Here is a 144,179-nt window from a genome sequence, read left to right on the forward strand (position 1 = left end):
AGAGATGCCCATGAACATACAAGAAGCCTACAGAACTCCAAATAGACTGGACCAGAAAAGAAATACCTCCCGACACATTATAATCAGAACAACAAATGCTCTAAATAAAGATAGAATACTAAAAGCAGTAAGAGAAAAGGACAAGTAACATATAAAGGCAAGCCTATCAGAATTACACCAGATTTTTCACCAGAGACTATGAAAGCCAGAAGATCCTGGACGGATGTTATACAGACACTAAAAGAACACAAATTCCAGCCCAGGCTACTATACCCAGCCAAACTCTCAATTAACATAGATGGAGAAACCAAAGTATTCCACGACAAAACCAAATTCACACATTATTTCTCCACGAATCCAGCCCTTCAAAGGATAATAACAGAAAAAAACCAATACAAGGACAGGAACCACGCCCTAGAAACAACAAGAAGGTAATCCCTCAACAAACCTAAAAGAAGACAGCCACAAGAACAAAATGCCAACTTTAACAACAAAAATAACAGGAAACAACAATTACTTTTCCTTAATATCTCTTAATATCAATGGACTCAACTCCCCGATAAAAAGACATAGACTAACAAACTGGCTACACAAACAAGACCCAACATTTTGCTGCTTACAGGAAACTCATCTCAGAGAAAAGGATAGACACTACCTCAGAATGAAAGGCTGGAAAACAATTTTCCAAGCAAATGGCATGAAGAAACAAGCTGGAGTAGCCATTCTAATATCTGATAAGATTGACTTCCAACCCAAAGTCATTAAAAAAGACAGGGAGGGACACTTCATACTCATCAAAGGTAAAATCCTCCAAGAGGAACTATCAATCCTGAATATCTATGCTCCAAATACAAAGGCAGCCACATTCATTAAAGAAACTTTAGTAAAGCTCAAAGCACACATTGCACCTCATACAATAATAGTGGGAGACTTCAACACACCACTTTCACCAATGGACAGATCATGGAAACAGAAACTAAACAGGGACACAGTGAAACTAAGAGAAATTATGAATCAAATGGATCTGGCAGATATCTACAGAACATTCTAATCTAAAACAAAAGGATATACCTTCTTCTCAGCACCTCATGGTACCTTCTCCAAAATTGACCACATAATTGGTCACAAAGCAGGCCTCAACAGATATAAAAATATTGAAATTGTCCCATGCATCCTATCAGATCACCATGGACTAAGGCTGATCTTCAATAACAAAATAAATAATAGAAAGCCAACCTTCACGTGGAAACTGAACAACACTCTTCTCAATGATACCTTGGTCAAGGAAGGAATAAAGAAAGAAATTAAGGACTTTTTAGAGTTCAATGAAAATGAAGCCACAACATACCCAAACTTATGGGACGCAATGAAAGCATTTCTAAGAGGAAAACTCATAGCTCTGAGTGCCTCCAAAAAAAAACTAGAGAGAGCACACATTAGCAGCTTGACAACACACCTAAAAGCACTAGAACAAAAGGAAGCAAATTCACCCAAGAGGAGTAGACGGCAGGAAATAATCAAACTCAGGGGTGAAATCAACCAAGTGGAAACAAGAAAAACTATTCAAAGAATCAACCAATCAAGGAGCTGGTTCTTTGAGAAAATCAACAAGATAGATAAACCCTTAGCCAGACTCACTAGAGGGCACAGGGAAAGCATCCTAATTAACAAAATCAGAAATGAAAAAGGAGACATAACAACAGATCCTGAAGACATCCAAAACACCATCAGATCCTTCTACCAAAGGCTATACTCAACAAAACTGGAGAACCTGGATGAAATGGAGAAGTTCCTAGACAGATACCAGGTACCAAAGTTGAATCAAGATCAGGTTAATGATCTAAACAGCCCTATATCCCCCAAAGAAATAGAAGCAGTCATTAATAGTCTCCCAACTAAAAAAAGCCCAGGACCAGATGGGTTTAGTGCAGAGTTCTATCAGACCTTCAAAGAAGATCTAATCCCAGTTCTTCACAAACTATTCCACAAAATAGAAACAGAAAGTACTCTACCCAACTCATTCTATGAAGCCACAATTACTCTGATACCTAAACCACAAAAAGACCCAACAAAGATAGAAAACTTCAGACCAATATCCCTTATGAATATTGATGCAAAAATCCTCAATAAAGTTCTTGCTAACCGAATCCAAGAACACATCAAAACAATCATCCATCCTGACCAAGTAGGTTTCATCCCAGGGATGCAGGGATGGTTCAATATACGGAAATCCATCAACGTAATCCAGTATATAAACAAACTCAAAGACAAAAACCACATGGTCATCGCGTTAGATGCGGAAAAAGCATTTGACAAGATCCAACACCCATTCATGATAAAAGTCTTGGAAAGATCAGGAATTCAAGGCCCATACCTAAACATGATAAAAGCAATCTACAGCAAACCAGTAGCCAACATCAAAGTAAATGGTCAGAAGCTTGAAGCAATCCCTCTAAAATCAGGGACTAGACAAGGCTGTCCACTTTCTCCATACCTATTCAACCTTGTACTTGAAGTCCTAGCCAGAGCAATTCAACAACAAAAGGAGATCAAAGGGATACAAATTGGAAAAGATGAAGTCAAAATATCACTTTTTGCAGATGATATGATAGTATATATAAGTGACCCTAAAAATTCCACCAGAGAACTCCTAAGCCTGATAAACAGCTTCGGTGAAGTAGCTGGATATAAAATTAACTCAAACAAATCAATGGCCTTTCTCTACACAAAGAATAAACAGGCTGAGAAAGAAATTAGGGAAACAACACCCTTCTCAATAGTCACAAATAATATAAAATATCTTGGCGTGACTCTAACTAAGGAAGTGAAAGATCTGTATAATAAAACTTCAAGTCTCTGAAGAAAGAAATTATAGAAGATCTCAGAAGATGGAAAGATCTCCCATGCTCATGGATTGGCAGGATCAACATTGTAAAAATGGCTATCTTGCCAAAAGCAATCTACAGATTCAATGCAATCCCCATCAAAATTCCAAATCAATTCTTCAACGAATTAGAAAGTGCAATCTGCAAATTCATCTGGAATAACAAAAAACCTAGGATAGCAAAAACTCTTCTCAAGCATAAAAGAACCTCTGGTGGAATCACCATGCCGGACCTAAAGCTCTACTACAGAGCAATTGTGATAAAAACTGCATGGTACTGGTATAGTGACAGACAAATAGACCAATGGAATAGAATTGAAGACCCAGAAATGAACCCACACACCTATGGTCACTTGATCTTCGACAAGGGAGCTAAAAACATCCAGTGGAAGAAAGACAGCATTTTCAACAAATGGTGCTGGCACAACTGGTTGTTAACATGTAGAAGAATGTGAATCGATCCATTCCTATCTCCTTGTACTAAGGTCAAGTCTAAGTGGATCAAGGAACTTCACATAAAACCAGAGACACTGAAACTTATAGAGGAGAAAGTGGGGAAAAGCCTTGAAGATATGGGCACAGGAGAAAAATTCCTGAATAGAACAGTAATGGCTTGTGCTGTAAGATCGAGAATTGACAAGTGGGACCTCATGAAACTACAAAGCTTCTGCAAGGCTAAAGACACCATCAATAAGACAGAAAACCACCAACATATTGGGAAAGGATCTTCACCTATCCTAAATCAGATAAGGGACTAATATCCAATATATATAAAGAACTCAAGAAGGTGGACTCCAGAAAGTCAAATAACCCCATTAAAAAATGCGGCTCAGAACTGAACAAAGAATTCTCACCTGAGGAATACCGAATGGCAGAGAAACACCTGAAAAAATGTTCAACATCCTTAATCATCAGGGAAATGCAAATCAAAACAACCCTGAGATTCCACCTCACACCAGTCAGAATGGCTAAGATCAAAAATTCAGGTGACAGCAGATGCTGGCGAGGATGTGGAGAAAGAGGAACACTCCTCCATTGTTGGTGGGATTGCAAGCTTGTACAACCACTCTGGAAATCAGTCTGGCGGTTCCTCAGAAAATTGGACATAGTACTACCGGAGGATCCAGCAATACCTCTCCTGGGCATATATCCAGAAGATGTCCCAACCGGTAAAAAGGACACATGCTCCACTATGTTCATAGCAGCCCTATTTATAATAGCCAGAAGCTGGAAAGAACCCAGATGTCCCTCAACAGAGGAATGGATACAGAAATTATGGTACATTTACACAATGGAGTACTACTCAGCTATTAAAAAGAATGAATTTATGAAATTCCTAGCCAAATGGATGGACCTGGAGGGCATCATCTTGAGTGAAGTAACACAATCACAAAAGAACTCACACAATATGTATTCATTGATAAGTGGATATTAGCCCAAAACTTAGGATACCCAAGATATAAGATACAATTTGATAAACGCATGAAACTCAAGAAGAATGAAGACCAAAGTGTGGACACTGTGCACCTTCTTAGAATTGGGAACAAAACACCCAGGGAAGGAGTTACAGAGACAAAGTTCGTAGCTGTGATGAAAGGATGGACCATTTAGAGACTGCTGTATCCAGGGATCCATCCCATAATCAGCTTCTAAACGCTGACACCATTGCATACACTAGCAAGATTTTGCTGAAAGGACCCAAATATAGCTGTCTCTTGTGAGACGATGCCGGGGCCTAGCAAACACAGGAGTGGATGTTCACAGTCAGCTATTGGATGTATTACAGGGCTCCCAATGGAGAAGCTAGAGAAAGTACCCAAGGAGCTAAAGGGATCTGCAACCCTATTGTTGGAACAACATGATGTACTAACCAGAACCCTGGAGCTCTTGTCTCTAGCTGCATATGTATCGAAAGATGGCCTAGTTGGCCATCAATGGAAAGAGAGGCCCATTGGACTTGCAAACTTTATATGCCCCATTATAGGGGAATGCCAGGGCCAAAAGAATGGGAATGGGTGGGTAGGGAAGTGGGGGGCGCTATGGGGGACTTTTGGGATAGCATTGGAAAAGTAATTGAGGAAAATATGTAATAAAATATTAAAAATAAAAAAAAAGAAGTGGGAGTGGTAGTTGGGGGAGCGTGTGGGGGACTTTTGGGATAGCATTGGAAATGTAAATGAAATAAATCCCTAATAAAAAAAAGTAAAAAAAAAGAACATAGCTTCAGTCATTCCATCTTATGTGCTATAGATGCTCTCATACTACAATAGCAGTACGGGAAACCAAAACATGATACATTGTTTATCACAGTTGCATTCCTTATGACAAATCTACAAATGACAACAACTTGGTACAATTTGACAAACTTCTGAATGGCACATCTTGTACAGTATGTTGGCTTTTAACCACTTCTTTATTTATTATCACTAACAGTGTATCCTACTACATCAAAACAAGGAAAGTTGGTATTAAATGCCTTGTGTTTAAGGCTCAGAGGAGTATAAACTATTTTGGTTAACAAATCATATAGCAAAGCATTGTGCTTATTACATAGAAACATGCTCAAATAATGTGATGTGACAGCATCACCTGGTTAATTACTCATTATAATATTTCCTCTTTCAGAGAAAACAAATTTCAGAAAAACCAAGAATCTTTAAATACATTTCATCAAAGCAATATTTATTTTAATTCTTTAAAACAATTTAAATGAAGCTTAGGTAAAAGTTTCTGAGTCGCTCCTTTGTTAGCCAAGGAAAGAAAATGAATGTAGAGTTAATTAAATTGTGTTTGATTGCAGCAGACAGAGAAAGGTGTCCTGAGAAAAGAAACTTGATTAAGACTATTAGCCTTTTAGTGCAAACAGTTGCTTGTTGAGTTGAGGACATTGAAGATAACAGAAGGAGTAAACATCCATGCCACAATTCTCCTACTACCTATAGCTAGAAATACAGGATGGCATATTAATGAAAACATACGAAGATGCTGATTGACACCAAGAAGAATGTAGGGGCTGAAACAGGACTTAGGACCCAAGGGACAACTTTATAGACTTCTCTGCTTCTGACTTACACATACCATATTGGAACCTGGAAAACTAGACAGGGAATAATACCAGGGAGGAAACAGATTAGAAAATCTCCCAAATAAATCTGCTTTGTACATCTAATGGGTCAGGTAGCTCATACCCACTAAGGCAAAGAGACTAAAGGAAATATCATTTGACTCCAAACAAGCACCATAGGAAAACAATGGCCTGCAACCCTATAGGAAGAACAACAATATCAACCAACCAAACCTGCCAGAGCTCCCAGGGATCAAGCCACCAACCATGGGAGGGACTCATGACTCCAGCCCCATGTGTAGCAGAGGATGGCCTTGTCAGGTATCAATAGGAGAAACCCTTCGCCCATAACAAAATATTTTATCTTTTTTATTAGATATTTTTTATTTACATTTCAAATGCTATCCCCTTTCCTAGTTTCCCCTCTGAAAATTCCTGATCCTCTCCCCGGTCCCCCTGCTCCTGCTGCTCCCCAACCTACCTTCTCCTGCTTCCTGGCCCTGGCTTTCCCCTATACTGGGGCCTTCACAGAACCAAGGGCCTCTCCTCCCATTGATGATCAACTAAGCCATCCTCTGCTACATATGCAGCTAGAGTCACGAGTCTCTCCATGTGTTTTCTTTGATTGGTGGTTCAGTCCCTGGGTGTCTGGGGGTAATAGTTAGTTCATATTGTTGTTCCTCCTACAGGGCTACAAACCTCTTCAGCTTCTTGGGTACTTTCTCTAGCTCCTTCATTGGGGATCCTGTGCTCCATCTAATGAATGACTCACTGGCAGAACCTCTCGGGAGACAGATGTATCAGTCTCCTGTCAGCAAAATATTGTCAGCATCTGCAATAGTGTCTGGATTTGGTAGTTGTTTATGGGATGAATCCCCAGGTGGGGCAGTCTTTGGATGGTCATTCCTTCAGTCTCTGCTCTGAACTTTGTAACTCCTTCCATGGGTATTTTGTTCCCCCTTCTAAGAAAGATTGACGTATTCACACTTTGGTCTTCCTTCTTCTCCAGTTTCATGTGTTTTACAAATTGTATCTTAGGTATTCTGAGCTTCTGGGCTAATATCCACTTATCAGTGACTGCATATCATGTGTGTTCTTTTGTGATTGGGTTACCTCATGATGATATCCTCCAGATCCTGGTGCCCTGGGGAAGAGAAGGAAGGAAAGGCCCAACACTCTGCCAGAGTTCCTATGCTGCCATATGTTATCCAGTCAGTCCCGAGAGGGCATCCAAGTCTTTGACCCACTCTTAGGGGGGTGAATAAGGGGCAGCCAAACCTGGGAGCCCTGGGGCTACTTTCCTAAAGCCCTGAAGTTATGGGAGAGAGAGAGATGAGGGAAGAGAGGTTCCCACACTGGCGAGAGTGAGCACAGTGGATCTTGACTGGAGCACAGGAAGGCCTTCCATTGGGATATTAGAAAAGGCTCATTAGGAGAAAGCTTATTCTGTCCTCCAAGCGCAGTGGGCCTTGATGAGCAGAGATATTCTATTGTTTAGAGCTTTATTATAGAAAGACAGGGAGGAAGAGAGAAGGGAGGGAGAGAGAGAGAGAGAGAGAGAGAGAGAGAGAGAGAGAGAGAGAGAGAGTAAGAGGGAGAGTGAGAGGAAAGGAGAGGAGAAGACAAAGAGAAAAGAGAGAGGAGTGAGAGAAGTGAGAGGTAAGAGAACAAAGGAATGAGATAAGTGAGAGAGGAGAGAAGACAAAGAGAGAGGAGTGAGAGGGTGAGAGTGAGGAGTGAGAGAGACAAGTAAGAGAGCTAGGAGGGGCTGAACAGCCCTTTTTAAAGTATGCTGTCTTATCCTACTGTTGCTAGGTACTGGGGAGGAGTTTAGCCTGAAGGTCAGAAGGTTGGGACATTGCCTATGTGACTTTTAGCCATGCTTCACTTGTTGGGACTGTGGGGTGGTGGTGGTGGTGGTGGTAACTTAGGCAGGAGCCAGAGTTCCAGGAGCATGAGGGAACACCTACCATGTCATGTAGGTGAATTATCACCCTTCCAGGGTTCAGACCTCAGCCTGTCTGTGCATAGCCCAATGACCCACAAAAGTCTAAGAATTTCATGAATTCAGAGTTTTTAATAGCTGAGCAGTACTCCACTGTGTATATGTATCCATTCTTCTGTTGAGGGACGTCTGGGTTCTTTCCATCTTCTGGCTATTATAAATAAGGCTGCTATGAACATAGTGGAGCATGTGCCCTTATTACAAGTTGGAACGTCTTCTGGGTATATGCCTAGGAGTGGTATTGCTGGATCTTCTGCTAGTTTCTGAGGAACCACCAAACTGATTTCCAGAGTAGTTGTACCAGCTTTCAATCCCACCAGCAATGAAAGAGTGTTCCTCTTTCTCTACATCCTTGCCAGCATCTGCTGTCATCTGAGTTTTTGATCTTAGCCATTCTGACTTGTAAATTTTCCAAGCAAATGGTCTCAAGAAACAAGCTAGAGTAACCATTCTAATATCAAATAAAATTGACTTTCAGCCTAAAGTTATCAAAATGAATGAGGAGGGACACTTCATACTCATCAAAGGTAAAATTTCCCAAGATGAACTCTAAATTCTGAGCATCTGTGCTCCAAATGCAAGGACATCCACATTCATTAAAGGAATTTTAGTAAAGCTCAAACCACACATTTCACTGCACACAGTAATAGTGGGAGACTTCAAGACCCCACTGTCATCAATGGACAGATCCTGGAAACAGAAACTAAACAGAGACAAAGTGAAATTAGTAGAAGTTATGAAACAAATGCATTTAACAAATATCTATAAAAAAGTTTATCCTAAAATAAAAGGATATACCTTCTTCTCAGCACCTCATGGTACCTTTTCCAAAATTGACCATATAATCGTTCACAAAACAGGCCTCAACAGATGCAAGAAGATTGAAATAATCCCACCCATTCTATCATACCACCATGGACTAATGCTGATCTCAATAACAACATAAATAATAGAAAGCCCACATACACTTGGAAGCTGAAAAACACTCTACTCATTGATAACTTGGTTGAGGAAGAAATGAAGAAAGAAATTAAAGACTTTTTAGAGTTTAATCTTGATATAAGCTTTATATTACATACAAGTATAAATGGAAACAAGACATTTTTTTCAATTTTTATTAGATATTTTCTTTATTTACATTTCAAATGCTATCCCAAAAGTCCTCTATAACCTTCCCCTGTCCTGCTCCCCTACCCACCCACTCCCACTTCTTGGCCTTGGCATTCCCTAGTACTGGGGCATATAAAGTTTGCAAGACTAAAGGGCCTCCCTACCCAACGGGACAACTATGACATCTTCTGCTATATATGCAGCTAGAGACACAAGCTCTGGGGGGAACTGGTTAGTCCACACTGTTGCTCCACCCATAGGGCTGCAGACCCCTTCAGCAATTTGGGTACTTCCTCTAACTCCTCCATTGGGAGCACTGTCTTCCATCCAATAGATGGCTGTGAGCATCCACTTCTGTATTTGCCAGGCACTGGCATAGCCTCATGAGAGACAGCTATATCAGGGTCCTTTCAGCAAAATCTTGCTGGCATATGCAATAGTGTCTGCATTCGGTGGCAGATTATGGGATGGATCACTGGGTGGGGCAGTCTCTGTATTGTCCATCCTTTCATCTTAGCTCCAAACTTTGTCTCTGTAATTCCTTCCATGGGTATTTTGTTCCCTATTCTAACGAGGAATGAAGTATCAACGAGTTGGTCTTCCTTCTTCTTGATTTTCTTGTGTTTTGCAAATTGTATCTTGGGTGTTCTAAGTTCCTGGGCTAATATCCACTGATCAGTGAGTGCATATCATGTGAGTTCTTTTGTGATTGGGTTACCTCACTCAGGATGATGTCCTCCAGATACACCCATTTGCCTAAGAATTTCATAAATTCATTGTTTTTAATAACTGAGTAGTACTCCATTGTGTAAATGTACCACATTTTCTGTATCCATTCCTCTGTTGAGGGACATCTGGGTTCTTTCCAGCTTCTGGCTATTATAAATAAGGCTGCTATGAACATAGTGGAGCATGTGTCCTTATTACTAGTTGGAAAATCTTCTGGGTATATGCCCAGGAGAGGTATTGCTGAATCTTCCAGTACTAATGTGTCCAATTTTCTGAGGAACCACCAGACTGATTTCCAGATTGGTTGAACCATCGTGCAAACCCACCAGCAATGGAGGGGTGTTCCTCTTTCTCCACATCCTCGCCAGCATCTGCTGTCATCTGAATTTTTGATATTACCCATTCTGACTGGTGTGAGGTAGAATCTCAGGGTTGTTTTGATTTGCATTTCCCTGATGATTAAGGATGTTGAACATTTTTTCAGGTGCTTCTCAACCCTTCAGTATTCCTCAGTTGAGAACTCTTTGTTTAGCTCTGTACCCCATTTTAATGGGGTTATTTGAATTTCTGGAGTCCAGCTTCTTGAGCTCTTTGTAAATATTGGATATTAGTCCCCTATCATATTTAGGATTGGTAAAAATCCTTTTCCACTCTGTTGGTGGCCTTTTTGTCTTATTGACAGTATCTTTTGCCTTACAGAAGCTTTGCAATTTTATGAGGTCCCATCTGTCAATTCTTACAGCACAAGCTATTGCTATTCTGTTCAGGAATTTTTCCCCTATACCCATATCTTTGAGGCTTTTCCCCACTTTCTCTTCTATTAATTTCTGTGTCTCTGGTTTTATGTGGAGTTCTTTGATCCACTTAGACTTGAGATTTGTACAAGGAGATAAGAATGGACCTATTTGCATTCTTCTATGTGATAACTGCCAGTTGTGTCAGCATTATTTGTTGAAAATGCTGTCTTTTTTTCCACTGGATGGTTTTAGCACCTTTGTCGAAGACCAAGTGACCATAGGTGTGTGGGTTCATTTCTGGGTCTTCAATTCTATTCCATTGACCAACCTGTCTGTTGCTGTACCTGTACCATGCAATTTTTATCACAATTGCTCTGTAGTACAGCTTGAGATCAGGCATGATGATTCCACCACAGGTTCTTTTATTGTTGAGAATAGTTTTTGCTATCCTAGATTTTTTGTCATTCCAGAGAATTTTCAAATTGCCCTTTCTAAATCTGTGGAGAATTGAGTTGGAATTTTGATGGGAATTTCATTGAATCTGTAGATTGTTTTAGGCAGTATAACCATTTTTACTATATTGATCCTGCCAATCCATGAGCATGGGAGATCTTTCCATCTTCTAAGATCTTCTTCAATTTCTTTCTTCAGAGACTTGAATTTCTTATCATACAGATCTTTCACTTCCTTAGTTAGAGTCACCCCAAGGTATTTTATTCTTACATTTGTCTTTCACCATCTAGTTACCTCTGGTGTTAGTTGTTCTGGCTGTCTCTGGCTGGAGCTTTCCTCCTGTGATTCTGTTAACCTCTGTCAGCTGTCCTGGGATTCCAACTCTCTCCTGAGTCTCAGTGGTCAGAGTACTCTCTGTAGGCCACCTCTCCTTTGGTGGGGAAGGAACACAGAGGTCTGGAGCTCAGATATGTTTCCTGGGTGAAGATGAAGGCCAGAAACAGGGCCTGTCCCAGAAGGTATGTTGCTTCTGCAGTCCACAGGCTCTCCTGTGCAGATGTCTTGGAAACAAGACTTTTTAATACATATAATGTATGTATTTAAACTTATAAATGTTTCAGTTGAGAGCAGACTAAAACTTGGGGTATCTAGGACTTGATGAATAATACTTTGATATGATACCAAGTGGATCAGACTTCAAAACTCTAACCTTTTGCTTTGTACAAGAGTCCATGGAGAGTTAGGCCCATTTGAGCACTACATTCCAGTGGAAAATCTCAAAAGTCCAATAAGAGGGGAACATTCAGTCACAAAAATACAGGAACAGCATGCAGGAGCTGTCTAATTGAGACAGAAGGAAAGATGTTCACATCAGCCTCAGGAGAAGCAGAAGATCAGAGCGATTCATACCATAAGCCTGTTAGAACAGCCCAAATACTAACTACTAATACCAAGTACTGGAAAGATGTGGTGATGGGACCTCTATACCATGATAGTGAGTATGCAAGGTATATGGAGAGTAGCTGACAGTCTTTTAAAAGATGATACAACATGATGTGAGACTCAGAAGACAAATTGTTACGCACTTAACACACACACAAAAAATGAAAACTAAATAACAATCATTTATGAGAACCTTGTTTTTAGTAGTCCAGACTTAGAATTATCAAGTGTGTCTTGGCAAAGAATGGCCTGTGGCATATTCCTCTGTATTCTCTAATATAAACAAAAAGCTTGAGTAACTTAACAACTTCAATTATCTTACGGCCATTATGCAGTGTGGAAAATGGTAAAATTTCACATGCTGTGTAATCCCCCGTAGATAATTTTCTTTAAACTACAAAATTATAGCAGCAGAGAGGAGCTGAGGAGTTTTAAGATCCTGGATGGCAGGATGACTTTTTTTCGAGCAGGGGAGAAAGTTTTCATGATGGACTAACTTTATTTCAGGAGTCAGCCTTGAGATTGACTAACTGAAGAATGAGCCTCTGTGATTTTCAGATAGAATAAGTTAAGGCAATGATACTTTCAGAGATATCATCAACTATAAGAGAATGAATTCAGTACAAACTGATGTGAAAATAAGAGATTTTATGTTCATCTAATGACAGTAAGATATGAATGGAGAGGAGATTTATGTGAAAATATTCATGGAGCTTTGAAAGGGCCAAGTTACATACTCTGTTATTCACCAACAGGTAATCTATGAAAAAAACATTTGAACAATTGCCATAGATTTGCATGGCTCAGACTAGTAACAGTAGTTAAGAAGAATAAATCTTTTTCTTAAGAAGAGACTTTGTGTTTACTTCATGTGAGACATAAGTTAAAAAACTATATAATCATATTTGACTTTGTGGAGAAAATTTTTGTAATTTACTTCCATTCCTGTTACATAAGTTTCTATAGAAATAGTGAATGTCAGCCCTTGGTCTTTAAAGCACACTATTCCCTGAAAATTCTTAGAAACTGATTGCTGTTTCAGATGGTTGCTGCTGAGGTATAGAGATTATTATTTTCATATCCCAATATTTTATTCTCCAATCTTAATGAAATTCTTTGAGTTAACTTTTCAAGGATACAATATTCACTTCTTAATTCTGAAGATATCATTTCTCATTTACACCAGATCAGATAATAGTTGACTATGTTTTCTTTAGTCACATAGGCGAATACTGCCATCTAAATGGTCAAAGCTGTGGCCTTGTGTACATACAACTGATGAGAATGCTTGGATTAGTTTTCTATGAGAAAGCACTTGTATTGAGATAAAGACATATATTCTATTATAATGAATATCACCTACAAATTTATGAGTTAATGTTTTATACAGTGCTGAATTTACCAAAAAATTTCAACACATATGTACAATTATGATATTTCTTCTATTTATTAGCATGAATTATTTAAAGGCCTTTTAATGTTTAACCACTGTAGAATGAATTAGTGCTAGAACGAATGTGCCAGGGTTCATTCTGTGGCTACTATTTCACTTAGACTTTGGTCCATCAGTTATTAGGAACATAGATTGGAAAGTTTTTTTCTTATCATCTATGCAGTTTTGAATTATCTATCAAAGCATAAGCCTACTTACTTAATAAAAAGTGTTATAAATGCTGGAGTAATATATATGATGTTGGAATTATTTTTCTCTTTGAAGTTTTGCTGAAATGCTGGACTGGATCTCTCTGACACCTAGCCATGTTGCTACAGTCTTCTATAAGAATTTCTTTGGCATACTTAACTTGGTTTAAACTGAAATTAATGTGTCAAAATCTATTTAGAGTGTGAATTTCTATTTCTTGTCTGTCATTTTCCTTTTACAGGAGAGTTTTTGGTTATTTTGGCAAAGAGATACTCCTTGTATCTCTTAGGTCATGGTACATTTTAGCTTTTAAGCTTTAAAGTATCTGTGCTTCCATTCCTAAAGTTTGCATTGTATCCATTTTATTTTATTTCCAGTTTCCCATTGTATGTTTGCCCACCACTTAACATTTTTTATACTACTAAAGTACTTTTTATAAATGCTTTTTATACAAAACTGGGACTTGAATTTGCTCTATGGAACTACTTAAAGGTTCTTTACCAAGCACACTGAGTAAGCTGGTGTTTATTTAGAAGGTTACAGTGTCAGCATTATTTTTGTTATGTTTGTAATATATTTAATTTATTTATTGAGCTTTCCTTTTTGGGGGGTTTATTCTGTTTTCTATTTTTAAGAAGTTCCTTTGGATTTTTTTAATGAAAGGATTGATATTTCATTATAGAGATGCTTCTGCAATCTCTTCTTTATTTACCCTAGTTCTTTATTTGCTACTCTTCCAACTTCAAATTTAATTTTTAAAATTTTACATATTTTAATGTAACAATCAATGAATGTATTCTTACTTTCTCCCCTGTATTTCCTTTCATTGATGTTTTTCTTTTATCTTAGAAATATGTCTCGAAAAACCAAAAAAAAAAAAAAAAAAAAAGAAATATGTCTTTGTTTGGGTTTCCAAGACTAAATATCATACAATAAGGGGGTTATAGTCTTATAAGATAAACAACAAAGCCATAAAGCTATATTAGGTATGTGGCAAGGGCCTGCTCCCTGCCTGTCTTGCTGTTTGAGTCTCCACTGGTGGAAGGTCAAAAGGCTCTCCTGCATGCATTTGTAAGAGTACCAATCCTGTTTGTAAGGTATCTGTCTTCGTGCCTATCTACCTTCTGAAAATCATCCCTCCTAACATCACCTTGTATTTGCACATATGAATCTGAGAGAGGCATAGACAGTCATGGGGTAACATGTATCAATTAATCAAGTCATCATCCTCTTGCTAGAGTTTGTGAATAATCTCTCATCTGGATAAAGTGAATGCTTCAATGAATCTCCTGGTAGACGCGTGTCAACATTGTAAGTGTTATTTGCAATCTTTTACATTTGTAGCTATTTTCTGTGCCCTTATCCTTGGAATTCAAAGAATATTTAGCAGAATATAAAATTTGTTTTCCCTTGTGTTAATAAGTTTCAGAAAACTCAATTCCCAAAAGGTTTGGAATAAATTAGATTAACTTTCGCTTGTAAATGATTATTGTATCTTTGAGTTACTTACACTGTATTGGAGAGTCTTGGTTTGTTTTATTTGTTTGAAAAGCTAGTCCTTTGTCTCCTTGCTTTGCATGTGTCTCTGAGGAGTCATTTGTCAACGAGATTTGTTCTTCTTGATGGACACCTTTCTTTTTCTGAGCATTGAAGACACTCTTCTTGTCTTTAATGTCTAATCAGTTCTTAAGGTACAAATTTCAAGATTTCACTATTTAACATATGGAGATAGTCTTGGCATTGAAGCCCACCAGAGCCATACAAACACACAAATCCTAAAAGAAAATCTTTATTGCAGGCCAATAGCTACATAGGGAAAGTGCCTAATTCATGCAGCCCCAAGCTTTATATACACAACAACCACAGGCTGATTCTCACAATTTAGTTATCAGAAGCACAGCTACGTAAGCCAAAAGCAAGGTTAATAATGTAGGAGCTTCCTTGGAACTGTGGACTAGGTCTAAGGGGTTGTCTTCGTTTCCATTTTGGTGGGGTTTGGGGCCTATATGCTGTATTTTAAGGTCAGAATGGTGTCTCTTACATGGGGACAATTTTGCTAAGATCCAGTAAACTGTTAAAATAGAACATTTATTTGCAGGATAATTCCTTCAATAGTTTCAAATACTGATTCTATTCTCCTGATTTCCTTTCAATGATTCTATCAATACTTTTGAAGAAACAGAGTGGTTAAATTCTTTTAAGATTTATTATAGTGACTGTAGTTATGATAATTTGATATTGATACTCATGGAAGGAGGCACAGAGACAAAGTGTGGACTGAAAAAAATGACCATCCAGAGTCTGCCCCACCTGGGGATCCATCCCATATACAATCACCAAACTCAGACACTTTTGTGAACACCAACAAGTACTTACTGACAGAAGCCAGTTATAGCTGTCTCTGGAGAGGCTCACCAGTGCCTCACAAATACAGAGGTAGATCCTCACAGCCTACTATTGGACTGAACACAGGGTCCCCAATGAAGGAGCTAGAGAAAGGACCCAAGAGCTGAAGGGATTAGCAGCCCCATAGGAAGGGCTCCAGAGCTCCCAGGGATTAGGTCACCATCCAAAGAGTATACATGGTGGGACTCATGGCTCCAGCTGAATATGTAGCAGAGGATGGCCTAGTCGGTCATCAATGGGAGGAGAGGCCCTTGGTCCTGTGAAGGCTCTATGTCCCAGTGTAGGATAATGCCAGGGCTAGGAACTGGGAGTGGGTTGGTTGAGGAGCAGGCAGAGGGGCAATGGCTTAGGGGGTTTTTGGAGGGAAAACCAGGAAAGGGAATAAATAACATTTGAAATGTAAATAAAGAAAATATCTAATAAAAATGATGCTAAATTTGTCAGCAGTTCAAGTCCATAAAATGATGACTGAAAAGAAAACTTCTGATAAACACACAATGAATGTGGTTCAGCAATACAAAACAGGAGGGCTCTCTAAAACCTTATGCAATACAAAAGAGGTAGAGACACAGACAGGGATATAATGTATGATGTCATGTGTATCTGAACATAGCAAAAGCAAATCTAACCTCTGAGGATGAAAAGGTGTGTTTATACTCAGCCAGGTTGGACTACCAGGGAGGAAGCATAACTGAAGTCTCTGTAATAATTATTCTATATTTTTTACAACAGGGATTACATTTATTAAAGTCATCACTCTCACTGAAAATAGATACAAGTTTTAGAGGTATGCTATGCAGCAAGAGAATAGGCATGCATGATGAAAATATGCCTCTTATCTATTAAAGGGTAGAAAGGAGGGAGAGAAAGGAAAAGGGAAGGAGGAATGAGAGATGGGGAGATAGAGGGAGAAAGAAGTAGGCAGGAGGGAGAAAGGGAGGGGTAGAATGAGGACTATAGAAAGTTATTACAAAGCTTCAATTCGCATCATCCCACTGCACAAGGAATATTAAAAACACCAACGGTAATAAATGTGAGCTGTTACCACCATCTTTAACACCAAAAGCAGCAGAAAGCCACTTCTGCCATTCACTGTCCTCGCTGTTTTATTCATAAAGTTTGTTCACTTCTTTGGAATGCTCAACAGAGCAGCACAGCATGCTTTGGTCATCATGCCAAGCACACCTTCTCTACTGCTGTGGTTACTCATACGCTCGAGTCTGCAGGTATTAGCTGCTTTGCAGCTATGCTAATATGTTTCCTTTTACTCCTTTTCAGCTGTTGTCAGAGGGTGTTTTTCTACTTCAGACAAGTGAAAGGTCCAAACTTCTCTTATTTTGAAGTATGCTAAGGGCTCACCTCATGATTTTCTCTCTCATGCCTCCTGTTTTGGTACATCTGTCATGCACACTGATGCAATTTTGCCTTGAGGGAAACTAAACATCTTGTTCTAAGAACATTTGGATTGGAAACATCACCAAATTTGAAAACATAACCATATGTGTCTGACTTCTAAAGACTAGCAATGGTCTCAAACAAAACAGAGGTTTTCTGCAATATAACCAGTGAATCTTGAACAGGCTTTGTGATTCTTAATCAGGACTACTAAATGTCTATCAACATGTTATACCTAGTCAGACTTGGGAGTAGATTGATGTCTGAGCACAGTTGTCTTTGTTTGTTGCCAAACAAATGTTATTACTCCACAGGAGCTCCATATGAGCACCTTCATTTCATGTTGTCTCATAGCCTTGTGTGTGTGTGTGTGTGTGTGTTTAACTTTGCTGTCTTCACACTGGTTCTCAGGTTTCCTCCTTAGGTAGCTGTCGCTCAGATATGACTAGAATATACTCACGTAGTCTCATTTTAACTTGATTGCCTCTTTGAAGGCCTCACCAGTGGTCATGTTCTCACTCTGGGGTTTATTTCTTTAGCAGATAAAGTTTTGGAATAATTAATTCATTTCAGAACACACAATCTCCCATCTCCTTCCACAGAGTCTATGGGTCCACAGGTCATAAGTGGATTTCCTGGGAAGAAATTGTGATTGTCCACAATATTCTGACAGATCCTTTCTGCAGAGGGCTATCAGATATCTTTACAATCTCTTGTTTTCTCAAATGTGGAGTGTATACATACATTGGAGGCCACTCACCTAAGCAATTTGGAAATATCTCAGTGTATGTAACTTCAGCCAGCTCCAAGATGTGAGGAACAGCTGAGAGGAAATTACTAGCTTTTTACGTAAAGGCCTTATAGGGCTTAGCACTTCATCTTATTTGAGACTATGCTAACATTGTCTGGTCAGAGTTGCCACAGCTGGATCTATCAAAAAGAATTCCATCCATAGACTGGATGCCTCCAGATGTCAGGCAACTATTTTTAAAGAGCAACTACCTTCTGCAATGAAAGCTCAGACATGTGGTTTACATTTGAGTTAATCTTCTCACCCATCTGCCCACAAAAATGGACACACTTTATTGTGTATTTCTTAAGCTCACATTGGGAATATGTGTTATCCTAGAATGGGACAATAAAAGATACAAGAAAGCATGTTGCTTAAGTCAAACAGATGAGTCTTGCTTTTTTTTTTTTTTTTTTTGGGGGGGTGTAGTCTTTATTTTTTTTTTTAATATTTTTATTACATATTTTCCTCAATTACATTTCCAACACTATCCTAAAAGTCCCCCATAGCGCCCCCCACTTCCCTACCCACCCATTCCCATTCTTTTGGCCCTGGCATTCCCCTATATTGGGGCATATAAAGTTTGCAAGTCCAATGGGCCTCTCTTTCCATTGATGGCCGACTAGGCCATCTTTCGATACATATGCAGCTAGAGACAAGAGCTCCAGGGTTCTGGTTAGTACATCATGTTGTTCCAACAATAGGGTTGCAGATCCCTTTAGCTCCTTGGGTACTTTCTCTAGCTTCTCCATTGGGAACCCTGTGATACATCCAATAGCTGACTGTGAACATCCACTCCTGTGTTTGCTAGGCCCCGGCATCGTCTCACAAGAGACAGCTATATTTGGGTCCTTTCAGCAAAATCTTGCTAGTGTATGCAATGGTGTAAGCGTTTAGAAGCTGATTATGGGACGGATCCCTGGATACAGCAGTCTCTAAATGGTCCATCCTTTCATCACAGCTACGAACTTTGTCTCTGTAACTCCTTCCCTGGGTGTTTTGTTCCCAATTCTAAGAAGGTGCACAGTGTCCACACTTTGGTCTTCATTCTTTTTGAGTTTCATGCGTTTATCAAATTGTATCTTATATCTTGGGTATCCTAAGTTTTGGGCTAATATCCACTTATCAATGAATACATATTGTGTGAGTTCTTTTGTGATTGTGTTACTTCACTCAAGATGATGCCCTCCAGGTCCATCCATTTGGCTAGGAATTTCATAAATTCATTCTTTTTAATAGCTGAGTAGTACTCCATTGTGTAAATGTACCATAATTTCTGTATCCATTCCTCTGTTGAGGGACATCTGGGTTCTTTCCAGCTTCTGGCTATTATAAATAGGGCTGCTATGAACATAGTGGAGCATGTGTCCTTTTTACCGGTTGGGACATCTTCTGGATATATGCCCAGGAGAGGTATTGCTGGATCCTCCGGTAGTACTATGTCCAATTTTCTGAGGAACCGCCAGACTGATTTCCAGAGTGGTTGTACAAGCTTGCAATCCCACCAACAATGGAGGAGTGTTCCTCTTTCTCCACATCCTCGCCAGCATCTGCTGTCACCTGAATTTTTGATCTTAGCCATTCTGACTGGTGTGAGGTGGAATCTCAGGGTTGTTTTGATTTGCATTTCCCTGATGATTAAGGATGTTGAACATTTTTTCAGGTGCTTCTCTGCCATTCGGTATTCCTCAGGTGAGAATTCTTTGTTCAGTTCTGAGCCCCATTTATTAATGGGGTTATTTGACTTTCTGGAGTCCACCTTCTTGAGTTCTTTATATATATTGGATATTAGTCCCTTATCTGATTTAGGATAGGTGAAGATCCTTTCCCAATCTGTTGGTGGTTTTTTTGTCTTATTGATGGTGTCTTTAGCCTTGCAGAAGCTTTGTAGTTTCATGAGGTCCCACTTGTCAATTCTCGATCTTACAGCACAAGCCATTACTGTTCTATTCAGGAATTTTTCCCCTGTGCCCATATCTTCAAGGCTTTTCCCCACTTTCTCCTCTATAAGTTTCAGTGTCTCTGGTTTTATGTGAAGTTCCTTGATCCACTTAGACTTGACCTTAGTACAAGGAGATAGGAATGGATCGATTCGCATTCTTCTACATGTTAACAACCAGTTGTGCCAGCACCATTTGTTGAAAATGCTGTCTTTCTTCCACTGGATGTTTTTAGCTCCCTTGTCGAAGATCAAGTGACCATAGGTGTGTGGGTTCATTTCTGGGTCTTCAATTCTATTCCATTGGTCTATTTGTCTGTCACTATACCAGTACCATGCAGTTTTTATCACAATTGCTCTGTAGTAGAGCTTTAGGTCCGGCATGGTGATTCCACCAGAGGTTCTTTTATGCTTGAGAAGAGTTTTTGCTATCCTAGGTTTTTTGTTATTCCAGATGAATTTGCAGATTGCACTTTCTAATTCGTTGAAGAATTGATTTGGAATTTTGATGGGGATTGCATTGAATCTGTAGATTGCTTTTGGCAAGATAGCCATTTTTACAATGTTGATCCTGCCAATCCATGAGCATGGGAGATCTTTCCATCTTCTGAGATCTTCTATAATTTCTTTCTTCAGAGACTTGAAGTTTTTATTATACAGATCTTTCACTTCCTTAGTTAGAGTCACGCCAAGATATTTTATATTATTTGTGACTATTGAGAAGGGTGTTGTTTCCCTAATTTCTTTCTCAGCCTGTTTATTCTTTGTGTAGAGAAAGGCCATTGATTTGTTTGAGTTAATTTTATATCCAGCTACTTCACCGAAGCTGTTTATCAGGCTTAGGAGTTCTCTGGTGGAATTTTTAGGGTCACTTATATATACTATCATATCATCTGCAAAAAGTGATATTTTGACTTCATCTTTTCCAATTTGTATCCCTTTGATCTCCTTTTGTTGTCGAATTGCTCTGGCTAGGACTTCAAGTACAATGTTGAATAGGTATGGAGAAAGTGGACAGCATTGTCTAGTCCCTGATTTTAGAGGGATTGCTTCAAGCTTCTGACCATTTACTTTGATGTTGGCTACTGGTTTGCTGTAGATTGCTTTTATCATGTTTAGGTATGGGCCTTGAATTCCTGATCTTTCCAAGACTTTTATCATGAATGGGTGTTGAATCTTGTCAAATGCTTTTTCCGCATCTAACGAGATGACCATGTGGTTTTTGTCTTTGAGTTTGTTTATATACTGGATTACGTTGATGGATTTCCGTATATTGAACCATCCCTGCATCCCTGGGATGAAACCTACTTGGTCAGGATGGATGATTGTTTTGATGTGTTCTTGGATTCGGTTAGCAAGAACTTTATTGAGGATTTTTGCATCAATATTCATAAGGGATATTGGTCTGAAGTTTTCTATCTTTGTTGGGTCTTTTTGTGGTTTAAGTATCAGAGTAATTGTGGCTTCATAGAATGAGTTGGGTAGAGTACCTTCTGTTTCTATTTTGTGGAATAGTTTGTGAAGAACTGGGATTAGATCTTCTTTGAAGGTCTGATAGAACTCTGCACTAAACCCATCTGGTCCTGGGCTTTTTTTAGTTGGGAGACTATTAATGACTGCTTCTATTTCTTTGGGGGATATAGGGCTGTTTAGATCATTAACCTGATCTTGATTCAACTTTGGTACCTGGTATCTGTCTAGGAACTTCTCCATTTCATCCAGGTTCTCCAGTTTTGTTGAGTATAGCCTTTGGTAGAAGGATCTGATGGTGTTTTGGATGTCTTCAGGATCTGTTGTTATGTCTCCTTTTTCATTTCTGATTTTGTTAATTAGGATGCTTTTCCTGTGCCCTCTAGTGAGTCTGGCTAAGGGTTTATCTATCTTGTTGATTTTCTCAAAGAACCAGCTCCTTGATTGGTTGATTCTTTGAATAGTTTTTCTTGTTTCCACTTGGTTGATTTCACCCCTGAGTTTGATTATTTCCTGCCGTCTACTCCTCTTGGGTGAATTTGCTTCCTTGTGTTCTAGTGCTTTTAGGAGTGTTGTCAAGCTGCTAATGTGTGCTCTCTCTAGTTTCCTTTGGAGGCACTCAGAGCTATGAGTTTTCCTCTTAGAAATGCTTTCATTGCGTCCCATAAGTTTGGGTATGTTGTGGCTTCATTTTCATTGAACTCTAAAAAGTCCTTAATTTCTTTCTTTATTCCTTCCTTGACCAAGGTATCATTGAGAAGAGTGTTGTTCAGTTTCCACGTGAAGGTTGGCTTTCTATTATTTATTTTGTTATTGAAGATCAGCCTTAGTCCATGGTGATGTGATAGGATGCATGGGACAATTTCAATATTTTTATATCTGTTGAGGCCTGCTTTGTGACCAATTATGTGGTCAATTTTGGAGAAGGTAACATGAGGTGCTGAGAAGAAGGTATATCTTTTTGTTTTAGGATAGAATGTTCTGTAGATATCTGCCAGATCCATTTGATTCATAATTTCTCTTAGTTTCACTGTGTCCCTGTTTAGTTTCTGTTTCCATGATCTGTCCATTGGTGAAAGTGGTGTGTTGAAGTCTCCCACTATTATTGTATGAGGTGCAATGTGTGGTTTGAGCTTTACTAAAGTTTCTTTAATGAATGTGGCTGCCTTTGTATTTGGAGCATAGATATTCAGGATTGATAGTTCCTCTTGGAGGATTTTACCTTTGATGAGTATGAAGTGTCCCTCCCTGTCTTTTTTAATGACTTTGGGTTGGAAGTCAATCTTATCAGATATTAGAATGGCTACTCCAGCTTGTTTCTTCATGCCATTTGCTTGGAAAATTGTTTTCCAGCCTTTCATTCTGAGGTAGTGTCTATCCTTTTCTCTGAGATGAGTTTCCTGTAAGCAGCAAAATGTTGGGTCTTGTTTGTGTAGCCAGTTTGTTAGTCTATGTCTTTTTATCGGGGAGTTGAGTCCATTGATATTAAGAGATATTAAGGAAAAGTAATTGTTGTTTCCTGTTATTTTTGTTGTTAAAGTTGGCATTTTGTTCTTGTGGCTGTCTTCTTTTAGGTTTGTTGAGGGATTACCTTCTTGTTGTTTCTAGAGCGTGGTTCCTGTCCTTGTATTGGTTTTTTTCTGTTATTATCCTTTGAAGGGCTGGATTCGTGGAGAGATAATGTGTGAATTTGGTTTTGTCGTGGAATACTTTGGTTTCTCCATCTATGTTAATTGAGAGTTTGGCTGGGTATAGTAGCCTGGGCTGGAATTTGTGTACTTGGCCTTTTTCTCTTACTGCTTTTAGTATTCTATCTTTATTTAGAGCATTTGTTGCTCTGATTATTATGTGTCGGGAGGTATTTCTTTTCTGGTCCAGTCTATTTGGAGTTCTGTAGGCTTCTTGTATGTTCATGGGCATCTCTTTCTTTAGATTTGGGAAGTTTTCTTCTATAATTTTGTTGAAGATGTTTGCTGGTCCTTTGAGTTGAAAATCTTCATTCTCATCCACTCCTATTATCCGTAGGTTTGGTCTTCTCATTGTGTCCTGTATTTCTTGGATGTTTTGAGTTAGGATCTTTTTGCATTTTACATTTTCCTTGATTGTTGTGCCGATGTTCTCTATGGAATCTTCTGCACCTGAGATTCTCTCTTCCATCTCTTGTATTCTGTTGCTGATGCTCGTATCTATGGTTCCAGATTTCTTTCCTAGGGTTTCTATCTCCAGTGTTGCCTCATTTTGGGTTTTCTTTATTGTGTCTACTTCCCTTTTTAGGTCTAGTATGGTTTTGTTCATTTCCATCATTTGTTTGGATGTGTTTTCCTGTTTTTCTGTAAGGACTTCTACCTGTTTGATTATGTTATCGTGTTTTTCTTTAAGGATTTGTAACTCTTTAGCAGTGTTCTCCTGCAATTCTTTAAGGGATTTTTGTGCTTCCTCTTTATTGTCTTCTGCCTGTTTAGCAGTGTTCTCCTGCATTTCTTTAAGTGTGTTATTAAAGTCCTTCTTGAAGTCCTCTATCATCATCAGGAGATATGCTTTTAAATCCGTGTCTAGCTTTTCCGGTGTGTTGGGGTGCCCTGGACTGGGCGAAGTGGGGGTGCTGGGTTCTGATGATGGTGAGTGGTCTTGGTTTCTGTTAGTAAGATTATTACGTTTACCTTTCGCCATCTGGTAATCTCTGGGGTTAGTTGTTATCGTTGTCACTGTTTAAAGATTGGAGCAGAAGCTGTGTTCCACTCACCAGCAGTCCCAAAATCCTGCGGCGGGGGTCGTGGGTAGCTGAAGGTACCCCGGTGCTGGTCCAGCCGGAAGAGGCCTGTGGTCCTACTCAGGCCGGTTTTCTGCTTCCCTAACTAATGCAGTCTCTGGTCCCGCGTGCAATTGGATTGGAGCAGAAGCTGTGCTCCACTCTCCAGAAGTCTTAAGATCCTGTGGTGGGTGTTGTGGGTAGCTGGCGAGTGTCAGCCGACCCTGCGCCCCAGCTGCCCCGGTGCTTTTATGACCAGAAGAGGGTTGTGGCCCTATGTAGGCCGGATTTCTCTCTCCCCAACCAGAGCAGTCTCAGGTCCCGCGTGATTGGACTGGAGCAGAAGCTGTGTTCCACTCACCAGCAGTCCCAAAATCCTGCGGCGGGGGTCGTGGGTAGCTGGCGGGTGTCAGGCAACCCTGCCCTCCCGCTACCCCGGCGCTGATCCGGCCGGATGAGGCCTGTGGCCCTACTCAGGCCGGTTTCTGCTTCCCTAACTAATGCAGTCTCAGGTCCCGCGCAATTGGATTGGAGCAGAAGCTGTGCTCCACTCACCAGAAGTCTTAAGATCCTGTGGTGGGTGTTGTGGGTAGCTGGCGAGTGTCAGCAGACCCTGCGCCCCAGCTGCCCCGGTGCTTTTCTGACCGGAAGAGAGAGTCTTGCTTTTTAAAATGAATGTACAACAACAGTTTTTTAACTAGAGGAAGTAAAATAAAATTATGATTTTCAATTTAATTTATTATTTAATATTTACATACTAGTGCTGTATTTACATCATTTCAACCCCTCCCCTAACTACCTTTCCTCCATGTACCCAACTCTTTCTCAAATCTATGACCTCTTCTTTAATTATTATTGTTACATGTTCTTACTTCGTAAACTACATCTCTTTCAAAGTGAGAGGAGCTAGAATGGAACTTAACCACCTCAAATTTAACTTGAAAGGAAATTGTCATTACTACTGTGTTCATGCTGAGCAGTAATTGTCTCTACAGACTTTTCTCCACTGCTATATACAAAACTCATTAAAAAACCATGCTAAGGTTGTTTGCCTGGCTCTCTATCGTCAGTATTACCATGGTATTTGGGATGGCTACACTATTGTGCATATAGCAGAGATATATGGGCTGGTTCCTTACTGAAATGAACTGGCTTCAGCCTCTCTCTTGACTTTATTCCTATTTCCCCCTGTCTTGTGTCTCCTATGATGTGTACAGCAGTTAGGACTTTGAGAGAACCTACACTAGTAGCTATACTACAAACTTAGCCTTGCAGTGGAATTTTCTTTTTTTTTTTTATTTTACAGTTTTATTTCTTTAACATTATATTTTACAGAATTAAAAGATTTTATAAAAATTTAGAAATTTGCATCATTTATAAATTTCCTGCTATAGTTTATGATGAAGTTGAGATGAAGGTTTATTTGTTTTTTTATACATATATATTCTTTATCATTACAAACTGTTGTATTTAGCCACCTAATTTTCTTAAGTTAACCTTGTGGCATGGTATCTTTACCTTGTCACTGGTATAAATATCAGATAATATATTCATTTAGTATTAAATCCTTCAGAACAATCCTAGTGTAAAGAGGCACTAAAGAACAAGTCTGATCACTCATAACTATTCATATTTGAGGTATAAATTCATCTAAGTAAGGTAGAGATATTCTAAACATGACTGGTAAATTTTCACATTGTTACAAGAGATATAAAAGACTTCACAGGGTAATCAGGCTTAGGCGGCATCTGTGGACATGGACAAGTAGCTTATAGGCTGAAATGATGGCCATGCGTGAATATATTTGTGGAATTTCATGTAAAAATATGACTTTGGCAAACTTAACTGTTTTAGTAAGTGGCCTCAGAGATTGGCATTTGGAGAAATGCATCATGCTGTGAAACTTTTTCCAAGCAAGGCAGAACCATAAAAGGGTTAAATAGAGGGAATCTAGTGGTTTCCTGAAGCTGAGGCAGCTTCATGAAAGTGACACCCACACCAGGCATTAGTGCAGCAGCTAAAGACCTTACTAAGATTTGAAATGTAAATGAAGAAAATACCTAATAAAAAACTGGAAAAAGTTTAAAAAAAAAAAAGGAAAGAATCCAGAGAAAAGCGACTGCCGGGCAAAGGGCTTTAAACAATCCATTGCAACACAAGAAATTAACCTAATAACCACTTTGCACTATAAACCCTAGAGGGATACTGATCTTGCTTAGTTACAGGATTCAAAAGTACACACTGTAAGTTCTGGACTCTTTCTCTGTATTCTGATATTTATGAGTGCAATTAAAGAAAGTTGTATGGAGTGGGGGTTGGATTTGGGGATAATTGATACTGTTTCTTATATGCTGTTTTGCAAGGAAGTTTTATTTTTACATTTAAAGATTTATCTAGATCCCAATACTTCCAGATTTTTCTACATCCTTGTATCCAAAATGCATAAGAAACATTTTTATTCACCTACTCTTATCAATTATCTTCTAAAATCTTTGTAAAACTTCCCTTCCATGTCTTCAACAGAAGGTTAGTGTATGGAAACCCACAGATGCTTAAGTCTTCTACATAGTATGTATATAATTGCAAAATAACTCTCATATACTTGAAATCATTCCTAGATTAATAATAGAACATATTAATTTAGTATATAAAAACATTTATATAATAATATAAATTATATTAATATTAATATAATATTAATATAAATATAATATTAATTATAATCCAATAATTGCTGCATTGTTTGGGATAAAGGCAAGAAGACAAAACATGCTTAACACACATAGAACCAGTGGGCGTTCAGTTTGGTTGAATCTGCCTATATGAGATCAATGGGATGGAAGGTCAGTGTATTTAAAAAATTGCCATTAAGTTACAGTTGCATAAATTCTGAAAGGTTTTCAATCTATCATCCACCCATCTATCTCATACTCTTTTCCCCTCATTCCTTTCTTCCTTCCCTGTTTCCAACCATTCATCCAAAAGCCTATCCTAGGTTACACTGTTTAAATTATATTTAGGAAATGATATTGGTCATGAAGCAATGTAGATAAACTGATGACAGAACAGCTCCATAGCTTGGTTAAGGGGAAGCTACTTAGTGTGTGGGTATGGTTGCGTGTGTGAGTGTGTGTGTGTGTGTGTGTGTGTGTGTGTGTGTGTTTGTGAGAGAGAGAGAGAGAGAGAGAGAGAGAGAGAGAGAGAGAGAGAGAGAGAGAGAGAGAGAGAAGAGAGAGAGAGGCTGCTGGAGGAGTCCAGTAAGGAGAGAGAAAGAGAAAAAGAAGTAGACTGAACATGAACATGGCTGGGGATATCTGCAAGAGAGGGGAGAATTACCACTCCTGGGCATATACCCCAAAGATTCTCCAACATATAACAAGGACACATGTTCCACTATGTTCATAGCAGCTTTATTTATAGTAGCCAAAAGCTGGAAAGAACCCAGATGTTCTTTAACAGAGGAATGGATACAGAAAATGTGATACCTTTACACAATGGAGTACTACTCAGCTATTAAAAAGAATGAATTTATGAAATTCCTAGGAAAATGGATGGAACTAGAAAATATAATCCTGAGTGAGGTAACCCAATCACAAAAGAGCACACATGGTATGCATTCACTGACAAGTGGATATTAGTCCAAAAGCTTGGAATACCTAAGATACAATTCACAGACCACATGAAGCTGAAGAAGAAGGAAGACCAAAATGTGGGTGCTTCAGTCCTTCTTAGAAAGGGGAAACAAAATACTCATGGGGGCAAATATGAAGACAAATTGTAGAGCAGAGACTGAAGGAAAAGCCAATCAGAGACTGTCCCACCTGGAGATCTATCCCATATACAGTCACCAGACCCAGATACTATTGTGGATGCCAAGAAATGAATGCTGACAGGAGCCTGATATAAGTGTCTTCTAAGAAGCTCTGCCAGAGCCATACAAACACAGAGGTGGATGCTCACAGCCAACCATTGGACTTAGCACAGTGTCCCTAATGGAGGAGTTAGAGAAATGACTGAAAGAACTGAAGGAGTTTGCAACCCCATAGGAAGAACAACAATATCAACCAACCAGCCCCCCAGATCTCCCAGGGAATAAGCAACCAACCAAGAAGTACACTTGGAGGAACCCATGGCTATAAGCCGCAGATGTAGCAAAGGATGGCCTTGTCAGGCATCAATAGGAGGAGAGGCCCTTGGTCCTGTGAAGGCTTGATGGATGCTCCAGTGTAGGGGAATTTGGAGGCAGGGAGTCAGGAGTGGGTGAGTGGGTAGGGGAACACCCTCATAGAAGAAGGGGGAGGGGGAATAAGATATGGGATTTTGGGGGGTGGGGTGGGGCACCGGGAAAGTGGATAACACTTGAAATGTAAATGACAAAAATATCCAATAAAAAAAAAGAAAAGAGAACAAAGAGGGGGTTTGAGAACAGCAGGTGCAAAGCATAGAAGGAACATAGCGACTTACAGGGTTGTAAAGACAATGAGGTAAGCTTATGAGCTGAAGGGTCCTGAGGGAAAGAGTACTGTAGGTGAGAAGGGCTAAGATGCCAGCATGGCCCTTGAAATGTGTGTCAGGTACTTGTGGTACTGAGGAGCCTGGAAGCCCACACCAGTTTGACATGCTGTTAGGTGCTACCTGTTGCCACAAAGCCCCTTCTTTCAGAGGTTAAAAAAAAAAGACTCCTTTTGCCAGCTGTAAACCAGCCTCACAAGTCCTGTGGACTTCTTGTTTTTAATCTAACTACCAGAAATCCTACAATAGTCCAGGCTGAGCTCTTTCTGGATATTTGGGATGGCTTTTGGAGTTTGGGGAATTGGAATTTTAACACAATATTTTGTGTTAGGCTGGCAGTTGTGATTACTGGGGGAAAAATGCTATCTTAACAGGCAGGTCGGCACCAGCCCCATGCCAGCATGGGTGCAAACTCGGTAGACAGTCCCTGGAGGACTCTCTACACTGCAGGTGCCCTCGCACACCCAGGATCTTGGGATCACTTGTGAGTAGAACACAAAACTGTTCCAAAACAGCCAGGAGTGGCCTATGGGAGCAGGAACAGAGACACAGGAAACCCGCCCAACCAGCTACTGGGGATCTTGGTCGGTTTCAATCCCGGGCCATTGGGCTAGAACTTGGAGGATGGTCCCACAGTCCCCAGAGGACTCTCCACACCACAGGCACCTTAACACAACCAGGATCTTAGGATCACTGAGGCGAGTCGGCCTCCAGACAGGGCTCTGACCCCGGGACTCAGGTGAGAGCACCATCTTGTATCCCGGGTCTCTCAGAGACCAGTCTGAGAAGAACACATGGGCCGCAGAAGGAACAGAGCTTTTTGAACAGGGTCCCTTAGGGCCTCTAATTTTACATCTTTATGGATATCTTAATTTCACATATTACACACACACACACACACACACACACACACACACACACACACAAAAGAATAGTGCATACCACTCACTGTAGGACTATCTTGTCTAGTTGCATTATTGCAACAAAATTCCTTAGAGTTGGAAAACTGTAGTCAATGGGAATTTGTTGAATATACTTCTGGAGGCTAAAGAGATCCATATTACTCTCATAGATTTAATGTTGGAATTGGGTCTTTTCTTCAAATATCACCTTATTATGTCCTTAAATGATAGGCTTCCTTCAAGCCTTTTTTTCCTGTAAGGTCACTAGTCCCATTATGATATAACATCCCTGGTGACATAATTATTAACCCCAAGTATGCATTTTTTCTTTTTTTCATATTTTTTAATCAGGTATTTTCTTCATTTACATTTATAATGCTATCCCAAAAGTCTCCCATACTCCCCCCCACTCCCCTACCCACCCACTCCCACTTCTTGGCCCTGGTGTTCCCCTATATTGAGGCATATAAAGTTATTGCATTTTCTAATAATGTCATGTCACATGGTAAATTATATCATATGAACTTAGTGAGGACACCAACATTCAGACTGCATCACTAACCTCCAATTATCAAGCACTGTGATTTCTTGTTTGAAATTTGGAAACCTGATTGTTGGTGTAAATTCAGGTTTATAATACCTTAAAGAGTTATATTCAGTCAAAATTTCTACATTTAAAACATGTTTTCAATTTCTTAGTAGCAAGTTCAAGTTACAGCCTAATTTGGCAAATAAGATTGCATATGTCTGGAGTAAACCAAAAAAATCTACTTTTAGTTTCTCTCTCTCTCTCTCTCTCTCTCTCTCTCTCTCTCTCTCTCTCTCTCTCTCTCTCTCTCTCTTCTCCCTTCCCCTGTCCCTTCCCCTCTCCTCCTCTCTGAATATGTGTGTATTTATGTGTGAGCATGTATACACCTCTGTGTGTGTACACACACATGCTTGGGACAAGAGAATACAGAATAGGTATTTGTAAATGAGATGATGTGAATGAGCAGGCAGTTTTGAGATAATCCAGGATCCTTCCTATTTCCACACAGGATGATTCGGTCTGCATTGGGTACAATGCAATACTGTGCTCAATTTATTTAATACATCACCTTCTACATTTTTACATGGCTTCCCACTTCACTCTGTTTACTTTGCCAGGGAAAGCAATGCTTTGAATATTAAGATTTGTATCAAGGGTTTATAAAATCATGCACAAGTGTAGACTTCAAAAACTGGGTTGTTCACACACTGGTAATAATGTCTCATACCTTATAAAGCTGCTTTGAAAATCCACACATCTTTCTGTACTTAAAAAATGTAAATGACTTTTTTGCCCATGGGGAGATTAATAAATTCACCAAGGTGAAAAAAATGAATTCATCTTTCCCCAGTAAGAAAATTGCTCAAAGATTAATTTAGCCTGCTTAATTCAGCTCTCAAATGCTTCTTGGAAATCTAAAATATTTTTTTAAGCCTTCGTTGCACCTGGGGCATCAATTTGATTATTTTTACTCTTGATTTTAATGTGTCTACTTTCTTCTGTATCAATCTATTTTCATTTTCATTCAGTTCATTTTTGCTCCTTTTTATTTTTTTAGAAGGTTGTTGCTACCCATATTTTGCTGATAACTTTTCCTGTGCTGTTCTGTGCCCATTTATAGGGAACTTGCTACCAACACCACCTTCTCTCCATCACTTTTGAGTCTCAGATCTTCCCTCCCTTGTCATAAGCATACATCTTCAGTTATCACAGTTGTGTTTTATTTAGTCTTTTACACAGTACTTTTGCAAGGAAGCTAACGTCCCAACAAAACTTCAGCCATAGCCCATGGGAGACCAAATTTCTACTGTATTTACTTAAAGGGAAAAGTGACTTAATCAAAACCCGTATTCCTTCTATATGCTTCTCTTGTTGCAAAGAAAAATACATATGTCTCTGCCACTCTTCCTCACTTCGAGTTTAAATTGCATGAGATTGTTTTTGGGCTGCTTCAGGTCCTGGGGTCAAAGCACAGTTAATCACACAGTATCATATGCCGTGGATTTCTTTTCTTCCCTTGATGTCACACTGACTAGATTTTAAAATAAAATATGATAGTTTTTGTATGTTATATTGAATTTTACTTGCTTTGTGTCTTTATTATGTATATCACATATTCACATATACAATGATGGAACATTTTCAATTTGGCTTGAGCTGATAGGCATTTAAAAGACAAGTCTTTACTCCATTCCTACTTTGAAAGGGTTTTTAGCAGAAATGTTCACCATGGTGTGCCTAACCCTAGGAAACAGTCTTCTCACTATGTCCATTCTACAATCCTTACTACACTTGAGAAAAAATATTAATATTCCCAAGATGTTTAATTTTAGTGAATTGTTTACAATTTTTTGATAAAATATTTGGTAAGCCTGACATGCTAGAGTGGAGACCTCTATGTTTCCTCCTACCATGCTTCACTCAAGCTATGACAAATGTCCAACAGGATTATTAGCCCCCGATCTATGACCTTCCTATATTGCTATAAAACAGACAATTTGCTAGTTAAGCCCCACCTACTGTACATAATACCTTAGCTTTAGGTTGTGACTACTCTGCAGTTTACGTGTGATTAGTCCCCAGGGGGAGTCGACTGAGGGGACAAAACATCCAAGACTACACAAGCAAAGAGGAAGAAGAGCTGATTCTTAGCTTTCTAAGGTGGCATGTGGCTGCTCTTCATTATGAAAAGGGCAGAGGTCAAAGCACTCGATCCAACTACAGGTCTGGTACTTCTGTTTATTGGGCACAGGTCCTGATTTTTCTTCTCTAACAGCAACAACAAAGTTTAAATATGATGAAAATGCCATGTAAAGACAGGGGAAGAGATGTGAGAGACAAGCTGTCAGGACTACAGAACAGGTGAAACAACGCCATGACAGGGAGGAAATATTTGCTGGCAATACAACCTAACATATTTCTAGATCAAAATTGAAATCAGTTTTCAGGAAGGAACCGGTGATGACAAGCAGAAAGGAATTCTGAAATGCCACTATTTTTGAATGGGGTGTGCCGACTGTAAGCACAGTGGTCTGCCATGGTAAAATAGCACATGTGTGGCTATATTATTTTATATTCTGCATTCTGAAAAAGTACTAACTTATCTTAAATCAATTTTATTATAAGGTTTTCAAAATTTAATATCAAGGTTAAGATAATTTTGAGACTATTAAATACCCAAGCAAAATAGAGCAGCAAAGTCTACTATAGGTTTATTTTGTGAATTTTTATATATTACTTAATATTTTGCTTTCCATTACAGTTGAGAGTAATTGTTTTTGAAAAAAAATAATACCACATTAAGTTTCCAGGAAAAGAGTCTGCAAGGCCTGTTCTGTAATAATTTCTTTTGACGTATATTAAGGCTAATGAAGCTTGGATAAAATACCAAATGCTTAGGTAATGAGCAACATTTTAAAGAACCCAGACACACAACATAGCCTATCATGCATGAAATCAGAGGTCTGAGTGAGCAAGTGTCTAATAAATAAGACTAGTCTCTGAGCTAGGTTTGTGAAGTTCCTTTCTATTCAAAGCAGACAGTGAGAACACCAAAAACTTTCCATGATCAATTGAATGAGGGGATTAATCAATGAAATGCTTTCTCCACTCATTTGGAAAACTCAGTTATTTCCTGTCTCTGCAAAGGATTTTGCTCCTGGTTTCCATCTGACTGTTGCCTGCGTGTTCTCTTTACTCTGGCTGTGGATAGGAATGGGTGTCATGACAGTGTGTGTATGCACATTCTATCATTCTGTTGTCTCTGTTTGGCATGACTGTTAAGCATTTTCACTCATTAACAGCTTGCTTTTCTTCTCTTCTTGGTCTGTATTTAAAAATTGGGGCTGTGACTCTGAGGTGTGTTTAGATGGTGCCATTGACAAGCTACTCCTGTAACTCAGGAGCGTTTCCTCAGATGCCTAGAGGACAACATTACTCCACTAAGTGCACATTGCCAGTTACTGTTCCATCCTGAAAAAAATCCAGATGTTTTGGGATCAATAAACAGGATTTCCCGCACTCGACTCATCTCTTTCATTCTCCCTTGCATCTGTACCCTCCAACCTCATCATTTTCATCTTTTTCTTGCTCTTTAGCCAATGCTAAAATTCTCCTTTCTTGGTATCTTAAAACTCATTAGCTTTTCCCTGAGTCTTGTATTGTTCAAGATGAAAAACACCTTACTTCTAATAGTAACTTGTTACTGTTGTAACATTGCTACTGTCCCCAGATGCCTTCTCATTTCCCTTTCATTGTCACTTTACTGCCAGGAGGGTCTTTGTAAAAGTAATGTGATCATGTTACACACCCCTGCTCAATCTCTGTGCTTTTGCCCCCTAAGATGTAAGAGCACACATGGTGGGACTCATGGCTCCACCTGCAAATGTAGTAGAGGATTGCCTAGTCAGTCATCAATTGGAGGAGAGGTCCTTGGTCTTCTGAAGGCTCTATGCCCAAGTGTAGGGGAATGCCAGGACCAGGAAGTAGGAGTGGGTGGGTTAGTGAGCAGTGGGAGGGAGGAGGGGATAGAGGTTTTTGGAGGGGAAACCAGGAAAGGGTAAATTAAGAAAATATATAATAAAAAAAAAAGATGTCAAAGAGAAATTTAACTCATCAGAAGCCAAGATCTTCCCCATACTTGTCAGTTTCCACCATCGACAACCCCTTTGCTGTGCAGTGGAAGTGCCTGATATGTGCCTACCTATGGTGAATTCAGAAATCCCATGTCTCTAAGTTTGGCTTTCTTCATATACCTTGCTTCTTTCTAAAATACTGAAGTGACCACTGGGGCTATTGTCTTCCTTCTGCCTACCTCCCCATGGTCTTTTCTGTTAAGTTTCACTCTGGGGAAAATACTCCATCTTCCAAAATTCTATGCTCTCTACACAGTTGACATTGACTCCTTAGTCCTATGATGTTCTAAACAGTGCGATAGTGCCTGGCCCTTTAACTCTGTTGGTAAGTTTTGTTTCACCCAACCATTTGAAGAGCCTATCACAGTGTCTGACACAGAAGAAATGAATCACTGGTTCCCAATGGATAACCTGAAAATTGGAAGTTTGGGATTGACTTAGAGCTTGAGTGTGAAAAGCAAATGTGTTTCTTCTGCTAGTGGACACTTAGGTTGTCACATACTGTGGTTTTCATAGATCACCCAGATATTTAGTTCACAATTATAAAATTAAAAGCACACTACTAAAAGCACATTCATAAAGTGAAGCTAGGGCTTTAGGTTTAATGTCCCAAGTTCCGTGACTGCCTTCACTGGGCGTGGAGTTTAATGTTCATGTGAAGTTTGGGCTAATCTGAACTGCTTGAGTTCCACTATCAAACTAGAGCTTGCATCTCCTCCTGAGAAGCCTCCAATTCAGCACTCAGCACTTTTGGGTGATAGTTTCTTAAAATGTCAGTTCTTGGAGCTTTGGAGCTGAGAGTCAGCCAAAGTTTTAGCAAAGTATGTGAATAAAATTATTCACCAGTGCTTTTTGCATTGTGAATAAAATGAAACAAAACTGGAAAAAATGCAGTCCTGAGTTATGTTATTTTAGGTATAAATTAAATATGTTTCTTATCTTGGGAAAATTTCCTAAGATCTTAAAAATAATCCCAGGTCATTTGTCTGAAAATTTTAGCACATGCTACTATTCATTTGTTTCTCTTTACTTTTTCTTAGAAACTTTGACCCTGACACTAGGTCTCTAGAACATTCTCATCTATTTGTGATTTTCTTTAAAAGGAAATGGATTTGAAATTACTTGGAGCCAATCTAGCATGAGAAACATCAGAAAATCACTTAACCTCGTTGCAAGCTGATGGGAGAGTTTACACTCTGCTTAAGACTCAATCCCATGGATGTTATTTCACCTTGAAAATGGTATTGACTGTCCAACAGGAAGCATGGATGCTACAGACATCATGATCTTTGAGATATGTACTGATTGTCAAGTGTACCTCTTCTGTCACATTTCAATGTGAAAGGGTTTTAAAATAAGGCTTTTATATTTGATCTTTTATGAAATCATATTCATATTTACTCTGTCATTTATGAGGTCTCCCTTAGAATGATGTATGCTTCATATGAAAAATTTAGATGATTTTAATTTTATCTTCTGACAGGTTTTGACATTTTTTTTTTTTTTTTACTTTCTTTCGAATCCTTCTCTGCATTCTTCTTTTCCCACATGGAGCATATATCCCCCAAAGCCAATATTCTTAAGGGGAAGGTATTCCCCTTTCTCTAAAGCTGCTTCCTGTACTATATGCTTTTTAATAGTTCCTGTGGCAGTGTTGTCAAAGACAAAAGATGACAAAAGATGTAGCAGAAATGGCCCTAAGGAAGAAAATCTGCACTGTGCAGTCCAAAATTTACTTCCCACATTCAAATTTCAAAGAACCCACACACCTATGGTCACTTGATCTTTAACAAGGGAGCTAAAACAATCCAGTGGATAAAAGAGCATGTTCAATAAATGGTGCTGGATTAGCTGGCCATTAGCTTGTAGAAGAATGCAAATCTATCCAATATTATCTCCTTGTACAAAGCTTAACGATAAGTGGATCAAAGAACTCCACATAAAACCAGAGATACTGAAATTTATAGAGGAGAAAGTGGGGAAAGCCTTGAAGATATGGGCACAGGGGGAAAATTCCTGAACAGAACAGCAATAGCTTGTCCTGCCAGATCAAGAATCGACAAATGGGACCTCATAAAATTGCAAAGCTTCTGTAAGGCAAAAGATACTGTCAATAAGACAAAAAGGCCACCAACAGAGTGGAAAAGGATTTTTACCAATCCTAAATATGATAGGGGACTAATATCCAATATTTACAAAGAGCTCAAGAAGCTGGACTCCAGAAATTCAAATAACCCCATTAAAATGGGGTACAGAGCTAAACAAAGAGTTCTCAACTGAGGAATACTGAAGGGTTGAGAAGCACCTGAAAAAATGTTCAACATCCTTAATCATCAGGGAAATGCAATTCAAAACATCCCTGAGATTCCACCTCACACCAGTCAGAATGGCTAAGGTGAAAAATTCAGGTGACAGCAGATGCTTTCGAGGATGTGGAGTAAGAGGAACACTCCTCCATTGCTGGTGGTTTTGCACAATGGTACAACCACTCTGGAAATCAGTCTGGTGGTTCCTCAGAAAATTGGATGTAGTACTACTGGAGGATCCAGGATACCTCTCCTGGTCATACACCCAGAAGATATTTCAACTGTTAATAAGAACACATGCTCCACTATGTTCATAGCAGCCTTATTTATCCAGAAGCTGGAAAGATGAAAGGATGGACCATCCAGATACTTCCCCAGCTGGGGATCCATCCCATAAACATCCAACAAACCCAGACACTGTTGCATATGCCAGCAAGATTTTCCTGAAAAGACCCTGATAGAGCTGTCTCTTGTGAGGCTATGCCAGTGCCTGGCAAATACAGAAGTGTGTGCTCACAGTCATCTATTGGATGGAACACAGGGCCCCCAATTGAGGAGTTAGAGAAAGTACCCAAGGAGCTGAAGAGGTCTGCAACTCTATAGGTGGAATAATATGAACTAACCAGTAAGTACCCCCAGAGCTCGTGTCTCTAGCTGCATATGTAGCAGAAGATGGCCTAGTCATCCATCATTGGGAAGAGAGGCCCCTTGGTCTTGCAAACTTTATATGCCCCAGTACAGTGGACCACCAGGAACAAGAAGTGGGAGTGGGTGGATTGGGGAGTAGGGAGGGAGAAGGGTATAGGGGACTTTTGGGATAGCATTTGAAATGTAAATGAAGAAAATATCTAATAAAAAATTGAAAAAATAAGAAATGAATACATGATCATCATTGTATAAGATCATACATGGCCATCTGATTTTGTGATTCACTTTCTATGAAATCATTCATTTTATTTTGGCTATAAAGACCATCCTAATAATTTTAAATAATAGAGTGTAATTCATTCTTTCACCCAATGATGGTCTAGAACTTCTTTTTTTTTTATTGGGTAGTTATTTCATTTACATTTCTAATGCTATCCCAAAAGTCCCCCACACACTCCCCCCACCCACCCACTCCCACTTCTTGACCCTGTCGTTCCCCTGTACTGAGGCATATAAAGTTTGCACGACTGATGGGCCTCTCTTTCCACTGATGGCCGACTAGGCCATTTTCTGATTCATATGCAGCTAGAGACACGAGCTCCGGAGGGTACTGGTTAGTTCATATTGTTGTTCCACCTATAGGGTTGCAGACCCCTTTAGCTCCTTGGGTACTTTCTCTAGCTCCTCCATTGGGGGCCCTGTGGTCCATCCAATAGCTGACTGTGAGCATCCACTTCTGTGTTTGCTAGGCCCTGGCATAGTCTCACAAGAGACAGCTCTATCTGCGGCCTTTCAGCAAAATCTTGCTAGTGTATGCAATGGTGTCAGCGTTTGGAAGCTGATTATGGGATGGATCCCCAGATATGGCAGTCTCTAGATGGTCCATCCTTTTGTCACAGCTCCAAACTTTGTCTCTGTAACTCCTTCCATGGGTATTTTGTTCCCAATTCTAAGAAGGGGGAAAGTGTCCACACTTTGGTTTTCATTTTTCTCCAGGCTTATGGCATTCGCTGCAGTGGCCTTGCTTGCTTGAGTAACATGTCCACTTTCAATAAATCCTTGATTATTATTTATTTATATATTTATGCCTTGTCGACATAACTATGTATGCCTTGCATAGTTGAATAACACGCCCACTTTCAACATTTGTTTGTTTGCTTATTTATTTATTTATTTATAATATTAACAATGTCATCCAGGCTAGCCTGGATGTCACCATGTAGCCCATGTTCATTTTACATTTATGATCCTCTTGCCTCAGCCACGGCCTCCTAAGTGCCGGGATTGGAGGCTTGCATTACTCTACTTAGTCTGATTCCATTTGCTTTTTTTTGAGATTAGTATCTATTAACATATCACTAGGTACTGCTTGTTCATTGGCCTTAAATGTTATGGTATAAAACAGTGGCAGTTGTAGAAGAGAAAGTAATAAAGAGGAGTAATAAAGAGGAGATTTGGATTTCCAGCATGATGGTATGAAGGGCTTGTAGAATTGTTTCCTGTGGAAACAAGGGACCATATTTTTTTTTAAACTTCATTTGCAATTCATTTTTTACACTCCATATTCCATTCTCCACCCCTCCCCTCCCACCCTCCACATACTCCTCCCCACCACACCCTGTCTCCACATGGATGCCCTCACCCTCCACCCCATCTGACCTCTAAACTCCATGGGGCCTACAGTCTCTTGAGGGTTAGGTACATCATCTTTGAATGAACATAGACCTCGAAGTCCTCTATTATATGTGTGTTGGGGGCGTCATATCAGCTGGTGTATGCTGTCTGTTTGGTGGTCCAGTGTTTGAGAGATCTCAGAGGTTCAGATTAATTGAGACTGCTGGTCCTCCTTTAGGATCACCCTTCTCCTTAGCTTCTTTCAGCCTTTCCCTAATTCAACAGCAGGGATCAGTTGCTTCTGTCCATTGGTTGGGTGTAAATATTTGTATCTGACTTTTTCATCTGCTTGTTGAGTCTTTCAGAGGTCAGTCATAATAGATCCCTTTTTTGTGAGTGCTCTATAGCCTCAGTAATAGTGTCAGGCCTTGAAACTTCCCCTTGTCTTAGATCTGACTTTGGGCCTGTCACTGGACCTTCTTTTCCTCAAGCTCCATTTCATTTCCATCTCTGTGATTCTTTCAGACAGGAACAATTATGGGTCAGAAGTGTGACTGTGGGATGGCAACCCCATCCCTCACTTGATTCCTGCCTTCCTGCTGGAGGTGGGCTATATAAGTTCTTTCTCCCTACTGCAGGGCATTTCATCAAAGGTCCCTCCCTGTCTGTGAGTTCTGGGAGTCTCTCACCTCCCAGGTCTCTGGTGCACTCTGGGGGTAGGGGGAACCTTCCAGCCTCCTATTTCCTGAGATTGCCTGTTTATGTCACCAAGAGACACTGAGTGCCTTTGGAAATAGTAATTGCATGAGAATAAAAACATAATCTATGAAATCAACAGGAAAAGCAAGAACATGGAGGTTTGACCAAGATCTCTTCTTTCTAGCTCTACAAATAGAAACTGCTTCAGACTGTCAAGGTCCAGAATGCAGGTCTACTTCCACATAACCCCTTTCTGGAGGGCTCTTTTTCTTGGGAAAACAGGTAGTTTATGCCTTTCATCTTAGTACTTATAATCTAGCCACAGAGAAGCTCTGGAATGCTTAAGAACAAAGTAGGGTCCACGGGCTTGTCTGGCATCTACTTGTTTAAAAGAGCCTTCCCACCAGGTACAAGGTTTCAAGAACTCCTGAGTCCTAGTTATCTTTACTCTTGATTTGTTAGACAGTAGATGCTTGCTTGAAGCAGAAACATCAAAAAGCTTAAACTGGGTCTCATCCCATTTCACTGAAAACTCTGCTCCTACAGTTGGTATGCCACTCAAGAAAAGCTCTAGGGAAAACCTGGGCTCATATCTTATCTGGAATGATACACATGCTGCAAAGGAGCATCCAAATTATTCCCTAATGAACTAACTTCATTTGCCACAGATAATAGAGATCCATCTTCAGCATGCTGAATTTTTATGAACAGTAGAGTCTATGGTGGTAGAAGTTTACTCATTACATGGACTAAACGGAACTGTAATATGGTTAGAATGCATGGGTCTCTTCTTGAGGTCAGAAGAAATCTTATACACTGTGCCTGATAACTATACCTGTAAAGAATCAGAATTTAATTGATTAGTTTCACAGCAGAACTTTTGAAATAGTATAGTTACTAGCCTGCAATGTAGTGGAGCTTAATAGCTATGTGTGGTCAAGGAAAGAGGAGACAATGCCTTGCTAATATACTGACTACCATTGCAGAGTAACTGTAGTGTGTCCTATGATGTGCTTCATCTAGACATAGCACCAAGAGCTTACCACAAAACAAGTGAAAACTGACTACTGTAGTAATTCAGTCAGTCACTGTTCAAACAACTGAACAAATAAAAAATAACTAGGTTGCCTGTTAACAAGGAACTAGTAGTCAGAGATGCTATGTTGTCCAAATAACCATGTTCTAACCAAAACATTAAAATACATTTAAAGCAATAGGGAAGCATGTTACCAGAAATAAAATCAGGTTGCAGACACAGAGAGTAATCACAGGTGGAATTTAAAAGTCCTAAAAGTAGCCACTACAAATACAGACACTCTTTACATCATGAAAACATGTTTATATAAACTAATTCTAAATAGGAAAATCTCATATTTTAAAAACACAAGCAGAACCCAATATACTGAAAAGTGCAGCTTAGCGACATAGCATCCCAGGCTCAGTATCTTCCTTGATATACTGGACAAGTAAGACAAGTGATCACACCTGTCAGATATGACATGGCACTTACTGCTGCTTGTTGTCTCTTCTCACCAAGCCCAAGTTACCAGCTTGGTTAAAGGTTAAAGTCCAGACTTCAAGGGATAACTTTTACAAAGTGATAGTACTTTCTCATCACTATAAAGTTCAGAAGATCAGGTGGTGCATCTGTGGGAGTTCAGGGAACCGTTAGAAACCTGGGTAAAGAAGGAAAAGTTTCTAAGCGACACAAACTACCAAAGTGACTGGGAAAGAAACAGATATTGTGGTCAGTTGTGTATGTCTGTAGTGAAGAGCCTGAAGTAGTGGCAAAATAATTCACCTAAAACATATGTAGTCTGAAGTGCATTTAAAGACAACTCGTGTTAATTCTTCATCAATGTTTACAACACAGAAGAGGACTAAACAGTTTCTGGCTCATTTGATGATATCTATCCAAATCACCATGAGGAAAGGTAACTATAACTGCTCTCTTCTAGAAAAAGCCTTTAAGTCATCATCAAACCACATAAAGACAAACTCTCTGACTGGTGGACTATAAGGTGCAGTTGAAAGGAGCTTATCAACTGAAGGAAACAACCATTATAAAACTATCTGAACACAACATGCCTTTGACAATCCCCTTACTAATTTATGACAAAACACTCAAAAACCAGGAGGAGAAAGCAAGTGCACTTAATATTGGGCATCTATGCCAGACCCACAGTGAATGCATTGCTCGCAGAGATGATGCTGTCCTCTGTAAGGGAGTATCACAAAGGACTGCCGCTCTTGTCCTAACATTGGAACTGAAGTTCTAGTCAGAAATGAGACAAGACAACTAAATAAATGAAATACACATTGGAAGAAAAGGTGTGATCACAGTTGACATGAAAATTCTCAAGGAAAAAATTACAAAGAATTCTCAAAAACATTATTAGGATCTATGTGTTCAACAAGTTTAAAAAATACAACATTAGTCTACAAAAATGTATTATACTTCCCTAAATTAATAGTGTACAAGTTAAAAATTAACTGAAAAAAAATCTATTAAGATTAGTACCAAAGTAAAATACTTAGGAAAATGACAAAATTGCAAATATATGAATCTTATATTCTCAAGACCACAATATATTTGGCAAAAGTGAAGACAAATTAAGTGCTAAGTGAGACATTGAAAAGTTCTAATTCCAGTACTCAGATGGGCACAGAAGGAGGATTGCAAGCTCAAGGCTGGACTGGGTAACATAAAAAGTTCAAGATTAGTCCGCTATGTGCAAGGACCTAAGCCAGCAAACACTCAAGGGTAAACACAATTCAAATAAACACAGAAAGAATCAATAAATAAAAACAACCACACTAAAACACATCTAGAGATTAGAATGAAAAATCTAGTTAAATGGACAAGGACAACATCCCAACTTTATGGATTAAAGGAATTTAACTTTGTTAATATTACCCCCCCCCCAATGTGCTTAAATGCCATATGCAAACCTAATTAACACTATAGTTTACTTCTTTACAATAATAACTGAACACATGTTCTTATGCATTTATAAATAATTGAGAGCTTGTAAAAGAATCTAAAAATAATTACTAACTGCAGTATAAATATCTTTAAACCTTGTTATACTTACACTTCAACAAAGAAACTTCTTTTTGCAACAGATAGAGACCATAATAGAAAACCACAACAGATCAAATCCCTCTCCCCTAAAATGTTTATATGGTGCCAAGACACTATTGATACATTTTAATCACAACTATTTCTCTAAAGAGAACATTGTGGAAGAGGGGAAAAGGAGTATAAAGTTAAAGAAAGAGGAAGTCTGCTGTGAGATACTTGTCTCCTAGAAATATCAGGGATGCTTAACCCATGAAGTATTAACAAAATACCTGCCTAAACAAGACCTGAAAAATAACAACAGCAATCAGCTAGCTAACATAGAAGAGGAAATATTTTCCTCAGAACACACAGAATACACAGGCTCAGAACCCTAGATAAGAACTGCAAGTACCCAAGGAATGCCAAGAAAGGAAAAAATGGTCTGTGCTGTGGAAGAGCCGCTGGATCAATTATCTAACATTTTGCCAAAGAAAGCTATGTAAACAGTTAGTCAAAGTCAAGATGCCCCCCACCCCTAGCTATTAGAAAATAGTTGGGTTTTTTTTTTTTAATGACATAACATATGTGTAGATTTTTAAAAATACGAACCAATGATTAACAGGAAACAAAAGCTCTTATTTGAAGATCATGAGAAACTTTACCTTTGGTCATAAGACAAAATATTTAGGACAAAATAATTATCCTGCAACATGCTTGACTAACTACATAGCAACAAACTGGACAGTGACGATGGTGACGGCTGGGTGCCAGTGTTCTAAAGCTGATGCTTTCCATGGAGCTAGAGGAGGCAGAGACAATTTGTATGTTTAAAGAAGTATCTAGGTGAAGGAGGGAGATACGTGTAGCAAAGACTTGAGTTCACTACTCCAAAAAACAGACTCAGGTGATCAAACTTTTCCTGAGCTGGTAATTAATATATGTGCTCAAAATTAACTTTGTGTATCATTATTTTAGTGCCCCCCAAACTTAATTGAGCCATCATGTCAGACAGTATCAGGTGTCAAATAGCTGGTGGCATATTATACTGTATGTTTATAAGCAAGGTAACATCTTAGTTCTTTCATTTGCTTCCAAGGCTTTCGTTCTCTGAAGTATATTTGAATACTGATAAAATGGGTCGAACCATTCTAGAATGCAAACTTGGGGTTTATCCATCTCTAAGGGATCTGATAAAAAACACTTCACCACTCATTAGCAGGAAGAAGAGTCAAGAAAAAGATGACAGTTGACAGTCAAACTTCTTTGGTAATGTAATATCACATTGATTTTTTAAAATATTTTTAACATACAGAATTACACTATGTAACAATAACAGTGCTTACTATTGGGTATTAAGTATAGATGAGTCACACATAAGGCCAATTCATTCACAAACCTTAAAAATTCTGTCCACAAACATTGTACACAAACTGTAAAAATTTTCCAAAGTGTACACAATTGTTATGATTGATTTAAACAAAAATTTGTCATCTTCATTACAATGATCAGGTGACATCACTTCAACATCACTGAGCTAGAACATTGGAGCCATGGCTTATGGCCCCAGGAAATCTTACTCCAATTTCAGGTTCATAGCTACCATGGATGCAGTTGTTTCCACATGTGTATATGTTACCTATACACTTAAAATAAAGTTTAAAAATGCACTTTAAGTAAAACTGGCCCTCTACATATGTCAATTCAACCAAATATATAAAAAATATTTTAGAAAAAAACTGCATTCTTACTGAATATATAGTTCTATTATCATCACTCATTAAACACTGTATTATAATGTCTATATAACATTCAGGTATAGAAGCCAGGTCCCAGTTCTTCCTCCCAGACCGATGCTCACAGACATAAAACTCAGACTCAAAATATATTTACAAATACCTTGAACATGTAGCTGGGCTCTCTGACGATATCATAAGTGAAGATAACACAATCTGCTACGTGGTTGTTTACCTGTGCTCATGTGCCATACATCCATCTAGTTCATCCTCCCTGGTGAATTCTGTCTTGGTATGCTACTCTGCAATATACAAAACTTAAAAGCAATATAGTTCTATAAAGACATGGTATGGAATGTGCAGGATGCACAAGTCAATTAAGGATAATTTCCTGCTCTTTGTTTGAGCAAGTGAAAGGCAACTGATTTTATTTAGAAGTTCATTTGATCATATAATTAAACTGAGATATAAATCTGCATTCATGCCATATGCAAAGAGGGCATGATGAGTCTTGAGTACTCTGTATCCAATAAAATCCATTAACTATGTATAGCTTAAGTTCTGGCTAGAGACATTCTTACATCTCAGCCAGTTTTAGGACTCTTCCCGTGTAGTAGGATCAGCAAACCTTGTTATCTGTCCTGTTTGGTCTTCTTGACTTCTTTCTTGGTATCTGCAGTCAAGATTGTCAGGGTGTCTTCCTCTATCAAATCTGACCCTATTATTTCAGAAGGAGTCTAAAGCCTTTTCTTCTTTCCTGTTAACACAAACCTGGAGCCTCTCTCCCAACATAGCATGATCTTTGGCAGTCTGAAGTCATTAAAAATATAGATTGATCCAATTTAGCAGCCCCTTTTCTATCTAAGTCTGTTTTATTTTGACCTCTCTCATAGAGGATTTGCAATACCATCTCAACCATAGAAGTTATAACCACCTTCATTTTTAAAATTAGATATTTTCTTTATTTACATTCCAAATGCTATCCTGAAAGTTCCCTATACCCTCAGCTCACCCTGCTCCCCTACCCACCCACTTCCACTTCTTGGCCCTGACGTTCCCCTGTACTGGGGCATATAAAGTTTGCAATACCAAGGGGCCTCTCTTCCCAGTGATGGCAGACTAGGCCATCTTCTTCTACATATGTAGCTAGAGACACAAGCTCTGGGAGTACTGGTTAGTTCATATTGTTGTTCCACCTATAGGGTTGCAGACCCCTTCAGCTCCTTGGTACTTTCTCTAGCTCCTCCATTGGGGGCCCTGTGATCCATCCAATAGCTGACTGTGAGCATCCACTTCTGTATTTGCCAGGTACTGGCATAGTCTCATACGAGACAGCTATACCAGGGTACCTTCAGCAAAATCTTGCTGGCATATGCAATAGTGTCTGGGTTTGGTGGCTGATAATTGGATGGATCCCTGGGTGGGGTAGTCTCTGGATAGTCCATCCTTTTGTCTTAGCTCCAAACTTTGTCTCTGTAACTCCTTTTATGGGTGTTTTGTTCACTATTCTAAGGAGGAATGAAGTATCCACCCATTGGTCTTCCCTCTTCTTGATTTTCTTGTGTTTTGCAAATTGTACCTTGGGTGTTCTATGCTTCTGGGCTAATATCCACTTGATAACTTAAACCATCAATAATAATAATAATAATAATATTTTATTGAAATAGGGTTTCTTTGTGGAGCTCAGATGGAACCATATTTGCTCTGTACATTAGGCTGGTCTCTAACTCACAAGAAACCTACTTGTCTCTGCCTTTGTCTCTCAATTATTAAGATCAAAGGCCTGGATATAATTATTATCTATGTATCCATGAAAACATTTTTATTAATTCCTATTTATTTATCCCTTCTTTGGAGATTAATATTTATGTGGATAAATATGCCTACATTCTTTTTTTGTCTTTATATAAATTTAAGGTAGATGTGCATTTTTAAAATTATTAAAGGTATTTCTACTTGTTATTAAGCAAAATTCTACATAATACCACTAGGGGAAAAATGTCACATTTTGAGTTTTAGACTGTTGTTTCTAAGTGGCTGAATCTATCAGCAGAGGGTCCCACCCTGACTGTATTTTACTATTTACCTAATAATTATAATGATGGCAGAACACTTTAACTGAAATGGACATAAGATTATATCTACAAACGAAAATAGTTTTAATTATATACAGATCTCAGTATTTGATATTTAGTTGTTACTCTATAACAGATATTTAGTTACTACTCTTGCAGTGGTTAAAACATGGTATTTACAGAAAATTTGATTTTAAATGAGTAACAAATGCTTGTTTGTGCTAACAGGTTGTGGTATCTCAAATCTCAGTGTTTTACAGTTGTCCACTTGCTTCCTCTTTACTTTACATATCAGTAGGATTTTTCTTAACAAAAGTTTACTCAAAATAAAGAAATAAAACTCATCACTGAAATAGACAGCCAAAAATAAAGAAATAAAACTCATCACTGAAATAGACAGCCAAAAACAAAGGTGGAGAGGAATCTTTAGAACAGGATTGGGCTTTGTTTTCATTTTGTTAAGTTGTCCTATTTTGTGCTTGATCATATTTCTTTTGGGACCCTGAGGACTAGACATAGAATCCCAGTGACAGAGTTTTTCAAGATCCCAATTCATGTCTGTCACTCCCAGAATATTATGTTTTCCTTTCTTCTCCCTACTGTTTTTTTTTCCTTAGCAGAATCTTGTTCTCAATCTCATAAACTCAATGGTATAACTAAAATTGTTTTCTTTATGAAATCGTTTTTTTTTGTTTTGTTTTGTTTTTTGTTTTTTTTTTTTTGTTGTTTTTTTGTTTTTTCGAGATAGGGTTTCTCTGTATAGCCCTGGCTGTCCTGGAACTCACTTTGTAGACCAGGCTGGCCTCAAACTCAGAAATCCGCCTGCCTCTGCTTCCCAAGTGCTGGAATTAAAGGCATGTGCCACCAGAGCTTAAAATAATTTAGATTCATCTAGTTTTATTTTCTTTGTATATAGAAACTTTTGTCTACAATGTTTTCTGTGCACATATTCAGGCCTAGAGCCTACTGATGTCAGGAGAAATTGCTTGATCCCTTGCAATTAAAGTTACCTAAGGTTGTCATTCACCAGGTGGATGCAGGGAATTGAATCCTGGTCCTCTGCAAGAGTAGTTGGTCCTTTAATTGCTGAATCATCTCTCCAGTCTATAAATCAAATATTTAAGAAAAGAAAAATGACTTTTAGTATGACCTCTATTCATTGAAATTTGGGTAATCCTAATGAGAAAAAAAAATGTAGTAAAATGTAACAAAGAATTTTCTTTTTTTCCCCCTTTTATGAAATTCCCATTTCTTTTTTTCTTTTTAATATTTTTTATTACGTATTTTCCTCAATTACATTTCCAATGCTATCCCAAAAGTCCCCCTTACCCTCCCCCCCAATTCCCTACCCATCCATTCCCATTTTTTTGGCCCTGGTGTTCCCCTGTACTGGGGCATATAAAGTTTGCATGTCCAATGGGCCTCTCTTTCCAGTGATGGCCGAGGTTAACAACAAAGAATTTTCTAACGATATTCTAGATGCCCCTGGAGTCCACTAGAGCACCACACAATTTTTTTTGTCTCTAACTTCATTAATTTCAGTTTTCCCACTTTCTTGTTAGTTTGGTTATGGGTTTGTTAATTTTTATCAATTTTCAAAGACCGAGTCCTTGTTTGGTTGATTTTGTGTATTTTTTATTTAGATTTGTTTTTTTTAATTTTTTCCTAATATTTTCTATTTGTTGGTATCTATGTGAAATAGGATTGGCTTATTATTATTTTTCTACTACCTTGGAATGGATCATTGGGTTATTTATTAGCAATCTCTCTAGCATTTAAAAAAAGTTTTTATTTATATATTATATTATATTAATATACAAATATTATTATAGTAATATATAATATATTAATATATTACTTATGTATTATATTATACACATACATATATTTGTATGTATGTATAAATGATTTTTGTGTGTGTGTCGGTTTGCCAGCATGTGTGTGCCATGTGCCTACAGAGGCCAGAAGAGGCCATACTGGCACTGGTATTACAGGTGGTTATAAGACTTCATATGGGTGCTGGGAATCAAAACTAGGTCTTCTGGAAGAATAGTCAGTGCACTTAAGCATAAAGACTCCTCTAGCTTGCTCTCTCCTCTCTCTCTCTCTCTCTCTCTCTCTCTCTCTCTCTCTCTCTCTCTCTCTCTCTCTCTCTCCCTCTCCCTCTCCCTCTCCCTCTCCCTCTCCCTCTCTTTCTCCCTCTCCTTCTCTCTCTCCCTCTCCCTCCCTCTCCCTCTCTCCCTCTCCCTCTCTCCCTCTCCCTCTCTCCCTCTCCCTTCCCCTCTTCTTCTCCCTCTCCCTTTCTCTCTCTCTCTCTCACATCAGATATTTTCTTTATTTACATTTCAAATGTTATCCCCTTTCCTTGTTTCTCCTCTGAAAACTACCTATTCCATCCTTCCCCCACCCCTGCTCACTAACCCACCCACTTCCACTTCCTTGTCCTGACATTCCCTTTCAATGGGGCATTGAGCCTTCACAAGACCAAGGGCTTCTCCTCTCATTGATGTCCCACAAGCCATCCTCTGCTACATATGCAGCTGGAGCCATGGGTCCCTCCATTGTATTCTTTGGTATGTGGTTTAGTCCTTGGGAGATCTGGGGGTACTGGTTGTTTCAAATTGATTTTCCTTCTATGGGGCTGCAAACCCACTCAGCTCCTTGGGTCCTTTATCTAACTCCTCCATTGGGGACCCTGTGCTCATTCTAATGGACTGAGTATCCACTTCTGTATTTGTCAGGCACTGGCAGAGCCTGTCAGGAGAAGGCTATATTAGGTTCCTTTCAGCAAGCACTTGTTGACATCCACAATAGTGTCTGGGTTTGATAGCTGTATATGGGATGGATCCCCAGGTGGGACAGTCTCTGGATGGCCTTTGTTTCAGTTTCTGCTCCACATTATGTCTCTGTAACTCCTCCCATGGGTATCTTTATCCCCCTTCTAAGATGGACCAAACCATCCACACTTTGGTTTACCTTCTTCTTGAGCTTTGGGTGGTCTGTGAATTGTGTCTTGGGTATTCTGAGCTTTTGGACTAATATCCACTTATCAGTGAGTGCATACCATGTGTGTTCTTTTCTGATTGGGTTACCTCACTCAGGATAATATTTCTAGTTCCATCCTTTTGCCTAAGAATTTCATGAACTCATTGTTTCTAATAGCTGAGTACTACTCCACTGTGTAAATGTACCACATTTTCTGTATCCACTCCTCTGTTGAGGGACATTTGGGTTCTTTCCAACTTCTGGCTATTATAAATAAGGCTGCTATGCCCAGGAGAGGTATAGATGGGTCCTCAGGTAATACTATGATGAATTTTCTGAGGAACAACCAAACTGATTTCCAGAGTGGTTGTACCAGCTTTCAATCCCACCAGCAATGGAGTTTTCCTCTTTCTCCATATCCTCACCAGCATCTGCTGTCACCTGAGTTTTTGATCTTAGCCATTCTGACTGGTGTGAGGTGGAATCTCAGGGTTGCTTTTGATTTGCATTCTCCTGATGACTAAAGATGTTGAACATTTCTTTAGGTGCTTCTCAACCATTTGGTATTCCTCAGTTGAGAATTCTTTGTTTACCTCTGTACCCCATTTTTAATAGGGTTATTTGATTCTCTGAGTCTAACTTCTTGAGGTCTTTGTATATTTTGGATATGAAAAAATATAACATAAAAAACAAAAATTCTAGGCTTTTAGGCCCAGGCTTGAGAATGTGACCTTTGTGACTCAATGATCCAAGGCATGCTAATCATAAAACAGATAGTGACATTCCTCCACCCACCCACTTCCTGGGTTCATGGACTGTTTGTTCAAAGAAAGTCACCCTGACTGCTCCTGGAACCTGCTTTGCAAATGTGCTATTATTAGGTGCTCATAGAAACTGTCTTGAAAAATAACCTGCACAATTACCAGGTATTCCTTGTGACTCTTCTGACTTTGCACTTCCTTGTAACTCTTAACTGGTATTTTGGTATTTTCCTACAATGCCCTCTCTACCCACTTGAGTTGTAGTTTCTTCCTTTAAATACCCCCTCTCCCAGCTACTCGGGGCCCATGGTCCTCTACCCATGCATGGTGTACGATTGTGAGCCCCAGAGCACTCTTGGAATAAAAGTCCTCTTGTGGTTTGCATCAAGTTCATTTCTCGTGAGTAATTTGGGGTGTCGCCTCTCCTGAGTCAGAACGTGGGGGAGTCCTCACATTGTGGGTCTTTCAAATATAAGACCTCTATCGGATGTAGGGTTGATAAAAGCTTTTACCCAATCTATTTGTTACTGTTTTGTCCTATTGACAGTGTCTTTTGCTTTACAAAAGCTTTGCAATTTTATGAGGTCCCATCTGTCAATTCTGGATCTTAGAACATAAGCTATTGGTATTCTGTTCTGGAAAATTTCCCCTGTGCACATGTGCTTTAGGCTCTTCCCAACTTTCTTTTATATTAGTTTCAGTGTCTCTGGTTTTATGAGGAGGTCCTTTATCCATTTGGGCTTGAGCTTTGTACAAAGAGATAATATTGGATGGATTTGCATTCTTCTACTAGCTAACTGCCAGATAATCCAGCACTATTTGTTGAAAATGTTGTCTTTTTTCCCACAGAATGGCTTTAGCTCCTTTGTCAAAGATGAAGTGGCCATAGATTTGTGGGATCATTTCTGGGTCTTCAATTCTATTCCATTGATCTTCCTGCCTGTCACTGTACTAATACTATGCAGTTTTTTTTTTTTTTTTTTTTTTTTTTTTTAAATCACAGTTGCTCGGTAGAACAGCTTGAGGTCAGGGATGATGATTTTCCCAGAAATTCTTTTATTGTTGAGATTAGTCTTTCTAACTCTATGAAGAATTGAATTGGAATTTTGATGGGTATTACATTGAATCTGAAAATTGCTTTCAGCAAGATGGTCATTTTTACTATATTAGTCCTACAATTCCATGAGTTTGGGAGATCTTTCCATCTTCTGAGATTGCTACACCCACACCAGTAGTGACTGTGTGACAGGCCTAGAAAGCTGGACTCAGTCCCAAGGCGAAAAGTTCACGGAAACTTAGTTTCCTGGAACCGTGGCATCCTGTATAATGAAGGTTCCAATAATGTCCTTGCTTTAGTCGGTGAATGGATCTGTGTGTTTTCCCTCAGTATTGTTTTATTATAGTTATCTCCAAGCAATGACTTGCCAAATACCTAAGCAAAATTGAATTTTGCTTCCTGGCCTTCACCAATTCCCCAAGTAGTCCTTGAGCAAACCGTGGGCTTGGAATTCAGTAAGAATGTTGCCTATTCAGTGGCATTCAGAATTGCCTATAGTATTGTAAAAGAGATAGTGAAAGAAATCAGGAATTACTATCTACTACATAGAGTTAGAAATCTCAGGGCAAGCTTAGCAAAGTATACTTAAAATCTTAATTACAGTCAGGTATGGCAGACTACATTGCATATTAGAAGAAAGTTGGTGAGTTCTAACAAATGGAGATTCCCTATAGATACCTAAAAGAGAAGCCAAATTACTCACATATGCAGGAATTTACAATGACCTAGGAAGAAGAAAGGTTGTGGTCTAAGAAGGAGCTAGAGTAAATACTTAGAATTATAGATAGTTGAGTCACAGCTATACACAGGAATTTACAATGGCCTAGGGGGAAGGTGGATTATACAATAGTCTAGAATTGGAACTATGGTAAGGGCATGAAGCCCTTGCCCCTGGCTTCTAAGATTAAGCTGACCTTATGTGGGGCTGCTTTTGATCCCAGTTGTTAACATTGATTTTATCCCAGTTGGTTCCTGTTAGCTTTTAGTATGCACCTCTCTGTTTTGTGTAAAAGTCACTTATAAGACTGGTGCTCGCTTTGAGACAAAATACATCCAGATTTAGCACTCCCTTGTGTCCATGTGTGTTTGTCACCCTTTTCATCGCCAACTCCTTTCTGACCTGTCAGATACCCTAATTTCCCGCAGATTGAGAGAGGCCAACTGAGGCTGGTCCTTGGCATGAGATCTTCAATTTCTTTCTTCAGAGAATTGAAGTCTTGTCATACAGGTTTTTCTCTTCCTTATGTAAAGTCACACCAAGATATTTTATATTATTTGTGACTATTGTAAAAGGGTTGTTTCCCTAATTTCTTTCTCAGCCTATTTATCCTTTAAGTAGAGGAAGGGCACTAATCTTTTGTTTGAAGAATTTTATATCCAGCAAGTTTTCTGAAGTTGTTTATCAGATTTAGGAGTTTCCTGGTGGAATTTTTTGGGTCACTTAAGTATACAATCATATCTTCTGCAAATAGTGATATTTCACTTCTTCCTTCCAACTTGTATCCTCTTGACCTTCGTTTGTTGTCTAATTGCTCTGGCTAGGACTTCGAGTACTATCTTGAACAGATAGGTAGAGAGTGGACAGCCTTGTTTACTCCCTGATTTTAGTGGCATCACTTCAAGTTTCTCTCCATTTAGTTTGATGTTAGCTACTGGTTTGCTGTGTGTTTCTTTTACTATGTTTAGGTATGGGCCTTGAATTCCTGATCTTTCCAAGACTTTCATGAAGGGGTGTTGGATTTTGTCAAACGCTTTCTCAGCATCTAATGAGATGATCATATGATTTTTTTCTTTGAGTTTGTTTATATCGTAGATTATGTTGATGGATTTCTGTATATTGAACCATCCCTGTGTCCCTGGAATGAAGCCTACTTGATCATGATGGATGATTGTTTTGATGTAGTCTTGGATTTGGTTTGTGAGAATTTTATTGAGTATTTTTGCATTGATAGTCAAAAGGGAAATTGGTTTGAAGTTTTCTTTCTTTGTTGGGTCTTTGTGTGCTTTAGGTATCAGAGTAATTGTGGTTTCATAGAACAAATTGGGTAGAGTTCCTTCTGTTTCTATTTTGTAGAATAGTTTGAAGAATATTGATATTAGGTCTTCTTTGAAGGTCTGATAGAATTCTGTACTAAACCCATCTGGTCCTGGGCTTTTTTTTTTTGGTTGGGAGACTACTAATTATTGCTTCCACTTATTTAGGGGTTATGGGATTGTTTATATCATTTATCTGATCCTGATTTAACTTTGGTACTGAAAGACTCCATGAGGAGCCCCTCACTCAGGCCTCGGGACAATAGCAGACACCCAAGAACTCACGAGAGACCAAGCTTGATGCAAACCACATGAGGCTTTATTCAGGGAAAGCCAGAGCTCTGGGGACGACTCATATCCCACGAAGGGGTAGAGGAGTTGACCACGAGGGGAAAGGGTTCTCAGTTTTTATAGGCCCTCAGGGGGGAAAGGAGAAGGAGGGTAGGGGATCTCCAGTTCTAAACCATGTCTATTCTCAAGAAATGGGTATGGGAGGGGTACAAGAAAAGTGTCTGGTGCAGTTGTAGCAACTCCGGATTGGCCCAGATGTGGTTGCTAGGAAGATTTTCTGACTCTTTCCCAGCAACCAATATCACAAACACCTGGTAGTGAGGTGCAGCAGTGGGCACACACCTGGGTTCAAGTAATGGTCAAAACATTGGCAGACACATGGGTTCAAGGAGTGGCCAGAGCATTGTGCACCTCTATTTTTCTAAATCAGTGAAGCTAGTTCTGCTAATAGTGAAATCTATTTTGTCAATTTCAGGGCTTCTGTGACCTTTTACATTCTATCAGGATCTTTCAGTACCTGGTATAAGTCTAGAAAATTGTTCATTTCTGTAGCCTCCCCCAGCCTGAAGCAGGCTGGTACAAACCTTGTCGTCGCCATGGAGGTGGGACCACCTGCAGTGCAGCTTTCTGACTTGGCTGGCTCCTTTTTGAAGTAACAACTGCCCTGCTCTTCTGCTACCTGCCCAGAGGCTGAATCTGTCTTCCTGAGACATTCCTGAATAAGCAACCAGCCTGGCGACCCAGTGCTGACAGAATGGCTCCAGGCACCAAGAATGGACTGGTGGGGGTCGGGGGGTGGTGGTGTGGAGGGATAGGCCTTCCCCCTTATAAGCAAGGTCTCTTAGTAAATTCGCGAGCCTTGAACAGAAATGTATCTTGGTCTCCATTAATTTCTCTCCCAGTCTAAGTCTCTTTCAGCCCCAGCCTGCCTCCCAGGTGTACCCAGTTCATGTAGGTCGTGGGCCAGCATACAACGTATTTCATTCAGATTTTCCAGTTTTGTTGAGTATAGGCTTTTGTAGAAGGATCTGATGATTTTTTGGATTTCCTCAGTTTCTGTCTTTCTTTATTCTTTCTTTCTTCTTTTTTCAGTTTCCGTTGTTAAGTCTCCCTTTTCACTTCTGATTTTGTTGATTTGCATATTGTCTCTGTGCATTCTGGTTAGTTCGGATAAGGGTTTATCTCGTTGATGTTCTCAAAGAACCAGCTCCTGGTTTGGTTTATTCTTTGTATATTTCCTTTTGTTTCTACTTGGTTAATTTCAGCCCTAAGTTTGATTATTTCCTGCCTTCTACTCCTCTTAGGTCTATTTTTTTTTTTTTGAGGTATTCAGGGCTGTGAGTTTTCCTCTTAACACTGCTTTCATTGTGTCCCAAAAGTTTGGGTATGTTGTGGCTTCATTTTCATTAAATTCTAAAACGTCTTTAATTTCTTTCATTATTACTTCCTTGACCAAGTTATCATTGAGTAGGGTGTTGCTCTCTTAGGGTCTGTATGACCTCTGCCCAGGATCTTCTTGCTTTCATAGTGTCTGGGGAGAAGTTTAGTGTAAATCTGATATGTCTGCCTTTATGTTACTTGATATTTTTCCCTTACTGCTTTTAATATTCTTCTTTGTTTTGTGCATTTGGTGGTTTGATTACTATGTGATGGGAGGGATTTCTTTTCTGGTTCAATCTATTTGGAGTCCTGTAGGCTTCTTGTATGTTCATGGTCATCTTTCTTTAGGTTAGGGAAGTTTTCTTCTATACTTTTGTTGAAGATATTTACTGGCCCTTTAAGCTCGGAATCTTCCCTCTCTTCTATACCTATTATCCTTAGGTTTGATCTTCTCATTGTGTCCTTGATTTCCTGGTTTGGGGTTAGGAGTTGTTTGCAGTTTGCATTTTCTTCGGTTGTTGTGTCAATGTTTTCTATGGTATCTTCTGCACCTGAGATTCTCTCTTTTATCATTTGTATTCTTTTACTGATGCTCATATCTTTGACTCCTAATCTCTTTCCTAGGTTTTCTATCTCCAGATTTGTCTCTCTTTGTGATTTCTTACTTTTTTTACTTTCTTTTTTTAATTTTTAATATTTTTTATTACATATTTTCCTCAATTATATTTCCAATGCTATCCCAAAAGTCCCCCATATCGCCCCCCCACTTCCCTACCCACCCATTCCCATTCTTTTGGCCCTGGCATTCCCCTATATTTGGGCATATAAAGTTTGCAAGTCCATTGGGCCTCTCTTTCCAGTGATGGCCGACTAGGCCATCTTTCGATACATATGCAGCTAGAGACAAGAGCTCCGGGGTACTGGTTAGTTCATCATGTTGTTCCAACTATAGGGTTGCAGATCCCTTTAGCTCCTTGGGTACTTTCTCTAGCTTCTCCATTGGGAGCCCTGTGATACATCCAATAGCTGACTGTGAGCATCCACTTCTGTGTTTGCTAGGCCCCGGCATAGTCTCACAAGAGACAGCTGTATTTGGGTCCTTTCAGCAAAATCTTGCTAGTGTATGCAATGGTGTCAGCGTTTAGAAGCTGATTATGAGATGGATCCCTGGATACGGCAGTCTCTAGATGGTCCATCCTTTCATCACAGCTCCAAACTTTGTCTCTGTAACTCCTTCCATGGGTGTTTTGTTCCCAATTCTAAGAAGGGGCACAGTGTCCACACTTTGGTCTTCATTCTTCTTGAGTTTCATGCGTTTAGCAAATTGTATCTTATATCTTGGGTATCCTAAGTTTTGGGCTAATATCCACTTATCAGTGAATACATATTGTGTGAGTTCCTTTGTGATTGTGTTACCTCACTCAAAATGATGCCCTCCAGGTCCATCCATTTGGCTAGGAATTTCATAAATTCATTCTTTTTAATAGCTGAGTAGTACTCCATTGTGTAAATGTACCATAATTTCTGTATCCATTCCTCTGTTGAGGGACACTTCTTTTTTTAGATTCTGGATGGTTTTCTTCAATTCCTTCACCTGTTTGTGTTTTCCTGTAATTCGTTAATAATTTTTGTGTTTCTTCTTTAAGGGCTTCAAGCTGTTTGCCTATGTTCTTTAAGTGAGTTATTTATGTCCTTCTTAAAGTCCTCTATCAGCATAATGAGATGTGATTTTAAATCTTGATTTTCCTGGTGTATTGTGGTATCCTAGATTTGCTGTTGTGGGAGAACTGGGTTCTGATGATGGTATGTAGCCTTCTTTCTGTTGGTAAGGTTCTTGAGCTTGCATTTTGCTATTTGGTTATTTCTAGTGTTAGCTGGTCTTGCTGTCTCTGGCTTGAGCTTGTATTTCCTGTGGGCCTGTAAGCCTGTGTCATCACTCCTGGGAGACCAGCTATCCCCTGGCAGAACCCATGCACAGAGGGCTGTGGAACAGCCCCATCTCCTAGGTGTAGATGGAGGCCAGAAGGGCCATGTCCCTCCTCTAGCTTTCTTAACATGTTCATTTATAGCTATAAACTTTCCTCTTAGAATTCCCTGTCTTGTGTTTAAAGGCTCTAATAGGATGTGTTCTGATTTTTATTTAAATCTAGGATTTAATTTTTTCCTCTCTTTTATTTTCAGTGAGCTATTGTTCATTGAAAAACATATTATTATGGGATGAGGTTGTAAATGACTCTGAACACAGCCCTTGGGGTCAATGTGTGGAGAGAGGGGCAGGTCTCATTCAGTTCATACCAGTGTCACTTAAGTAATGGGGTTTACTCTGAGTTCTGGTACTGTTGACAGGTTTAGTCAGCATTTGTGGCTTTCTCATCAGTCTGCAGAGTTTGAAGATGGCTTAAAGTCACCATGACTTAATTATTCAAGTTAATCAATTAAATTTATTTTAATTATTTAAAAGCAACATTTAGGGACATTTTATAAACCCAGCTATTGATGTTTAAATGGCTAAATGAGAATCATGAAAAACGTAGTTTGTGTGGTTTCATGAGAGGAAATCCAGGAAGAAAGGATAGAAAATGCTTACATTATGCTTTAAAAAAAGTAATTCTCAATTTGTAAGAGCTGACCACTTTGGACATCGAACAACCCTTTCATGGGCGTGGCACATCAGATATCTTGCATATCAAACATTTCCGTTTCAATTTATAAAAGTAGAAAAATCAGTTAAGTAGAAATAAAAATAATTTTATATTTGAGGGGGAATCACCACAGCATGAGGAACTGCACTAAAGGTTCATAACATGAGTATGTTTAAGAACAAGTACTTAAAAATAGTAGGAGACTAGAAATAAAACTGAAACTGGTCATATAGTCCAAACAGGCTTACTGGAGGAAGTAATATAGAAGACAGGAATGTAAACAAGAATAGAATGAATACATAGAGTGAGGATGAGAAGTATTTGGTGACCATCAATATTGATAGGATATTGAGATGATAATCTGCTCTTAAAAGGAATTATAGTATAGGAGATTTATGGATTTCAGACCACTGTGTCTTGATGTTTGTCAATGATGTGACACTTTAATCATAGACATTTTCTTCACTGTCTACTCTCTCAGTGTTAAGCATGGGGCCCAGTAAAAATAAGTAGTTGCTGAATAGACAGGTGTTTGTCTGAACATTAAGTAAGATTGAAAAAAAGGAACAATGGCTTAAGGGAGGGGGGTGAAGGATATGAATATAAATACTCTCATTTTCACTTAAAATCCTATCTTGAAATTCTAGTGGTGCACAAAGGTTTTTCCTGCCATTTTTATTTTTTATGTTTCTTACCTGGAAAAAGATATCTATTGAAAAATTGACAGTAGACATTTTAAACCTTATATTTATGGAGTAAATCAGTTATTATGAAGCAATACAACTTCTCAATACAGAACAATATTAAGAGTTTTGACTATGAAGGTATGTCACATCCATATCATCACGGAAACATCCTCCTACACAAATATAACTAAAACATAAGTAAGCCTGTCATAATAAGTGTTATGTTTAAAATATTGGCTTAGTTAAATTTTATATAACTCAAATTTTTATGAGCATGTGCATCCATTTTATCTAAAATACTTTGCAGAAGAATATGCCCTTTCCACCTTCCATTTTCTGACTTAGATATTTAGTTCTATGAACCTGTCAATCATATCTGGAATCAATATCTGGAGCATAGATATTAAAATAGAGAATGTGAAAGCCTTATTGATACTGCTTTACTTGATAATAAAAATATGTACGAGAAAAGGTTAAGTACTTCCTTTTTTCTCCTTTTTAACTTTAATACAGTAGACAGTCTTGATCCGATTCACAAATAAGCATATAAGAACTGCAAAACTGCAAAAATCTGAAAGTGGATCATTTGGCGAATTTAGACATTGAGTAATTATGATAAATTCAATGGCTTTTATTTTTGTCTTCTTCAGTTAGTTTTCTTGGTTTTAGGATAAAATGCCCAGACAAAAGAAACTTAAGCATAATGTTTTCATAGTTCTAGGGTACAGTTCTACTATGGCAGGGAAGGCATGTTAGCAAGAGCTTAAGACTTCATGTTCCAGTCTGTCTATAGTCACAGAAAGTACTAGAAGGAAAAGTCAAACTCAGGGAGGTTGACTAAACCAATTAAAACACATGCAATAAATAATTTCATACTAGCATAATTCAAAGAAGTAACACACACATACATACACACACAAGCATGCACACACACACACACATCTACCATCACCAATTACAACAAAATAACAGCAATTAGCAATCAGTGTTCATTGGTATTTTTCAATATTTATGGACTCAATCCCACAATAAAAAGATCAGACTAAAAAAATAGATGTGAAAACAATATCACTCTTTCTGGTGCATACAAAAGCATACCTTGACATCAAGGATCACCATCACCTCAGAATAAAAGTTTGTAAAAAGATTTTCCAAGTAAATGGCCTCAAGAAGCAAGCTGGTACAGATATTCTAATGTCTATGGATACAGACTTCAAACAAAAATTAATCAAAAGAGATGAGGAAGGATACTTCATACTCATCCCAGGTAAAATTCATTGCATGACATTTAAATTCTCAATATCTATGCCCCAAATGTAAGGGTACCCAAATATACTTATGCATATACATATAAATTTACATTTACATATACATACAAACATACACATATGAATAGAAAAAAACAAATGAATATATATTACTAAAGCTAAAATCATACATTGACCCTTACACATTGATGATGAGACTCTTCAATACTCCACTCTTACCAATGGACAGGAAACTCAGACATAAACTAAATAGGAAAATAATAGAGATCACAGATATTATATAGGAAATTGACCTAACAGATATCTATGGAACATTTCCTTCAAATACAAAAGAATATACCTTTTTCTTAGCACCTTATGAAACAGTCTCCAAAATTGACCATATATTTGGTCACAAAGCAAGCCTTAAAAGGTACAAGAAAATTTAAGTAAGTCCTTGTATTCTATCAGATAACAATGAATTAAAGCTGGATTTCTACAAAACAGAAACAATAGAAATTCTACAAACTCATAGAAACAGAACAACTCATTACTGAATGCTTACTGGGTAGGAAATAAAGAAATTAAAGACTTTCTAGAAATTATTGAACATGAATGCACAGCATAGTCAAAAACTTATAGGACATGATAAAAGCTGTGATAAGAGGAAAGTTCATAGCACTAAGTACTTTCATAAATATATTGGAGAATTCTCACACTAGCAACTTAACAGCACATTAGACACTCTAGAACAAATAGAAGCAAATATACCCAAGAGCATGGATGGCAGAAAACAATCAAACTGAGGGCTGAAATCAATAAAATAGAAAGAGAGAGAGAGAGAGAGAGAGAGAGAGAGAGAGAGAGAGAGAGACAAAGAATCAATACAAGAAAGAATTGGAGAAAATCAGTAAAATAGAAAAGCCTTTATCTTTATTAAATAAAAGGCAAAGAGAGTATCCAAATCAGCAAAAGCAGTAACAAAAGCAGTACATAGCAACCAAAATCAAGGAAATCCAATGAACCATAAAGTCATATTTCAAAAACCTATACTCCACAAAACTGGAAAATTTAAAACAAATGGAGAATTTTCTTGATAGATGCCACATACCAAAGTTAAATCAAGATCAGGTAAACAACTTAAATTGGTCTATTTAATCCCTAAGAAAATAGAAATAGTCACTCAAAGACTCCCAACCAGAAAAAGCCCAGAGGCAGATAGTTTTAATGAAGAATTCTATGAGACTTTGAAAGATCTAAGGCCAATACTCCTTAAATTATTCCACAAAATAGAAACAGAAAAAAACATTGCCAAATTTATTTTATGAAGTCACATTTACCCTGATATCCAAAGCACACGAAGATTTCTCAAGAAGAATTATATACCAATCATCAACTTGATGCAAATGTATTCAACAAAATACTTGAAATCTGAATATAAGAACACATCAAAAAGAACATCCACTATGATCAAACAGGCCTCATTCCAGAAATGCAGGGATGGATCAGTACACAAAATTTGTCAATGTAATTTACCATATAAATAATATAAAAGAAAAAAAAAACCAGATGATTATACCATTAGATGCTCAAACAACATTTAACAAAACCCAAATCCTTCATGACAAATGCCTTGGAGAGATCAGGGATACAACGGACAAACCTAAACATAATAAAGGTAATTCAAAGTAAGTCTATAGCCAACATCAAATTAAATGGAGAGAAAGTTAAATCAATTACACTAAAACCAGGAGGGACAAGGGTGTCCATTCTTTCCATATCTATTCAATATATTACTCAAAGTTTTAGCTAGAGCAATAAGACAACTAAATGATAGCAAGTGGACTCACACTAGAAAGCAAGAAATTCAAAGTAGTATACATAAGTGACCCCCAAAATTGTACCAAGGAGCTCCTTGAGCTGATAAACACCTTCAGTAAAGTAGTTATATATAAGATTAACTCAATGCAAAAAAAAAATCAATAGCCTTCTTATATACAAATGTCAAAGGGGCTGAGAAAGAAACTATAAGCAAATTAAAGAACTGTATGATGAAAACTTCAAGTCTTTGAAGAAGGAAATTGAAAAATATAACAGAAGATAGAATGTTCTTTTATGCTCATGGATTGGTAGAATCAACATGATATAAATGACCATTCTACAAAAACAATCTACAGATTCAATACAATTCCCATCAAAATTCCAAAACAATTCTTTACAGACCTTGAAAGAATAATATTCAACTTCATATGGAAAAAGAAAAACAAAACTAGGATATTTTAAAAGAGCCTATACAATAAAAGAACATGAGGAGTAACCACTATCTCTGATTTCAAGCTCTACTATAAAACAGCAGTAATGAAAACCATATTGTATTTTAAAACTTAAAATTAGAGAAATTGACCAATAGAATCAAATCACACAGATGTAAAACCACATATCTATGAACACCTGATATGTTATAAAGTAGACATAAATATACAATAAAGGATAAGAAAGCATTTTTAACAAATGGTGCTGTCTAATTAGGTGTCAATATGTAGAAAACTGCAAATAGATCCATATCTCTCTTCCTTTATAAAACTCAAGACTAAATTGATCAAAGATCCCAACATAATACCAGAAACACTGAATCTGATAGAAAAGAAATAAGGGAATCACATTAAAAACTTTGGCAAAGGAGTCCTGAACAGAACACCAATAGTGCAGGCACTAAACTCAACAATTAGGAAGTGGGACCTCATGAAACTGAAATGTTTCTGTAAAAAAATGGTCACCCCTTCAAGAAAACAAAATGACAGTCTATAGAATGGCAAAAAGTTTTTGCTAACTCCATATATGATAGATGTCTAATATACAAAATATATGAAGAACTCAAGAAACTATACATCACGAAACTAAATACTCCAATTAAAAGTGGGGTTCTGCTCTAAACAGAACATTCTCAATAGAGGAATCTCATATGGGTGAGAAACACTAAAAGAAATGTTCAACATCTTTAGCCATCAGGGAAATACAAATCAAAACAACTTTGAGATTCCACCTTACACCTGTAAGAAAGGGTAAGATAAATAATAAAGTGATAGTTGAGTCTGGTGAGGATATAGACCAAAGGGAATATTCTTCCATTGCTGGTGGGAGTACAAAATTTTACAGCTACTTTGAAAATCAATATGATAGTTTCTCATAAATTTGGGAATTTATCTACCAGGAGACCCAGCCATACCACCCCTGGGCATACACCCAAAGCATGCTTCATCCTACCACAAGGACATTTGCTCATCTCTGTTCATAGAAGCTATATTCAAACTAGCTAGAAACTGAAAACAACCCATATGTTCTTCAACTGAACAATGAATTTAAAAATAGTGCTACATGAGAGATGGCTGCCTAGGAGGGCTCTGATGGCCAAAGCAGGTGAGAGAGCCACCTTGTATCCTAGGTCCCTCAGAGACCAGTCTGCTCTGGAGAGCATGTGGACTGCAGAAGCAATACATCTTATGGGACAGGCCCTGTTTCAGGCTTTCATCTTCAGCCAGGAGGCAGACCCTAGTGCCAGAACTCTGCACACATTCCCTGCAAGAGGCGAGCTTGCCTGAAGAGAGTACTCTGACCACTGAGACTCAGGAGAGAGTTGGACTCCCAGGATTAATGACAGAGGCTAATAGAATCACAGGAGGAACAAGCTCCAGCCAGAGACAGCTATAACAACTAATGCAAGAGATTACCAGATGGCAAAGGCAAACTTAAGAATGTTACTAACAGAAACCAAGACCACTCATCATCACCAGAACTCAGCACTCCCACCTCAGCCAGTCCTGGATACCTCAACACACCCGAAAAGCAAGATTGAGATTTAAAATCGTATCTTATGTTGATGGTAGAGAATATTAAGAAGGAAATCAATAACTCACTTAAAGAAATACAGGAGAACATGGCTAGACAGGTAGAATGCCATAATGAGGAAACACAAAAGTCCTTTAAAGAATTACATAAAAAAATTGCTAAACAAGTAGAAGCCCTTAAAGAAGAAACACAAAAGTCCCTTAGAGAATTACAGGAAAACACAACCAAACAGGTAATGGAATTGAACAAAACTATCCAAGACCTAAAAAGGGAAGTAGAAACAATAAAGAAAACCTAAAGTGAGACAACTCTGGAGATAGAAACCCTAGGAAAGAAATCTGGAAACATAGATGCGAGAGTCAGCAACAGAATACAAGAGATGGAAGAGAGAATCTCAGATGCAGAAGATTCCATAGAGAACATGGACACAACAATCAAAGAAGATGCAAAATGAAAAAGATAATGCAAAATGCAAAAGGATCCTAACTCAAAACATCCAGGAAATCCAGGGCACAATGAGAAGACCAGACCTAAGGATAATAGGAGTAGATGAGACTGAAGATTTTCAACTTAAAGGGCCAGCAAATATCTTCAACAAAATTATAGCAGAAAACTTCCCTAACTGAAAGAAGGAGGTGCCCATGAACATACAAGAAGATAACAGAACTCCAAATAGACTGGACCAGAAAGAAAATTCCTCCTGACACATAATAATCAGAACAACAAGTGCACTAAATAAAGATAGAATATTAAAAGCAGTAAGGGAAAAAGGTCAAGTAGCATATAAAGGCAGGCCTATCAGAATTACACCAGACTTTTCACCAGAGACTATGAAAGCCAGAAGAGCCTGGACAGATGTTCTACAGACACTAAGAGAACACAAATGCCAGCCCAGGCTACTATACCCAGTAACACTTTCAATTACCATAGATGGAGAAAACAAAGTATTCCACGATAAAATCAAATTCACACAATATCTTTCCAGGAATCCAAGCCTTCAAGGGAAAACACCAACATAAGGACAGAAACTACACCCTAGAAAAAGCAAGAAAGTAACACTTCAAAAAACCTAAAAGAAGACAACTACAAGAACAGAATCGCCATTTAACATAAAAAATGACAGGAAGCAATAGTTACTTTTTTAAAATTTCTCTTAACATCAGTGGACTCAATTCCCCAGAATGAATTGGGTAGAGTACCTTCTGTTTCTATTTTGTGGAATAGTTTAAAGAGAGTTGGGATTAGGTCTTTTTGGAAGGTCTGATAGAACTCTGCTCTAAACCCATCTGGGCCTGGCCTTTTTTTGGTTGGGATACTATTAATGACTGCTTTTATTTCTTTAAGGGAAATGGGACTGTTTAGATCGTCAATCTGATCCTGATTTAACTTTGGTACCTGGTAACTGTCTAGGAAATTTTCCATTTCATCCAGGTTTTCCAGTTTTGTTGAATATAGCCTTGTGTAGTAGGATCTGATGATGTTTTGGATTTCCTCAGTTTCTGTTGTTACATCTCCCATTTCCTTTCTGATTTTGTTAATTAGGATCACTGTCCCTGTGTCCTCTAGTTAGTCTGGCTAAGGGTTTATCTATCTTGTTGATTTTCTCTAAGAACCAGCTCCTGGATTGGATGACTCTTTGAATAGTTCTTTTGGTTTCCACTTGGTTGATTTCAGCCATAAGTTTGATTAGTTTCTGCCATCTACTCCTCTTGGATGAAATTCTTCCTTTTGTTCTAGAACTTCTGGGTGTGCTGTCAGGCTGCTAGTGTATGCTCTCTCTAGTTTCTTTGGAGGCACTCAGGGTTATGAGTTTTCTTCTTAGGACTGCTTTCATTGTCTCCCATAAATTTGGGTATGTTGTGGCTTCATTTTCATTAAACTCTAAAAGTCTTTAATTTCTTTATTTCTTCCTTGACCAAGAATCATTGAGTAGAGTGTTGTTCAGTTTCCATGTGAATGTTAGCTTTCTATTATTTATTCTGTTTTTGAAGATCAGCCTTATTCCATGGTGATCTGATAGGATGCATGGTATAATTTCAATATTTTTGTATCTGTGGAGGCCTGTTTGGTGACCGATTATAGGGTCAATTTTGGAGGAGTTACTATGAGGTGCTGAGAAAAAAGTATATCCTTTTTTTTTTTAGGATAAAATGTTATTTAGATATCTATTAAATCCATTTGTTTAATAACTTCTGTTAGTTTCCATGTGTCTCTCTTTAGATCTGTTTCCAGGATATGTCCATTGTTCAGAGTGGGGTGTTGAAGTCTCCTACTATTATTGTGTGAGGTGCAATGTGTGGTTTGAACTTTACTAAAGTTTCTTTAATGAATCTGGCTGCCCTTCTATTTGGAGCATGGATATTCAGAATTGAGAGTTCACCTTGGTAGATTTTACCTTTGATGAATATCAAATGCCCCTCGTCTTTTTTGATAACATCGGGTTGGAAGTCAATTTTATTTGATATTAGAATGGCTACTCCATCTTGTTTCTTAGGTCCATTTGCTTGGAAAATTGTTTTCCAGCCTTTTACTCTGAGGTAGTGTCTGTCCTTTTCCCTGAGGTGTTTTCCCGTAAGCAACAAAATGTTGGCTCCCATTTGTATAGCCAGTGTATTAGTATATGTCTTTTTACTGGGGAATTGAGTCCATTGATGTTAATAGAAATTAAAGAAAAGTAATTGTTGCTTCTTGTTATTTCTGTTGTTAAAGTTGGGATTCTGTTCTTGTGGCTGTCTTCTTTTAGGTTTGTTGAACCTTACTTTCTTGCTTTTTCTAGGGTGTAGTTTCTGTCCTTATGTTGGTGTTTTCCCTTGAAGGCTTGGATTCCTGGAAAGATATTGTGTGAATTTGATTTTATCGTGGAATACTTTGTTTTCTCCATCTATGGTAATTGAAAGTGTTACTGGGTATAGTAGCCTGGGCTGGCATTTGTGTTCTCTTAGTGTCTGTAGAACATCTGTCCAGGCTCTTCTGGCTTTCATAGTCTCTGGTGAAAAGTCTGGTGTAATTCTGATAGGCCTGCCTTTATATGCTACTTGACCTTTTTCCCTTACTGCTTTTAATATTCTATCTTTATTTAGTGCACTTGTTGTTCTGATTATTATGTGTTGGGAGGAATTTCTTTTATGGTAGAGTCTATTTGGAGTTCTGTTATCTTCTTGTATGTTCATGGGCATCTCTTTCTTTAGTTTTGGGAAGTTTTCTTCTATAATTTTGTTGAAGATATTTCCTGTCCCTTTAAGTTGAAAATCTTCATTCTCATCTACTCCTATTATTCTATCTGTAGGTTTGGAATCTTCTGCACCTGAGATTCTCTCTTCCATCTCTTGTATTCTATTGATAATGCTCGCATCTATGGTTCCAGATTTCTTTCCTAGTGTTTCTATATCCAGCGTTGTCTCACTTTGGGTTTTCTTTATTGTTTCTACTTCCCTTTAGGTCTTGTATGGTTTTGTTCAATTCCATCACCTGTTTGGTTGTGTTTTCCTATATTTCTTTAAGGACTTCTACCTCTTTAGCAGTGTTCTCCTGTATTTCTTTAAGTGAGTTATTAAAACCCTTCTTGATGTCCTCTATCAGCATCATGAGATATGATTTTAAATCTTATTCTTGCTTTTTGGGTGTGTTGGGGTATCCAGGACTAGCTGAGGTGGGAGTGCTGGGTTCTAATGATGGTGAGTAGTCTTGGTTTCTGTTAGTAAGATTCTTGTGTTTGCATTTAGCCATCTGGTAAACTCTGGAGTTAGTTTTTATAGTTGTCTCTGGTTGAATCTTGTTCTTCCTGTGATTCTCTTAGCCTCTTTGACCTGAGAGTCTAGCTCTCTCCCGAGTCTCAGTGGTCAGAGTACTCTCTGCAGGCAAGCTCTCCTCTTGTAGGGAAGGTGCACAGTTATCTTGCTGAAGAAGAAGGCCCAAAACAGGGCCTGTTTTGCCTCTGCATTTTGCATGCTCACCTGCACAGACTGATCTCCAAGGGAATCGGGAGACAAGATGGCTCTCTCATGTGCTCCGTAGGTCAGAGCCCTCCAGGGCAGACACCTCTGCTCTGGCAGGGAAAGTGCCCGGTGTCTGGAGACTGAAACGGGGTCTGTCTCAGGAGCTGTGTATCTTCTGCCTGTCCCAGAAGCTGTGTTGCTTCTACAGTCCACTCACTCACCCTTTGCAGTCTGTGAGCTGACCTAATTGATCCATTCTTATCTTCTTGTACAAAGCTCAAGCCTGAGTGGATCAATGAACTCCACAGAAAACCAGAGACACTGAAATTAATAGAGAAGAAAGTGGGGGAAAGCCTCAAAGATATGGGCACAGGGGGAAAATTCCTAAACAGAACAGCAATGGGTCGTGCTTTAAGATAAGAATTGACAAATGGGACCTCATAAAATTGCAAAGCTTCTATAAGGCAAAAGAACTGTCAATAAGACAAAAAGTCCACCAACAGATTGGGAAAGGATTTTACCAATCCTAAATCTGGTAGGGGACTAATATCCAATATATACAAAGAGGTCAAGAAGCTGGACTCAAGAAATTCAAATAACCCCATTAAAAATGGGGTACAGAGCTCTTCCGGTCAGAAAAGCACCTGAGCAGCTGGGGCGCAGGGTCTGCTGACACTCGCCAACTGCCCACAACACCCGCCACAGGATCTTAAGACTTCTGGTGAGTGGAGCACAGCTTCTGCTCCAATCCAATTGCGCAGGACCTGAGACTGCATTAGTTAGGGAAGCAGAAACCGGCCTGAGTAGGACCACAGGCCTCATCCGGCTGGATCAGCGCCGGGGTAGCGGGAGCACAGGGTTGCCTGACACCCGCCAGCTACCCACGACCCCCGCCGCAGGATTTTGGGACTGCTGGTGAGTGGAACACAGCTTCTGCTCCAGTCCAATCACGCGGGACCTGAGACTGCTCTGGTTGGGGAGAGAGAAATCCGGCCTACATAGGGCCACAACCCTCTTCCGGTCAGAAAAGCACCTGAGCAGCTGGGGCGCAGGGTCTGCTGACACTCGCCAACTGCCCACAACACCCACCACAGGATCTTAAGACTTCTGGTGAGTGGAGCACAGCTTCTGCTCCAATCCAATTGCGCGGGACCTGAGACTGCATTAGTTAGGGAAGCAGAAACCGGCCTGAGTAGGGCCACAGGCCTCATCCGGCTGGATCAGCGCCGGGGTAGCGGGAGCACAGGGTTGCCTGACACCCGCCAGCTACCCACGACCCCCGCCGCAGGATTTTGGGACTGCTGGTGAGTGGAACACAGCTTCTGCTCCAATCCAATTGCGCGGGACCTGAGACTGCATTAGTTAGGGAAGCAGAAACTGGCCTGAGTAGGGCCACAGGCCTCACCCGGCCGGATCAGCGCCAGGGTAGCGGGAGTGCAGGGTTGCCTGACACCCGCCAGCTACCCACGACCCCCGCCGCAGGATTTTGGGACTGCTGGTGAGTGGAACACAGCTTCTGCTCCAGTCCAATCACGCGGGACCTGAGACTGCTCTGGTTGGGGAGAGAGAAATCCGGCCTACAAAGGGCCACAACCCTCTTCCGGTCAGAAAAGCACCTGAGCAGCTGGGGCGCAGGGTCTGCTGACACTCGCCAACTGCCCACAACACCCGCCACAGGATCTTAAGACTTCTGGTGAGTGGAGCACAGCTTCTGCTCCAATCCAATTGCGCGGGACCTGAGACTGCATTAGTTAGGGAAGCAGAAACCGGCCTGAGTAGGACCACAGGCCTCATCCGGCTGGATCAGCGCCGGGGTAGCGGGAGCACAGGGTTGCCTGACACCCCCCAGCTACCCACGACCCCCTCCGCAGGATTTTGGGACTGCTGGTGAGTGGAACACAGCTTCTGCTCCAATCCAATTGCGCGGGACCTGAGACTGCATTAGTTAGGGAAGCAGAAACTGGCCTGAGTAGGGCCACAGGCCTCACCCGGCCGGATCAGCGCCAGGGTAGCGGGAGCGCAGGGTTGCCTGACACCCGCCAGCTACCCACGACCCCCGCCGCAGGATTTTGGGACTGCTGGTGAGTGGAACACAGCTTCTGCTCCAGTCCAATCACGCGGGACCTGAGACTGCTCTGGTTGGGGAGAGAGAAATCCGGCCTACATAGGGCCACAACCCTCTTCCGGTCAGAAAAGCACCTGAGCAGCTGGGGCGCAGGGTCTGCTGACACTCGCCAACTGCCCACAACACCCGCCACAGGATCTTAAGACTTCTGGTGAGTGGAGCACAGCTTCTGCTCCAATCCAATTGCGCGGGACCTGAGACTGCATTAGTTAGGGAAGCAGAAAAACGGCCTGAGTAGGACCACAGGCCTCTTCCGGCTGGACCAGCACCGGGGTACCGTCAGCTACCCACGACCCCCGCCGCAGGATTTAGAGACTGCTGGTGAGTGGAACACAGCTTCTGCTCCAATCTTTAAATAGTGACAACGATAACAACTAACCCCAGAGATTACCAGATGGCGAAAGGTAAACGTAATAATCTTACTAACAGAAACCAAGACCACTCACCATCATCAGAACCCAGCACCCCCACTTCACCCAGTCCAGGGCACCCCAACACACCGGAAAAGCTAGACACGGATTTAAAAGCATATCTCCTGATGATGATAGAGGACTTCAAGAAAGACTTTAATAACACACTTAAAGAAATGCAGGAGAACACTGCTAAAAAGGAAGAAGACAATAAAGAGGAAGCACAAAAATCCCTTAAAGAATTGCAGGAGAACACTGCTAAAGAGTTACAAATCCTTAAAGAAAAACATGATAACATAATCAAACAGGTAGAAGTCCTTACAGAAAAACAGGAAAACACATCCAAACAGATGATGGAAATGAACAAAACCATACTAGACCTAAAAAGGGAAGTAGACACAATAAAGAAAACCCAAAATGAGGCAACACTGGAGATAGAAACCCTAGGAAAGAAATCTGGAACTATAGATACGAGCATCAGCAACAGAATACAAGAGATGGAAGAGAGAATCTCAGGTGCAGAAGATTCCATAGAGAACATCGGCACAACAATCAAGGAAAATGGAAAATGCAAAAAGATCCTAACTCAAAACATCGAAGAAATACAGGACATAATGAGAAGACCAAACCTACGGATAATAGGAGTGGATGAGAATGAAGATTTTCAACTCAAAGGACCAGCAAACATCTTCAACAAAATTATAGAAGAAAACTTCCCAAATCTAAAGAAAGAGATGCCCATGAACATACAAGAAGCCTACAGAACTCCAAATAGACTGGACCAGAAAAGAAATACCTCCCGACACATAATAATCAGAGCAACAAATGCTCTAAATAAAGATAGAATACTAAAAGCAGTAAGAGAAAAAGGCCAAGTAACATATAAAGGCAAGCCTATCAGAATTACACCAGATTTTTCACCAGAGACTATGAAAGCCAGAAGATCCTGGACAGATGTTATACAGACACTAAAAGAACACAAATTCCAGCCCAGGCTACTATACCCAGCCAAACTCTCAATTAACATAGATGGAGAAACCAAAGTATTCCATGACAAAACCAAATTCACACATTATCTCTCCACGAATCCAGCCCTTCAAAGGATAATAACAGAAAAAAACCAATACAAGGACAGGAACCACGCCCTAGAAACAACAAGAAGGTAATCCCTCAACAAACCTAAAAGAAGACAGCCACAAGAACAAAATGCCAACTTTAACATCAAAAATAACAGGAAACACCAATTTCTTTTCCTTAATATCTCTTAATATCAATGGACTCAACTCCCCGATAAAAAGACATAGACTAACAAACTGGCTACACAAACAAGACCCAACATTTTGCTGCTTACAGGAAACTCATCTCAGAGAAAAGGATAGACACTACCTCAGAATGAAAGGCTGGAAAACAATTCTCCAAGCAAATGGCATGAAGAAACAAGCTGGAGTAGCCATTCTAATATCTGATAAGATTGACTTCCAACCCAAAGTCATTAAAAAAGACAGGGAGGGACAATTCATACTCATCAAAGGTAAAATCCTCCAAGAGGAACTATCAATCCTGAATATCTATGCTCCAAATACAAAGGCAGCCACATTCATTAAAGAAACTTTAGTAAATCTCAAAGCACACATTGCACCTCATACAATAATAGTGGGAGACTTCAACACACCACTTTCACCAATGGACAGATCATGGAAACAGAAACTAAACAGGGACACAGTGAAACTAAGAGTAATTATGAATCAAATGGATCTGGCGGATATCTACAGAACATTCTATCCTAAAACAAAAGGATATACCTTCTTCTCAGCACCTCATGGTACCTTCTCCAAAATTGACCACATAATTGGTCACAAAACAGGCCTCAACAGATATAAAAATATTGAAATTGTCCCATGCATCCTATCAGATCACCATGGACTAAGGCTGATCTTCAATAACAAAATAAATAATAGAAAGCCAACCTTCACGTGGAAACTGAACAACACTCTTCTCAATGATACCTTGGTCAAGGAAGGAATAAAGAAAGAAATTAAGGACTTTTTAGAGTTCAATGAAAATGAAGCCACAACATACCCAAACTTATGGGACGCAATGAAAGCATTTTTAAGAGGAAAACTCATAGCTCTGAGTGCCTCCAAAAGGAAACTAGAGAGAGCACACATTAGCAGCTTGACAACACACCTAAAAGCACTAGAACAAAAGGAAGCAAATTCACCCAAGAGGAGTAGACGGCAGGAAATAATCAAACTCAGGGGTGAAATCAACCAAGTGGAAACAAGAAAAACTATTCAAAGAATCAACCAATCAAGGAGCTGGTTCTTTGAGAAAATCAACAAGATAGATAAACCCTTAGCCAGACTCACTAGAGGGCACAGGGAAAGCATCCTAATTAACAAAATCAGAAAGGAAATGGGAGATGTAACAACAGAAACTGAAGACATCCAAAACACCATCAGATCCTTCTACCAAAGGCTATACTCAACAAAACTGGAGAACCTGGATGAAATGGACAAGTTCCTAGACAGATACCAGGTACCAAAGTTGAATCAAGATCAGGTTAATGATCTAAACAGCCCTATATCCCCCAAAGAAATAGAAGCAGTCATTAATAGTCTCCCAACTAAAAAAAGCCCAGGACCAGATGGGTTTAGTGCAGAGTTCTATCAGACCTTCAAAGAAGATCTAATCCCAGTTCTTCACAAACTATTCCACAAAATAGAAACAGAAGGTACTCTACCCAACTCATTCTATGAAGCCACAATTACTCTGATACCTAAACCACAAAAAGACCCAACAAAGATAGAAAACTTCAGACCAATATCCCTTATGAATATTGATGCAAAAATCCTCAATAAAGTTCTTGCTAACCGAATCCAAGAACACATCAAAACAATCATCCATCCTGACCAAGTAGGTTTCATCCCAGGGATGCAGGGATGGTTCAATATACGGAAATCCATCAATGTAATCCAGTATATAAACAAACTCAAAGACAAAAACCACATGGTCATCTCCTTAGATGCGGAAAAAGCATTTGACAAGATCCAACACCCATTCATGATAAAAGTCTTGGAAAGATCAGGAATTCAAGGCCCATACCTAAACATGATAAAAGCAATCTACAGCAAACCAGTAGCCAACATCAAAGTAAATGGTGAGAAGCTTGAAGCAATCCCTCTAAAATCAGGGACTAGACAAGGCTGTCCACTTTCTCCATACCTATTCAACATTGTACTTGAAGTCCTAGCCAGAGCAATTCGACAACAAAAGGAGATCAAAGGGATACAAATTGGAAAAGATGAAGTCAAAATATCACTTTTTGCAGATGATATGATAGTATATATAAGTGACCCTAAAAATTCCACCAGAGAACTCCTAAGCCTGATAAACAGCTTCGGTGAAGTAGCTGGATATAAAATTAACTCAAACAAATCAATGGCCTTTCTCTACACAAAGAATAAACAGGCTGAGAAAGAAATTAGGGAAACAACACCCTTCTCAATAGTCACAAATAATATAAAATATCTTGGCGTGACTCTAACTAAGGAAGTGAAAAATCTGTATAATAAAAACTTCAAGTCTCTGAAGAAAGAAATTCTAGAAGATCTCAGAAGATGGAAAGATCTCCCATGCTCATGGATTGGCAGGATCAACATTGTAAAAATGGCTATCTTGCCAAAAGCAATCTACAGATTCAATGCAATCCCCATCAAAATTCCAAATCAATTCTTCAACGAATTAGAAAGTGCAATCTGCAAATTCATCTGGAATAACAAAAAACCTAGGATAGCAAAAACTCTTCTCAAGGATAAAAGAACCTCTGGTGGAATCACCATGCCGGACCTAAAGCTCTACTACAGAGCAATTGTGATAAAAACTGCATGGTACTGGTATAGTGACAGACAAATAGACCAATGGAATAGAATTGAAGACCCAGAAATGAACCCACACACCTATGGTCACTTGATCTTCGACAAGGGAGCTAAAAACATCCAGTGGAAGAAAGACAGCATTTTCAACAAATGGTGCTGGCACAACTGGTTGTTAACATATAGAAGAATGCGAATCGATCCATTCCTATCTCCTTGTACTAAGGTCAAGTCTAAGTGGATCAAGGAACTTCACATAAAACCAGAGACACTGAAACTTATAGAGGAGAAAGTGGGGAAAAGCCTTGAAGATATGGGCACAGGGGAAAAATTCCTGAATAGAACAGTAATGGCTTGTGCTGTAAGATCGAGAATTGACAAGTGGGACCTCATGAAACTACAAAGCTTCTGCAAGGCTAAAGACACCATCAATAAGACAAAAAAACCACCAACAGATTGGGAAAGGATCTTCACCTATCCTAAATCAGATAAGGGACTAATATCCAATATATATAAAGAACTCAAGAAGGTGGACTCCAGAAAGTCAAATAACCCCATTAAAAAATGGGGCTCAGAACTGAACAAAGAATTCTCACCTGAGGAATACCGAATGGCAGAGAAGCACCTGAAAAAATGTTCAACATCCTTAATCATCAGGGAAATGCAAATCAAAACAACCCTGAGATTCCACCTCACACCAGTCAGAATGGCTAAGATCAAAAATTCAGGTGACAGCAGATGCTGGCGAGGATGTGGAGAAAGAGGAACACTCCTCCATTGTTGGTGGGATTGCAAGCTTGTACAACCACTCTGGAAATCAGTCTGGCGGTTCCTCAGAAAATTGGACATAGTACTACCGGAGGATCCAGCAATACCTCTCCTGGGCATATATCCAGAAGATGTCCCAACCGGTAAAAAGGACACATGCTCCACTATGTTCATAGCAGCCCTATTTATAATAGCCAGAAACTGGAAAGAACCCAGATGTCCCTCAACAGAGGAATGGATACAGAAATTATGGTACATTTACACAATGGAGTACTACTCAGCTATTAAAAAGAATGAATTTATGAAATTCCTAGCCAAATGGATGGACCTGGAGGGCATCATCTTGAGTGAAGTAACACAATCACAAAAGAACTCACACAATATGTATTCATTGATAAGTGGATATTAGCCCAAAACTTAGGATACCCAAGATATAAGATACAATTTGCTAAACGCATGAAACTCAAGAAGAATGAAGACCAAAGTGTGGACACTGTGCACCTTCTTAGAATTGGGAACAAAACACCCAGGGAAGGAGCTACAGAGACAAAGTTCGTAGCTGTGATGAAAGGATGGACCATTTAGAGACTGCTGTATCCAGGGATCCGTCCCATAATCATCTTCTAAACGCTGACACCATTGCATACACTAGCAAGATCTTGCTGAAAGGACCCAAATATAGCTGTCTCTTGTGAGACGATGCCGGGGCCTAGCAAACACAGGAGTTCACAGTCAGCTATTGGATGTATCACAGGGCTCCCAATGGAGAAGCTAGAGAAAGTACCCAAGGAGCTAAAGGGATCTGCAACCCTATTGTTGGAACAACATGATGTACTAACCGGAACCCTGGAGCTCTTGTCTCTAGCTGCATATGTATCGAAAGATGGCCTAGTCGGCCATCAATGGAAAGAGAGGCCCATTGGACTTGCAAACTTTATATGCCCCAATATAGGGGAATGCCAGGGCCAAAAGAATGGGAATGGGTGGGTAGGGAAGTGGGGGGCGCTATGGGGGACTTTTGGGATAGTATTGGAAATGTAATTGAGGAAATTATGTAATAAAAATATTTAAAAAAAATAAATAAATAAAAACAAAACAAAACAAAAAGTGGTTTGCAGGATGATGCAGGGGAATTGGCTAAAAAAAAAAAATGGGGTACAGAGCTAAACAAAGAGTTCTCAACTGAGGAATACCAAATGGCTGAGAAGCACCTGAAAAAATGTTCAACATCCTTAATCATCAGGGAAATAAAAATCAAAACAACCTTGAGATTCCATCTCACACCAGTCAGAATGGCTAAGATCAAAAATTCAGGTGACAGTAGATGCTGGCCAGGATGTGGAGAAAGAGGAACACTCCTCCATTGCTGGTGGGATTGCAAACTTGTACAATCACTCTGGAAGTCAGTCTGGAGATTCCTCAGAAAATTGGACATAATACTACCAGAAGATCCAGCAATACCTCTCCTGGGTATATACCCAGAAGAAATTCCAACTCGTAATAAGGACACATGCTTGACTCTGTTCACAGCAGCCTTATTTATAATAGCCACAAGATGGATAAATTCCAGATATCCCTCATCAGAGGAATGGGCACAGAAAATGTGGTACATTTACACAATGGATTACTACTCAGCTATTAAAAACAATGAATTTATGAAATTCTTAGGCAAATGGATGTATCTGGAGGATATCATACTGAGTGAGGTAACGCAATCACAAAAGAACTCACTTGATATGCACTCATTGATAAGTGTATATTAGCCCAGAAACTTAAAATACCCAAGATACAATTTTCAAAACACAAGAAAATCAAGAAGGAAGACCAATGCGTGGATACTTCATTCCTCCTTAGAATAGGGTACAAAATACCCATGGAAGGAGTTACAGAGACAAAGTTTGGAGCTGAGATGAAAGGATGGACCATCCAAAGACTGCCTTACCCAGGGATCCATCCCATAATCAGCCACCAAACCCAGACACTATTGCATATGCCAGCAAGATTTTGCTGAAAGGACCCTGATATAGCTATCTCTTGTGAGGCTATGCCAGTGACTGGCAAATACAGAAGTGGATGCTCATAGTCATCTATTGGATGGAACACAGAGCCCCCAATGGAGGAGCTAGAGAAAGTACCCAAGGAGCTGAAGGAGTCTGCAACCCTATAGGTGGAACAACAACATGAACTAACCAGTACCCCAAGAGCTTGTCTCTCTAGCTGTATATGTAGGAGAAGATGGCCTAGTTGGCCATCATTGGGAAGAGAGGCCCCTTGGTCTTGCAAACTTTATATGCCCCAGTACAGGGGAATGCCAGGATCAAGAAGTGGGAGTGTGTGAATTGGGGAGCAGGGCAGGGGGAGAATACAGGGAACTTTTGGGATAGCATTTGAAATGTTAATAAAGAAAATATGTAATAAAAAAGAAATAAAGCACTCCAGACAGTTTAAAAAAAGTTCTACATTTACACAATGGAGTACTACTTATCTGTGAAAATAATAATGTTTGAAAATTTCAGGCAAATGGATGGAACTAGAAAAAATCAGCCAGAGTGAGGTAACCTAGTCCCAGAAAGACATATATGGTATGTTCTCACTTATAAGTATATTTTTGTTGTAAAGGAAATGATAGACATGTTTCAAACCCACACACCCAGAGAGGCTAATAATGAGGGATTAAGGGGTGGTTGGGCACAGGGTCTTCCTGGGAATGAGAAATAGAATAGATTTCATGTTTGAAGTAGGAGCATGTGGGAATGTGTACAGAAGGATTCAGGCTGTAAGGATGGAGGGAAAGAATAATGGGAGTGATGAGTGGAATTGGGAGATATTTCTCGACTGAGGTGGCAACCTCGTGCAATGCAAACTCCATATAATTTATAAGGGTGACACTAAGGAACACTCCTCATAGTAGACATGGAGTCTAAAAATTGTCCTCCTCTGTAATCAGGCAAGATTGCAAGTGGAGGAATTACAATACCAACCCAGCCACAGGGCTGGAGCCTAGCATAATCATCATCAGAGATACTTCATCCAGCAACTAATCGGGGCAGATGCTGAGTCCCACAGCCGAATATTAGGCTGAGCGTGAGGAGACTTGAGGAGAAAGGGGAGGAAGGATTGGAGAAGCCAGAGAGATCAAAACACCACAAGAACATTGTCCACAGTATTAACCAACTGGGAATCAAATGGGCTCACAGGAATCAGGGAATTTATATGGGTTTGACCTAGGTCTTCTGCATATATGTTATGGTTGTGTAGGTTGGTGCTCTTGTGGGATTCCTAACAGTGGGAGCGGCAGCTTTCTTTGACTATTTTGCTTGCCTTTGGGACCTTTATCTTCCCACTGGGTTGCCTCATCCAGCCTTGACGTGAGAACATGTACAGGTCTAATTGTAGCTTATTATGCCTCATTTGATTGATATCATGGAAGATCTGTTCTTTTTAGAGAAGAGGTGTAACGGGGGTTGCATTGTAGGTTATATCTGGGGGAAGTAGAAGTGAGGCGTGAGAGAGTCAGAAGGTAGGAGGAAAGGGAAACTGCAGTTGGGATGTATTATATAAAAGTATTTAAGTAAAATGAAGAATACATAAAGAAAAACTAACCAAGCAAGCAAACAAACAAAACAAAGAAGCCAAATCGTGAAACAAACACATGCACACAAAACAGAAACCAAAATCTATAAGCCAAAGACCAATAAGACATAATAATCCAAATAAAGATAATTGAAACAAACAAACAAACAAACAAACAAAATCCCTAGAACAAACAAACAAAACATTGAGTTTGTGTTGGCCATCTACTGCAGAATATGGGGCGTATCCTAAAGTGTGTTTAATATATTCAGTAGGACTCTATTGAATAAAACTAAATTTTCCTTGTAAGCAGGTGTAAACTATACATAGCTTCTTGATTACAAGCTGTGTCCACATGGCCTTCTAAGTGCTGGACCCCCATCTGGTTTAAACCTGTGCAAGTTCATATGTGCATTAGTTTCTAGGAATCCATATGTGTCAATCCTGCTGTGTTTAGAGGACACTATTTCCTTGGAGTCATCCATCCTCTCTGGCTCCTACAATCATTCTGTCTCCTCTTTCTCATAGCTCTTAGAGAGCATTCCAACATCTCTCCCTCTCTGCTCTTGGCCCTTCTGTAGGTATCTTTGTTAGTTCCCATCTATAGCAAGAAGAATACTTTTATGTGAGACATTGATTTACAGGTATAGCAGAATGTCATTAGGAGTCACTTTATTGCTATATTCCTTTAGCAGAATGATAGTATATTTTCCCCTTGGCCCATGACCTAGCTATTCTATCCCTTGGCTCCTTTGTCAGTCTCAGGTATGGGTTCTATCTCATGGAATAGAACTTAAATCTAATTAAAAATGATTGGTTACTCCCACAACATTTGTGCCACTATTTTTCTCAGCATATCTTGCAGGTAGGTCACTTTGAGATCACAGAGTTTGTAGCTGAGTTAGTCTTTATCTTTCTCCTCTGATATTATGCAAAGTACCTTCCATAAACATGAATATGTGGTCAGTAGAGGTAAAGGATCTAGTCAGGTACTAGATCAACTTCTCCATGTTCAAGAAAAACTATATGTGTTGTCTTCAGCATTAAAGCCATGACACCAGAACGTGACAAGCAAAATATTGTGGGTAGGCATTAATCCTAATAATTGAAAGTTGGTTGTTTTGAATTTTCATTTACAAAATTGTTTTATCCCTTCCAGGTCTTTGGGTTTCAGATACAGATTAATGTTATCTATGTCAATAAAGTCTTTTCAGGCATTTTGAACATAACTGTGTTACAGTTCTGTTTTAGTCAGGGTTTCTATTCCTGCACAAACATCATGACCAAGAAGCAAATTGGGGAGGAAAGGGTTTATTTGGCTTACACTTCCATACTGCTGTTCATCACCAAAGGAAGTCAGGACTGGAACTCAAGCAGGTCAGAAAGCAGGAGCTGATGCAGAGGCCATGGAGGGATGTTCTTTACTGGCTTGCCTCCCCTGGCTTGCTCAGCCTACTCTCTTATAGAACCCAAGACTACCAGCCCAGGGATGGTCCCACCCACAAGGGGCCTTTCCCCCTTGATCACTAATTGAGAAAATGCCTTACAGTTGGATCTCATGGAGGCATTTCCTCAACTGAAGCTCCTTTCTCTGTGATAACTCCAGCTGTGTCAAGTTGACACAAAAATAGCCAGTACAATTGACCCCTTGTCAACTTGACACAAACACATCACTAGTAAGCCTCAACCCTTACATTCTTATTCATCCCCAAGATCTAAATAACTTTAAAAGTTCCACAGTCTTTACATATTCTTAAAATTTCAATCTCTTTAAAATATCCATCTCTTTTAAAATCCAAAGTCTTTTTACAATTAAAAGTCTTAACTGTGGGCTCCACTAAAACAGTTTCTTCCTTCAAGAGGGAAAGTATCAGGGCACAGTCACAATCAAAGCAAAAATCAATCTCCAACCGTCCAATGTCTGGGATCCAACTCACGATCTTCTGGGCTCCTCCAAGGGCTTGGGTCACTTCTCCAGCCATGCCCTTTGTAGCACACACGTCGTCCTCTGGGCTCCAGATGCCTGTACTCCACTGCTGCTGCTGCTCTTGGTGGTCATCTCGTGGTACTGGCATCTCCAAAACACTGCATGACCCCTTCAGTCCTGGGCCTTCAATTACAACTCAGGTTGCACCTTCACCAATGGCCTTCCATGGCCTCTCACAGTGCCGAGCCTGAGCTGCTCTGCATGACCCCTTCATGCCTTCAAAACCAGTACCACCTGGGTGACCCTTACACATTACCAAGTCCCACTGCAGAAGGAGTACAACCTTGCCTATCTCTGGAACACAGCCTCTTTGTGCTTTCAGAAAACACTTCCCAGAAGATGTCACCTCAACGATGCTGGTCTCTTCTTAATCACCGCTAATTTCTTAGCTCCAGCTAACCAGCATCAATAGTCCCAGTAATGCAAAGTTTTTGCTTTAGTAGTTCTGGTATCTTTTTAATCACAGCTGATTCTTCAGCCCCAGCTAACCAGAACTACAAAATCTTCACAAGCAAAACAGCAATGGCCCTGAAAAGAGTCTTTAAATTTCCCTCTGAAATTTCACAAACCAGACCTCCATCTTCTGCACTGTTCTCAGCATTATCTTCCAAGCTCCTACACAACATCTGACAGAGCTCTTAACAACGAATGGATCTTCAAGCCCAAAGTTCCAAAGTCCTTCCACAGTCCTCCCCAAAACATGGTCAGGTTGTCACAGGAATACCCCACTCTGCTGGTACCAATTTGTTTTAGTCAGGGTTTCTATTCCTGCACAAACATCATGACCAAGAAGCAAATTGGGGAGGAAAGGGTTTATTTGGCTTACACTTCCATACTGCTGTTCATCACCAAAGGAAGTCAGGACTGGAACTCAAGCAGGTCAGAAAGCAGGAGCTGATGCAGAGGCCATGGAGGGATGTTCTTTACTGGCTTGCCTCCCCTGGCTTGCTCAGCCTACTCTCTTATAGAACCCAAGACTACCAGCCCAGGGATGGTCCCACCCACAAGGGGCCTTTCCCCCTTGATCACTAATTGAGAAAATGCCTTACAGTTGGATCTCATGGAGGCATTTCCTCAACTGAAGCTCCTTTCTCTGTGATAACTCCAGCTGTGTCAAGTTGACACAAAAATAGCCAGTACAAGTTCTATATCAATTTAGCATTGTTCTGATGTCAAAGGACTTTTCCATTCATTAACATGATATATTAATTCTAATCTTCTTTAAATTCTTTTATTAATATTTTCTGACATTTATCATATAAATTCTCTGCATGTTTTGTAGGGTCTATCCATAAGCAATTTACTTTTTTCATGACTAAAAAACAGGGTTTAGTGTTTTATTTCACCTGACGTTTCACCTGTTTATTGGAAACTTATAAAAACATAATGAATATTTATGTGATAATTTCGTACTATAAGTTCCTTTTGATTCACGTAGTAAAAAGACTTTCGTTGTTGCTCTTGGTTCTGTGGAATATGTTTTTATGTTGACAGTAATGTTATGTACATCTAGGCAATTTTATTTCACCTTTGTACTTAGATTCACATGCAGTTTTTAAATTTGTTAACCAAAAGTCTTATTTATAAAAGAAATAGTGATAAATTGGGCATCATTAAAACAAAGAAAATTGATTCTGAAAGATCCTCTCATGTAGCTAAATACTTAGATTTTTATAAGTGAAGCAAAAACAAACAGAATACAAAGCATCTAACCACAAAGCAAACCGAGGTTCCCACAGAAATTATAATGAATACATTTCACATTTGGGTGAGTCTCCAGGTGACTATGCTGAATGAAAAAGTCAAGCTACTAAGCCATGTAGCTTTTATTTTCACTCATATACCATTTCGGAGTGACAACAATGGCAAATATGAACCAATGCTTGCCAGGACTTGGGAATGTAAGTGGAGGAAATTAGACAAGTGGAGGGGCTAATCTATAGAAGACAACTGGATGGATACCTAAGGTGATAGAACTGTCTTGTATTCTGACCTTGGTGCTGACTGTGCAATGTAAACACTGTATGCCGATGCACAAAGAATAATGAACCAAAAGCTGGTTATCTAAGGAATGTACATAGATCTAAATAAACAAAGTCAAGCTCCTCTCTCTGCTCTTCCTTAAGAGGTACAATCTGTTACAATAGAAGAATAGACAGAGAAAGGATGAATGGATATATACCTATCACTTTTTACAATTCTCACCAAATAACAAGAAGCCCAAATATAGGAAAGGAGAACACAAGTTCCCTGTTAGTTTATCACATGATTGACATAAATGACAGCAACTGACTTTGGCTTTGACAATTTTAAGGTATACTACCTAAATAATCCTTAGAAGTGCTCAATTTTATGTTAATATATATATACATATGTATATATACACACATGTATATATCACTTTTAAAATGTTATTTTGGGTGTTTTTGAACATCCCTTTGAGATTAGGATCTGACATATTTACCTACATCTAGCTGCCATGTGGTTAAGAAAGTTTTCCACAGACACAAGACTTGGTAATATGAAGACAGGAAAGAAACAAATGTCTAGATGGGGGCCCCTTTCTCCAGGCCACACTGGCTTCCTCAACCATCAACCACTGTACAGAAAAGCTTACCTATCATCCCTGCAGCACATTTCCTTGGTTAGCCACAGAGCCCACACCTTTACTTTCTAGAGGTCAACTTCTCAAAAATACCTAGCATGTTTGAGTCTGACTAAGGCAGTTTATGCTGCAGAAGGGAAAGCCATGTACAGTTTGATTGGCAGTGTCATTATAGATAGCTGAACAAAGAAGCATTTAGTGACACTTTTCTTCTGTGGCACATTAAAACGGAGTTAGAAATTTTTGAGCAATGCTTGCACTAATCCAAATGAAAATTAGTTAAATATTTGATTTTTAAGGATAAAAAGGAAGAGGTGATAGTCTATTAGGCACTTAATGTAGAGAATGGGTAATATACATGTGAAATATGAATACTATTGGCCTTAAGAGCCAAAAGTAATAGTTACTTGTGTATTAAAAAACACAAAAATGTCTGCTGTAAAAAACAGTTGCAATATTTTGTTTATTTAATTTTAATTGAGGAATAGACAAGTTCTAATTGGAAAAGAAAAAAAAAACCTTTTACCCATGAAATCATGTTAGTCAATGAATATTAACAATTGTTTCTCCATTTTCAGCAGATTTTAAATTGAGTGAAGCATTATTGGTTGATAAATGTCCCCACCAAACTAAAGTTTCTGTGCTGTCATTAAGACATTCCAATAAAGCCGTTCACATCTCTAAGACTAAATTGATCTGTGATGGACATTTATCCACCACTGAAATGTTCAGCGGCTCCAAATGAAATATATCCTGGCTCTGATGGACACTGGATAATAATGTACTAAAGAAAGCACAATATAATCCGAACAACCTAACATATGGAGCTGTGAAGAGAGAAGGTAGTGTTGAGAGGACACACTCCCACAAGCTGTTCTTTCACTTTAAAATCTAGCTGCGAGGAATTGGTATTGTCATTGCTGCATTAGTGGTGTGTGTAAGAATAACCTAAAGTCTTTATTGAAATGCAAGCCTCCAGGCTTTTCTTTGAGTCTCACCCTTATTGATGATGTCAAGTCTGAAATATGACGCAGAAATGTGCATTTTCACACATATTGGGAGTTCCGTTTGCTTCATGAACCTGGTTAGTTCCTATGCATTGTTAAGAACTAGAAAGCTATGTCCTGGCTCAGAAGATGCAGTGCATAGTCCACACATTAGCATTTGTAGAAACATAAGAGAGACTGGGAAAGGACAAGAACACAGGCCTTGATCACAGCTGACTTAAGAAAACATATACTTGTTATCATCTGCTCAATATGTTCATTTCAACCTGGAAGTGCATTGTGATAAGTCAAGGTCTCCATTTTCAAAGTATTTTTATTACCAGTAGAGTCCCTATCATGTGTTACACTAAATGTTAGTGTCTTATTTTGCCCATGACATGACATGACATGGCATGACATGACATGAAGAGATGACTATAAATAGATAAGAGCATTTGAAGAGGGCTGCATTTGTTTTGTTTCCCCATGAATAGATTCAAACACAGACGCCATCATGGAGACTGTGTTTTTCCCTCTTTAGTAGCTCACACCAGAGAGGGTTGGGTATGGATGATCTGATAAGGACATACCCAAGCAGATCACAGCCTTCCTCTCTCTCTGGCACCCTATTACCAACAACTTCTTTTATTAGATTAAAATAACAAAAGCACTTGTTCATAGCAAAATTATACTCTCATGGCAGTTTTTTTAAAAAGGAGAAAAAATTATTGCATTTTTCGAAAGCCTGTTTCCTATTAACCCATACTTGATTGGTTTCAGACCCAAGAGACACAGGCCCATGCTTATTGCTATGGTTTCCTTAAAGTTATATCCCCCTGGAATCTTTCCTCTTCCTATTTTTCTTCCCTAGGAAAAGTAACCAAATGAACACATTTTCAACCTTGATGCTATCTCCTATGAGGTTCAAAGAATCAGTTAACGTTTCTCTGTATTTGCCCTGTCAGTTTCAATATTCTCCTTGATACTACTTTATATTTTTTAATCGCAGTCTCTCAGCAATAGCAAATTTTTATTCACACACACGATGGCTGTGATTTTCTAGATAGAGTTTTTTGTGCTTTGTACTTGAATTGCAATGCAATTATCGTTTCTTTTTACCCTTGCTTTCCAGGGAGATAACCCTACAAATTTTGATTTTCTTGACATAGTATGGTCTTCTTTGAATTGCAAATTTTATATCCTTTTTATTTTTAGACCAAATGTATATGATAAAATGCATTCTTATGTCTTTATACATGCACACACATCCATATGTATTTAAACATACATGTTTGTTAATTTGAATATAGAAAAATGTGTAACAACCCTCTCTTTAAGCAATACTTTAAAGGCTTGTCTTATTTTAATACATCATGCACATGAACACAAGGTAACATTTCTTCCAGTCCTTTTAAAACAATGATTTTGTAATGTTCCATATCAATCAATGACATTTCAAAATTCAAATGAATACAGTCTATGCTTTCAGATTGAAATAAAATTTGAACTTTACTCAGTTTTTCTGATTAATTTTAGAATGTTAAAGAGGGGGTATGGATCATGAGATATAGGCTATAATATTTCAAGTTATTTACTATACTTAGAATTTTAAAGTAACAGGGGGTCCTGGAATAGTCCACTTAAATTATTGAGAGTTTACCTAAAAGCCTGATAAGAACGATGTCTTCTTTTTCCTTCTGCCAAAATATATCTCTAGCTTCTCTCTCTCTCTGTCACACACACACACACACACACACACACACACACACACACACACGCACACATACACGCATACATGCACACTTTTAATAAATATTTCACTATATATTCTATGTTCTTCATAATTCAGTCCTGGCTTATACTCCAAAAAAAGACTCCAGGGCATATAGATGAGTATAGTTCAATAAAGACTTGGCTTCCTGTCAAACCTGGTATTGTGTGTAGCAGAATGTATGCATTGAATACATTAGTGACTATTTGTCTCTCTATGAAGGCAGGTAACCCTTTCTATTTTTAGTCATATAGATTTAATTGTTGAGGGCTGCCATTTACTTCACTGTAACCCAGCTGGTCTACAAATTTATGACTATCATTAAACAGAGAAAACAAAGGATACACTTAAACTTAATCTTAGAAAAAATTAAAATTATTAACAGTTTAAATAGTGTTCTCATTTTTTAAAAGTTTAAAAATAATGAATACTTATTTTATACATAGGATGTTTTGTCTGCATGAACATCTGTGCACTATTTGGGGTCCTGGTCCCTGAAGTGGGCATCTGATGCATGAGATGGAGTTACAGAGATTGTGACCTTTCCTATGAATGCTGGGAAATAAATTGGGTTCTGGTGCTCTTGACCAATGAGTCTACTCTCCAACCTCAATTTTATTTTTAAATTAAACACATTCTTAAAATGGTTTACCTATTAGAAGTCCAAAGTCTCTCATAACCCAAGCTGTTATAGTTCTCTGAATGTATATACACAGATACCCACCCACTACACACACACACACACACAGAGAGGGAGAGGGAGAGGGAGAGGGAGAGGGAGAGGGAGAGGGAGAGGGAGAGGGAGAGGGAGAGGGAGAGGGAGAGGGAGAGGGAGAGGGAGAGGGAGAGGGAGAGGGAGAGGGAGAGGGAGAGGGAGAGGGAGAGGGAGAGGGAGAGGGAGAGGGAGAGGGAGAGGGAGAGGGAGAGGGAGAGGGAGAGGGAGAGGGAGAGGGAGAGGGAGAGAGAGAGAGATTTTCTTAAAAGTGAATGTATATAACTATAAAGACTGTGCTGTGGTTGGTAAAACTGTGATAATCTGAACACTGTGTTTAGATTATTTTCATATTTCCCTTTATTACTGGCTACAGATGTTTATGATGTGAAAATTTGAGAAAAGTCATTGTTTGGACCTTTATACCTTTACTAGAGGTAAATGAAGTTCTAGAATATGAACCAATAATGAGTGTACAAAATTGAGAAAATCAGCATCTACTTGGTCACAATACTTGGGCTTGTAAACTAAGCAATTGTATTTTTTTTAAAAAGATGCATTTTAGTGAATAAAATATGAAAGTTTTTGAAGTTTACTCAACATTTTAATTCATACATGGTTGACCATCTCCTTAAAACTCCATATTGGGTGCATATTCTAAAGTCTAAAGATCATAACAGAAAGATCTGGATAGAAAATCATAAAATACCATCCCTCACTAAATCCACAATGAATCAATTATGTTTATGCTCATCTTTTGCATTTGTTGAATGTAGATCTCTGCAGGTAGGTTTTCCTGATCTAAATTGAGCTCAGACAGCGTTATTCCTTTAACTGTTCCAGTTCCCCTCTTTTCCTCCAGTGTTCCTGGAATCCCTATGAGACAGTGGCACATTTACCAATTGGTCCTGGTCCTAATGTTGTGATAATTTCCCTTGATTTTTTCTTTGTCTTCCTTATCTAGTGTAATTTCAGTTGATCTGTCTGAAGTTTGCTGATTCTTTTTCTGTCTCTTCAAACCCACTTCTGAAGAGCTCCAGGAAGTTTTACACCTTTTCTAACTTTATAGTTTGTGGTCATCTTAGACCACTCAGGGCCACAGTGATAGTTTCTATTTGTGCACACACTGTGTGTGCTCTGAATTTCTCAGCTACTTGGCCATGTTTTCTCTTTTGCCTCCAAAAGCAATTGTCTTAAAATCTTTGTCAGTCAAGTATGCACTTCCTTGGTAACAAATTTTTGTCTTCTGTGTATATTCTACACTGTGCTTACTGTGATATGTTTGTGGTCCCTATTTGTTTGTTTGTTTGCTTTATGGAATAACCACAGATTGGAAAAACAAAAGGGTCTAGCATGAGATTTTGTAACAGTGGGTTCATTATATATAATATACTCTATTTTTCAAATTCTCATATATCCTTAAGTCTACCAGAACTATATGGGAACAAAATGATTTTTTTTCCTTTCATTCTTCACGAAGTCTTATCTAGGACTGTCTGTAACAAAAGATAGATTAATAGGAGAAAAAAACACTTCAATATTTTGTAACCTCTTGTACACATGAGAGAAATCAGTAAATCTTTAGAGTTAAAAAATGGTTTGATTTTAGGCTTAAAATTGTTCTTGGTAAGAAGAAAGTCTGTGGGGGAGAGGCTCTGTTATGGTGCAATCATCATGCTGTAAAGATTCAAGTCAGTGCCTTCTTCATCACCTTGTTTGGAAGAAGGCTCAGGGCTAATCATCCAGCATGCAGCAAGTCCCTGTAGTTAATACGCAGTAGTATAAAGGCATGTGTCCTGATCTTGTCATGTCTTTTCCCTTCATGATAGTGGTTTCTTTATAGACGTAAAACAGAATCTCTTTTGTATTTGCACTTTCCAAAATCAGATCAAAATAATTCTTACAAAAGTGAAGGCTATTTTAAGACACAGAACTTAAATTATAAATTATATATTATATATTATTGCCTCCTCCTTTCCTTCCTCCCTTCCCATCTCTGTCTTTGGGAGCCAAGGTCACAAGCAGTTGGGATCCGCAGATGATTTTCTTAGCAGTGTTGTTAGTAAACTGGAGATTTTCTTTCATATGCCCGCAAATGTGTGGATTCTGCTTCAGTGTTCAGTCCCCATGCTGCATCAGTACTACTGGTATACACTATTTCACCATGTACTTCCTCTTTTCTTTTTCTTTTTTCACTTTCTTTTTTTGTAGTTGTTGTTGCTGTTGTTGCTGTTTTGATATTTGGTTGTTTTTTAAATTTATATATCAAGTGTTATTTCCCTTCCCGTTTTTCCCTCCTCAACCCCCCTATCTCCTTTCCCTTCCCTCTGCTTCTTTGAGAGTGCCCTCCATACTCTTGCCTCACCTCTCTAGCATTCCTCTATACTGGGGCATCCAACCTTCATAGGACTAATGATCTCCCCTCCCTTTGATGCCAGATAAGGCAATCCTCTGCTACATATGCAGCTGGAGCCATGGGTCTCTCTGTGTGTACTCTTTGGTTGTTGGTTTAGCCCGTGGGAGTTCTGGGGGGTCTGCTTGATTGATATACTCCTTCAGCCCTTTTCCTAACTCTTCTTTTTTATTATTTATTTATTTATTTATTTATTTGGTATTTTCTTCATTTACATATCTAAAAGTTTCCCATATGCCCCCACTTCTTGGCCCTGGTGTTCCCCTGTACTGAGTCATATAAAGTTTGCAAGACCAATGAAGGCCAAGTAGGCCAACTTCTGATACATATACAGCTCCGGGGTACTGGTTAGTTCATATTGTTGTCCCACCTATAGGATTGTAGACCCCTTTAGCTCCCTGGGTACATTCTCTAGCTCCTCCATTGGGGGCCCCGTGATGTATCCAATTGCTGACTGTGAGCATACACTTCTGTGTTTGCTAGGCCCAGGCTTAGCCTCACAAGAGACAGCTAATTCTGGGTCCTTTCAGCAAAATCTTGCTAGTGTTTGCAATGGTGTCAGCGTTTGGAGGCTGATTATGGGATGGATCCCTGGGTATGGCAGTCTCTAGATGGTCCATCCTTTTGTATCAGCTCCAAACTTTGTAACTCCTTCCATGAGAGTTTTGTTCCCAATTCTAAGAATGGGCAAAGTGTCCACACTTTGGTCTTCATTCTTCTTCAGTTTCATGTGTTTTGCAAATTGGATCTTGTATCTTGGATATTCTAAGTTTCTGGACTAATATCCACTTATCAGTGAGTACATATCATGTGAGTTCTTTTGTGATTGGTTTACCTCACTCAGGATGATGCCCTCCAGGTCCATCCATTTGCCTAGGAATTTCATAAATTCATTCTTTTTAATAGCTGAGTAGAACTCCATTGTGTAAATGTACCACAATTTCTGTATCCATTCCTCTGTTGAGGGACATCTGGGTTCCTTCCAGCTTCTGGCTATTATAAATAAGGCTGCTATGAACATAGTTGAGCATGTGTCCTTCTTACCAGTTGGAACATCTTCTGGGTATATGCCCAGGAGAGGTATTGTGGGATCCTCAGGTAGTACTATGTCCAGTCTGAAGAACTGCCAGACTGATTTCGAGAGTGGTTGTACAAACTTGCAATCCCACCAACATTGGAGAAGTGTTCTTTCTCCATTTCCTTGCCAGCATCTGCTGTCACCTGAATTTTTGATCTTAGCCATTCTGACTGGTGTGAGGTGGAATCTCAGGGTTGTTGTGATTTGCATTTCCCTGATGATTAAGGATGCTGAACATTTTTTTCAGGTGCTTGTCAGCCTTTCAGTATTCCTCAAGTGAGAATTTTTTGTTTAGCTCTGAGCCCCATTTTTTAATGGGGTTATTTAATTTTCTGGAGTCCACCTTCTTGAGTTCTTTATATATATTGGATATTAGTCCCCTATCTGATTTAGGATTGGTAAAGATCCTTTCCCATCTCTTGATGGCCTTTTTGTCTTATTGACAGTGTCTTTTGCATTACAGAAGCTTTGCAATTTTATGAGATCCCATTTGTAGACACTTGATCTTACAGCACAAGCCATTGCTATTCTGTTCAGGAATATTTCCCCTGTGCCCATAACTTCGAGGCTTTTCGCCACTTTCTCCTCTATAAGTTTCACTGTCTCTGGTTTTATGTGCAGTTCCTTGATCCACTTAGATTTGACCTTGGTACAAGGAGATAGGAATGGATCAATTTGCATTCTTCTACATGATAACTGCCAGTTGTGCCAGCACCATTTGTTGAAAATGCTGTCTTTTTTTTTTTTCCCACTGGATTGATTTAGCTCCCTTGTCAAAGATCAAGTGACCATAGGTGTGTGGGTTCATTTCTGGATCTTCAATTCTATTCCATTGGTCTACTTGTCTGTCACTATACAAGTGCCATGCAGTTTTTATCACAATTGTTCTGCAGTGCAGCATTAGGTTAGGAATGGTGATTCTACCACAGGTTCTTTTATCCTTGAGAAGAGTTTTTGCTATCCTAGGTTTTTTGTTATTCCAGATGAATCTGCCAATTGCCCTTTCTAATTTGTTGAAGAATTGAGTTGGAATTTTGATGGTGATTGCATTGAATCTGTAGATTGCTTTTGGCAAGAGAGCCATTTTTAATATATTGATCCTGCCAATCCATGAGCATGGGAGATCTTTCCATCTTCTGAGATCTTCTTTAATTCCTTTTTTCAGAGACTTGAAGTTCTTATTATACAGATCTTTCACTTCCTTGGTTAGAGTCACGCCAAGATATTTTATATTATTTGTGACTATTGAGAAGGGTGTTGTTTCCCTAATTTCTTTCTCAGCCTGTTTATTCTTTGTGTAGAGAAAGGCCATTGACTTGTTTGAGTTAATTTTATATCCAGCTACTTCAATGAAGCTGTTTATTAGGTTTAGGAGTTCTCTGGTGGAATTTTTAGGGTCACTTATACACACTATCATATCATCTGCAAAAAGTAATAATTTTGACGTCTTCCTTTCCAAATTGTATTCCCTTGATCTCCTTTTGTTGTTGAATTGCTCTGGCTAGGACTTCAAGTACAATGTTGAATAGGTAGAGAGAAAGTGAGCAGCTTTGTCTAGTCCCTGATTTTAGTGGGATTGCTTCCAGCTTTTTATCATTTACTTTGATGTTGGCTACTGGTTTGCTGTAGGTTGCTTTTATCATGTTTAGGTATGGGCCTCGAATTCCTGATCTTTCTAAGACTTTTATCATAAATGGGTATTGTATTTTTTCAAATGCTTTCTCAGCATCTAACAAGATGATCATGTGTTTTTTGTCTTGAGTTTGTTTACATAGTGGATTATGTTGATGGATTTCCATATATTAAACTATCCCTGCATCCCTGGAATGAAACCTACTTGGTTAGGATGGATGACTGTTTTGATGTGTTCTTGGGTTTGGTGAGCGAGAATTTTATTGAGTATTTTTGCATCAATATTCATAAGGGAAATTGGTATGAAGTTCTCTATCATTGTTGGGTCTTTCTGTGGTTTAGGTATCAGAGTAATTGTGGCTTCATAGAATGAGTTGGGTAGAGTACCTTCTGTTTCTATTTTGTGGAATAGTTTGTGAAGAACTGGAATTAGATCTTCTTTGAATGTCTGATAGAACTCTGCATTAAACCCATTTCTTCCTGAGCTTTTTTTTTGGTTGGAAGACTATGAATGACTGCTTCTATTTCTTTAGGTGATATAGGACTATTTAGATCATTAACTTGCTCCTGATTTAACTTTTTTACCTGGTATCTGTCTAGAAATTTGTCCATTTCATCCAGATTCTTCAGTTTTATTGAGTATAGCCTTTTGTAGAAGGTGTTTTAGATTTCTTCAGGATCTGTTCTTGTGTCTACCTTTCCATTTCTGATTTTGTTAATTAGGATGCTGTCCCTGTGCCCTCTAGTGTGTCTGGCTAAGGGTTTATCTATCTTGTTGATTTTCTCAAAGAACCAGTTCCTGGTTTGGTTGATTCTTTGAACAGTTCTTTTGTTTCCCCTTGGTTGATTTCACCCCTGAGTTTGATTATTTCCTGACATCTACTCCTCTTGGGTGAATTTTCTTCCTCTTGTTCTATAGCTTTTAAGTGTGTTGTCAAGCTGCTAGTGTGTGCTTTCTCTAGTTTCTTTTTGGAGGCACTCAGAGCTATGAGTTTCCCTCTTAGAAATGCTTTCATTGTGTCCCATAAGTTTGGGGATGTTGTGGCTTCATTTTCATTAAACTCTAAAAAGTCTTTAATTTCTTTCTTTATTCCTTCCTTGTCCAAGGTATCATTGAGAAGAGTGTTGTTCAGTTTTCATGTGAATGACGGCTTTTTATTACTTATGTTGTTATTGAAGATCAGCCTTAGTCCATGGTGATCTTATAGGATACATGGGATAATATCAATATTTTTGTATCTGTTGAGGCCATTTTGTGACCAATTATATGGCAATTTTGGAGAAGGGACCATGATGTGCTGAGAAGAAGGTATATACTTTTGTTTTAGGATAAAATGTTCTGTAGATATCTGTTAAATCCATTTGTTCTCTTAGTTTCACTGTGTCCCTCTTTAGTTTCTGTTTCCATGATCTGTCCATTGATGAAAGTGGTGTGTTGAAGTCTCCCACTCTTATTGTGTGAGCTGCAATGTGTCCTTTGAGCTTTACTAAAGTTTCTTTAATGAATGTGGCTGCCCTTGCATTTGGAGCATAGATATTCAGAATTGAGAGTTCCTCTTGGAGATTTTATCTGTGATGTGTATGAAGGGCCCCTACTTGTCTTTTTTGATAACTTTGGGTTGGAAGTCGATTTTATTCGATATTAGAATGGCTACTCCAGCTTGTTTCTTCAGGCCAGTTGCTTAGAAATTTGTTTCTATCCTTTCATTCTGAGGTAGTGTCTGTCTTTTTCCCTGATATGGGTTTCCTGTAAGCAGCAAAATGTTGTGTCCTGTTTGTGTAGCCCGTCTGTTAGTTTATGTCTTTTTATTGGGGAATTGAGTCCATTGATATTAAGAGATATTAAGGAAAAGTAATTGTTGCTTCCTATTATTTTTGTTGTTAGAGTTGCCATTCTGTTCTTGTGGCTGTCTTCTTTTAGGTTTGTTGAAGGATTACTTTCTTGCTTTTACTAGGGCTTGGTTTCCATGCTTGTATTTTTTTTTTCTGTTATTATCCTTTGAAGGGCTGGATTCATGGAATTATAACGTGTGAATTTGGTTTTGTTGTGGAATAACTTGGTTTCTCCATCTATGGTAATTGAATGTTTGGCTGGGTATAGTAGCCTAGGCTGACATTTGTGTTCTCTCAGTGTCTTTATAACATCCGTCCAGGTTCTTCTGGCTTTCATAGTCTCTGGTGAAAAATCTGGCATAATTCTGATAGGCCTGCCTTTATATGTTACTTGACCCTTTTCCCTTACTGCTTTTAATATTCTATCTTCATTTAGTGCATTTGTTGTTCTGATTATTATGTGTCGGGAGGAATTTCTTTTCTGGTCCAGTCTATTTGGAGTTCTGTAGGTTTGTTCATGGGCATCTCTTTCTTTAGTTTTGGAAGTTTTCTTCTATAATTTTGTTGAATATATTTGTTGGCCCTTTAAGTTGAAAATCTTCATTCTCATCTACTCCTATTATCTGTAGGTTTGATCTTCTCATTGTTTCCTAGATTTCCTGGATGTTTTGAGTTAGGATCCTTTTGCATTTTGTATTTTCTTTTATTGTTGTGCTGATGTCTTCTATGGAATCTTCTGCACCTGAGATTCTCTCTTCCATCTCTTGTATTCTGTTGCTGATGCTCGAATCTATGGTTCCAGATGTCTTTCCTAGGGTTTCTATCTCCAGCGTTGCCTCACTTTGGGTTTTCTTTATTGTGTCTACTTCCCTTTTTAGGTCTTGGATAGTTTTGTTTATTTCCATCACATTTTTGGATATGTTTTCCTGTTTTTCTTTAAGGACTTCTACCTGTTTGGTTGTGTTTTCCTGTTTTTATTTAAGGACTTGTAACTCTTTAGCAGTGTCCTCCTGTATTTCTTTAAGTGAGTTATTAAAGTCCTTCTTGATGTCTTCTACCATCATCATGAGATATGCTTTAAATCTGGGTCTAGCTTTTCAGGTGTGTTGGGGTACCCAGGACTGGCTGAGGTTGGAGTGTTGGGTTCTGATGATGGTGAGTGGTCTTGGTTTCTGTTAGTAAGATTCTTATGTTTGCCTTTTGCCATCTGGTAATCTCTGGAGTTAATTGTTATAGTTGTGTCTGGATAAAGCTTGTTCCTCTCTTGATTCTGTTAGCCTCTATCAGCAGACCTGAGAGACTAGCTCTCTCCAGAGTTTCACTGGTCAGAACACTCTCTGCAGGCAAGCTCTCCTCTTGCAGGGAAGGTGCACAGATATCTGGCGTTCAGAGCTGCCTCCTGGCAGATGATGAAGGCCTAAAACAGGGCCTGTCCCAGAAGCAGTTAGCTTCTGTAGTCCACACTCTCACCTGCACAGATCAGAGGGATCTGGGAACCAAGATGTCTCTCCCAGGTGCTCTGGCAAAGTTCTCCCAGGCGGTGTGGACACCTCTCCTCTGGCAGGGAAGGTGCCCGAATGTCTGGAGCCTGAATCAAGGTCTGCCTTAGAAGCTGTGTGGCTTCTGCCTGTCCTAGAAGATTTTAGCTTCTGTAGTCCACACTCTCACCTGCGCAGACTAGTCTTGGAGGGGTCCAGGAACCAAGTTGGCTCCCCCAGGTGCTCCAGCAAAGCCTCCCTGCCTCAGGATGGGGCAGACACCTCTCCTCTGGCAGGGAAGATGCCTGGATCTCCTAACTCTTCTACTGGGGTCCCTGGGCTCAGTCTGATGGTTCATTTTCATATTCTCTCTCCCTCTATTACTTCCTTCTTTTCCCTGAAATTAAAAGTTGTGTTGTAATGCGACCCCATAGGAAGACCAGCAGTCTCAATGAACCTGGATCCCTGAGTTCTTTCAGACAGTGAGCCAACCAGGCCCTGGACAAGTATTCAGCGGAGGATTGCCTGGTCTGGCCTCAGTGAGAGAAGATGCACCTAATGGGAAGTCAGGGTAGGGTGGGCGGGGTGAGGGGGGACAGGGTGGGGGAAATGGGGTTTGTGGAGGGAGGATGGAGACATCATCCTGGAGATAGGGGAGGAGGAATGGGATGAGGAACTGTGGGAGGGCAGACCAAGAATGGGAAATGACTGGACTATAAAAAAATTAAAGGTAATTAAAAATAATATTTATCTGTTTGCCTCTCTTTCCTTCTCTATGTTACCAGTTATCTGTAGGCTTATGCTTATAAGTTTAGTTTTAATCTCTGAGGGGATAATCAATGCTTCATTCATTATCAAGTTTTCAGAGCTGATTCTAAGTTTTAAGTCTGTAGTACATAGTTTTCTCCTAATCTCCTTCTATATTTTCACTTTTTATTTCATTTTACTGATGGTCACGAGGGAAGGAAGTCTGATCCTTATTGTTTTGCCTTATACTACCTTGGTCAGGAATTTCATCTCAAACACTCCCACCAACCAGTGACATTTAAATTTAGTTTTTGTGGACTTTTGCAAGGCAATTTGGTTTAGACATCCTCTCACAAGACAACTGTTTTATAATACAGATAGGAAATTTGTGACATGAGTCCAGTGAATTTCTATGTGTGTTTTAGTCAGTATGTCCTGTTTAATATTTTATGGTAGTGTGACACACTGGTCATAAGTAGCAATCCTATATTGATTCATTACATATAAATATCTTTAATTTATGTCATCTTAATTAATAGCTGCTGTCCTTTCATTGTTCATCATTCTCCCAATGCACCTGAGTGCATATTTCTGTTTCTCCTTCTCTGATGCCCCAGCGCTGTGGTAGGTTTCAATCTTTCTTTGCTTTTAATGACCTTGACAGTTTTGAGATATGCATGACTAATATTAGTAGCAGGTCTATCAATCAGGATCTTTCTTGCATTTTCTCATTTTTATTCTGGCTGATAGGTGCTTGGCGAAGACCACAGAAATAACGTGCTTTTCTCATTATGTTACACCAAGGGTATATTTTGACATCATGACTCACCACTGATTCTGTTCAACTTCATCTTCTGGATATGGTAGTGGGCATGTTCTTCCACTGCAAAGACTTTGTGTTTGTTCCCTTTTTATGCTGAATTCTTTAGGAGGAAATTATTACATCAATTTACACGTTCAAAGTTAGCAGTTTATTAGTATGAGAATTTTCTGTGTGAATGACTCGGTTATTATCCCCCAGATAGCTTTGTAAATGATGAAGTGCCCCTGACTTTAACATGTTAGAAACACATAGCTGATTGCTCCCTGGGGTTTTGTAGCTCTGCTTCCTTCCCCTGTTTTCCCTTTTTACTGCTATTTCCCTTCAGATATGGGCAACTTTCTGAGGAGTCTTTCTCTGCAGGTGACCACACTTATAAAGAAGCAGTGCTGCTCTTCTCTTAGTCTCTTCTGTTTTTGGCTTTTCTATACCAACTGGAATCCAAACAACTGCTTCACACTTTCCAAAACAAATTCATGCAAAGCTTGTTACTGTTCCTGCCATTCAAAGCTGGGCCTGTGGCACCCTATGAGCACTGTTTATCTCCAATTTTCTACTGACCTCAGACCCTGAAAACAATACACTATATTAAAGGTTTCTGCTTTCTTCTGCATCCATATCAGACCTAATCCTTCTGCCAGCTGTTTGTGATAATTCTTTATACTTTGAGATCAGGTGATTGGGAGTCCTGGTCATTTAGTTTTATTTAAATATTGAACATGAGTTTTAAACTTTCCTCTCCTGAGTTGTGCCTTATATATGTACCTATACATTTGTTTAAATCTGACATTACAGGAACATTACTCAGATCTTCCATTCTTCTTTCAGACTCATGGCTGGCTGGCTCCCTTACATATGTAATAATATTATCCACATACTAAAGCACATATAAACACAGACACATATAGCATCTATATACATACAAACAATGCATGTAAATATTACAAAAGATTTCCTAAGCAATAAATTGTAAGATCACAAATCAAACCTATATTTTTATAGCATTTTTGATTCATTATTGTGTACAAATGTTTGTTAACAAATCTGACTTATTATTATTATTATTACATAAACAGATATCTGTAGAATACAAGATTAAACATTCTATATTTTAAAAAGCCAGAGACGTTATTGAAACCTACATTCTATACAAATTTGTCAAAAACCAAGCATAAAATTAAAAAATAACACAACTCCCTTGATGATAGTCTAAGAAAAACCCTCTAAACACTTGAGTTCCTTACATGATCAAGTGCTTTAAATATTTTTCTTTTAAACTAAACAAAATCCAATCAAATGTAAAATATTTTTGAGGGTTCTGAATTGAATTTTTATAAGATATATACAGAGAAATTAAATTAATGTTATGGTTAGGGATTTGAAACTGTTATTGTACCTTAATTTGCACAATGAACAAATACCTTTGTGGATCCTTTCTGAGAAGTAATCACATACTATATTTAAATAGACTTGCTTCTTTGGCTTAATTCAACTTTAAAAAGGAAACATTTATGTTTTCATTAAATGTGCTCTACAATTTTATTCCATTGATTTAAGGTTATTTTTAAAATGAACACAAACTGTCCATACTAGTAATTACTGCAATTCTTTTTTAAAAAGGCAGCTATAATTCAATCATTAAGAAGGGAAGCAGAGCTTCAGTCCATTAGCAGTTGTTTATAATACCACATCTCAATTGATTATACAGCAGATTTTTTTGTAGGTCTTGTTTTATAAATTGAATCTAGTCAAGTAAACATAACATTTGGTAATAGTCTTCATAGCAACTGTCAAAATGACTTATTGTTTTTCCAGGCCTTGCATTCCTTCAGAATTAATAATACCTTTGTGCCCTTTATAACACTTATTATTGATGCTACAAAGTTCTCTATACTTAATGAGTAGATGTTTCATTATAGTACATAGTTTTGTTGACAGATAGAAAATGTTTCTAATCTTTTTCTCTTTTCCTCTTGATTGAAGGACTGTAAATATGCAATTAGCAATTAGAATAGAAGTAAGAAGAAAATATCAGCTGTCAAGATTTCTGTTCAAAGACACAGAATGCTTTAAACTAAGAACAATGTGACAAAAGATAAAAGCATCTTTGCCAATGTGCTTGGAAGTAGCAAAATGTTTATACATCTGTCTATCCCTTTTTCTTGAAGTGACTGTAATCATTGTTTTCCATGCAATGGGAAATGATGAAAAGCCGCATTTCCCTCTTTCAGGGCAAAGGTTAAGCTCTTCTACACACTCACCTTCTCATTTCCATAGTCAATTGCTTTCTCGTATTCTTCAGTAATGAGGGAGGTTGCTGACTTGTAAAGGTAGAAGAAAATAGAAAATATACCTGTGGATGTTGGTGCATCCTAGAAGTGATATTAAATGTATTGAGAGGAATTCTTGTTAAACATCTTCTGGAATATTTAATCCTTGCCACATTCCAGTTTAATCTCAAAGGCAGTCCAAATGTGAGGAGGGTCTGATATCTCAAAGTGCACTCTTCAATTTTCAATGCCTTTATTTTGTTCTCATTATTTTATATAGGTATAGTCTATTTCAGGAGACATGAATGTTATCCATATACAAAGAATTGTCTTTGAACAATAAGCATATTCATGCTATATTCATAGAGGAAGATATTCAGTATTTTTCACAGAAAATATAAGACTTTTAATAAAAAAAAACTAACATAGGTTCAATTCTTGACCTCTCTATTTACAACATTCCTGGTTTTGCTTCTTAATTCATGTACTGTTAGAAAAGATTTACAATTAAATTTAGTAACCAAAATAATTTTCATGTACAGAAAATAAAAAGGAAGAAATGAGTGTAACTCTGAATAAAGTTTTGTAAGAATATGAGAAGTAATTTCATATTCAGATGGTGTCATGGAATGCCCGTTTTTTATATTTATTTATTTATTTATTTATTTATTTATTTATTTATTTATTTATTTTTGACAGGGTTTCTCTGTATAGCCCTGGCTGTCCTGGAACTCAATTTGTAGACCAGGCTGGCCTCGAACTCAGAAATATGCCTGTCTCTACCACCCAACCATTTTTATTTTTTAATTCACTTCATATCCCTATCACAGTCTCCGATCCTCCTCTCTTCCCAGTCCCAGTCTTACAAATCCTTCTCTCCATTGTCCTCCCTTTCTCCTCTGAGAAAGGGAGCCCTCCTTGGGCACCACACCACCCTGCAGCATCTTGTCCTAGCAGGACTAGGCATGTCCTCAAAAATGACCTTGAGATTCCAGTCTCAAGGTCATCATAATGACTATGGCTAACACCAAAATTCTGGAGAGGATGTGGAACAAGGGTAACATGCCTCCATTGATTGTGGGAGTCCAAACGTGTACAACCACGTTGGATATCAATTTGGCTATTTCTCGGCTATTCAGTCATTTTGATACATGAGGTTATAGAGTCTTGAGGATGATAACTATAAATCATTCATTTCTTAAATACTCTTTAGTGAGAATTTTATTCTTTTATTTCATTTATATCACATATATAAATAAATGTATATATGTGATATGTTAATAATTATACCATACTGAATATATTAATCCAGTTCTAAAGATCTTCAAATAAATAACATTTCCCACATGATTATTCTATGAATGATGTTTAAAGGAAAAAATATTTTTGCAAAGCCAGATGGATTAAAAGTGAGAAACATACACTTATTTAACATAACTTTTTGGTTGACATAGGAGACTTCATATAAAAGTTCTAAAGTTCTAAAGACAGGAAACTGGGGATTTTATTCTAAACAATCACAAATTTGATGAAGAGAAGAAAAATACAAAAAACTGTGATATGATGGAGTGTGAGCTTACTGTAAACTGGGGAAAGCTTAGTCAGATCCACTCTGCTCTTGCTGCCATGATCAGAGGAAGTTGCTTCTCTCTGGACATAGGACATCACCTCATGAGTTCTCCAAGTGCTTCAGCGGAGTTCAGATAGTCCTTCTTGACTTGATATTTCTTAAATCCCACCAGTAAGCCATTAGTTTTCAGAGATGTTTTGTTTGAAATTAGCATGCTCTGAACTCTATCAATCATTTATGGAAAATAACCTTGATTTTGATGTACTTGAATTCAAATGATCACCTATTGAGAAATAAATTCTTTCACAGTTATTCTTTTACTTTTGTAGTTTTCTCTTGAGTATGGAAGTATTGGATTGGATTGAGAGTTATTTGTATGTATTCTGGGTTATAGATTCAGTTTTACTTTTCTTCACATAATGAGTTGGGCTTCAACAGTTGGTAAATAATCCACTTTTCCACAGTGATTTTAAAAATGCTCTCTCTCTCTCTCTCTCTCTCTCTCTCTCTCTCTCTCTCTCTCTCTCTCGTGCACACACACATTTACTACTCTTCTATAGATAGCCCTACATCAACCTTTGGGCATCTTTTGTTCAGTAATGGCTGGCAAGCTTCTTTACAAATATTATATTATTTGATTATCACAGGTTTTTGACAGTTTGGGACTAAAGCAGGAGGGTTCACATCAATTTATTTTTATGTTTAGTTTTTGCCTGTGATGTTTGTGGATTTTATATTGTTTAAACCTAATATTTTCATAAACTTCCCTAAAATCCTATCAAGAATTTGAATTTAATATTTAATTGTATAGGTTGGAATAGGAATTGATCATTTGAATTGAGGTTATCTTGATAAAGATACTAAATTGCATATTTTACATATTAACAAGTTCTGTGCCAGTAAGCAAGGCCATAAGTTTTGTGTGGGAAGCCACACATGTGCTGTTGCAGGGTGGCGCTGGCTAACCCTGGCCACCATGCATAAGTTTGGGTAAACAACCAATGTGTACATATGCAGTAAAGTTTTTGCCAAGACACTGCCTGACCCGGGCATGATAATGAGGTTTTGTGAGGTACAGAGAGTATAACCAATCAGATGTGAGACAAGCAAATGAGGTATGTTAATGAGGTTTTGTGAGGTACTGAGAGAGTATAACCAATCGGATGTGAGACATGCAAATGAGGTGGAATGTGGAAAGCCGTGCAGCGTGCATCATGCAGCGAGCAATCGCTGTGGAGAGCCGTGCGCATGCCGTGAGCAATCACCATTATAAGATGGCGCTGGCCTCCGCTGTGACAAACTAGTAAACAAGCCTTGTGCGCAAGTGCGAGAGTGAACTCACTCCTAGTCACTGCCCATTCTCGGGGTGTAATAGTGGTGTGATGAGCGAGCAACGAATCAAGAGCTGTCACGACACATCAGGTGCTGAAACGTCATGGCTGAGTGCTATATAAGGGACTCCATTTTCTGGGGTCGGGATCTTCCTGAGAAGTAAGCAATAAAGCTTTGCTGCAGAAGATTCCGGTTGTCCTGAGTGTGTTCTTGCCGGTGGGGACAAAAGCTCGGGATAAGTGGCACCGAAGACCCGGGGACTTTATACCATCACACCGGCGCAAGGAAGATCCCTCGTTCGCGGGGCGGAATCAGAACTGCGGGACACTACAGCTCTGCAAGGTAAGTATTGTCTTGAAATTTCTCCAGAGTTAGATGCCCTTTTGATTGTTTGCACGGCGATCGCACTTTCCCTTTCAGTTTCGTTTTGCTTCCACCGCTGGAACTGCTGACTGGTTCCCAGTCGCAGTCAGGCTCGGACAGCACCTGGACAGTGCCTGGACAGTGATTAGTTTCAGTCACGGTCAGGACTGGATAGCAGCAGTATGGGAATTTCTCACTCTGTAGTAGTGGCGTTAAGGTCGGTCCTGAAGCAGTGTGGCCTAAAAATCGCCACTAAGAGTATAGAGGCATTTGTCAGGGAGGTAGACCGTGTGACACCATGGTATGCTTGCTCAGGTTCGTTAACTGTCACTTCTTGGGATAAACTGAAAGGAGATCTAGTTAGGGAACAGCAGAACGGCAAACTTAAAGCAGGGATCATGCCGTTATGGAAATTGGTCAGATCGTGCTTAACAGATGAGGATTGTGAGCAGATGGTAGAAGCAGGGCAGAAGATTTTGGACGAAATTCAAGACAGTCTATCAGAGGCAGAGTGGGGAGAGAGATTGAAAGTTGGGACGAAACAAGGTGCACCGAAGAATTTAGGCCTTTCCACGGGCCTTGAGCCCTAGGAAAAGAGATACAAAGGAAAGAATGCCTTGGGAGAGATTAGAAAAAGGGATGGAAAGGGAGAGAAGAAGAGAGAAAGAACTGGAGAGGCACATAAGGAAAGGAGCCTCTACCCGCCATTAGATGAGTTTAAGGCACTAGCTGTCAGTAGCTCAGAATTGGATAAGGAATTTAGCTCCTCTGAGGAGACAGACTTAGAGGAAGAAAGATACCAGCCAGATGAAAGACGAGCTAATCAGTCACAGAATAACATAAAGAAAGCAAAAGTAGCTAGAGACAAATGTCAAATCACTATGTGATCTTCAGATCCGCAACCTCTGGGTCCTAGTACACCTCCGCCCTACATGCAGAGGTATCACTCAGACTCATTCATTTCAAAAGAGGAACAGAGAAAAGTGCAGCAAGCGTTCCCAGTCTTCGAAGGCGCAGAGGGCAGACGCGTTCATGCCCCAGTGGAGTATATACAGATTAAAGAATTAGCAGAGTCAGTTCGTAACTATGGAGTCAGTGCCAACTTTACTGTAGCCCAAGTCGAAAGGCTTGCGACTCTGGCAATGACCCCTGGCGATTGGATGACCGTAGTAAAAGCCGCATCTCCTAACATGGGAATGTATTTAGAATGGAAAGCTTTGTGGCAAGACTCCTGCCAAGCACAGGCAAGGGCCAATGCCAATGTTGAAGGGGACCAAGGAACATGGACTTTTGAGTTGCTTACAGGTCAGGGACAACACGCTAATAACCAGACAAATTACCATTGGGGAGCTTATGCTCAGATCTCAGCTGCTGCAGTTAAGGCATGGAAGGCACTCTCTAAGAAGGGAGAGGCAAGTGGGCATTTGACCAAGATCACCCAGGGCGCACAGGAGTCATTCTCAGATTTTGTGGCTAGAATGACAGAAGCGGCAGGGAGAATTTTTGGGGATCCAGAAACAGCTATGCCTTTAATTGAACAGTTGATCTATGAACAGGCTACCCAGGAATGCAGGGCGGCTATTACACCTAGAAAGAGCAAGGGACTGCAGGATTGGTGGAAGGTTTGCCGTGAGCTTGGAGGGCCACTCACTAATGCAGGTTTAGCAGCTGCCATTCTACAAGGGCAAAAACACCCTGACATGGCTGAGCTCAAACTCTGCTATAATTGTGGCAAACCGGGACACTTAAAAAAGGACTGTAGAGCCCTTGTCAAAAGGAGAGCACCAGGACTGTGTACTAAGTGTGGAAAAGGATATCATTGGGCCAGAGATTGTCGTTCAGTCAGGGACATTCGAGGCAGGCCCCTGCAGCCAGGATTCCCTCAAGCAGTAGATAATGAGACCATTCCAAAAAACCAGTACAGGGCCCTCAGGTCTCAGGGCCCGAAAACATATGGGACCTCGACAGGCAAAAGGTGGACCCCACAGTCTGCAGGGCAACAGAAAGATCAGCTGGGTTGGACCTCCGTACCACCACCTGATTCATGCTAATGCCCCAAATGGGGGTACAGCCTATTCCTACTGACTATAAAGGACCTCTGCCATCCTGGAGTGTTGGCCTAATATTGGTCCGGGCCTCCCTTACCTTACAAGGTCTTATTGTTCACCCTGGAGTCATAGATCAAGACTATGAAGGGGAACTTCAAGTTCTCTGTTCCTGTCCTCAGGGTGTCTTTTCTATTTCACAAGGGGATAGAATAGCTCAGTTAATAATTTTGCCAAGCCTACATGGCTGTTTTCCTTCCTCTGGTGTCCCTCGAGCTACCAGAGGGATTGGTTCTACTGGAAATGATTCTGCTTACTTAGTGATGCCTCTTGACTCCAGGCCATTCTTAGAATTAGTTATAGAAGGAAAACAATTTAAAGGGAGTTTAGACACAGGAGCAGATAAAAGTATCCTTTCTTCCCAATGGTGGCCAAAAACTTGGCCCGTTACTCAGTCATCACGTTCTTTGCAAGGTTTAGGTTATCAGTCCTGTCCCACTATTAGTTCCCGTTCTTTGAGCTGGACAGCTCCTGAAGGTCAAACAGGACGATTCACTCCCTATGTTTTACCACTCCCAGTAAATCTCTGGGGGAGAGACATCTTACAGGCACTAGGACTGACTTTGACTAATGAATACTCGCCACAAGCTGTTCAAATAATGAAGAAAATGGGCTATAAAGAAGGAAGGGGATTAGGGAAAGGAGAGCAGGGTAAACTTGAACCTATCCCTCAAAAAGGTAATAATGGGAGACAAGGTTTGGGTTTTTTCTAGGGGCCGTTGAGGGCTCCATGCCCATACCATGGCTTACAGAGGAAGTTGTATCGGTTCCTCAGTGGCCTCTCTCCTCTGAAAAGTTAGAAGCAGCTACAAAACTAATTTCTGAACAGCTACGCTTGGGTCATTTAGAGCCCTCTACCTCACCCTGGAATACACCTATTTTCGTAATTAAGAAAAATTCTGGCAAATGGCGCTTATTACATGATCTTAGAGCTATTAATGCACAAATGCGTCTATTTGGACCAGTTCAGCGAGGGTTACCATTGCTTTCTGCCTTACCCAAAAATTGGGAAATTATAATTATAGATATTAAAGATTGCTTTTTCTCTATACCTTTATGCCCTCAAGATAGGCAAAGATTTGCATTTACCATCCCAGCCATTAATCATTTAGAACCGGATCAAAGATACCAATGGAAGGTCCTACCTCAGGGGATGGCGAATAGCCCCACCATGTGTCAACTGTAAGTGCAATTGGCACTTAAGTCAGTTAGAGAGCATTTTCCATCATTACAGGTGATAATTTATATGGATGACATTTTGATTTGCCATAAAAATTCACAGTTATTGCAAGATGCATACCCTATATTAATAAAAACGTTAGGGCAATGGGGATTGCAGGTGGCCACTGAAAAGGTGCAAGTTGCTCGAATGGGAGCCTTCCTAGGGTCACTCATTTATCCTGACAAAATTGTTCCTCAAAAATTAGAGATTCGCAAAGATCAACTACATACCTTGAATGATTTCCAAAAATTGCTAGGAGATATTAATTGGCTAAGACCATTTTTGAAAATTCCATCAGCAGAATTAAAGCCCTTATTTGACATATTAGAGGGAGATACCCACATCTCCTCCCACAGAGCACTTACCACAGCTGCATGTCAAGCTTTACAAACGATAGAAAAGGCCTTACAAGATGCTCAATTACAACGCATTGAGGAGTCAAAATTATTTGAATTGTGCATATTAAAAACTGCACAGTTACCAACAGCAGTCTTATGGCAAAAAGGACCCTTATTGTGGGTCCATCCTAATGCTTCCCCTGCAAAAATTATTGAGTGGTATCCTAATGCAATTGCTCAACTTGCACTTAGGGGGATAAAAGCAGCTATTACTTATTTTGGGAAAGAACCTCATATGCTAATCGTACCTTATACTTCTGCTCAAGTTCAAACCCTGGCAGCAACAACTAACGATTGGGCAGTCTTGGTTGCCTCTTATTCAGGACAAATTGATAATCATTATTCAAAACATCCAATTTTACAATTTGCCTTAAGCCAAGCCATAGTGTTTCCAGTAATAACAGCCAAACACCCACTTCCGGATGGGGTAGTAGTGTATACAGATGGATCCAAATCTGGCATAGGTGCATATGTAGTAAATGGCCAAGTAACATCTAAACAATATAATGAGACATCACCCCAGATTGTAGAGTGTTTGGTAGTTCTAGAAGTCCTTGAAACTTTTCCGGGACCGCTCAATATTGTATCTGATTCTTCATATGTGGTCAATGCAGTTAATATGCTTGAAGTTGCTGGCTTAATTAGACCCTCTAGCAAGCTTGCTCACATTTTTCAGCAAATTCAGTCAGCCTTGTTACATAGAAGACATCTTGTGTATATTACTCATGTTAGGGCTCATTCTGGCCTTCCTGGCCCCATGTCTCATGGAAATGACTTGGCAGACAAAGCTACTAGAATCGTGGCTGCTGCTCTGTCCTCGAAGTCAGAGGTTGCAAGGGAGTTTCATAAACGCTTCCACGTGACGGCTGAAACATTACACCGCCGTTTCACTTTAACTAGGAAAGAAGCTCGTGACATTGTCACCCAATGTCAAAACTGTTGTCAATTTCTGCCTACTCCTCATGTAGGGGTAAACCCCCGAGGCATCAGACCATTACAGGTCTGGCAAATGGATGTCACTCATATTTCCTCCTTTGGAAGAAATCAATATTTACATGTTTCCATTGACACCTGCTCTGGTGTTATGTTTGCTACACCTTTAACAGGTGAGAAAGCCTCTCATGTTATACAGCACTGTTTAGAAGCATGGAGTGCTTGGGGAAAGCCCACAATTCTTAAAACTGATAATGGGCCAGCATATACCTCTACTAAATTTCAGCAATTTTGTCATCAAATGGATGTCACTCACTTGACTGGCCTTCCTTATAATCCTCAAGGACAAGGCATTGTGGAACGTGCTCACCATACACTTAAGTCTTATCTCATAAAACAAAAAAGGGGAGTTGATGAGACTCTGCCCTCAGTGCCAAGAGTAGCTGTATCTATGGCACTCTTTACACTCAATTTTTTGAATCTTGACGAGCAAGGTCGCTCTGCAGCTGATCGACATAGCTCAGACCCTGATAGACCAAAAGAAATGGTCAAATGGAAGGATGTCTTAACTGGTCTGTGGAAAGGCCCGGATCCTATTTTGATAAGATCCAGGGGAGCTGTTTGTGTTTTTCCACAGAGTGAAGACAACCCATTTTGGCTGCCAGAACGACTCACCCGCAAGATATTCATCAAGGATGGTGCAGAAGATGCTGACCTCCCGAGGACTGCTCCTGATCCTGACAATGCTGAACTTGTCTCAGGTTCCTAGTATGAGGGGCGAACAGAGATGGGCCATTCTTTTGACTTTCCCTAAACCAATGCCAGTTCGCCATAATGCTATAGTTTTTCCAAAATTCTTTACTACTAATAAAACATTAGATTTGCCATATCTACCCTATGATCCCACCCGAGCACCATTAGGGGAAAATCGCTCTTTATTAGGACAGGGTTCTTTATGTTTTCAAATGAATGGACCAGGAAAATGTATCAACCTCACAGCTCGAGTTTTGGGGAAGTTTAATGAGCACCGAGGAGGTTGGGTAAGCACAACCCAAGATACTTCCAATGCAGATATAACCTTTACAATTCGGACCTTTTGGCAGGAGGCAATTTGGGTTAATGGTACATTTCTACCACCTAACTTTTCAGACAAAGAACGTCCCCACCAACCAAAAATAGCCCCTCATTGTAGCTTGGAAGATGAAGGGCTGATATTGCCTTGGTCTGATTGTCAATCCTCCATCACTCGTTGGGCAGATCAGAGTAAAACCTTTTCCTTTTCTCCCAACATGATAGATGATCCAGAGAAGGAATTTGTTATGAAAAAGGGACTTTTCATACAGGACTTTAGAATGCATCCCTTTCACAAGTGGGTGCTTTGTGGAGTCAATGGCAGTTGTACAGAACTCAATCCTTTGATCTTTATCCAGGGAGGAGCAGTTGGAAAGGCTTCTTTTGATGGCATCTCAAGATTTGCTCAGTATTGGGGAATACATGCTGCCTCCCAGGATTCTTATGGATATACTAATACCAGTGTAGAGATCACTGTGTTCAATAAAACTTTGGTAAACCAGATTAATTATCCATCTACCCCAGTCTGTGTTTACCCCCCTTTCTTGTTTATTCTTTCAAATGATTCATTTGAAGTCTGTTCCAATGATTCTTGTTGGATTTCTCAATGTTGGGACATAACAAAGAACACCCGTGCCATGGTAGCACGGATCCCACATTGGATCCCGGTTCCGGTGGAAACACCCTCCACCTTATCCCTGTTTCGACAAAAAAGAGATTTTGGAATTACTGCTGCCGTGATCATAGCAATTTCAGCCAGTGCAGCTGCTGCTACAGCTGCAGGGTATGCTATGGTTAGTACGGTTCAATCAGGCACAAAATTAAATCAGCTTTCAGCAGATCTGGCTGATGCCATCACTGTCCAAACTTCTGCTAGTACCAAGTTAAAGGGAGGGCTGATGATATTAAATCAGCGCCTTGACTTGGCAGAAGAACAGATAGGAGTTCTATACCAGATGGCCCAGTTGGGTTGTGAAAGAAAACTGGAAGCCCTGTGTATTACCAGTGTCCAATATGAAAATTTTACTTATGCAGCTAATCTGTCTAGACAGCTTTCCTTGTATCTTGCAGGAAATTGGTCTGAGGGATTCGATGAGACTCTTGAGGCCCTGAGGGTGGCAGTTTTAAAGATCAACTCAACGCGAGTGGACCTGTCATTGACAGAGGGCCTCTCCTCCTGGATTTCATCTGCATTTTCTTATTTTAAGGAATGGGTGGGGGTGGGTTTATTTGGCGTTGCCACCTGCTGTGGACTTGTGTTCATGCTATGGTTGGTTTGCAAGCTCAGAACCCAACAAACACGTGACAAGGTTGTGATAGCTCAAGCACTTGCTGCCATTGAGCAAGGCGCCTCCCCCGAAATCTGGCTATCTATGCTCAAAAATTAGTTCACATTGGTGGCTGGCCTCTTTTGTAGAGTTTGCCCTAGGTCATTTAGTAGTTACTGTCACATAGCACTGCGGTATCCAGGGACGGGCAACTTTCCTCATGCACAGATCATCCTAAGACACGGGGCCCAGTGGCGATAGGGTTACTCTATGACAGGAAAAGGCTGTGACATTGGAGGAACGACCTAAGACAGGAGCCACAGCGGATGGGTATAATTACACAGACCTAGTCCAGCCTCAATTTAATAAAATAAAAAGGGGGAGATGTGGAAAGCCGTGCAGCGTGCATCGTGCGCATGCCGTGAGCATGCCGTGAGCAATCACCATTATAAGATGGCGCTGGCCTCCCCTGTGACAAACTAGTAAACAAGCCTTGTGCGCAAGTGTGAGAGTGAACTCACTCCTAGTCACTGCCCATTCTCGGGGTGTAATAGTGGTGTGATGAGCGAGCAAGGAATCAAGAGCTGTCATGCCACATCAGGTGCTGAAAAGTCATGGCTGAGTGCTATATAAGGGACTCCATTTTCTGGGGTCGGGATCTTCCTGAGAAGTAAGCAATAAAGCTTTGCTGCAGAAGATTCCGGTTGTCCTGAGTGTGTTCTTGCCGGCGGGGACAAAAGCTCGGGATAGTGGAAAGCATAACCAATCTGGGTGTGAGACATGCCTCTCTTAGGCCTATATAAGCAGCACCAGTTCTGGGCTTGGGGTCTTTTAGCCTCTGCAATCAAGCTCTCTCAATAAACGTGTGCGGAAGGATCCTGTTGTGGCACCCTTCTTGCTGGTGAGTCAGGCACTCACAAGAGTTTTGGTCAGTTCTCCACTTCCCTTGAAATTTACCTTAAATTTTGTTTGTTAAGTTTCAGTTATACTTAGACTTGTGGAACTGAGACAAACTGTTGAGTTACTAAGTTAAGCTTTTATCCACTTATCTCACTGTTGTGTCCTTTGTGTGTAAAGATTTCAAAAGGAAAGAAGGAATATAGGAATAAAGAGTGAAAATCAGCTTGTGACTGAAGAACATACCCCAACCTGTTGTTGGAGGTGGTGGGACTACGACACAGATAAGTCAGTAGCAAAGTTAGCAACAGGGCAACCCCTGTGGCCATGCTGCAGTTAAAAACATACCATAAAGGTCCATATTGAGGCAGTAGGCTCCAGCCCTGTCTTCTCTCTTTCATTCATTACAGATTTCCAGTTGCATGGCTTCCGCATCTCGACAACCCACCATAGTTAACAAGTATCTTCCAACACCTCTTTGTAGTGAGCAACCCATCCAGAATGCACTAGTGTATTGTAGACCTTCTTCTAGATCCCTCAGACAGAACCCAATACTAGCAAAGTAACTCAGTTTTGTCTTTAAAAAACAACCAGATTAAACCAACAAGCATTAGAAAGCAAAACAAAACGAAAACCAAAAAAGAAAAAAGAATTACATCTTTTTCTAATATTTCTTCCCTAAATGCAAGCCAAATAAATAAATAAATAAATAAATAAATAAATAAATATTAAGATTACAAATAGGTCTTGATTACAGGCTCCCTTGGCATAACATATCACAGTAGTTAGTTAAACCCTTTGTCACTTCTAAGTAAAAACATAAAAGTGGGATAATCTTTACTTCCCCTTCTTCCTTCATCTTTGTTAGCAATTTTCTTCTCCATATCATTGGCCAGGACACAGACATCAGGATGCTGAGCTGAGCCACCACAGCTGGAATCTGTCTAAGCAGAACAACAGTGAATGACCCACAGCACCCATCGCTTAGCTCACCCCCTGTCTTGAAGGAAATAAAGTCTATATTTTCAGTGTTGCCCTAGCAACCACAACATTAAGGGAAAAAATGCTGCTTTTGCTAAATTAAATAATTCTTATCTTGATGTGTAAATTCCACCTTGCTTTTATTACTCTGTAAACAAAATTTAAATTTTCCTCTTGTTTTTACATTTTCTAGTGATTAAGCATCCCTACATACTGGGAATATTCTGAGCCATAATATAATGTACTACTTTTAAACCCAGGTTTTATTTCTCATTGTGCTTTTAATTAGAATTTCCCTGATGACTCCTAGTCCTGAGATTTTTAATGTGCTTGTTAGTAATATATCTTCTTGTAGAGGTGACCCATTTTACATTTCATTTGTTACTACAGACAACATCTATTTATCTTGCCATTTTCATATTTCTTGAATAACATAACTTTCAGTATATTACAATTTTATATTACATTTATTATTTTTTAATATTGAGCTAAGTTTGTATTCCTGTGTTAACTTCATATAATATAACAGATTTTAATTTATTTTGTTTGTTGTTAGAATTTTTACAATTTTGTTAGGAATACATGCAAACAGAATTGTCCCTTGAGTGCTGAATTAGTGACATCTCACTAAACAGAGCTTCCTTTGAGAATTCTTCATGGAACATGGATTTTTCCATGTTCCATATTTCCCATATGTTCTATTCTCCTATATGTTTTTAGTTATTTCAAAATTACCTATAATATGTAATAAGATGTAAATGATTTTTATATCACTGTGGAATGATAGTATCTAGAGAATAATCCATTTATAACATCCATGTCTAGAGATATTACTTATTAAAATAATATCATTTAGCTTTTAACTGTAGTTGTACTACCTTTTTATTGTACATAATTTGTTAATTTTCATCCCTCTTGTTACTGTGTCCAATGTTCTCCCAAGCTCTAAAGCTTCCTCTATTTTTTGCTACTTAAACAGTTTATTGTTTTCCTTAAGAATTCCCTGAAATAAACTAATTCCTAATTTTCATCTTATAATTGTTTGACCAAAAAATATCTAGCATCCTTACCACACATTTTAAAAGAAAAGTTAGAAGAAAAACAAAATCATGTCTATGTCATCTTCAAATGCAAATGACCTGCAAAGACATTTTTCATTTAGTAGAAGCGAGAATTGGCTGGTTCCAAAATAACAAGATGCTTAACATCTTACCTCTAGCTTGAAGTTACAATTTTCCTTTTCAGAGTAAGCTTTCTCTATGTAAGTAAAACTTTATGTAGGTACTAAAATTGCTATGCCCAGTAACTGATGCTCTCCATATTCAATACATGTATTTGTGTGCATATATACATTCAGATGTATATGTGTGTGTGTGTACATACAACTATTTCAAGCATAGATATAAACATTTTATTATTGTGATTTTAGAATTTTTAACTTGTGTATATTGTCAAATATCAATTACACAATAGAATGCAATAGGTGGTAAGGTTACAACACTATGAAGATAAGAGTATTCTTTATCAAAACAAGTCAACAAAGGTGTAGAAATCAGGGCTGCAGAGACAGCTTAGCAGTTAGGAGCACTTCCTGCTCTTTCTGAGTACCTGATTTTGGTTGACAACATCCATTTGGGTGGCTCCGCAGCTGTAGTAGATCAAATACTCTCTTCTTGCCTTTGTGAACAGTTATGTGCATGCATCACACACACACACACACACACACACACTCATGAACAATTTAAAATGTCTTTAAATATTCAGAATATTGGAAAATTATAAACACGTAAAAGTTAAACTCAATAAAATATAGATATAGTCACTTTTTCCTATTATTTAAACTTGAAATATGCAGAAATAATTGCATTAAAGTAAAAATGCCAAATCATGCGATTAATATACATTTTTAAAATATTTTTTATATATTTTTATTACATCTTTTCCTCAATTACATTTCCAATGCTATCCCAAAAGTCCCCCATACCCTCCCCCCTACTTCCCTACCCACCCATTCCCATTTTTTTGGCCCTGGCGTTCCCCTGTACTGGGGCATATAAAGTTTGCATGTCCAATGGGCCTCACTTTCCAGTGATGGCCGACTAGGCCATCTTTTGATACATATACAGCTAGAGTCAAGAGCTCCAGGGTACTGGTTAGTTCATAATGTTGTTCTACTCATAGGGTTATGGATCCCTTCAGCTCCTTGGGTACTTTCTCCAGCTCCTCCATTGGGGGCCCTGTGAGGAGCTAGCTGACTGTGAGCATCCACTTCTGTGTTTGCCAGGCCCCGGCATAGTCTCACAAGAGACAGCTATATCTGGGTCCTTTCAGCAAAATCTTGCTAGTGAATGCAATGGTGTCAGTGTTTGGATGCTGATCATGGGATGGATCTCTGGATATGGCAGTCTCTAGATGGTCCATCCTTTTGTCACAGCTCCAAACTTTGTCTCTGTAACTCCTTCCATGGGTGTTCTGTTCCCAATTCTAAGGAGGGGCATAGTGTCCACACTTCAGTATTCATTCTTCTTGAGTTTCATGTGTTTAGCAAACTGTATCTTATATCTTGAGTATCCTAAGTTTTGGGCTAATATCCACTTATCAGTGAGTACATATTGTGTGAGTTCCTTTGTGATTGTGTTACCTCAGTCAGGATCATGCCCTCCAGGTCCATCCATTTGCCTAGGAATTTCATAAATTCATTCTTTTTAATAGCTGAGTAGTACTCCATTGTGTAAATGTACCACATTTTCTGTATCCATTCCTCTGTTGAGGGGCATCTGGATTCTTTCCAGTTTCTGGCTATTATAAATAAGGCTGCTATGAACATAGTGGAGCATATGTCCTTCTTACCGATTGGGACATCTTCTGGATATATGCCCAGGAGAGGTATTGCTGGATCCTCCGGTAGTACTATGTCCAATTTTCTGAGGAACCGCCAGACTGATTTCCAGAGTGGTTTAAAAGCTTGCAATCCCACCAACAATGGAGGAGTGTTCCTCTTTCTCCACATCCTCTCCAGCATCTGCTGTCACCTGAATTTTTGATCTTAGCCAATCTGACTGGTGGGAGGTGGAATCTCAGGGTTGTTTTATTTGCATTTCCCTGATGATTAAGGATGTTGAACATTTTTTCAGGTGCTTCTCTGCCATTCGGTATTCCTCAGGTGAGAATTCTTTGTTCAGTTCTGAGCCCCATTTTTTAATGGGGTTATTTGATTTTCTGGAGTCCACCTTCTTGAGTTCTTTATATATATTGGATATTAGTCCCCTATCTGATTTAGGATAGGTAAAGATCCTTTTCCAATCTGTTGGTAGTCTTTTTGTCTTATTGACGCTGTCGTTTGCCTTGCAGAAGCTTTGCAGTTTCATGAGTTCCCATTTGTCAATTCTCGATCTTACAGAACAAAGCATTGATGTTCTATTCAGGAATCTTTCCCCTGTGCCCATATCTTCAAGGCTTTTCCCCACTTTCTCATCTATAAGTTTCAGTGTCTCTGGTTTTATGTGAAGTTCCTTGATCCACTTAGATTTGACCTTAGTACAAGGAGATAGGAATGGATCGATTCGCATTCTTCTACATGATAACAACCAGTTGTGCCAGCACCATTTGTTGAAAATGCTGTCTTTCTTCCACTGGATGGTTTTAGCTCCCTTGTCAAAGATCAAGTGACCATAGGTGTGTGGGTTCATCTCTGGGTCTTCAATTCTATTCCATTGGTCTATTTGTCTGTCACTATACCAGTACCATGCAGTTTTTATCACAATTGCTCTGTAGTAGAGCTTTAGGTCCGGCATGGTGATTCCACCAGAGGTTCTTTTATCCTTGAGAAGAGTTTTTGCTATCCTAGGTTTTTTGTTATTCCAGATGAAGTTGCAGATTGCTCTTTCTAATTCGTTAAAGAATTGAGTTGGAATTTTGATGGGGATTGCATTGAATCTGTAGATTGCTTTTGGCAAGAGAGCCATTTTTACAATGTTGATCCTGCCAATCCATTAGCATGGGAGATCTTTCCATCTTCTGAGATCTTCTTTAATTTCTTTCTTCAGAGACTTGAAGTTCTTATCATAGAGATCTTTCACTTCCTTAGTTAGAGTCATGCCAAGATATTTTATAATATTTGTGACTATTGCGAAGGGTGTTGTTTCCCTAATTTCTTTCTCAGCCTGTTTATTCTTTGTGTAGAGAAAGGCCATTGACTTGTTTGAGTTAATTTTATATCCACCTACTTCACTGAAGCTGTTTGTCAGGTTTAGGAGTTCTCTGGTGGAATTTTTAGGGTCACTTATATATACTATCATATCATCTGCAAAAAGTGATATTTTGACTTCATCTTTTCCAATTTGTATCCCTTTGATCTCCTTTTGTTGTCGAATTGCTCTGGCTAGGACTTCAAGTACAATGTTGAATAGGTATGGGGAAAGTGGACAGCCTTGTCTAGTCCCTGATTTTAGTGGGATTGCTTCAAGCTTCTCACCATTTATTTTGATGTTGGCTACTGGTTTGCTGTAGATTGCTTTTATCATTTTTAGGTATGGGCCTTGAATTCCTGACCTTTCCAAGACTTTTATCATGAATGGGTGTTGGATCTTGTCGAATGCTTTTTCTGCATCTAACTAGATGATCATGTGGTTTTTTGTCTTTGAGTTTGTTTATATAAAGGATTACATTGATGGATTTCCGTATATTAAACCATCCCTGCATTCCTGGAATATAACCCACTTGATCAGAATGGATGATTGCTTTAATGTGTTCTTGGATTCGGTTAGCGAGAATTTTATTGAGTATTTTTGCATCAATATTCATAAGGGAAATTGGTCTGAAGCTCTCTATCTTTGTTGGATCTTTCTGTGGTTTAGGTATCAGAGTAATTGTGGCTTCATAGAATGAGTTGGGTAGAGTTCCTCCTACTTCTATTTTGTGGAATAGTTCGTGCAGAACTGGAATTAGATCTTCTTTGAAGGTCTGGTAGAACTCTGCACTAAACCCATCTGGTCCTGGGCTTTTTTTTCGCTGGGAGACTATTAATGACTGCTTTTATTTCTTTAGGGGATATGGGACTGTTTAGCTCATTAACTTGATCCTGATTTAATTTTGATACCTGGTATCTGTCCAGAAATTTGTCCATTTCATCCAGGTTTTCAAGTTTTGTTGAGTATAGCCTTTTGTAGAATGATCTGATGGTGTTTTGGATTTCTCCAGGATCTGTTGTTATGTCTCACTTTTCATTTCTGATTTTGTTAATTAGATGTTGTCCCTGTGCCCTCTAGTGAGTCTAGCTAAGGGTTTATCTATCTTGTTGATTTTCTCAAAGAACCAACTCCTCGTTTGGTTAATTCTTTGAATAGTTCTTCTTGTTTCCACTTGGTTGATTTCACCTCTGAGTTTGATTATTTCCTGCCGTCTACTCCTTTTGGGTGAATTTTCTTCCTTTTTTTCTAAAGCTTTTAGATGTGTTGTCAAGCTGCTAGTGTGTGCTCTCTCTAGTTTCTTTTTGGAGGCAATCAGAGATATGAGTTTCCCTCTTAGAAATGCTTTCCTTGTGTCCCATAGGTTTGGGTAAGTTGTGGCTTCATTTTCATTAAACTGTAAAAAGTCTTTAATTTCTTTCTTTATTCCATCCTTGACCAAGGTATCATTGAGAAGAGTGTTATTCAGTTTCCACGTGATTGTTGGCTTTCCATTATTTATGTTGTTATTGAAGATCAGCCTTAGTCCATGGTGATCTTATAGAATGCATGGGACAATTTCAATATTTTTGTATCTGTTGAGGCTTGTTTTGTGACCAATTATATGGTAAATTTTGGAGAAGGTCCCGTGAGGTGCTGAGAAGAAGGTATATCCTTTTGTTTTAGGATAAAATGTTCTGTAGATATATGTTAAGTCCATTTGTTTTATAACTTCTGTTAGTTTCACTGTGTCCCTGTTTAGTTTCTGTTTCCAGGATCTGTGCATTGATGATAGTGGTGTGTTGAAGTCTCCCACTATTATTGTGTGCGGTACAATGTGTGCTTTGAGCTTTACTAATGTGTCTTTAATGAATGTGGCTGCCCTTGCATTTGGGGCATAGATATTCAGAATTGAGAGTTCCTCTTGGAGGATTTTACCTTTGATGAGTATGAAATGTCCCACCTTGTCTTTTTTGATAACTTTGAGTTGGAAGTCGATTTTATTCGATATCAGAATGGCTACTCCAGCTTGTTTCTTCAGACCATTTGCTTGGAAAATTGTTTTCCAGCCTTTCACTCTGAGGTAGTGTCTGTCTTTTTTCCTGAGATGGGTTTCCTGTAAGCAGCAGAATGTTGGGTCCTTTTTGTGTAGCCAGTCTGTTAGTCTATGTCTTTTTATTGGGGAATTGAGTCCATTGATATTAAGAGATATTAAGGAAAAGTAATTGTTGCTTTCTTTTATTTTTATTGTTACAGTTGGCATTCCGTTCTTGTGGTAGTCTTCTTTTAGGTTCGTTGAGGGATTACTTTCTTGCTTTTTCTAGGGCGTGATTTCCGTCCTTGTATTGTTTTTTTTTTTTTTTTTTTTTCTGTTATTATCCGTTGAAGGGCTGGATTTGTGGAAAGATAATGTGTGAATTTGGTTTTGTTGTGGAATACTTTGGTTTCTCCATCTATGGTAATTGAGAGTTTGGCTGGGTATAGTAACCTGGGCTGGAATTTGTGTTCTCTTAGTGTCTGTATAACCTCTGTCCAGGCTCTTCTGGCTTTCATAGTCTCTGGTGAAAAGTCTGGTGTAATTCTGATAGGCCTGCCTTTATATGTTACTTGACCTTTCTCCCTTACTGCTTTTAAAATTCTATCTTTATTTAGTTCATTTGTTGTTCTGATTATTATGTGTCGGGAGGAATTTCTTTTCTGGTCCAGTCTATTTGGAGTTCTGTAGGCTTCTTGTATGATCATGTGTATCTCTTTCTTTAGGATTGGGAAGTTTTCTTCTGTTATTTTGTTGAAGATATTTGCTGGTCCTTTTAGTTGAAAATCTTCATTCTCATCAACTCCTACTATCAGTAGGTTTGGTCTTCTCATTGTGTCCTGGATTTCCTGGATGTTTTGAGTTAGGATCCTTTTGCATTTTGTATTTTCTTTGATTTTTGTGTCGATGTTCTCTATGGAATCTTCTGCACCTGAGATTCTCTCTTCCATCTCTTGTATTCTGTTGCTGATGCTTGCATCTATGGTTCCAGATTTCTTTCCTAGGGTTTCTATCTCCAGCATTGCCTCACTTTGGGTTTTCTTTATTGTGTTTACTTCCCTTTTTAGGTCTAGTATGGTTTTGTTCATTTCCATCACCTGTTTGGGTATGTTTTCCGGTTTTTCTTTAAGGACTTCTACCAGTTTGGTTATGTTTTCCTGTTTTTCTTTAAGGACCTGTAACTCTTTTGCAGTGTTCTCCTGTATTTCTTTAAGTGAGTTATGAAAGTCCTTCTTGATGCCCTCTACCATCATCATGAGATATGCTTTTAAATCTGGGTCTAGATTTTCGGTTGTGTTGGGGTGCCCAGTACTAGGTGGGGTGGAAGTGCTGCGTTCTGATGATGGTGAGTGGTCTTGATTTCTGTTAGTAGGATTCTTATGCTTGCCTTTCGCCATCTGGTAATCTCTGAAGCTAGCTGTTATACTTGTCTCTGGTTAGAGCTTGTTCCTCAGGTGACTCTGTTATCCTCTATCAGCAGACCTGGGAGGCTGGCTCTCTCCTTAGTTTCAGTGGTCAGAGTATTCTCTGCAGGCAAGCTCTATTCTTGCAGGCAAGGTGCCCAGATATCTGGTGTTCGAACCTGCCTCCTGGCAGAAGTTGTGTTCCACTCACCAGAAGTCTTAGGATCCCGTGGGGAATCCTGTGTAGGTCCTTGCGGGTGTCCACAGACTCCACTGACAAGGCACCCCAGTGCTCGAGTGGACCGGAAGGGACTTGTGCCCCACCTCAGGCCGGGTTGCCTGCTTCCCTAGTTAATGCAGTCTCAGGTCCTGCTCAATTAGATTGGAGCAGACGTTGTGTTCCACTCACCAGAGGTCTTAGGATCCCATGGGGAATCCTGTGCATGTCCTTGCAGGTGTCCAGAGACTCCACTGGCAAGGCACCCGAGTGCTCGAGTGGACTGGAAGGGACTTGTGCCCCAGCAGAGGCCGGGTTGCCTGCTTCCATTAAAATATTTTAAAAGCCAAACCACATTCATTTTAACTTTGGAGAAGATAAATTTTAAAGCATTCAAATTTTCTTATCCAGATTAAGATTCCAGTTTGCTTATGTTTATTGTGCTTTGAGTTTTCTAATTTCTTGGTTCTGTTCTGCATCTTTGATCCAGTGAGAACCCTTTGTGTCCCTTATAACTTTACCTCACCCTAGTTCTTGATCGAGTACTTCTGTGGGGCCATTTTGCTTGCCTGCTGTTGCCTGTATGGTCCAGAGTGAGTCTTATTTCTTTCTACTTCTTTTTCTTTCTTTCTCTGCATTAATTATTTTATTTACTCACATTACAGCCTGATTGCAGTACCCCCTCTCCTTCCAACCCACTCTCAGCACTCCTTTCCCGATTTCCCCTCTCCTTGTTCTCAGAGAATGGGAAGCCCTGCACAGGGAGACCTACCCACCCTGGTACATCAAGTCTCATCATGACTGAGTACGTCCTTTCCCAGAGAGGCCAGACAAGGCAGCCCACTTATGGGAAAGAGATCAAAAGGCTCACAAGAGTATCAGAGACAGCCCTGCTCTGTTAGGAGACCCATATGAAGAACAAACTGCAAATCTGCTACATACATGCAAGGGGCCTAGGTCCATCCCATGACCTAGATTGGTGGTTCAGTCTCGTTTCTATGCACGTAATTTCTATAGATTATATTGATAACTTCCACTTTTCTCTTTCCAAGATCTTGTCCATTTTGTTTCTTTTTGTTTCCACGTTAATTTCATGAACATTAAAGGGAGAAGGTCCATCTTTCCTCCCATACCCACTTTATTATCTATTTCTTGCTAAATACCTACTTTTGTAATAACGTCATATGATATTATTTTTCTTTTCTGCTAGTTGCATCATTTCTTTTATGTCTGAGGTTCACAGTGGTTTATTTTTACTCAAATTGTGCATCATATGTCTTTCATTATTTAAAAATATATTGTAGATGATGGTTTGCATTTCCACAATCAATCTTGTTTTGGCAGAAAAGGAAGTTCCGGAGAAGCTCTTGATTCATTCAGGGCTGTCTGTTCCGTTCTTGGAGTGCACATCCAGATAGCCTTTTTCTAGTTAATTAGTTCCTCTGTTGAGGCAAGGCATTTCCAAAAACTTCACTCTTCTCTAGTGCCTTTACTCAAGAGATCTTTCCATCTGGCAGTGGGCTTGTATAAAGCTGACAATTGCCTTCTGCCCTTCTGCTAGTGAAGAGCTGTACTTAGCCTGGTCTCAGAGGGGCTCTACAGACCAACAGAACCATTTCTGTGCAGAGAAATACCTGTTCAATTTCTTTTTTCTGCAGATTCCATGCATTTTTTGCTTGCTTGCTTGTTGTTGTGGATTCCAGCACACTGCCAGACTCTGTCTGGGCTCCAGTTGTCTATGCTTCAGAATGAGGAGTACCTCTGGGAGGCGGGGCAGACTCAGAGTTCCTGTTCCAGAGGGTCTCCACTCTGCTCTGCTCTGGTCACAGGGGCACAGTGTTATAAGGAAAGAATCCTCACAGCATTTATTTTTCAGTGTTCACAGTAGAATTACACAGTTTGTTTTAATCTACATAGTTTTTAATATGATGGACTTTTTTGTTTTAAAATAAATAATTTTACATCTCAATAAAAGAGATGTTCAACTTTTCCAGTTTTAGACATTTTATGTAATGAACATATATATCATTAAAGATAGAGCTTTTCTCTTAAGCATTATAACCTTGATTTATTTGGCTTGTGTTTTAAATTACTGTGTCTTTTCTGTAATAGCAACTTATACTAGTAAAGTTTTTCTTGTTTTTTTGTGCTAAATTTACCATAGTTTTGTGTGTGTGTGTGTGTGTGTGTGTGTGTGTGTGTGTTTGGTTGCCAAATTTGACACAACTGAATAATTTCCACTGTCAAACCTTGTCTGGAACTGATTCTGCAGCCTAGGCAGGCCTTCCAAATTACAATAGTCTACCTGCCTCAGCCTTGGGAGTCCTGAGATTACAGAAATGAGCCACCATCCTAGACTATGAGCAGGAACCTTTTATTTTAAAGGAGAGGACCATTTTAAGATCATGAATTGAGCATAGAGACATGGCTCAGCAATTAATAGTGCTTGCTCTTCTCCAAGAGAAACAGAGGACCTGAGTTCAGTTTCCAGCATCCATATTAGATGGCTCATAACCATTTGTAACTGTACCTCCAGGAGATTTGATATACTCTTATGGCTTCTGTAGATATCCACCCAGCCAAGCAACACCTCTCCACACACACCAAGATTATGAATTTAAATAGTTGGAAAATTAGACAAATGAAAACATATTTAGAAGTTAATATTATAAGTAGTAAGTAAAATAAAGAAATACACAAGCAAATAAACAAATAAAAAGATAGCCAGAGGGGAGTTCTGCACTGACTGATGGTAATAGTTGCTGTTTGCTAGGTCTATAGTGTGCCTATGGAACCCAAGAGCAAAGATGCAGGCACAGGCTCTATGGAATTATATTTTTAAACCATCCAATTATATTTATTCATAATAATTTTGCAGGGATGTTTTAGGTTGTCAAAGTTCTCCTTTGGTAAGTGAATTATTGCTACAGTCTACTACAGGGGATTTCCCTGAGATTAACAGATAATTAATATTCTAGCTTGCCCCTGTAGCAAGTAAGCCACCTGTTTGATGGGTTCGGAAAAGTCCAGTAGTACACAAATGAGTCATTTTAAAAATAATTGAAGGAGAAAGTAACCATGGCAATAATACACAAAGGAAGAATGAATTACAGGTTTTCATTAAACTTGTTTCTTTAGGTTTGTATCTAGGAAATGAGAGGTATCAGAATTAGCAATACTGCCTGAGAAAGGGATTGTAAAGTGACTCTGGAGGAGGCTGAGTTTGCAATAAGTTGGTGCCATGTTCACTATGCTGGAGTGAGCATCTCTGAGACTAGTCTGAGTGGTGCCAACCTTTCTCAGGATGCATTATCCTTGTGATGTTCTGGGGAGAGAAGGCAGCTAGCATGATTCCTAACAATACTCTAAATACTTGTCTGCATTCCTACATGTAAATGTAGTCTTCACCCCTCATGAAGGAACCTGCTCTTTGCAACAGAGAAAGAAAACTATAATCAATTAAAATGCAGAGTTGTAGAGCCTAGTACCAATGGATACAGCTCCAAAATAACTTCTGTACTTAAGTTTGAGGAAAGATTGTGGTAAAAGAGGCAAAACAATTCTAAGGGCTTGATTATGGAGTTTGTTGTGAGACTGTATCTTCTCGTATTAACAGAGGCTATATCTATGAAGTCTTACCAACATGACTGCCAAAATATGACCTAAACAAGGACAATACCGGTAGACACAGCAAAGTGGATGGGGAAGGTGTACAAGTCTCAACCCTACAAAATGATCTGAAGGCAACTGAGAAATGCTGAGAGTCAGAGGGAAAACCACAAGGATGGTCAGTCCTGAAAGCATACACACACCAAACGTATATTATATAGACAGAACAATTTATATTATTTAATATTTATATTCTTATGTATATCAATGTGAGCATATATATGTACATTTTGGAGTATATATACATACATATCTGCATATATATGTATACTCATTATGTACTAGTGAAAGATCTTGACAGAATGTAAAATGACACAGAAGCCCTGAAATTGGCAAGATAGATGTCAGTGTTAGCAGAACTAGCTTCACTGATTTAGAAAAATAGAGATGCACAATGCTCTGGCCACTCCTTGAACCTGTGTGTCTGCCAGTGTTTTGACCGTTCCTTGAACCCATGTGTGTGCCCACTGTTGAAGCCCATTGCCAGGTGTTTGTGATATTGGTTGCTGAGAAAGAGTCAGAAAATCTCCCCAGCAACCACAGCCCAGACAATCCTGAGTTGCTACACCTGCAACAGACTCTTTCCTTGTACCCCTTCCATGCCCATTTCTTGAGAATAGACATTGTTTAGATCTGGAAATCCCCTACTCCCCCCTTCTCCTTTCTCCCCTGAGGGCCTATAAAAACTGGGACTTCTTTCCCCTCGAGGTCGACTCCTCTACCCTTGCGTGGGATATGAGTCATCCCCAGAGCTCTGGCTTTCCCTGAATAAAGCCTCATGTGGTTTTCATCAAGCTTGGTCTATTGTGAGTTCTTGGGTGTCCTGAGGCCTGAGCGAGGGCTCCTCTTGGGGTCTTTCACTAGCAAAATTTGCCACGAATTTGATAGTGAGTATGGGGGATATTTGAGAGGCTTTTGATGAAGTAAAGGGAAGGAGGGAATGATGTAATTGCTATAAACTCAAAAATAAAAGAAATAATAAAGTTAGCATTAAAAAGAGAACACCTGGTTCAAACCTCTAGCAAAGAAAGGAGTCAATTGGTTTGTGTGAAATGGAAGAATTAAAGAAAAGACAACAAGACCCCCCAGAACTCCCAGGGACTAGGCCATCAACAAAGGAGTACACATGGCTCCAGCTGCATATATAGCAGAAGATGGCATTGTCATGCATCAATGGGAAGAGAGGTCCTTGGTCCCATGAAGGCTCCATAGATTCCCCAGTGTAAGGGAATGGAAGGGAAGGGAGGTGGGAGTGGGTGGGTGGGTGGAGAAACACCCTCATAGAAGCAGAAGGAGGAAGGATGTGATAGGCTGTTTCCAGGAGGGAGGGAAACTGGGAAAGGGGATAACATTTGAAATGTAAATAAGGAAATTATCCAATTTAAAAAAGAAAAGAAAAGAAAAGAAAGAAAAGACAAGAAAAGACAACACAACACAAGACAACAGATTTCCATATACAGAGGAAAGGCAATTATTATTTTTTTTAATTAGGTAATTTCCTCAATTACATTTCCAATGCTATCCAAAAAGTCCCCAATATACTCCCCCCCCCAGACCCCCACCCACCCACCCCCACCCCTAGGCCCTGGCATTCCCCTGTACTGGGGCATATAAAGTTGGCAAGTCCAATGGGCCTCTCTTTCCAGTGATGGCCTACTAGGCCATCTTTTGATACAAATGCAGCTAGAGTCAAGAGCTCTGGGGTACTGGTTAGTTCATAATAATGATCCACCTATGGGGTTGCAGTTCCCTTTAGCTCCTTGGGTACTTTCTCTAGCTCCTCCATTGGGGGCCCTGTGATCCATCCAATAGATGACTGTGAGCATCCACTTCTGTGTTTGCTAGGCCCCGGCATTGTCTCAAAAGAGACAGCTATATCTGGGTCCTTTCAGCAAAATCTTGCTAGTGTATGCAATGGTGTCAGCGTTTGGAAGCTGATTATGGGATGGATCCCTGGATATGGCAGTCTTTAGATGATCCATCCTTTCTTCATAGCTCCAAGCTTTATCTCTGTAACTCTTTCCATGGGTGTTTTGTTCCCAATTCCAAGAAGGGGCAGAGTGTCCACACTTTGGTCTTCGTTCTTCTTGAGTTTCATGCGTTTAACAAATTGTATCTTATATCTTGGGTATCCTAAGTTTTTGGGCTAATATCCACTTATCAGTGAGTACATATTGTGTGAGTTCATTTGTGAATATGTTACCTCACTCAGAATGATGCCCTCCAGATCCATCCATTTGCCTAGGAATTTCATAAATTTATTCCTTTTAATAGCTGAGTAGTACTCCATTCTGTAAATGTACCTCATTTTCTGTATCCATTCCTCTGTTGAGGGGTATCTGGGTTCTTTCCAGCTTCTGGCTATTATAAATAAGGCTGCTATGAACATAGTGGAGCATGTGTCCTTCTTACCGGTTGGAACATCTTCTGGATATATGCCCAGGAGAGGTATTGCTGGATCCTCTGGTAGTATTATGTCCAATTTTCTGAGGAACCACCAAACTGATTTCCAGAGTGGTTGTACAGGCTTGCAATCCCACCAACAATGAAGGAGTGTTCCTCTTTCTCCACATCCTCGCCAGCATCTGCTGTCACCTGAATTTTTGATCTTAGCCATTCTGACTGGTGTGAGGTGGGATCTCAGGGTTGTTTTGATTTTTATTTCCCTGATGATTAAGGATGTTGAACATTTTTTCAGGTGCTTCTCTGCCATTCGGTATTCCTCAGGTGAGAATTCTTTGTTCAGTTCTGAGCCCCATTTTTTAACGGGGTTATTTGATTTTCTGGAGTCCACCTTCTTGAGTTCCTTATATATATTGGATATTAGTCCCCTATCTCATTTAGGATAGGTAAAGATCCTTTCCCAATCTGTTGGTAGTCTTTTTGTCTTATTGATGGTGTCTTTTGCCTTGCAGAAGCTTTGCAACTTTATGAGGTCCCATTTATCGATTCTCGATCTTACAGCGCAAGCCTTTGCTGTTCTATTCAGGAATTTTTCCCCTGTACCCATATCTTCCAGGCTTTTCCCTACTTTCTCCTCTATAAGTTTCAGTGTCTCTGGTTTTATGTGGAGTCCCTTAATCCACTTAGATTTGACCTTGGTACAAGGAGATAGGAATGGATCAATTCGCATTCTTCTACATGATAACAACCAGTTGTGCCAGCACCATTTGTTGAAAATGCTGTCTTTTTTCCACTGGATGGTTTTTGCTCCCTTGTCAAAGATCAAGTGACCATAGGTATGTGGGTTGATCTCAGGGTCTTCAATTCTGTTCCATTGGTCTACTTGTCTGTCATTATACCAGTACCATGCAGTTTTTATCACAATTGCTCTGTAGTACAGCTTTAGGTCAGGCATGGTGATTCCTCCAGAGGTTCTTTTATCCTTGAGAAGAGTTTTTGCTATCCTAGGTTTTTTGTTGTTCCAGATGAATTTGCAGATTGCCCTTTCCAATTCGTTGAAGAATTGAGTTGGAATTTTGATGGGGATTGCATTGAATCTGTAGATTGCTTTTGGCAAGATAGCCATTTTTACAATGTTGATCCTGCCAATCCATGAGCATGGGAGTTTTTTCCATCTTCTGAGAACTTCTTTAATTTCTTTCTTCAGGGACTTGAAGTTCTTGTCATACAGATCTTTCACTTCCTTAGTTAGAGTCAAGCCAAGGTATTTTATATTGTTTTTGACTATTGAGAAGGGTGTTGTTTCCCTAATTTCCTTCTCTGCTTGTTTATCCTTTGTGTACAGAAAGGCCATTGACTTGCTTGAGTTAATTTTATATCCAGCTACTTCACCGAAGCTATTTATCAGGCTTAGGAGTTCTCTGGTGGAATTTTTAGGGTCACTTATGTATACTATCATATCATCTGCAAAAAGCGATATTTTGACTTCTTCTTTTCCGATTTGTATCCCCTTGATCTCCTTTTGTTGTCTAATTGCTCTGGCTAGGACTTCAAGTACAATGTTGAATAGGTAGGGAGAGAGTGGGCAGCCTTGTCTAGTCCCTGATTTTAGTGGGATTGCTTCCAGCTTCTCACCATTTACTTTGATGTTGGCTACTAGTTTGCTGTATATTGCTTTTATCATGGTTAGGTATGGGCCTTGAGTTCCTGATCTTTCCAAGACTTTTATCATGAATAGGTGTAGGATTTTGTCAAATGCTTTTTCAGCATCTAACGAGATGATCATGTGGTTTTTGTCTTTGAGTTTGTTTAAATAATGGATTACATTGATGGATTTTTGTATATTGAACCATCCTTGCATCCCTGGGATGAATCCTACTTGGTCAGGATGGATGATTGTTTTGATGTGTTCTTGAATTCGGTTAGCGAATACTTTATTGAGGATTTTTGCATCAATATTCATAAGGGAAATTGGTCTGAAGTTCTCTATTTTTGTTGGGTCTTTATGTGGTTTAGGTATCAGAGTAATTGTGGCTTCATAGAATGAGTTGGGTAGAGTACTTTCTGATTCTATTTTGTGGAATAGTTTGTGAAGAACTGGGATTAGTTCTTCTTTGAAGGTTTGATAGAACTCTGCACTAAACCCATCTGGTCCTGGGCTTTTCTTGGTTGGGAGACTATTAATTCTTCTATTTCTTTAGGGGATATGGGACTGTTTAGATCATTAACCTGATCTTGATTTAACTTTGGTACCTGGTATCTGTCTAGAAACTTGTCCATTTCATCCAGGTTCTCCAGTTTTGTTGAGTATAGCCTTTTGTAGAATGATCTGATGGTTTTTTGGATTTCTTCAGGGTCTGTTGTTAAGTCTCCCTTTTCATTTCTGATTTTGTTAATTAGAGTACTTTCCCTATGCCCTCTAGTGAGTCTGGATAAGGGTTTATCTATCTTGTTGATTTTCTCAAAGAACCAGCTCCTCGATTGGTTGATTCTTTGAATTGTTCTTCTTGTTTCCACTTGGTTGATTTCACCCTTGAGTTTGATTATTTCCTGCCGTCTACTCCTCTTGGGTGAATTTGCTTCCTTTCGTTCTAGAGCTTTTAGGATTGTTGTCAAGCTGCTAATGTGTGCTCTCTCTAGTTTCTTTTTGGAGGCACTTAGAGCTATGAGTTTTCCTCTTAGAAATGCTTTCAGTGTGTCCCATAAGTTTGGGTATGTTGTGGCTTCATTTTGATTAAACTCCAGAAAGTCCTTAATTTCTTTCTTTATTCCTTCATTGACCAAGGTATCATTGAGAAGAGTGTTGTTTAGTTTTCATGTGTGTGTTGGCTTTCTATTATTTATTTTGTTATTGAAGATCAGTCTTAGTCCATGGTGATCTGATAGGGTGCATGGGACAATTTCAATATTTTTGTATATATTGAGGCTTGTTTTGTGACCAATTATGTGGTCAATTTTGGAGAAGGTACCGTGAGGTGCTGAGAAGAAGGTATATCCTTTCGTTTTAGGATAAAATGTTCTGTAGATATCTGTCAGATCCATTTGTTTCATAACCTCCGTTAGTTTCACTGTGTTCCTGTTTAGTTTCTGTTTCCATGATCTGTCCATTGGTGAAAGTGGTGTGTTGAAGTCTCCCACTATTATTGTGTGAGGTGCAATGTGTGTTTTGAGCTTTACTAAAGTATCTTTAATGAATGAGGCTGCCCTTGTATTTGGGGCATAGATATTCAGAATTGAGAGTTCCTCTTGGAGGATTTTACCTTTCATGAGAATGAAGTGCCCTTCCTTGTCTTTTTTGATGACTTTGGTTTGGAAGTCAATCTTATCAGATATTATAATGGCTACTCCAGCTTGTTTCTTCCTACCATTTGCTTGGAAAATTGTTTTCTAGCCTTTCATTCTGAGGTAGTGTCTATCTTTTTCTCTGAGATGAGTTTCCTGTAAGCAGCAAAATGTTGGGTCCTGTTTCTATAGCCAGCCTGTTAGTCTATGTCTTTTTATTGGGGAGTTGAGTCCATTGATATTAAGAGATATTAGGGAGAAGTAATTGTTGCTTCCTTTTATTTTTGTTGTTAGAGTTGGTGTTCTGTTTTTGTGGCTGTCTTCTTTTAGGTTTATTTAGGGATTACCTTCTTGCTTTTTCTAGGATGTGGTTTCCGTCCTTGTATTGGTTTTTTTCTGTTATTATCCTTTGAAGTGCTGGATTCGTGGAAAGATAATGTGTGAATTTGGTTTTATCATGGTATACTTTGGTTTCTCCATCTATGGTAATTGAGAGTTTGGCTGAGTATAGTAGCCTGGGCTGGAAATTGTGTTCTCTTAGTTTCTGTATAACATCTGTCCAGGCCCTTCTGGCTTTCATAGTCTCTGGTGAAAAATCCGGTGTACTTCTGATAGGCTTGCCTTTATATGTTACTTGACCTTTTTCCCTTACTGCTTTTAGTATTCTATCTTTATTTAGTGCATTTGTTGTTCTGATTATTATGTGTCGGAAGGAATTTCTTTTCTGGTCCAGTCTATTTGGAGTTCTGTAAGCTTCTTGTATGTTCATGGGCATCTCTTTCTTTAGGATTGGGAAGTTTTCTTCTATAATTTTGTTGAATATATTTGCTGGTCCTTTGAGTTGAAAATCTTCATTCTCATCTACTCCTATTATCCGTACGTTTGGTCTTCTCATTTTGTCTTGGATTTCCTGGATATTTTGAGTTAGGATATTTTTGGATTTTGTATTTTCTTTGATTGTCATGCCGATGTTCTCTATGGAGTCTTCTGCACCTGAGCTTCTCTCTGAGGAAAGGCAATTATAAAAGACCTTCTATTTTAAAATTGCTTCAGCAAGACAGTTCCATTCCTAGACAGGCAACAGATACTGGGGATTCATGCTGCCCCTTTTGTTTTAGTGAGTATTATTTTAAAACATTAATTTTTCATATGTAGGTATTTTACCTGTACTTATGTCTGTGCATGGATGGTATCTGTAGAGGCTAGAGCAGGATGTTGCATCCCTTGGAACTGGAAGCCCAAGAGGACTTGAACTGCCATGTGGCTGCAGACTCTGGTTCCTTTGCAAAATTGCTGAATCATCTTATGTAGCCATGAATCCCTGAATAGCAACTTGTTTTTTTTTTTTTTTTTTTTTTTTTTTTTCCAACACAGGGTATCTCTGTGTAGCCCTGGCTGTCCTGGAACTCACTCTGTAGACCAGGCTGACCTTGAACTCAGAAACCTGCCTGTCTTTGCCTCCCAAGTGCTGGGATTAAAGTGTATGCCACCACTGCCTGGCGAATAGCAACATTTTAAATAAGGGGCCCTCAATTTCTGTTAGCAGAGATCCTCAAATGTCTGTTTTTTGATTGTACAAATTTTTGTTTGCTTTTATCTATAAGTCTTTATCACTGATGTACTCCCTGTTGTTGTTGCCTGGAACCCAACCCAGGCTGTTAGTGCAGCCATGTCTGGTATTCTTCTTCTAACATTGTGTTCTGTTTTCAGCACCTCCCTTACTGGCATGACTGGCCTGAGCATAGACTTACGTCAGCTAGAAGACTTGAGGTGCTGCTGTCACCCCTTAATCCACTAGGCTGGTCAAAGAAATCATGTTTGCTGAAAAATCAACTTGCTATTGATATAAGGCCTCTGCCCTCCAACATCCTCTTTGTAGATAGCCAGCGTCTACACAGATATTAAGTTACACACAGAGTTAGAGATTCCAGTGTAAAATCCACAACTGAGAGCAAATGAGTATTGTTTGTTTGATTTGCCTGATTTACATCACTCAATATAAGTTTTCATTGATTTATTGGAAAATTCATAATTTCATCTTTGTTTACAGCTAAATAAAATTCTATTGCAAATATTTATCAATTTTATTATCTATTAGTCAGTTGAAAGGCATCTAAGCTAATTGGATTTGTTAACTCTTGTGAGTGGAGACAAAAACAGGAATAAACATCTATTAACCAGTATCTCAGTAGTAGAATATAAAGTCTGTTGTGTATATGCTCAGGAATGGAATTTTCGAGTCACATTGTATCTCTGTTTGAGGAACATACAAATTAGTTTCCATAGTGGATGTACCAGTTTGCACTCCTACAATCAGTGAATATGGATACCTCTCTCTCCATAGCCTCAGTTGTTTGCTGTTAATTGATTTCTGACAACAGCCATTCTGAGTGCAGTGTGAAAGAATCTCAAAATAGTTTTAACTTTGCATTTCCATAATAGTGATGTTGAATCATTTCTTTATGTATTAATTTTTCTGTCCAAATATTTAATCATATTTTTATTACATTGTTCAGTTTCCTGATGCTTTTCTTTTTTGAGCTGTGTTTTAGATATCAACATTTTCTTGATCATACAGCTGGTGAATCTTTCTCCCATTCCATAGGCCTCCTTGTCATTCTGCCAAGTGTTCCCTTTGCTATACAGTAGTCAGATTTAGAGAGCTCCTAACTTTTATTCACTAATGAAAACTAAATTCTACTTCTAATTTTTTTTTCATTGAATGTGAATGATACAATTTCATTTCAATGTTCCCAAAGCTTTTAAGGATTAAATTAGAGTTATCTATTGTACTACCAATGGTGTATAACAATACAAGATATTTGGGTTGTCTATGATTTTAGGCTTCCTTTTAAGAAAATGATTCCATCTTTAATTTCTAGATTATGTGATACTGGTATCATGCATATGAGTGCCTCCCATACTTTGCATATTCCTAACTTTCCTGCCATTCCAACTTGAGATCCCTGTTATTTTCTGTCACCAACTATCTTGAGGGATGCTTATCAATAATAAGTTTGAACCCATTTCCTATAGGCACTTTTATTATTGGATTCCACTTTTTCCTGTCAGACTTGTTTACTTTCTACAAAAAGAAACGAATTTAGTTTTCTTAGATTTTTATTTTCAAAAATATCCTCCCATAGGATTTTCAGTCAAATTTCTTTTCGTTCCTTATTCTACAGAGGAAATTGGAAAGCTAGCAATGGAAGATCATATTTGCATAGACTAGAAACACATGTGTCTAGTGTCTAACACTGACTGAAGTGTTGACAGTTGGTGGTAGATGCAGTTATATTAAATTTAGTCAGGTATTGACATACTTTGAGTTATAGAAGACCCAGCTGTATTTAATTTAACTTAAGAAAAGAAAACCTCAAGGATTCTTAAGTAGGAGGGTGGCTTAAAAGTAGAGATTTATGAGAGACACTATTAGAATTGACTGTCAAGTTAATATGCAGAAAAATGTAAATGAGTATGTAATAGGGTTTTCCCTGTCCAATCACATTAATATATTAGTGCAGCAGGAGGCCTGTGATTGGATAGGGAAAAGGGAGGTGGAGCTAAGAGTTGGTGGGGGGTAAAGAGAGAGAGAGAGAGAGAGAGAGAGAGAGAGAGAGAGAGAGAGAGAGAGAGCACAGAACCTGAATCAGTGGTGTGACTTTAAATAGCCCCAGGTACTTATGATATCATAAAAGTTTGTATAATTGGGATAATCTGTCTAATCTATGTGGGCAGATTTTATCATTCTCAATTGGTTTTGAAATTATTGTATGGGCACCTTGTGAATTGTGAACTTATTGCTACATAAATCTATTTGGTTAGTTATAAGCTTCTAGAGTTTTGTTTCTACCAGGTTGCTGAGAGTCGTGGCGGCTGACTACGGGATGGACAGTCCTTATGTGGGGTTGGTGTGGCAGAGAATTCTGGAGCTCTGGCCCCACTGGAGAGTTGGCAGGCAGAGGTAGCCTGGTGGTATAGCGCCAGGCAGAAAGTAGCTGGATGGAACCCAAGAACTTGGCGGTTCTACTTGGTTACTGAAGTGTGGGACTGCGGACTACAGGGGTGTATGGCTGAGAAGGAACTAGTGACATCAGGGACAAGCTAACCAGAGCTGGGAACACAGCAATCTATTGATCTGTAGCTGCAGGGGCTAGCTAGTGACAGAAAGAGTGGATCGTACCAGAGAGGAGAGTTGCTGGCAGCAGCGCGGGAAGAGTGCTGCTCCCTTTTTAATATTTCCAGTTACAAGGGTACCCACTGGAGAGTAAGGGAAGAACATTCTTCTTGCAAACTCTGACAGGTCCAGAAAAGTGGTATGCTTAGATTTCATGTTAAAGTGACCTTAATCAAGAGTTTAAGTTGGGAGATAGAAACCTGCTTGCTATTTAGCTATATATAAATGAGATCATGTACACATTGAGTCACACACTGGGAAGTGTTTGCATCAAAACTGCAACCCCATAGGTGGAACAATATGAACTAACCAGTACCCCCAGAGCTCATGTCTCTAGCTGCGTAAATGTAGCAGAAGATGGCCTAGTTGGCCATCATGGGGAAGAGAGGTCCCTTGGTCTTGCAAACTTTATATGCCTCAGTACAGGGGAACACCAGGGCTAAGAAGTGGGAGTGGGTGGGTAGGGGAAAAGGGGGTGGGTATAGGGGACTTTCGGGATAGCATTTGAAATGTAAATGAAGTAAATATCTAATTAAAAATTGGAAAAAAAGGAAAAAAACCAGAAACCATGTTTTGTTGAAGAGCAGACAAGTGTTTGATAATAATAAAGAAAAGCAAGTGTTACCAGTGGATGTTAGAAGTAGGTAGCCACACAATTCCTCCTCTTCCTATTGAGGCCTCGAAATTGTTGCATCTTCACCCTTGCCCAAGCTGGAGAGCTTTCCCAAGAGCCATTCATGCCACCATGTTGGTTTCAGGTTCTCTGTCTTTATTGTTGTTATGTGGACAGTAACATATCTTATTCTTGTGTGCATACATATATAGATGTATACAGCAAATCCATGTACATATGATACACACACACACATATGCATACACATATGTGTGTGTGTTCTCACTTTAACATAAAAAGAGTGGCTTTCATTGTGATTAATTTTTACATATATATTGCTATACTTCGTTCATCCAATTTTCCTCTCTCTTTATCATTTTCTCCCTACTTATAGCACACTGCCTCTTTTCAAGTAATTCCTTGTGCTTTTAAACACATTTAATTCCACCTCTTGTTTTCTGTATACGTCTTTAAGGTCCCTGTTTCCCTTTTAATTGACCCTCTTACAATTTCATTTTACTCACCTCAATAAAATCCAATTATTTATATATTCACATATACACAAGCACACACACACAAACACACATGAATGCACATACATAAATAGTCACATTATTTATCCATTCATCTGCAGATGGAATTTCTGCTAGTTCTATATTTTATATATTATGAATAAAGACAGGTAAACATGGATATGAAATTATTCTTGTGGCCTGGAATCCTTAGATTATATACACAGAATAATTATGTGGTAGTTCTATCATTACTTTGATTTTTTCTGGGACCTCCATACTTATTTCTGTAACAGCCACAACAGTTTATATTCCCACCATCACTTAGTCGGAACTCTCCTTCACCACATTGATTATTTACATTTTTCTGATGATGTGAGCCATTCTGTCTAGGAAGACATTGAATACCAATGCAAGTCTAACTTACATTTCTATGACAGCTAAGGATGCTGAATATTTTTTTTTTGATTTTTAATATTTTTATTACATATTTTCCTCAATTACATTTCCAATGCTATCCCAAAAGTCCCCCATAGCGCCCCCCACTTCCCTACCACCCATTCCCATTCTTTTGGCCCTGGCATTCCCCTATATTGGGGCATATAAAGTTTGCAAGTCCAATGGGCCTCTCTTTCCATTGATGGCCGACTAGGCCATCTTTCGATACATATGCAGCTAGAGACAAGAGCTCCGGGGTTCTGGTTAGTACATCATGTTGTTCCAACAATAGGGTTGCAGATCCCTTTAGCTCCTTGGGTACTTTCTCTAGCTTCTCCATTGGGAGCCCTGTGATACATCCAATAGCTGACTGTGAACATCCACTCCTGTGTTTGCTAGGCCCCGGCATCGTCTCACAAGAGACAGCTATATTTGGGTCCTTTCAGCAAAATCTTGCTAGTGTATGCAATGGTGTCAGCGTTTAGAAGCTGATTATGGGATGGATCCCTGGATACAGCAGTCTCTAAATGGTCCATCCTTTCATCACAGCTATGAACTTTGTCTCTGTAACTCCTTCCCTGGGTGTTTTGTTCCCATTTCTAAGAAGGTGCACAGTGTCCACACTTTGGTCTTCATTCTTCTTGAGTTTCATGCGTTTATCAAATTGTATATTATATCTTGGGTATCCTAAGTTTTGGGCTAATATCCACTTATCAATGAATACATATTGTGTGAGTTCTTTTGTGATTGTGTTACTTCACTCAAGATGATGCCCTCCAGGTCCATCCATTTGGCTAGGAATTTCATAAATTCATTCTTTTTAATAGCTGAGTAGTACTCCATTGTGTAAATGTACCATAATTTCTGTATCCATTCCTCTGTTGAGGGACATCTGGGTTCTTTCCAGCTTCTGGCTATTATAAATAGGGCTGCTATGAACATAGTGGAGCATGTGTCCTTTTTACCGGTTGGACATCTTCTGGATATATGCCCAGGAGAGGTATTGCTGGATCCTCCGGTAGTACTATGTCCAATTTTCTGAGGAACCGCCAGACTGATTTCCAGAGTGGTTGTACAAGCTTGCAATCCCACCAACAATGGAGGAGTGTTCCTCTTTCTCCACATCCTCGCCAGTATCTGCTGTCACCTGAATTCTTGATCTTAGCCATTCTGACTGGTGTGAGGTGGAATCTCAGGGTTGTTTTGATTTGCATTTCCCTGATGATTAAGGATGTTGAACATTTTTTCAGGTGTTTGTCTGCCATTCGGTATTCCTCAGGTGAGAATTCTTTGTTCAGTTCTGAGCCCCATTTTTAATGGGGTTATTTGACTTTCTGGAGTCCACCTTCTTGAGTTCTTTATATATATTGGATATTAGTCCCTTATCTGATTTAGGATAGGTGAAGATCCTTTCCCAATCTGTTGGTGGTTTTTTTGTCTTATTGATGGTGTCTTTAGCCTTGCAGAAGCTTTGTAGTTTCATGAGGTCCCACTTGTCAATTCTCGATCTTACAGCACAAGCCATTACTGTTCTATTCAGGAATTTTCCCCCTGTGCCCATATCTTCAAGGCTTTTCCCCACTTTCTCCTCTATAAGTTTCAGTGTCTCTGGTTTTATGTGAAGTTCCTTGATCCACTTAGACTTGACCTTAGTACAAGGAGATAGGAATGGATCGATTCGCATTCTTCTACATGTTAACAACCAGTTGTGCCAGCACCATTTGTTGAAAATGCTGTCTTTCTTCCACTGGATGTTTTTAGCTCCCTTGTCGAAGATCAAGTGACCATAGGTGTGTGGGTTCATTTCTGGGTCTTCAATTCTATTCCATTGGTCTATTTGTCTGTCACTATACCAGTACCATGCAGTTTTTATCACAATTGCTCTGTAGTAGAGCTTTAGGTCCGGCATGGTGATTCCACCAGAGGTTCTTTTATCCTTGAGAAGAGTTTTTGCTATCCTAGGTTTTTTGTTATTCCAGATGAATTTGCAGATTGCACTTTCTAATTCATTGAAGAATTGATTTGGAATTTTGATGGGGATTGCATTGAATCTGTAGATTGCTTTTGGCAAGATAGCCATTTTTACAATGTTGATCCTGCCAATCCATGAGCATGGGAGATCTTTCCATCTTCTGAGATCTTCTATAATTTCTTTCTTCAGAGACTTGAAGTTTTTATTATACAGATCTTTCACTTCCTTAGTTAGAGTCACGCCAAGATATTTTATATTATTTGTGACTATTGAGAAGGGTGTTGTTTCCCTAATTTCTTTCTCAGCCTTTTTATTCTTTGTGTAGATAAAGGCCATTGATTTGTTTGAGTTAATTTTATATCCAGCTACTTCACTGAAGCTGTTTATCAGGCTTAGGAGTTCTCTGGTGGAATTTTTAGGGTCACTTATATATACTATCATATCATCTGCAAAGAGTGATATTTTGACTTCATCTTTTCCAATTTGTATCCCTTTGATCTCCTTTTGTTGTCGAATTGCTCTGGCTAGGACTTCAAGTACAATGTTGAATAGGTATGGAGAAAGTGGACAGCCTTGTCTAGTCCCTGATTTTAGAGGGATTGCTTCAAGCTTCTGACCATTTACTTTGATGTTGGCTACTGGTTTGCTGTAGATTGCTTTTATCATGTTTAGGTATGGGCCTTGAATTCCTGATCTTTCCAAGACTTTTATCATGAATGGGTGCTGGATCTTGTCAAATGCTTTTTCCGCATCTAACGCGATGACCATGTGGTTTTTGTCTTTGAGTTTGTTTATATACTGGATTACGTTGATGGATTTCCGTATATTGAACCATCCCTGCATCCCTGGGATGAAACCTACTTGGTCAGGATGGATGATTGTTTTGATGTGTTCTTGGATTCGGTTAGCAAGAACTTTATTGAGGATTTTTGCATCAATATTCATAAGGGATATTGGTCTGAAGTTTTCTATCTTTGTTGGGTCTTTTTGTGGTTTAGGTATCAGAGTAATTGTGGCTTCATAGAATGAGTTGGGTAGAGTACCTTCTGTTTCTATTTTGTGGAATAGTTTGTGAAGAACTGGGATTAGATCTTCTTTGAAGGTCTGATAGAACTCTGCACTAAACCCATCTGGTCCTGGGCTTTTTTTAGTTGGGAGACTATTAATGACTGCTTCTATTTCTTTGGGGGATATAGGGCTGTTTAGATCATTAACCTGATCTTGATTCAACTTTGGTACCTGGTATCTGTCTAGGAACTTGTCCATTTCATCCAGGTTCTCCAGTTTTGTTGAGTATAGCCTTTGGTAGAAGGATCTGATGGTGTTTTGGATGTCTTCAGGATCTGTTGTTATGTCTCCTTTTTCATTTCTGATTTTGTTAATTAGGATGCTTTCCCTGTGCCCTCTAGTGAGTCTGGCTAAGGGTTTATCTATCTTGTTGATTTTCTCAAAGAACCAGCTCCTTGATTGGTTGATTCTTTGAATAGTTTTTCTTGTTTCCACTTGGTTGATTTCGCCCCTGAGTTTGATTATTTCCTGCCGTCTACTCCTCTTGGGTGAATTTGCTTCCTTTTGTTCTAGTGCTTTTAGGTGTGTTGTCAAGCTGCTAATGTGTGCTCTCTCTAGTTTCCTTTTGGAGGCACTCAGAGCTATGAGTTTTCCTCTTAGAAATGCTTTCATTGCGTCCCATAAGTTTGGGTATGTTGTGGCTTCATTTTCATTGAACTCTAAAAAGTCCTTAATTTCTTTCTTTATTCCTTCCTTGACCAAGGTATCATTGAGAAGAGTGTTGTTCAGTTTCCACGTGAAGGTTGGCTTTCTATTGTTTATTTTGTTATTGAAGATCAGCCTTAGTCCATGGTGATCTGATAGGATTCATGGGACAATTTCAATATTTTTGTATCTGTTGAGGCCTGTTTTGTGACCAATTATGTGGTCAATTTTGGAGAAGGTACCATGAGGTGCTGAGAAGAATGTATATCCTTTTGTTTTAGGATAGAATGTTCTGTAGATATCTGCCAGATCCATTTGATTCATAATTTCTCTTAGTTTCTCTGTGTCCCTGTTTAGTTTCTGTTTCCATGATCTGTCCATTGGTGAAAGTGGTGTGTTGAAGTCTCCCACTATTATTGTATGAGGCTCAATGTGTGCTTTGAGATTTACTAAAGTTTCTTTAATGAATGTGGCTGCCTTTGTATTTGGAGCATAGATATTCAGGATTGATAGTTCCTCTTGGAGGATTTTACCTTTGATGTGTATGAAGTGTCCCTCCCTGTCTTTTTTAATGATTTTGGGTTGGAAGTCAATCTTATCAGATATTAGAATGGCTACTCCAGCTTGTTTCTTCATGCCATTTGCTGGAAAATTGTTTTCCAGCCTTTCATTCTGAGGTAGTGTCTATCCTTTTCTCTGAGATGAGTTTTCTGTAAGCAGCAAAATGTTGGGTCTTGTTAGTGTAGCCAGTTTGTTAGTCTATGTCTTTTTATTGGGGAGTTGAGTCCATTGATATTAAGAGATATTAAGGAAAAGTAATTGTTGTTTCCTGTTATTTTTGTTGTTAAAGTTGGCATTTTGTTCTTGTGGCTGTCTTCTTTTAGGTTTGTTGAGGGATTACCTTCTTGTTGTTTCTAGGGCGTGGTTCCTGTCCTTGTATTGGTTTTTTTTCTGTTATTATCCTTTGAAGGGCTGGATTCGTGGAGAGATAATGTGTGAATTTGGTTTTGTCGTGGAATACTTTGGTTTCTCCATCTATGTTAATTGAGAGTTTGGCTGGGTATAGTAGCCTGGGCTGGAATTTGTGTTCTTTTAGTGTCTGTATAACATCCGTCCAGGATCTTCTGGCTTTCATAGTCTCTGGTGAAAAATCTGGTGTAATTCTGATAGGCTTGCCTTTATATGTTACTTGGCCTTTTTCTCTTACTGTTTTTAGTATTCTATCTTTGTTTAGAGCATTTGTTGTTCTGATTATTATGTGTCGGGAGGTATTTCTTTTCTGGTCCAGTCTATTTGGAGTTCTGTAGGCTTCTTGTATGTTCATGGGCATCTCTTTCTTTAGATTTGGGAAGTTTTCTTCTATAATTTTGTTGAAGATGTTTGCTGGTCCTTTGAGTTGAAAATCTTCATTCTCATCCACTCCTATTATCCGTAGGTTTGGTCTTCTCCTTGTGTCCTGTATTTCTTGGATGTTTTGAGTTAGGATCTTTTTGCATTTTACATTTTCCTTGATTGTTGTGCTGATGTTCTCTATGGAATCTTCTGCACCTGAGATTCTCTCTTCCATCTCTTGTATTCTGTTGCTGATGCTGGTATCTATGGTTCCAGATTTCTTTTCTAGGGTTTCTATCTCCAGTGTTGCCTCATTTTGGGTTTTCTTTATTGTGTCTACTTCCCTTTTTAGGTCTAGTATGGTTTTGTTCATTTCCATCATCTGTTTGGATGTGTTTTCCTGTTTTTCTTTAAGGACTTCTACCTGTTTGATTATGTTATCCTGTTTTTCTTTAAGGATTTGTAACTCTTTAGCAGTGTTCTCCTGCAATTCTTTAAGGGATTTTTGTGCTTCCTCTTTAGTGTCTTCTGCCTGTTTAGCAGTGTTCTCCTGTATTTCTTTAAGTGTGTTATTAAAGTCCTTCTTGAAGTCCTCTACCATCATCAGGAGATATGCTTTTAGATCCGTGTCTAGCTTTTCCGGTGTGTTGGGGTGCCCTGGACTGGGCGAAGTGGGGGTGCTGGGTTCTGATGATGGTGAGTGGTCTTGGTTTCTGTTAGTAAGATTATTATGTTTACCTTTCGCCATCTGGTAATCTCTGGGGTTAGTTGTTATCGTTGTCACTGTTTAAAGATTGGAGCAGAAGCTGTGTTCCACTCACCAGCAGTCTCTAAATCCTGCAGCGGGGGTCGTGGGTAGCTGACGGTACCCCGGTGCTGGTCCAGCCGGAAGAGGCCTGTGGTCCTACTCAGGCCGGTTTTCTGCTTCCCTAACTAATGCAGACTCTGGTCCCGCGTGTAATTGGATTGGAGCAAAAGCTGTGTTCCACTCTCCAGAAGTCTTAAGATCCTGTGGCAGGTGTTGTGGGTAGCTGGCGAGTGTCAGCCAACCCTGCCCCCCAGCTGCCCAGGTGCTTTTCTGGATGCTGAATATTTAAAAAAAGTATTTGTTGATAATTTATATTTTTAATTGAGAACAGCTTACTCATTTCAATACTACGTTTATTAATTGGGTGATTTGTTTTCTATATTTGAGTTTGGAATATTCTAACAGATTCTTTATAGATTTATAAATATTCTTCATAGATTGTTCTTTACAGATACTAATCCTCTCTTGGATGGATAACTGACAAGTGCTTACCTTTCAATATGTAGCTTATTTCCTCACTGTAACAATTCATTTTTGGGCGTAGTCCTAAGTCAATGAGTAATATCATTAGAATTATCATAAATAGTGTGTTTAATCTTCAATAACATAACAATATTCATAGTGTTAATAGTTTTGATATTATTTAATTTATACAATCACTTTATTCAAGTATCTCATAAATAAAACATCACACAGCTAGTTAACATCATCGATCCTGCTTTTAAAGGCCCAATAAAAATAACACGATGCTCTGTTATTACTGCTAACTGAAACTAGAGAATGTTATAAAAATATTTATTCATTCCACAGCAAACACATAAAGAGAACCAAAAAGAAAAATCTGTTTTAGTAAACAGTATCATCTTATTTTAAATGTCTTCGTGTGTCAGCCAAATTTCTGTTACTACAGTAAATACGCCCCCCCCCCCCTCCCATCAACTTATATGAAAACTAAGCTTATGAAGACAGGTTTATTTGGGTCACCTTTTTGGAGGTTGCAGTTTGTGTTTGCTTGTTCCTACAGCTTTAGTGACTATGCTGAAACAGCCTACCATGGTGGTTATTCATGGTGAAAGAATTCACCTTGTGATTAACAAATATAAGGTTTAGTAGAAACCAAGTTCTGTGATGTACTCTGAGAACCCTTCCTCAGCAACCCAACACTTCCTAGTAAGCTTCAATATCTAACTGTGCCAAGCTGTTAACTGTCTTTAACATATAAAATTTAGGAGTACTTAACAGCTCCAAATTCTAGCATGTTCACCGTCAAACATGAAAATAATGATAAACACAAAACTCTTTAGTCAATAATCGTTTCTAAATATTTTCCAATTATGTGTTGAAGCTATAGTGAATGTATTAGTACATGAAGTAGTTAATTAATGATTAAAATTCTTTTATTTTGTGGATTTGTGTTTATACATGTACTATTGTATGTGTGTGCACATGTGTTTGTATGAATGTAGATGCAAGAAGATAACCTCAGCTTTCGGGGTTTGTTTTGTTTTGTTGTTTTGGTTTGTTTTGGTTTGATTTTTCGAGACAGAGTTTCTCTGTGTAGCCCTGGCTGTCCTGGAACTCTGTAGACCAGACTGGCCTTGAACTCAGAAATCTACCTGCTTCTGCCTTCCATGTGCTGGGATTAAAGGCGTGCGCCACCACTGCCCAGCACAAGCTCAGCTTTCAAAGGCAATGCATTTTGAGATGAACTCTTTCACTGGCCTAGAGACCATTGACTAGGTTAGGTCAGCTGACTGGCAAATCTCAGGGATCTCTCTATTTCTGTCATTCCATTGGTATAATTATAAACATGTACATCACAACTCATATTTTATGTGGATTCTGTCTACTTAACCTAGAGCATAGTGCTTGTGAAGCAAGGCTTTCCCTATCTGATCCATTTCCCAGACTTCATTTTAATACAACACTTGTAATGATTATGTCCACTGTAAGAAAACTCCATAGAATCAAAAGAGTAGTAGAAAAACAAGCAAACAAACACAAAGACTTAAAAGCCTAATAGTAATTATTCAAATTAAGATCTCATTTATTTCAGAGCATCAATATTTTATCCTTTTTCATATTTGTTTTTAGATTCTTTATTCTTTGACAGTTTCACATATGTATATAACAAACTCCAGTTATTTATGAATGTTATCACCTTGTCTCATTCCCCTCCTTCTATGACTGATATCCTTATTTCCAACTAATTCCCCTCCCACTATCTACTTTCATCTTCTTCATGTATGTGACCCTCTGAGTTGAGTTGGGGCTGCTTGCATGGATGACAGGTAGTTTTCAGGAGTATGAGAACCTGACTAGTTTCATACACTCCGAGGAAAATAACAACCCTTCCCCACATCTACCATTCACTGTCAATCATACTACAGGGGGGAGCGGGGTGTAATGCTCTCTATATAACTGATAGCAGGCCAAGAAAATTCAATTAATTTTCCTCCATATATTAAAGTTGCAGCTAAAATATTTATTTCAAGATAGTTGATCAATTATAATTAATTTTTTCAATGCTTCATGTATTGGATAATAGACCAATCCTAAGAAAATTTTAATTTACACAGTGTAAGACTTCTCTGAGAAAGGATAATAGAGAGGATCAAATGTGACCAAAAAAAGGATAAGAAGAGGGAAGCAGATCACTGTCTCTGATAACAGGAATTGTGTTCAGTACCAGTGGATGTGAATTGACTTTCACATCAACTCACATCCACTGATATGAGCTGAAGAAGTTTGTATGTTTCTTCAAGAAGGCCTTCAGAAAAGCAGACACAATCAAGTCTGACTCAAGTGCCTCTCTGTGGACTGAACTAGATGGATTTTTGTAGTCTTTGTTATAGGACGTGGAAGTCCAAGACATCTGCTGTTTAATTTCCAGAATCTTTTTTTTTTTCACTGTTACAGACACACATGAAGACACAGATGGGGTTAAGTGATGTAAGTGAGAAGAGGAACGGCTTGTTCTGGAGAAATGTTCACTTATAGACTTGAAAAAAGCAGTTCCCAATGAGCCTTCACATTTGGGTAAGGAAATAGAAACATACTAACAGGTTTGCTAATAGTAAAAATCACTTTTAGTTTTCTAGTTTTAGTGAGTAAAGAATTGTTTGTGAAAAATGCCTGGGAGGGTTTTCTAAATTATACAAAATTGTGGTATTTGCAAGTTTTCAAAATAAAAGAATAATAACATATAACCAATTTTTGCTATAGTTTCATATTTAATGGGGCATAAGCATGTCAGAATTACATTATAAGAAGCCATAAAATTTCAGTAAGAATGGCTTACATAGCCCTGTTTTATACATTGGGAAATGGCTTAATGTACTGAAATTTCTTTTCTACAATCGAATTTCACTTATAATCCAAACTTAGAGAATGTCGGCACTTTTCTGCTCACTTAGCACATGCTATTTTGACTTAAGTCCAACACCACTTAAGCACAGACCTTATTGTTTTCAAAATGTTTTGGATGCAGGTGATAATAAAATTTCACAGAAGATTATTGCATTTTCTAAAATAATCCTTTATTCACAAACTGTAGACAAATTGTTGGTGAAAGAAATGACTTTTTACAGGAATTAACTTTTAATTCATAGTCCCAAGACATAAAAAACTATCATGTGATGAAAAGAAGTCTCTGGAGATATTTATACACACACAAAAAAATAATTTGAATAATTCAGGTGGTAAATATAACCAGACATCTACAGCATTCCTATAGCGGGAGACTTGGAGTTACTGCAGAAACAGCAAGTTGATGTCAGATAGAGTAGGGGCCCTGGAGCAGAAAGAAGGGAGGAAGCAGGCTTGTAATGAAGATGTGGAAGGAAGAGCATAAGGGGAAAATGGACCGCCCTGAGAGAGGCTGTGCTCCTTATTTTCCTGTGAATAGATGTGTTCAGGCTTATAGCTAAACATTTGTGGTTATGAGTTAAGATTTGATAACATTTCTCTTGATAAAGAAAACTGAAGTGCTTGTATAGATGAATCCAACCAAGCACAATTGACCTGGGGGATAGAAGGACAACTAAGTCCTTTTCATTAAGTTACAATAGTGGGGAAGGGCCCACAGCATAGCCCTTTGTGTGCAAGGCAGATGGGAGTTTGGTCTTCATACACTGACTATTGAACACAAATGACATTTTACTCAGTATTTTCAGAGGCCTGGGATTCTCCAGAGCCTCTCACTAAAGAGCATTTTTGGGAGGTTTGGGGGTGAACTCAAGAGCAATATATACCAAAGTACCAATTTCATCCTCATTCTTATAGAAAGAAAAATAAAATAAAAGATCAATTCCCTCTTAAACATCATGGTAGATAACACACCTGTGTCTTGGTCCCATCTGTTTCTGAGAAAAGACCACAGGAAACACACTTGTTATAACAGAAACACACACTGAAATTTCACTGAAAGACTGGGATACAGCCTTCTTCACCATCATGGTACCTTTGGCATCTGTAGGTACAAAACTTCTTTCCACAGTAACAAAAGTGTTCTTCAGCATTCTAGATAAACTTTGTTATCCTGCATATTTACAAAAGATAAAACACTTCTTCAAACCTGTTCTTTTAATCAGGTATAAATTCAAGGAGCTTGTCCAGGGCACATTGATGAGGAGGTCAAGTGCTTTTCATCCATGTGTATGTTTCCACAAATTCATATGATTATATATTTTTGGTGTTTCACACCATATCTCTGGATATGATTCCTGCTTGACATGCATAAAACTCTACTTCTCATTGTTATCATTATTGAACAAACTACCATGACAGAAATTATGAATTTTGCTTTCTATTACTCCTGAGG

The sequence above is a fragment of the Mus caroli genome, unplaced genomic scaffold, assembly GCF_978045245.1.
Source record: "Mus caroli unplaced genomic scaffold, Mus_caroli_1 scaffold_6, whole genome shotgun sequence".
Lineage (NCBI taxonomy): Eukaryota > Metazoa > Chordata > Mammalia > Rodentia > Muridae > Mus > Mus caroli.